The 141,751-nt window shown below is 40.0% G+C and overlaps 10 protein-coding genes and 1 non-coding gene across 18 annotated transcripts; 7 read left to right on the forward strand and 4 right to left on the reverse strand.

The window, feature by feature from the left end:
- Positions 1 to 637: 637 nt before the first annotated feature.
- On the reverse strand, positions 638 to 10,491 carry tmco3 (transmembrane and coiled-coil domains 3). 3 transcript variants are annotated; one of them, XM_041059554.1, is made up of 16 exons: positions 9,878 to 10,491; positions 9,027 to 9,112; positions 8,705 to 8,838; positions 7,602 to 7,913; positions 6,933 to 7,100; positions 6,050 to 6,229; positions 5,642 to 5,842; positions 5,353 to 5,481; positions 5,154 to 5,246; positions 4,427 to 4,613; positions 3,719 to 3,836; positions 3,425 to 3,620; positions 3,144 to 3,294; positions 2,964 to 3,043; positions 2,714 to 2,863; positions 639 to 2,252 (listed from the first exon to the last, which is right to left on the reverse strand). In XM_041059554.1, exons 4-16 carry the CDS (start codon positions 7,857 to 7,859, stop codon positions 2,139 to 2,141), a joined length of 2,025 nt encoding a protein of 674 aa, XP_040915488.1. In that variant the 5' UTR covers positions 7,860 to 7,913; positions 8,705 to 8,838; positions 9,027 to 9,112; positions 9,878 to 10,491; the 3' UTR covers positions 639 to 2,138. The 3 variants fall into 3 exon arrangements, with proteins under 3 accessions (XP_040915648.1, XP_040915568.1, XP_040915488.1); XM_041059714.1 differs by lacking the exon at positions 9,027 to 9,112 and having other exon boundaries at positions 638 to 2,252; positions 7,602 to 8,835; XM_041059634.1 differs by lacking the exon at positions 9,027 to 9,112 and having other exon boundaries at positions 638 to 2,252; positions 7,602 to 8,838.
- Positions 10,492 to 10,960: 469 nt separating this feature from the next.
- On the forward strand, positions 10,961 to 16,799 carry dcun1d2b (DCN1, defective in cullin neddylation 1, domain containing 2b). The gene is given in 8 exon segments (XM_041059828.1): positions 10,961 to 10,991; positions 10,994 to 11,016; positions 12,141 to 12,357; positions 12,450 to 12,618; positions 12,870 to 13,000; positions 13,156 to 13,238; positions 13,566 to 13,662; positions 14,334 to 16,799. Coding segments are annotated over 8 exon segments (831 nt in total). The 3' UTR covers positions 14,414 to 16,799.
- Positions 16,800 to 17,877: 1,078 nt separating this feature from the next.
- adprhl1 (ADP-ribosylhydrolase like 1) lies at positions 17,878 to 22,109 on the forward strand. Its single transcript, XM_041038398.1, has 7 exons — positions 17,878 to 18,349; positions 19,669 to 19,833; positions 19,942 to 20,067; positions 20,265 to 20,405; positions 20,630 to 20,757; positions 20,865 to 20,997; positions 21,100 to 22,109. The coding sequence occupies exons 1-7, from the start codon at positions 18,136 to 18,138 to the stop codon at positions 21,267 to 21,269; spliced, it is 1,077 nt and encodes a 358-aa protein (XP_040894332.1). The 5' UTR covers positions 17,878 to 18,135; the 3' UTR covers positions 21,270 to 22,109.
- A 4,889-nt stretch (positions 22,110 to 26,998) lies between these two features.
- grtp1a (growth hormone regulated TBC protein 1a) lies at positions 26,999 to 33,885 on the forward strand. The gene is made up of 8 exons (XM_041034453.1): positions 26,999 to 27,622; positions 29,335 to 29,486; positions 29,578 to 29,736; positions 30,420 to 30,544; positions 31,165 to 31,261; positions 31,680 to 31,852; positions 32,597 to 32,782; positions 32,871 to 33,885. Exons 1-8 carry the CDS (start codon positions 27,552 to 27,554, stop codon positions 32,961 to 32,963), a joined length of 1,056 nt encoding a protein of 351 aa, XP_040890387.1. The 5' UTR covers positions 26,999 to 27,551; the 3' UTR covers positions 32,964 to 33,885.
- On the reverse strand, positions 33,859 to 42,450 carry lamp1a (lysosomal associated membrane protein 1a). Its single transcript, XM_041034441.1, has 9 exons — positions 42,029 to 42,450; positions 37,221 to 37,327; positions 36,891 to 37,110; positions 36,580 to 36,741; positions 36,273 to 36,478; positions 36,044 to 36,169; positions 35,876 to 35,942; positions 35,629 to 35,796; positions 33,859 to 35,024 (listed from the first exon to the last, which is right to left on the reverse strand). Exons 1-9 carry the CDS (start codon positions 42,081 to 42,083, stop codon positions 34,885 to 34,887), a joined length of 1,251 nt encoding a protein of 416 aa, XP_040890375.1. The 5' UTR covers positions 42,084 to 42,450; the 3' UTR covers positions 33,859 to 34,884.
- A 1,613-nt stretch (positions 42,451 to 44,063) lies between these two features.
- Positions 44,064 to 53,126, reverse strand: cul4a (cullin 4A). Its single transcript, XM_041038524.1, has 20 exons — positions 52,523 to 53,126; positions 51,067 to 51,182; positions 50,380 to 50,483; positions 49,983 to 50,052; positions 49,811 to 49,884; positions 49,572 to 49,734; positions 49,396 to 49,485; positions 49,193 to 49,275; positions 48,377 to 48,444; positions 47,761 to 47,879; positions 47,427 to 47,619; positions 47,136 to 47,240; positions 46,885 to 46,995; positions 46,383 to 46,468; positions 46,156 to 46,263; positions 45,811 to 45,924; positions 45,611 to 45,716; positions 45,346 to 45,518; positions 45,098 to 45,250; positions 44,064 to 44,985 (listed from the first exon to the last, which is right to left on the reverse strand). The coding sequence occupies exons 1-20, from the start codon at positions 52,662 to 52,664 to the stop codon at positions 44,890 to 44,892; spliced, it is 2,274 nt and encodes a 757-aa protein (XP_040894458.1). The 5' UTR covers positions 52,665 to 53,126; the 3' UTR covers positions 44,064 to 44,889.
- Positions 53,127 to 53,921: 795 nt separating this feature from the next.
- tgfbrap1 (transforming growth factor, beta receptor associated protein 1) lies at positions 53,922 to 64,166 on the forward strand. Of its 3 annotated transcripts, none has more exons than XM_041040205.1 (13): positions 53,922 to 54,109; positions 55,372 to 56,087; positions 56,253 to 56,447; positions 56,689 to 56,843; positions 57,067 to 57,149; positions 57,839 to 58,019; positions 58,137 to 58,297; positions 58,859 to 58,916; positions 59,020 to 59,163; positions 59,401 to 59,544; positions 60,529 to 60,688; positions 61,001 to 61,467; positions 61,562 to 64,166. In XM_041040205.1, exons 2-13 carry the CDS (start codon positions 55,391 to 55,393, stop codon positions 61,748 to 61,750), a joined length of 2,634 nt encoding a protein of 877 aa, XP_040896139.1. In that variant the 5' UTR covers positions 53,922 to 54,109; positions 55,372 to 55,390; the 3' UTR covers positions 61,751 to 64,166. The 3 variants fall into 3 exon arrangements, with proteins under 3 accessions (XP_040896139.1, XP_040896122.1, XP_040896131.1); XM_041040188.1 differs by having other exon boundaries at positions 53,922 to 54,105; XM_041040197.1 differs by having other exon boundaries at positions 53,922 to 54,105; positions 55,377 to 56,087.
- Positions 64,167 to 69,421: 5,255 nt separating this feature from the next.
- Positions 69,422 to 78,019, forward strand: LOC121190385 (F-box/LRR-repeat protein 3-like). 3 transcript variants are annotated; one of them, XR_005894994.1, is made up of 7 exons: positions 69,422 to 69,688; positions 72,276 to 72,489; positions 72,744 to 72,908; positions 73,052 to 73,174; positions 73,668 to 73,839; positions 74,263 to 74,954; positions 74,996 to 78,019. XR_005894994.1 is itself a non-coding variant. In XM_041051202.1 (7 exons), exons 2-6 carry the CDS (start codon positions 72,277 to 72,279, stop codon positions 74,901 to 74,903), a joined length of 1,314 nt encoding a protein of 437 aa, XP_040907136.1. In that variant the 5' UTR covers positions 69,422 to 69,688; position 72,276; the 3' UTR covers positions 74,904 to 74,941; positions 74,976 to 78,019. The 3 variants fall into 3 exon arrangements, 2 of the variants coding, with proteins under 2 accessions (XP_040907136.1, XP_040907049.1); XM_041051202.1 differs by having other exon boundaries at positions 74,263 to 74,941; positions 74,976 to 78,019; XM_041051115.1 differs by having other exon boundaries at positions 74,263 to 78,019.
- A 2,506-nt stretch (positions 78,020 to 80,525) lies between these two features.
- Positions 80,526 to 88,274, forward strand: LOC121190525 (LIM and senescent cell antigen-like-containing domain protein 1). Of its 2 annotated transcripts, none has more exons than XM_041051456.1 (10): positions 80,526 to 80,697; positions 82,193 to 82,349; positions 82,524 to 82,590; positions 83,536 to 83,656; positions 83,835 to 83,984; positions 84,137 to 84,287; positions 85,296 to 85,388; positions 85,565 to 85,613; positions 85,741 to 85,816; positions 86,068 to 86,703. In XM_041051456.1, exons 1-10 carry the CDS (start codon positions 80,669 to 80,671, stop codon positions 86,204 to 86,206), a joined length of 1,032 nt encoding a protein of 343 aa, XP_040907390.1. In that variant the 5' UTR covers positions 80,526 to 80,668; the 3' UTR covers positions 86,207 to 86,703. The 2 variants fall into 2 exon arrangements, with proteins under 2 accessions (XP_040907390.1, XP_040907304.1); XM_041051370.1 differs by lacking the exon at positions 86,068 to 86,703 and adding an exon at positions 86,783 to 88,274 and having other exon boundaries at positions 80,528 to 80,697.
- Positions 88,275 to 91,099: 2,825 nt separating this feature from the next.
- On the reverse strand, positions 91,100 to 100,204 carry nkpd1 (NTPase, KAP family P-loop domain containing 1). Its single transcript, XM_041050990.1, has 6 exons — positions 100,152 to 100,204; positions 97,311 to 97,380; positions 95,723 to 95,839; positions 94,111 to 94,433; positions 91,938 to 93,395; positions 91,100 to 91,406 (listed from the first exon to the last, which is right to left on the reverse strand). Exons 2-6 carry the CDS (start codon positions 97,327 to 97,329, stop codon positions 91,116 to 91,118), a joined length of 2,208 nt encoding a protein of 735 aa, XP_040906924.1. The 5' UTR covers positions 97,330 to 97,380; positions 100,152 to 100,204; the 3' UTR covers positions 91,100 to 91,115.
- A 13,594-nt stretch (positions 100,205 to 113,798) lies between these two features.
- Positions 113,799 to 113,871, forward strand: trnal-cag. The gene has a single exon. It is a non-coding gene; the product is annotated as a tRNA-Leu (tRNA).
- Positions 113,872 to 141,751: the final 27,880 nt, after the last annotated feature.

The raw sequence follows: 141,751 nt of genomic DNA on the forward strand, positions 1-141,751 counted from the left end.
AAACTGGATGGAGATGACTATAAATATGGAAAGTAAAGGAGTGAGTTCATGTGATTATTGAACACATTCGACAGAAAAACCTGAAACTTGTCAGAAAGATTGACTGTGAATGAGCTAAGAGGAAGATGCTGATCAGAAACAGGAAACTGGACGATGACACATTTCACCAGAAATCAATGAAAACATACACACACATACACACATACACACACGTAGGTCTGTCTTGTCCATGGCTGATCATTATAGCATCATTAGAAGGGTTTCCTCGACTTGGAAGTCCTGGAAACCAGACGCTGTTTCCTTGAAAAAGATTACTGGTGTGGATGATGCAAAAACTAATATTTGATCACATGGATTCACCCACATGAACCTGTTCATTCATTGGCTTCTCATTTGGTTTCAGTGCAGAGGGTATGAAGAGGGAAGATAAATGCAAATTCCTGCAAAAGCCCCAAAATACCTTGGCTTCAGAAACTAGATGTGTTTTTGTGCTGTGACAAAGCATGCAGATGATGTCTGTTGATTTTTATAATGCAGCTAATCTCCTTAGCTAGACAATTAATTCTCATTTCCCCAGAGAAAGTACTGCATTCCAAGAACAGAGCAAATGTAACAACACGTAAATACTTATTTGTTGTCTTATTTTTAATAAATAAATGAATGACTTCAACAGTTTAAAAAAATACATGAACATTCTGATGAAAACAGCATTTCTTTGTGCCTGCGAGCGTCAGTCATGGTCAACAAGACACACGTAAACTCAAATAACCTACTTCAGGAAAATATTTGAAAAGAATATTAAACTTTAGACATACAGCAACATGTGGATGTGTTGCACACACCTACAATGCACATTATGAATCAAAAAATATTTACAGCATGAGATGCCACACTGTCTCTCATAGTTAGATTACACTCCTAAAAAGTCTTTCTCTTGGTGCAGAGAAGTGTCGCACAGGCACATAAGTTTGACATTCAGTGGTAACTAGTGCAGGATTTCTCTTTAAATGTAAGTGAGTAAATTCTAATGATTACATTAAATTGTTTTTGTCAGCTGCTTCCTAATATTGTACTTCATTACCTACATTCCTTAGTTTTCTACTGATGTGTAATTTACCATTGTTTTCCACAAGAAACGGGAGATTTGCAAGGAGAATTTTTGTAGTTTTTAGGTAACACTAGAATGTGTTATCACACCTAGATACACAGTAGTATAGTGATCAGAATAAACTACATGTAACATCTATTAAATACAGTAGATAAAGTTTGCACTTCAGTCAGAGGCAAAATTTGCAGTTTATAATAAAAGTCAGACGCAGTGATGTAATGGAAAGATGGAGGCCTTTTTAAATTATATAAAAGTGCTTTCCTATTAAAAAAAATATAAGAAAAATATGAACTCACACATTAAAAGTAAAACAGCATATGGACTTGAGCTGAAGCCTCAGATTTGGTCCATGTGATTGCTACAAGGAAAAAGGCTAACTAAAGGCTTAAGTTCAAAGTGCAGACATGAATGAGCATCAATGGAAAACAACAACAGAGTTCGTGAGGAGGGATTTTTTTTTCTGTTTCTCTTTTTGGTGCATGCACACTTTAAAGAGAATATATCAGAGTTGGAAGGAGATCCAGTCTTTTGTGCTTCTCCACAGAACTGTAAAGTAGGTGTGCATCCTGTCAAGGAGTTTTTTTTTTAAATTCAAGTCACAGATGTTGTCCAGCCTATGAGATTGTTTACTGCAGAGAGAAGGGGTTCAGTAACATTAACTAAAACTATTTTAGTATGTGTTATCAACTAAGACCTTATACAGTAAAGGTTATCTACTGTATATGTAACACTGCTCCAGGTCCATGCCAGGAGAAAATGTCCTTTATAACAATCTGATGGAGGCATTTGTCAAGAATCTCAAATCAGAGTGTAGCTGATGATGACTTCCTCCGAAACTGATTCTGTTAAATCAAGAAGAAGAAGAGGCGGGACATTTGCTCCCACAGGCCATGTCATATTGCAATGTGCGTTAACATGAGAGAGTTTCTGAAAGGACAAATAAGATTTAACTTCTGCTCCTTGTGATGCTGCTGCCGGCCGTGTAAGAGTTACTGTACGTGGGAACCTTTTGGCCCTGAAGCTGGTCTGGTCATGGGACTGTTTTGTGCTCGACCCGGGGAACCCATCTGTGTGTGGTAACTCTCCACAGCACTGGAGCCAGCAGCAAACTGAGAGTGGTGACACTGAGAACCAGCAGGTACACCTGAGCAGAGAGAGAAACATAAAAAATGAAGACGAAGAGGATGTAGTTATTGTTTTTTTTCTAATTTCTCATTTTCCTCTTCGGGAGATCACCATGTGGAATTTTTTACCTACAGAACTCAAAATTGATCATTTTAGGGATTGACATTGCAAATCAGCTGAGCGTATACATGTAGTGCTACGTGGCATCGATTTATGCTACTGGATTTACTTGTCCATGTGCACACATGTCCACACATCTAAACATTAAAATAATCCTTACAGTTGTTTAATCAAGCCAAAATGGCAAAGACTCTCTGGTGTGTGCCTCTCAAATGTGTAGATTTGTCGTTTTTGTGTCCTTTATATATAGATTGTTAGTAGGACAATACATACATATCTATATCTATATCTATACATATATACATAAAAGTGGACTGGGCAAAATAACTGTCAACACTTGTATTACAAGTCATCACTGACCTCTCTGGAGATGATGCCAGCTCGACGCGCACGGCTGCCCAGGACGAAGGAGAATTCGCTGACCTGCGCCAGGCCAGCTGAGACGATCCACCGTATGTGCCGAGAGCCTGGTGGCAAGATCACTGACAGCACCAATACGGCCATGACAAACTAGAAGGAAATGAGGAGTAAAGTGGAGAGAGGAGGGATTGAGAGTGTGTCAAAATTTAACTAGTGAAGGGAAAGAGCAAAAGTGAGAAAAGTGCGGCACCTTCATAATGACGAGTGTGAGCGTTAGCACCAGCAGGATGGTGAGTTCATACAGCACAAACGTTGGGAACACGTGGAGACCTGCAGCATCACAAAAACACACACGATGAGCTGTAAATGGTACAAAAGTGTAACGTGACAACAAAGCTGAGATCTGAAAATGGTCACATTTGGATCTGACCAATGGAGGCAAAGAAGATGATGGCGAGGAAATCTCTGATTGGCTCGATGCATCCCATGACTTCTGCGGTGACCATGTGACCCTGTGTGGACAGCAAAGCTCCAGCCAGGAAACAGCCCAGCTCCATAGAGACATCCAGAAACTCTGTTACCTAAAAACGCCGTCAGGAAGAGAAAAATCAACATGAACAGCTTCTTCACTGGAGGTTAAACGTTTGCTAAGCTTGGTGGAGAAATATCAAACATTTGTAAAAGGAATTCAATCTAATTAAAAGAGCATACTGTCAGCATGAAAAAGACAAAAGCTGCCATCCCCAGCACCAGGATCTCCTTGTTGCCTTTGCTCTCAGCATGCAGCTTCTTGTAATATGGGCCAATCAGGAATGATTTGAGTAACAAACACAGCAGCAGCACAGCAGCCAGAGACGCCAGGACCTGGGCCAGGAGATACAGCACACGGAGACTTCCAAACAGGAAGCTGTGGTGCACAGAGGGAACAACAGATTCACAAAGCTGTATGTGTGTGAGGGGCATGCGGGAGAGGACACATCCAGGAAAAAAAAAGGGTTAACTGGCCTGTCCAAGTCTCCACTCTGTGCCTGGATCAGAGTCGGCATGACAGCAACGAAGAGGCCAAGCTGAACATCTTGCATAACTAACATCCCAAGAAGAACGCTGCTGTAGTCCAGGTCACCTGTCTCACACACACACACACACACACACACAGTCATGTTACTTACCGACCACTGAGTTACCAAAAACAACTGGTAATTAGTCTGAACAGAGGCACAGCAGTCATTGGATTTTCTTCAAATTCTCCCTCATTAAAAAAAAAAACACCTTGGATTAGCTGGAAGTCACAGTGTGGTATTGCTACTTTTGCTTACATAAACCCTGCAAATACTTTTAATCAAGTCAGTGAAGAGTATTTTGTTTCGTTTATTTGCCTTGCAACATATAAACAATCCTATCTCCATAGTCATACACTACAAGAGGTAAGTAAGGAAAAATGTTGTTGTATTTTGGGTGTGCTGAATCTTTACACGGCTGAGAGCTATTTTCGCAGAACCTGAAATAATAAGAGATACAACTAGTACGAGAGAAAGTAAAGAACAACACAGGCTGACGAGGCTCCAATACTGTATATACCCTCATGTCAGAATTTCAACCTGGGTTTCTCAGTGTTTGTTGTTTACATTTATACCATTCAAGAATGACTGTGTTCCAGCACTTTTGATTGGTAGTGTAAGTTCTTAGCGTACGCAGACAGACACACCAGCATACCTTCCTTATCCCCCCTGCTTCCTCCTGCTAGGAAGCGGGACACCAGTGGAGTGCTGGACAGGGAGAGGCAAGTAGAAATGAAGACAGTCTGGGTGGGTCGAATGCGCAAGACTTGTCCCCACAACAAACCGGCCCCCACCATCAGCAGACTCAGGTAGCACGAACCCTGAACTGATGTCTTCCATACCTACACACACATACATACATACAGTTATTAACACACTTTATGGAAGCAAGCAGCTATATATTTACTAATATCTAGGGAAAGTAACTTCACAAAATGTTAGCAGTGGCAGAAGAAGAAAGAGGTGATAGAAAGCGGGAAAGAGGTGACAGAAAGCAGGAATAGAAATTAAGTCCTGTCATGTCAACTGAAGTCGGCAAGTTTCAAATACAAATGCAAGTTAAATGTCAAACAATCAACCTTCTTAAACCACAAAAAGTTGAAATTTAAATCAAAATTCAGTTTACCTTTCTTTTTAAATTGAACTTTATTTTAAATTGTTTTTCTTATGGGTATACTCATAGAAATAACCATAATGTGAGAATTAGGATTATTCAGCACAGGTTTTAAAAACACTGATTCAGAGTGAATGTTAAGTCTGTAGTTGAGCACAACTGTAAAAGAAAAACAAAATAGACATTTCATACAGTCCCAGTGTTACAGTGATTTGGAATGGATATTATTGTACAGTTTTAATCCTAAATTCAAATATGTCTTGCTTACCTTTCGAAGGCGCTCTGGTGAGAACTCCAACCCCACCACAAAGAGAGTGAAGAACACACCCAACTCACCGAGAGTCTCCACCTGGACCATAGACTGGAACACACAGAGACAGGCACTATCAAAAAAGTAAATTAAAACTGGTGCTGTCTTTTCAGTCAGATCTGACTTGGTGACGATGCCCTTTCTTGCTCGCACACACCTTGATGCTGTTGAGGCCAGAAGGACCAAGCAGGACCCCACAGATGATGTATCCAAACATTGGAGGCAGGCCGACCAGAGTGCAAATCCAGCCGCAAGGTAGGGACAACATCACCACCGACACCAAGTCCTGCACATTCACATAGCAATTAAAAACCGGGGAAGGTTCAGTGGTATTGAACAACTGGAATCTGCCCTACATTAATCATTATTATCACTGAAAGCATCAAATCAAATGAATACAGAGTTTCGCCTTCCTGTCTAGCCTGGATAAAACAGGTTTAACTGACCTTGATGAAGTGATGGTCCGCTCTCGGCATTGTGGAGTCTCGTGGTTTAGTCAGAACATACTGGTTGTTCTGCGAGTCAATGAGCATGCTCAGTCCCAGGTCATCCTCCACTTCCTTCTGCCTGGATTTGTTCTTCCTCTTCCCTCCGTTCTCCTCATCTTCCTCCACTCTCAACACTGCCTCTACATTCACTCCTTTCATCTACACAACAAACCAGAGCATGGAAAGAGGCTATTTGATGCTTTGTTGATCAAGTGTGTGTACCTGCAATCATATTGCTTTTGATATGTGATGCATAAAGGCTGAGCTTCTAAAAATGCACGCAGAGAATCAGCTACTCAGCCTCCTGTTGATTCAATTTCCAAATGTTATCTTATTCAAAGTCTGCGAATGCTGTTGTTTACTGACCTGTTTGTTGTTGTCAAAGGCGTGCTCCTCGATCTCCTCCTCTAATCGGTCTGCTGCCTTTCTCACGTCCTCCAGGATTTCATCCAGCATGGACAGAGTCTTGTTCTGGGCTAAGGCGCTCTTAACAGCTTCCTGCTGGTGCTTCTCGGCAGCCACCAGCTCCACGTACTCCTGCTCCTCCTGAAGGGTGAGAACAACGCCCAACAGACAAGCGTGTTAATGTTAAACAGAGATGAATACACTTAGTTGACAAACCCAGGAAAAACACAAAAAGTACACTCTTAAGACATAAAGACATAAATTATATATGATATTACTCTGCCTTAGATGACAGTTGGGCTGGGCTATCAATATCATAATATTTGCCTCATATATATGACAATTTGACAAATGGCTTCAAAAATCACACTCACTCACATTGATTTTGATAGTTTTAATTAGTTTGCTCAAAATCATTAGTTTGAACAACAAAATTTTGCAGAATGATACCATGATACAGTCACATCTATAACTGAAACAATTATTCAGTTATTTGATTTGATTGTCAGATCATGTGTCACCGTGGATATTTTCCACATTTTTTTTTTACATTTTATAGACTATAAAATGATCAATTAACCTAAAAAATAATTAAATTGATTTATGAATAATGAAAGTAATTGTTAGTCGAAGCCCTAATCATGCTGTCACAAAAAAATGACACTCAAAAATAATACTGAATTATCACCTCGTGGAATCACCATGGATAACATACTTATAGGAAAGTTACTCTTCATATCAGAAACACCAGTCTTACTTCTCTTAGACTGACTGCATACAGTACGTGTCAGTCCTGCTCTCTGATGAAGTATACATGAAACACTGCTGACCACCCTGCCCTCACCTTTATGGCTGCCTCCCTGAGAGCCTCCAGCCTCTGTCTGCTGCTCTCCTTCATGTTGACCACATCTCTGTAATCTCCCTGCAGCGCCCTCTGCAGGCCGTGCACTGCCTGGAACACCAGGTGTTCGCTCTCATTCAGCTCCTTCTGGAAGACCTCCAGAGTGTGAACCTGAACACAGATGGAGAGACACCAGTCAGTCATTTAGCTGTAAAGTATCTGTATATGGTCTTTATTCTGAAACACATGATGAGAGCACTTTACATGTCTTCATCAGTAATGTAACATGATCATTTGGACAAAATAGATCCAGATGACACAGGTTAAAAAAAGGAAAAATAGTAATTTTAGTTTATTTTTTAAGCAACTGATTAATGCATGATGAAGATAATTGTCAGCAAAGCTCTAATCTAACCAGGTCATCTGCTTTGTGTATGTGAAAACTGAACTGTAAATATGAAATATGAACCTGTGTTGCAGTTGAGTTTTTGTGCTGACAGGAATGTGTCAACATTCAGACAAAGACTCCACCCTGAAGAGTTTCAGACCTTATGTGTCACACACCGTGTACTGTATGAGGCTTTAAAATACATATGGTCACTGACACATGACAAACTTCTGCTCCAAACAAATGGCCTTTGCTCCATCTGCTATTTATTCTCAGTCTGGTACCTGGAAGTGCCTCTCAGGTTCTGAAAGGGCCCGGTCTCTTCCAACAGCATCTGCAGCGACCGCCAGCTTCTTCACAACCACATTCTTCTGACGCAGGAGACCCACCAGCCGCTTGCAGTTGCTGGACACCCAGCTATGGCCCTGTGTGGCCCCCTTGCTCCTATAAAGCTTGATGGCATGCTGGGCCACCTGGTCCTTCTGCAGCACAGCAAGTGCCGACACCAGGCCAAGGCACAGCAGCCAACACACAGCCTGCATCCAAACCTCTACTTCTGTCTTCACCAGTGTGAAGACTGTTTAAGAGAAAGAGACCTTAGCGTGGAAAAAGAAAGAGCAACAATGAATCAGAAACATATCAGTGAGCCGCACTGTTGCACTGGGTGAGTTGATATGTTCTAATGCCTTAAAAATCCACTAGCTCACCAAATCCGCAGCTGAAAATAGTCCCCAACAAATACACCACTTACTCATGTTTGAGCAATATTTGCAAAAATTATGGGATTATGTGAAAGAATGTATATATCTGTGACATGTTTTTTTAGGATTTACATCTTGAGAATGAACAGGCATGGGACTGAGAGCCACAGACTGGCTGAGGAAGTGTTAGTGAATAAAGATGAACTAACCTCTGTTGGTTTTGGTCTTTTCATGGGATTTGTTCACAGTAACAGCATGGGCAGTGACAGTATTTGTCCTAAAATTTTCATCTCCATATGATAATGTCTTTTTATGTGGGCCACAATTTGCCTTTGCTTCCTTGTGCTATCTTCAGGCAGGGTGTGGTTACAGTAAAACAGCTTAAACAACAGCTGTGTATACGCACCTGAAGCCTGTCCCACACACTGCTGTAATTGGCTAATAGCACCTTGTAGATCTGTGTTAAGTGCGCTTGACTTGACTGAGCATGTCACATGTACAAATTCTTGTAGTACCTGCTATTCTGCTTGCAACTAATGTGATGCAGCATTTGTATCTATGCTTGGAATTCAAATGTCAGTACCCCCTCCTCTATCCTGATATCATGTGCTTGCTTATGCGTTGATCTTTGACTCCACCAGCATAATGACCGAATGCATTCAACTGACACCCAAGCTGGACCACACCTTTGTGAGCATGAGTCAAGCTGAGCGATGTTAACTTTCCAAAATCCTCCTCAGTCCTTCTTCCAACGACTGGACTGCAGCCACTCTGCTACTGTTGCTAGAAATCAATAGCACTACTGTTCAGTGCTTGGCTGCTGAAAAGCACAAGCACACACAGAAACACACACAGAAATGAGCACAGTTCCTTCAATTTAAAGGGTAATTAAATGAGATAAAAACATATTTAAACCTTTTAGATTAGAGGGCAGACATAAACTAAATAACAAAAACTCTACATGCAGTTTAAACATTTCTCATTATATTTCCTTTCTTTTCTTGTCACCTTTAACAGACTGCTCTATGGTCACAGGACTGCTGTACAAGCACAAACAGCTGCACCAGTGGCAGAGGAAGTATTCAAGCCATTTCCTAGAGAGTAAAAGTAAGAACACCACACTTTAAAACTATTCTAATAAAAGCAAAGGTTAGTTGATCAAAAGAAAATTACTCAGCAACTATTCTGATCATTTATTAGCTGTTTAAGTCTTTTTTTGGCAAACATGTCCAACACCTACTGTTTCTACCTTCTCAAATGTGAGGATTTAATGATTTTCTTTATAACGCATCATAGTAAAATGATTATAGCTGGTTTCTGGACCGTTGTTCAGTCAAAAGAACAATTTTTTTTTACTATTTTCTGGCATTTTATAGACTTGATGATTAATTGAAAAAATAATAGGCCCATCAATCAATTAATTGCTGGTGGTGGGCCTAGTAAAAAAGTATAATATTTCTCTCAGAAATGTAGTGGAGTAGAAGCATAAAGTGGCATTAAATGATAATTAATAGTACAGTACAGTGAAGTACAGTCCTTGGGCAAATTTACTGTTCTGCACTAAGGCTTTGACTGGTTGTCACTTTTGGTTACCTAAAACCTGAAGGTTGTATGGACTTATTTAAGTTCTAAATACAAACCCCATAGACAACAAACATGTAAATGCAATATAAACCAGAAACAAACTACAATGAAAATCAAAGAAATCAATGACAGCCAAGAGTCACACCACACAACGCTGGACACACACCCCAGACACACCAGGAAATGACTCGCTGGTCAGAATCCCAAACACCGAATACTCAAGTCTTTTCACTAGTCATACCAATGCAAACAGAAAAATAAAAGGCTGCAACTACCTGAGAAATATGTGCACTGAACTGGCTCTTCACTCCACTCCACGACTGAAGGAGAGGCAGAAGAAGACGGGAACAATCATGTTGTTGTGCCGCAGCAGCAGCAACACCACCAACACCCCTCCTCCCCTGCCACATAGCTGAAGTCGATGCAGGCGTTCACCGGTTCACTTGGCGACTAACTTCGTGTTTACCCTGATCTCCGGCCGTCGTTAACATTATCCGTGCTAGCAAAGGGGAGGCTAACGCTACCGCGCCCAGGTAAGCACGACTGCTGTTGATGAAAGCTCCAACTGAAGTTCAGTGTGTGTGTGTGTGTGTGTGTGTGTGTACAAAGTTCAGTCTCTTTTCTCTCATGGAGCAGAAAGCGAAGCGAAGTTAGTCCTCAAATTCCTAGCTGTCACACATACAAACAACACACTCTCCCACACACACACACACTGCCAAGATAACACAACGATACAGCTAACACAACTTTGCTAACGTTAGCAAAGAAAGATTCAGCTGCTGAGTGCGTTCACAGTTCCTCATCGAGACGTGTCCTAAGGAAAGGTTAGCATAAACCGCCTGTTGTTTTGTTTTTCTGCATATAATCGCTTCGATGCAATTTAGGTCCATCTTCAGATGACTTCCTAAACATGTTTATCAGATTTGATATGGGAGTTGTAGTTTTCAGATGTTGTGTTTTTCTGCACGACTGTGTCAAGTGCATTTAAACTGTGACCGCTGAACTCAGGTAAATTTTACTTTAACACATCCAACAGCAGTTTAACATTATATGGCTTCTTTTAAATGACAACAGTGTAATTTAAAGTAGTTCAACACCGAGTTTTCTTTCTCCAAACCTATACTTAGCGTGTGTTTCTGCAAAATAAGTTATACTGGACTCTTTTAACGTAAACAGGTATCAGTAAGAGAAATGTTAATTGATAAGAATGGAAGAATTTTTTAAGAAAAAGATGTCTACTAATGCTGAAAGCTGTTAAGCGAAGTACAACTTCGATTTGGGGCCTGTGAGAGTGCAGTGTCACAGAACTACAATTCCCATGAATACAGCGCCCTTACGGTAGCGCATTCTTTTCGCGCATGCGCACCGGGGGTAATTGGATCTCAACTTGGGCAAAACAGCGGGTGATAAAATGGTAGGTAAGATTAAAAATGAGAAACCGGGACAGTCCTTTAGCCCCACTAAACAAGTCTGAAAACCGATAACGGCTGTCATTTAACGTTGTGGGGACACACCGATATAGGGATCAGAGTGTCCTCAGCCAAGTGTCGCATTGTCAGGGTGATGTTTGTCGGGACTGTGAGGGAGATGGAAGGTCAGTTGTTGGTATTTTGAGAGACCCGGACACTTGCAGCACGTACCTTTCCCTTTTTGGTAGCTCGCCTATGCTGCTGCCCCGGGTCAGGAGAGAGCCTGCAGGATCAAACGCCCCCCCTTCCCAGGAAAACTGGGTCGCCAAACACTGGCCCGTCACCGTTATTGCTCTTTGAACATCGGGTGGGTCAGGTTTGCAGCTCTGCAAAGACGTTCAATCCTCCCGATGACCGTCTAGATTACATTAACACGACGAGGTATTTTTGTGAACTAACGGAACCTTGTGGAAGTGACAGTGTTTTCGTTTCCCTTAATGCACTTCTACTAATACATTTGCTGTTACAGGCATGGTATGAGTTTAGTACACAGATCTTATAGTCATGGCATGAATAATCCACATCCAGCTATTTAGACGCACGGATTAATTACAGGAACTACTTTGCAACCAGGAGAATTCAATGGGAGTTAAATCCTTGCACTCTCATTCAAAAGTTCAAAACGTTTAGGTTGTTTGTGTAAATGCTGACCAGCCTCAGCTGCACATGCATGTCTCTGCATCCCATTTACCCAAGGCTTGATTACCAACCAGGCAAAGCTGGCATTTGACCTGCTGCCACAGAACCTGAAGGGTTCTTGAAGACCCCATGGTTATCTGTGATGAGTTTGCATATTTGTTTGGCAACGTGCACCACTAAAATAAACCAAAAAGTTATTTAAAAAACCCCAAAACAAAACATGCACGCTCATGCAGTTTTAAATTTTTGTGAGGCTCTGTCTTTTATAGTGACCCAGTGTCAACATCTATACTAGACACTTGTTTTTTTGGTCAAAATGGGTTGGGGGAATGTGTGTGTGACAGAGGACTTAATAGGGGCCTACAGATTGTTTTTGCCCTGACATGTTACTCCAGCCCTGTATTTACCTCCGTGCCTTTTTTCTTTTCAGCACAAGTTGAAGTCATCACAGAAGGACAAGGTTCGGCAGTTCATGTCCTTCACGCAAGCCGGGGAGAGGACAGCCGTGTACTGCCTGATGCAGAATGACTGGAAACTAGAAGTCGCCACAGACAACTACTTCCAAAACCCAGACCTCTACTACAAAGAATCCATGAAAACCTCAGTGGATCGCAAGAAGCTGGAGCAGCTCTACAACAGATACAAAGGCAAGTGTTTCAAAACTAATGTTAATATCAGCACAGTCTGCTTTTTCTTGTCTGTTACACTCAGGCATCATTTTGCTCACGCTTCTTTGCAGACCCCCAGGATGAGAACAAGATAGGCATTGATGGGATCCAGCAGTTCTGTGATGACCTGACCCTGGACCCAGCAAGCATGAGCATACTTGTGGTGGCGTGGAAGTTCAGGGCGGCCACACAGTGCGAGTTCAGCAGGAAAGAGTTCCTGGATGGCATGGCTGAGCTGGGGTGAGCAACACTGATACTGAAATCTACAATAATCAGAGATGCTACTGCATTCTTAAAATCACACTAATGATCATCAATTTTTTGTTAAATGTGGATCCTACAAAAATTTCAAATGTGTCACATACAAACTTACATGATCATAAATTTCAGATTTTTTTGGGTCATTTTCTACGTGCAGTTCACTACGACTCACGATAGCAGGATTTTGGAAGACTGATTTGTTGTCTGTCTGTCCTAAATGTCTCCTCAAGCTGTGACAGTCCTGAAAAACTTAAGGCGATCCTTCCCAGACTAGAGCAGGAGTTGAAAGACACAGGAAAGTTCAAAGACTTCTACCAGTTTACCTTCAATTTTGCTAAGAACCCCGGCCAGAAAGGTTTAGGTAAGCTGTTGAACTGAACATGCAGGATAGACTTTTGTTTTTTACAGAAATTTCACCAAAAAATACCTTGCTGTTTTTAAAAGGTTCAGCTGTATTTAAACCAAAATGCAAATACAAAATATCTGATCTTAAAAATTCTTTGCCTTCTTCCCTAGACCTAGAAATGGCTGTGGCTTACTGGAATCTAGTTCTCACAGGTCGCTTCAAGTTCTTGGATCTTTGGAACCGGTTCCTGCTGGTGAGTGTGGAAATATTTCTTACATCTGCAGTGAGGTTTGTGTGTGTGTGTTAGTATGATATTTGAAATCTATAAATAGATTTCCATGACATTTTAAAAATGTTTTGTCCATGTTTATTTGTGTGTGTGTGTGTGTGAAGGATCAAAAATATTAGAAAAACCTTTTCGTGCAATCCCTGCATAAACTTTATCCCCAAAAATGACCACAGAGTTTAAGCAACAACTTGCTGATATCGTCAGCAAATTACAATTAAATGTTATAATAACTCTCCTAAAGGTTGCATGTACTATAATGTTACACTTTTCTTGTTACTGTGCTGCATTCAGGAGCATCACAAGCGGTCAATTCCCAAGGACACATGGAACCTCCTCCTGGACTTTGGCAATATGATTGCAGACGACATGTCAAACTATGACGAGGAAGGTGAGTCTTATTATAGGCTTCATGATAAAGACAGTCAGTGATGAAAGCAAATCAGCGGTCACATAAAATGCAAACTGTGGCAAATGTAATGTAAATACCTGACGATTCTCTTATTCAAAGTACAGTACTATAACTTGTATGAAGATGATCTATAATATGTTGAATTGATATCAAATTCAGTCAGACAACATACAAGCTGCCCTAACTTCTTGGTGGACGTTGTTGGTGCTGTATGCAGCTTGTGAGGAAGTCTACAAACAGCACCAACAACATCCACCAAGGAGGTAGGTCAGAATATTTGGAAGGTAGGTAGGAATAATTGCACATGATTCACCTAGAAAGATGCTAGAACTGATCATCAATCACAGACGATGTAGTAAAATACAGTGCTTCTTGTTTTAAAGAGTTTCCTCATTGACACTGGAGATGGTAGTTTGAATTTGTACATAAACATGAGAGTTTTGCCTCGTCTCTGCATAGTGGAGAAGCTGAAAGCTGCCTCACAAACTGTACAAAGGAGCAAGATTTCATTCTGTTTTGAAATTTGTTCTGTTATCGTATACTATGAGGATGAGGGGTCTTGGCATGTGGACACCACTTTGATGAATTAAGTCATTGTATTAGATTACATTTCAATGTAATTGATATCATGTTATTTCCCCTCTCCTCAGGGGCGTGGCCTGTCCTCATAGATGACTTTGTGGAGTTTGCTCGGCCAATTGTGACAGGGAGTAAACGCAGCACAACATAGTGTTTGTTCCAGGTTCATGCAGTGGATGGAGTTTATGTTTTCTTCCAATTTTTTTTTTCTTGAATGAGAATTTTTATACAAATGAGCCAAAAAGAGACTACTTCTCAATAAGCCTGTCTGCAGCTTGTCGTTAAGATTGTTCTTCCAACTGCATAAGATGCCTTCATTGGGGAGTGACCTGGAAAACCAGTTCAGAGAGGAAAGCTGGAGGGAAATCAGCAGGAGAGAGAGATGATGTTTTTCTTTTTGTTGTTGTTCGCTGGCAAGGACAGACTTTGTGATTGCAATATGGAAACAATGGGTACCCTAAAACTCGTCACTCTTGGGCAAATCACCAATGGGTGTGGCTTCGAACTGCTGCTGTGGACTTGGCTCACTAACCTGCACCCTTGGCACAGTGAGGAGGGACAGTAAAGAGTGAGCTTTCAGCACATGCAGAGGATTAAGTTATAGATGCAGTAGGATGTGGCCTCCTAACCTTGTCAGTTGAGAATGGAACCGTGTGTTAAAATCTGCATGTTTTTGTCAGCTAGTGTGAAGCAGTGCCATGGATGCCGAGGAGGAAAAAAAAAGTTATCTACATTATTTTCACTGAGATTGCGAATGTGTAGCTCTCTTACAATCACACTGAGAGTGGAGAAAAAAGCGTGCTTGCTCGTTATTGTGTGTTTGTATGAGTGTGAGTGTGTGTGTTTTGAGGGGGGGTGAAACATATTGCCTCTTTTACAATACAATGCTAAATATTTTCATTTTGTTTTATTAATATAAGAAGTTAAGAAATTATTCACCTTGACTGAGCAACAGTGGAAAAAGTTCAGATCCACATTTTGTATCCCGAAGGAGAGGTGGACAGAGCAGCATGCTTTTCGAGCTCAGCACCAGCAGCATCGCTATTGTTACAGTTGTAAAATACTGTGCTCATAGAAAGCAAAATAGAAGAACAACAATGTATATCTGAGAAAACAGGTAATTACATTTAATGTCATGCTTAGAACATAAGAAGCATTTACAGTAGGATCCTCATTTTTAAAGAGCTGTCGCGTTACATTTGTTAGTTTGAGTTTTGCAGTGTGTAAACTGCTGTACACAAAGAGAAACTGACTGGCACATTGACTGTTTTCTATTATCCAGGTGATGCTGACTTGCCAACTCTACAAACTGCACTGATTTACACTTTTTATGTTTTGGGATTTTTTTTTTTAATATTAGGCAGCACCATATACAGCTACAGAGCTACTGAGTTTATGTGACACTAGATTTCACTTACACTCTATAGACGTTTTGAAATGAACATCTACATCCCAGCCAAGAGTATTTTAACTGTTTGTTTACATTGCTTGAGGTTTTAGTCTGTTGCTTTTCATGTATTTGCAACTGTAGGGCAACAATGGCATGTTAAAGTACCATAGAACTACTACAGAGAAAAACATGTCGCACGTACTTGTGCTGCCATCTATGGGCGACTGTGCAGTATAGTATTTCTCAGTCTACTATAGTCCAGTGCTACATCATAGCTAGATGTAGCTTGTGGTCGCAAGTAAATGAGAACACCTGATCAAATCCAGCTGTGATGTGGTCAGGAGACTTGAGTTTTAGCCATGCTTTCTGTCCTAAACAGCGATGAACTACGCTGATCTTGTTCTCCCAATTGTTGTCACCATGATAAAACCTTTGCCATGTGAAATGAGGATGGATCATTTCCCTCTCAACAGCAAACTACAGGGGAAACACTTACCTTTCATTAGGAATGAATAGGTTGACAAACTTATTCTTAATTCTTAATTTCTCATATTTATGTAAACATAAACTATGGTGGTGTTCATGAATGTAGACTTTGAGAAGTTGAGGCAAATCAGAATGGAAGTTCATTATGATTTCTGTCCCAGAGTGAATGCAGATGAATGGCTTCATCAGAAATCAGCTTCATGATGACTGTAAAACAATCAGTGCAGGAGCTGGTAAATGTGTCACGTTGTTCATCTTTGTAGCTAGAAAAGGTAGATGTGTGTTGGTTCAATGAAATATACGAACTGTCAGTACTGTTAATTGTTTTGTGCAAACCTGTCATGGTCAGGACAGTGAGATGGTGTGAAAGCTTTTCCACGTCAGTTGTTGTTGACTTTACGATTTGACGGCATCTGTGGTTCAGAGGCAAGAATGCGTGGCATCTTTCAGTATTCAGTATGCTAATATGGTACATTTGAGGCGTTTTTATTTGTCAAATGTGTGTTCAACTGTTTCTAGTCATGCCGATCATTCATCAAAACAGTATTATTTTTGCCGGCAGGAAAACAGGTATTTTACAGAATATTATGTTTCATCACAGAAGCGTACCATACATTGTTTTCTTTAAGGAGGTTGTCAATAAAGCATGTTGTTTTTAAAATTCTTGTAAAAGGTGTATGTCTGTTTACCAAGTACAGCAGTTAGTTCTGACAACAAATGTTTTTTTTTTTTTTGTTTTTTTTTGTCGGAAACAAATTTACCTGCCAGTTGGTTTAAGAAATTGAAGCAGCTGTGTTTTTCTGAAATCAGAATCCTAACATTTTTCTGAAATCAGTATGAATCACAACATGGCAAATGTGTGTGGGTAAAATATACAACTTGATCTTCAGTGCAATGACCTGTGTTGTGTGTTTCATCAAACAAAAGTGTGGAACAAAAAACGAAAAAAAAAAGCAATCTCTATATTCCTGCAGAGAACCACTGCCGTTCAGTGTGTGTGTTTGAGAGTGTATGCAAAATGTCAGCTTGGTAACAGTTGTCTCTTATCAGGTTGCATTCCTGCTGCATATCATCATCATTATTGGCTCTTCTTGTTACTGTTCCTGAGTATGTTTAGGGCTAGATTCACCAACCGATAAATAGGCAAGTGAAAGGTGAATACAGGAATAACTGAGTTTTGTAATTAGCATGACTTGATAGGGATGGGGTAAGACTGTGGCAGTGGGTGAAGATGGGGCGGGGGGGTACTCTGGGATACAGCGCACATAACTGGAGAGTAGATTGGCTGATGTCAGTGCAGGAGATGATTCATAAAAAAGTTTAAAATAGTGAGGTAAGGATTAGAAAGGCTCATGGGGCTTGGGGTATCAGTTGGGATGATGCTCCATTCTTACCCTTCTCCCATGGGGTGGGTGGGATGTCAACAAGGTCCAGCACCAGCTGTCAAGCTTGCACTTCAGCCCAGCAGCACATTAGCATCTCTTCCAGTGTGTCCAGCCCCCATTACCCCTCCACGTCCACGCATTCAGCTTTTAGCCGTCGAGGGCCATGGGGATTGCCTTTTTAGGAGACACCTGATCACAGCTGAACTCACCGCCGCCCAACACAAAGAAGCTGTGACTGATAACGTGATGCTTTTGTGTGTGCATGCGTGTCCGCCCTTGGTACTGAGAGAGGATGTTTGTGTGTGAGGTGGGAAACTAGAAGAGAGCTCTGAGGGTGGGAAGGTAGCAGAGCTATTATGTAGAAGAAACAGGGGTCTGTGGTAGTTCCACATCAAGTAGAAATCTTACCAAAGTTCTGAGAGCTGGAGAGTCTTATTGTTGACTGAGGCTGAAGTTCTTCAGGATGTTTTGGGGCAAGGGAGTTTGTACTGTTTTCTGTGAGTCTGTTGAGGTCGTGACGAAGACCCACAACTAAAAAGGAGTTCAGATTGGCACTTGGTTTGTCTGTGAGATATCTAAATCCCAGGACAGAGAAGAAAATATTGCTATATCATGGAGAAATTCAAGGCAGCCATGGTTCTGGGTGCTGTTGGTGATGCTTTGGGCTACAGAAAGGGACGCTGGGAAGGCTGCACCTCAGGCAAGAAGATCCAGGAGGAACTGGCCTCTCTCGGGGGACTGGGAGCCCTGAAACTGGACCCCGATAACTGGCCCCTGAGTGATGCAACGCTGATGCACATAACCACAGCAGAAGCACTTATAACAGGTACGTTTACGATTGATGTCACGAAGAATGTCAAAGAGGATTTATTATTCTCTAAGAGGCAGATTAGAGAGTGGAAATCACAGGGAAACTACAAACTAAATTGCTTCTTTCTCCTATTTTAAAATGTTTAATTTCAAATAAAAACTTCTTAATCTCCACTTTAATTCTATTCAATATCTGATAAACACAACCCAATATGTCCCTAAAATATAGACACAGACTTTTAATCTTTCCACATTTAGAAGGACCAGAATAGCTTCTACTGTACAGTCAGTGGAAGCTGCTAATCACTTACTGGCAGACTAAACCTGAATGACAAAACCCGCTGACATACAATAATCCATCTTTGCAACAGGACATCAAAGACAAAATCTTAGTAGAAACCTTACTATGAATGCCCTCAACCAAATGCCATCTCATGCCATCAAGAGTTGCCAGGAGTTTCCAGGACAGAAGGGTCTAAAATAGACCACTTTGGACAAGCTGATCCTGAGCTCCCCTTTACTAAACAATGGCAGGTCAGACTCCTCCATAATCTGCTGGTATCATGTTTGGCTGCAGATGTGGCTCAAAGCCAATGACAGTGGTCAAGAGAAATGGTGATGACATCTTTTGAGATTAGGAGGCCCTATTTAGCCACAATGCAGCATGCCTGCGCACACACACACCGGCCAGACAAAAAACATATGGAGTGGAATGAATGTTGTTAATGTAAATGTCAGTGTGATGGCTCTGTCAATCTTCTTACCAGCACACAGAATCACAGTACAGAATTACAGTCTGTTCAAAGGCATTTCTAGTTCAATTATTAGTCAATGAAAGGGCTCATTTGATGTACAATACATCCTCACCTGAAGCAAGACAAATAAAAACTTAAATTAGAAACACAATAATTATTTTTCTCAACTTCCTTTTTACGTCCATTCATTGATGACGGCAGGCCTACCCTCCCTCGCCCTCTGCACAACAGAATCTGAACCACAGTCCAGTTAAGAGGATGAAAGTCCCTGTCTTTCATCAAAGTCCTAGACCACTAAATTAGGTGATGCTTCTTTGTCATCACGGCCTCTCTCTCTCTCTCACACACATACAGCACACACATAAACAAATTCTAGCAGGATGGTTGCAGGCTCTGCTTGTGGATCCCAGTTGACCTCATGGTGTGTAGAAGTGACTCCACTCGCTCCACAGGCATGCTGGTCCTAATCTGTGGTGTGGCAGGCTGAGGCTAAACTTAGCCCACCACAGCACCACTCATCTCGACTTGCATGCCAATCATGAATGGTGCTCAGTCACTGTATGTGTGTATGTGTGTGCAGATTATTGGTGTCTGGAGGACTTATACCGGGAACTGGTGCGTCTCTATGTTGAAGCCATGGTGTCTCTTCAGGGAAGAGCTCCTGATCCTGCCACAGTGGAAGGCTGTGTTCACCTCAAACCTCACAACTTCCTGCTCGCCTGGCATACACCCTTCAATGAAAAAGGTCATTTAAGATTTTAGAATTTTATTTTTTTTATAATTTTACGAGTCCAGCTTAACTGGAGTATGTAAAAATCTGAGTCTGGATTTGTGCACATATGTTTATGTCCAGGGTCTGGGTTCGGGGCAGCTGCCAAGGCCATGTGTGTGGGTATGAGATACTGGCAGCCTGAGAGACTAGACAACCTGGTGGAGGTCAGCATTGAGATTGGCAGAATGACACACAACCACCCCACAGGTGACAATGTTGATGGTTTCTAACCTATCCTACACAAATCTAACATCTGCAGGCTGATTATTGTGCTGCTGATAAACTGTTCAGTGTCTCTACTTGCATTTTACCTGCAAGAACATTGATTTAAAACTGAGTAAATTGGTGAGTTTGTGATGTCAGTGGACAGAACCGGCATTGTGACTTGTGGTGTCACTCCTCAGGCTTCCTCGGCTCCCTGACAACGGCACTGTTCGCATCCTATGCGATCCAAGGGAAACCTCTTGTGACTTGGGGCCGCGAGCTCATGAAGATCATCCCTCGGGCTGAGGATTACTGCAGGAAGACCATACGACACATGGCAGGTTAGACTGTTTCTGTTTGTGTTAGTGGACAAGAGCAAGTGAAGCTCTTATTTAAAAAATGTATTATTTATTTATTTAAAAATATAACTCAAAGAGTAATGTCAATAAGCGTTTATTTGTACATACAGTGTAGTAATTTTCAGTTCGGTATGTGTGTACATGTCTTAGTGAGGATGACTATCAGCTGATGCCAGTAATGTGTGTGATTGTTCATTCTTATGCAGAATACCAGGAAAACTGGTTCTATTTTGAGGCCAAATGGCAGTTTTACCTAGAAGAGAGAGAGATAGAGAAGGAAGGAGAGAACAAACCTGTGTTTGCTGATCGCTATGATGCTGAGGAGACAGACAAGGTAAGTCCTGCCTCTCTGACTCAAAACAAACAACATACAAAGGTAAGCTTCCCTCCAGATTTTCATTTCAACAATGCACTTCTGTTATTCTGTTACTGTCCATTCAGATGTATAAACGTTGGAGCTCAGAAGGCCGTGCAGGCCGCAGAGGTCACGATGCCCCCATGATAGCCTACGATGCCCTTTTGGCTGCAGGGAGTGACTGGACTGAACTGTGTAAACGCGCCATGTTCCATGGAGGTGAGAACTACAGCATTCTGCATCTGCAGGATGTTTTTAAAACACAAATTTAACACATGCTATGCTCATTGCTCTCTTCTGTGAAAACACTCTGTTGTGTAGGTGAGAGTGAAGCCACAGGCCTGATTGCAGGTTGTCTCTATGGCCTCATGCATGGTCTGAGCCAGGTTCCCCAAGGCCTATACCAGGATTTGGACAAAAGAGAACACCTGGAGGAGCTGGGAGAGGCACTGTACAAGGCAGCATCTGCAGAGAAATGCATTGACAAGTAATCCTGATCTTCACTGGCCTGAACTCTACTGGCTATCAGCGGAACTGCACATGACTCTAAAACTGCTTCTCTCTGCCCCACACTACCCTCTAGCCCTCCTTGGTAGTATATCAGTAGTCTTAAGTGGCATCCTGTCCGCTCCTCACCTATCTTGCCCTCTCCTTGATTTTGCTGTCCACTGCTGTCCACAGATCTGACACAAATGCTTTCAGCTATATCATCTGCCTGGTACTACATCTTGAATCAGTTTATGGTAGGGGATACGACACAGTATGACTTTAAGGCCAATTGAATGTTACAATGACTTGTCTCTCTTGAATTTAAATGACAGAACTGTGGGGAAAAGAAAACTTTTTATAACATTTAGTTGACTAAGAGTTGTATGTTAGTTAACAGCCACAAGATAATTTCCTTCTCTGAGCTTTTGCTTCTCTAAAGCTAACCTGTATTAACATTAAGCACAAGGTTATGTTGTATCATGGAGTATTTAGTCAAAATCTGCACAAAAGTTTGTGCAAACATTGTCTACTGTGGGTTTTGACAAAGCCTTATTGATGGCTCAGCATACCTGAAATCCAGCTTTTATCTAAAAACATTAACTGAATCTAAGGCACCTGATGAATGAACAGTTTTCAGTCTAGAGTCAGCCTATCTATCTATCTTTAGCCTCATTAGTGCATGTGAGATGTGGCTGAAATTATGAAATAATTTTAACTTTTATGCATAACAGTATTGAGTTGTAGAACAGTAATTATGTTTTCTTATACTATTTATTACTATTTACACTGTGATGCTACAGGTACAGTGTACTATTTTGTGAAAGCACCATTACTTGGTGAATATTAATATGACATGACAATTAAATGGACTCAGATATATATCATGCATGACGTGCCTGTCTCTTTATCTTAACTGCATCATTTATTTTGATGAATAGCTTCTTAATTTTCTACCAGATTTCTTCTTCTTGTTGCACAACTGTCCTCTACAGTCCCCTGAACTAATCACCTATAACAAGTTCACACTGCTAGAACACCTCTTCAAGTCTGAACATCTTATCTTCTCTACTGTGCTTTGCCACAGGGCTGAGATGAGTACTGCTATATCCAGTTCAAGTAGAAGTACTGTGTATTATGTATAAAAAAAATCATTTTTTTAGAGTAAGTGAAGTTTTATATGGTCACTGTGAAAGACCAAATTTACTATGCTCCAAAAACCGATCCCCATCCAGTTCAGTGATGCTCATTTCTCAGAGACTGACTTACATGGGCTAAAAAAGATTTAAAGCCAATATCAAAAGAATATTCCCCCATTAATGCTGTAACAGTTATCCCCAAATTCTTCATTCTGTTCATGATGGTGCTACCGGTTTCAGAAAAAAAAACTTGGCTATACACAGCTACAGGGATTAAGTTTTGCATGTGCTCTATTCTCTGTAGACCAGATTCATGGAACACCTGCATCAGCCCTGATGCCAGCATGTTGAGGAAGCTGGTTAGAGATCGCAACTGCCGTCCAGTGCTCCGAGGGATTCTTGAGAGCCTCCTGCATTACCTAACACACAATCTTCACAAGTCATCCACCGGAAACAGAAACCTGGAGAAGCCAGGGTCTAGCACTGGTGCAGAAAGAAACACAAGAAACAAAGTTTGTCCTGATCAGATAACTGAGACTTCAATGAAGAAGACTCAACCTCAGACAAGCTGCTCTCAACTCCCTGAAGGGCATCAACTGACACAGGGAAAAACTACTGAGACCAGTTCCAAGATCCTTGAAAAATGCTGGTCAGATCCACAAAAAGACAGATTGCCAAGCAGGTGTGAAGGAGATCAAAGAGCAGGAGACTTACTACCCCGCCGACTAAGCACATTCCAGCTCCTTCAGTCTAAATTCATGAGGTCCACACCCAAACCTCCCATCACCCACCAGAGGGAGGTAGGAACTCTGTCCTCCAGCAGAGGAGCGGCAGGTAAGGTGAACCACAGCCAAGACAGCGAGCATGACATGCATAAGAGAGACCGAGCTAAAAGAGAACCAGGACTGAAGAGAGGAGGCAGTGTGAAGGATATGGTGGCCAAGTTTGCCATGGCTGAGCAGAAAGAAAGGGGTCTGAATATGCTGAAGAAACAGCCAATCAAACCAAAACTCATTGGAAAAGGGATCGTCTTATCTTCCTTGATGGAGAGGTTTGAAACCATGGCCACTGTATACAAGGGGAGTGACTTGAAAGGTTCTCGTGAAAGGTCCTCTGAAGGAGTCAAGGTGACAAGTAGTATAAAAGAAAAAGTAGCTCGTCATGAAAGAGGGCAACAACAGGTGGCAGACAAAACCGTCCACAAACAAAACCAACACAAGCTAATGAAAAGTAAATCTGTTGGACAGCAGATGAAAAGATATCAAATTATAAATGTTCAAGAACAAAGACCAGAGCAGGCAGTAGATGTTTTAACAAAACTAAACTCAAACCTTGAAGAAAATAATAATTTGAAAGCAGAGCGAACTGGGCAAAGTGTGGACCAGCCTTCAGATCAAAAGGCTGAAAGTCTGTGTTCGTTAAAACGTATGAATAGTCAAGCTAATGATAACAATGTTAATGGTTGTAGGTCAGGGGAATATGGTGAAATTTATCCCACAGTTGATGAACCTCAGAGTATCACCAACAAGTTAAAGTATGGCTGTCTAGAGCTGCTCTGTCTAACTTCTGTCAGAGAATGGTCACCACCAGAACCGTACAGGCTTTTTCCACAGGTGAAGGCCCCATTGCACTGCCATGTGGCAACCATCATGACCTGCCCTGCTGTGTGGTCCACATGTGTAAGTTCCTCTCCTAAACAACATCTGCAAAAAAATAAACCCAAGACTTCAGAAAAGATGCCAAATTTTAAGAAAGACGGTTCTCATGGAGCTCCACAATATTCTCACATCGAGTCAACCGCAGGTAAACACTCCACTATAGTAAGTGCAGACACTGTAAAACCCAAAATGGAGGAACCTTCTGCAGATGTGGGCCATTATCCCATGGAGAACAAACCAGTGGAAAACCCAAATCCTCCCAGAACAGTGACTGAGACTTCAGAAAAGATACCAAATGTGAAGAAAGATAGTCTTCACGGAGCGCCACAATACTCTCACAGCAAGTCAACCACAAGTGAACCTTCCACTACAGTAAGAGCAGACACTGTAAAACCCAAAATGGAGGAACTTTCTACAGACACAGGCCATGACCCCATGGAGGACAGATCAGCTGAAAACCCAAATCCTCCCAGAACAGTGACCATTCAAAGAAGGTTGCCCAAGTATGTCATCCCACGTGTTTACAGACTTGATTATCAACAAGATTCTGATCAGACTAATTCCTGGTCCCAATCAGCATCAGACCAACAAACTATAACTCCTTTAGTTGCAGTTCCACCATCACAATCTGATACGTCCATGGCTGCCCTGAACACTGTGTTAATGACAATGGAAAATTTTCTCGACACTAAGACATGCCCTCCTAATGACACCACCCTTCATACAACAACAGAAAAGAAACCAGCAGAGGCTAAACCACAAGAAAAAGACAAAGAGGCTGGGGAAGAAAACAAAGTGGACATAACACCAGTGGACACAAAAGATACTAATATGCAGCAATGTTTTAGAATTTCTGAAGACACTGCAAATAAGGCTGCGTTTGAAGACAGCAACCCCTTTGCTGTGAAATTACCTGAGATTAAACCTGAGAGAGACAGGCCAAAACAAAAGCCAAAGTATACAACAATCAACTATGGGGATCCTTCAGTCAAACAAGCATATAAACCCAAAATCATACGTTTTACTGACACCTTCACTTTTTAGGTTGGTATCAATGTAAGGACAGCAATGCACAATCTCCGAACTAGAATCAGTGTTTGCTGGTCAAGCACTGTTTCCGAAGGTTGAATTGTTGCAGTGGTTCCAACATGATTACTTTTTTTCCTGTACAGAAACCTGCATGCACAAATGAATCATCTTTTGTACTTGCAAGACCTGAAAGGGTTCAACACTGTAATCTCAGTAGACTGCCAAAAACAGGGGACAAACAAGTAGTGCACAAGCATTCACACTGCACATGATAAGATGACTGGGCAACAGAAGACTAGTTTGACTTTAAACAGCATTTCATTTTGAGGCCATATTATAATTTTGCTCAGTGTAAATCTGTGCTAATTCAGTTGTTATTTGTTGAGTGCACACTGGTGATGTGTAACTTTATGCCATACATCTCCAGATATTTTATATGCAAAACAGCTTTGTGCAAGACTTTCTTTTCTTTCCCTGTGGCTATTAAGATATAATATGGTATTAAATTTCAATTAATGTAGCTTGTTCAATTTTTTAAAAAATAAACTTATCAAAGCTAAAATAGCACACTCATTCTTTCATTATTGGCAAAGTGGAATATGGTCATTTTAGTAGATTTGCTATTCATGTATTGAGCTCAATTGTAGCATATGAGAACAATGTTTAATATGATTTTGATACAAACTGACTGCTGTGTATGTATATAACAACTGACGAATGGCCCTGATAGTTACATGGTTATTTAACAGGAAGCAAAAAGGTTTTAATCATGATCTTCAATCCACCACTGGAATGAAGACATTCTCACACACTGGATGGATTAGTAGGATTTAGACTTACACCTAGTCTCCCTGTGAAACAACGCTCAAGCACACGCTTACACAGAATTGTAGTTTCTAGAAAGCATGTAGTGACAATTGCTGAGAACAGATGTATGGCTACATAGCAGTGGTTGGGCGTTCATCCAAATCACTGTATAAACCCCACCCACCAGCAGGATTACACATTGCAGAAATATGAGTCTGCATTTGGACCAACTCTGGTATTTTCACAAGAGGATAAGAGATAGAGGGCTATGTGATCCATCATCTGTCCAGCCCAAGGCTTATCCTGATGAGGAGTTTGGCGTTATTGAGTGTTTATGTGTTTCTCTAGGCCAGAAATGCTTTTTTATTTTTAACTTTAATTTTAACTTATTTTATCTAGGTTGGGCTAAGCATGACTATACAAATGTGGTGAACTTTTTATCTATTTTTTTTCCTTAAATATGTCATTATTTCTGACAGTGTGCTACTTATTTAAAATAAAATATATATTTTTTTAAATGCAGCCACAAAAAGTGGCACATCAAACAGTATAGTTTTTCAGCCTGAGTAATTTTTCAAGTAAGTTTTACCTAACCACTTTTGAGTACAGCTTTGACAAACCACATTTACATGACTTTTTCCCTTTCCCAGCTTTTGTCGCCCAGTGAGTAATTCAATGTAGAACCACCGCCAGTGCATGCAGCAGGTATATATGAATCCAGATCCAGCGCTGTCAAGCAGCCTCAGGTTAACAGGTGGCTGCATTTACCTGTGCTGCGTGGCTGTGCTGAAGAGGGCGCGGTAACCTACCATTTTTGCTGCCTTCACGTGTTATCGGACATACCAAAACCGCTAAGTGCAATTACGAATCTTTTGATCAGGGTGTTGCTGTCCATTTAGTGAATGTAGGCCCATGGTACTGTCTATGCGTTTGCCTTAAAACCGCTGCATCTCCACTTTTTTTTGTCCAAAGCTTCGTGAATGCACCGTAAGTCACATTTCGTCGTGACATCATGGCTCTGAAGTGGGATGTTACAGGAGTCTGCTGAAAGCAGCATTAGGTCTAATTGACGTGTGTGTCCCGGGGCAAACGTCACGAGTCCGAAATCCTCCATGGAGTAATCCGGACAGGACGAGTGGACTTGACTTGAAGTATTTGGATTACACCGGGTAGCATTCATCTGGCTAGTCGTTGCTTGTTTGTATGTTGTTATTAGAGTTACAGGCCAGTTAGTTGCACTCCAAAGAGAGGGGGACCAGCAGCAGGTGCATGCGGATGGCGATAAAACTCGAGGCAAACTCAGCTTTCCCCACACGGCTTGAACATCAGCGGACCAATAATATACTTGAAGAATCAAACTAAAACGAGTTCTTGGTTTGGCGAAAAAGCCCTAAGCGTGCTTTTCACGGCTTTGCCTCTTCGAGAATAGCATGTTAATCCCAGGAGGAAAAAAGCAGCTGCGTCTCGTCCCGTTTCTCCGCACGCAAACATGGAGAAAGTGAACGCTAACTTAACCTCAACTTAAACTGTGACTTCAGGGTTCACGTTTGCTGTAAACTTTTGCCTTTGTGTTTTGGAAAAAAAAATCAACACGGCGGATATGCGATGAGACTCTAGCACAAATTTTCAGGATATCACCGGGGCAGAAGAGGCGATGGATAAGAAGAACAAGGCAAATAACCGGACCCGCTCCGCCGACGGCAGAGCTAAAGACAGGGTGGACAGGTAATGTTAGCTAACGTAACGTTTGGCTTCGACGTAGCTTTAACTTGGCACAAAACGTTTTAAACCATAAAACATATCTATTTTGGAAGGTCAACGGTATTTGAGTTACTTGCCTGAAAAGTAAATCCTAAAATAGATGATTATTTTATTTCGTGGAAAAGGTAAACAGTAACGTTAGCTAACTAACTACTTTAGCACGTTACTCGAGCCGTTACAACTAATATCTACTTCTGCGAACTCGGGTTAAGCATAGTCATATTTTAAAAAAATGGCGATAACTGCGGGAGGTTATTTGTTGTTTTTAATCCCATAAAATATCATCTGCAGTGTGAGTAGTTTGAAATTTGTAAGGAGCATGGCTGGATTAACCTCCCTGGGGGGTCCTGGGGCAGAACTTTGTTGTTGGGCCCCTACTGACCCCAACTAAATATGGCAGTTTTATTATTTCCTCATGCACTGAAACCAACCAGTGCTCTAGAGCTGAAATGATTAGTTCATCAGTAGATTATTTGACTAATGGGAAGTTAATGGCAAATATTTTTATATTTGCTTATAGTTCTAAGTCTTTTAAGAAGAAATGCCAAAAATTCGCTTGTCCTGGCTTCTCTACCAATTTTTTTGTGATAGTAAACTCAACATCTTTGGGTTTTTAACAGATGGACTGACAGAATGAAGCAATTTGAATATGTTTACTTGGGCTTCCGGGAGTAATGACAGACATTTTATTCACTGAACAATTAATAATTATTAAAGAAAATAACTGTTAGTTGTGTTGATAAGGAAAATAACTGTTGATTGCATCCTACACTTCTCCTATTATGGAATAATATCATCTTGCCTGAGGTTTTCTGTGTGTTAACTGCTTGACACAGAGAGAATTAAAGCAATATGCTAACACACTTTGCAGCAAATGACCACATTAAGAACTAAAAGGTCAAAAAGATTTTGCCTTAAAGTTCAAGATGGAGGAAAGAGGATTGGTCATAGTTGATATTGTATTTCAAGTGGTACAAAGTTCTAACAAATTTGCAGTCTTTAAAATTATGTATTTAAAATTATGTTTAAAATTATGTAGACATTTAGAGGGGAGTAAACTTGGAGCTTTTGGGGCCCCTGAGGGTCTGGGTTCTGCGCACCACAAAACTTCGCACCACAGTGTGTTACAGTCATTGTTAAGGAAAGAGTTGTTACTTTATCTTACTAAACTGGCAATTGAGGAACACATGAGTGTATACTGGACTTAAGTGGAAGTACAGTTGAAAATGATGCAGTTTATCCAAACTGTTTACATATAGACTTAGACTAAAGCATGTTGAGTTTTTCTGTAGATGTGTGAAATCTCCTCACTATATGTTAAATGATTTTTTTCAATGAAAAGAAAGGCTGTTGCGCTGTTCAAACAAACTGCGATAACCCAAACCAACACCTGAAATCAGGTGACACACTCACAAACTCTGTACAGAAACATCCAGTGCGTACCCTTGCTTTTGTTTTGCCAGCAAGGACATTCCCCTATGAGGAACATAATCTTTGCATAACGATACCTTTATTTTCACCCAGTATGTGCACAGAAACACCAGTTAAGGCCTGGACTGTTTTTGGTACATAGTAAGGGGGTTACAAGCTTTATGGTCTGTTGTGCAGACCTAATTTTTTTTAAAGGCTCATTCATTAGTTGTTAACAGTTTCTGACCTTGTGCTTTTTGGCCCAGGGTGGATACATATGGCTTTGAGCGCTCAGAGGATTTTGACTTTGAGTCATATGAGGAGCTCATGTCCGAGTATTTAGTCGTGCTCACCCGGCGGTCCATCAAGTGGTCCAAACTGCTGAAGGGCAAAACCAAGGTGCAGAAGAATGTAAAATGTAAGTGTGAAAATGCAACACACACATCCTTGAGTGAGTCTTGCTTGAAATAAAAGTGGGGATTAAACTTAAATGTCCCCCTCTTTTTCAGTAAAGCGTTATGTGCGCAAGGGGATTCCCAATGAGCACCGGGCTCTGATCTGGATGGCAGCCAGTGGGGCTCAAGATCAGTTAGAGAAGAACCCAGGATACTACCAGTCCCTGCTTGGAGCTCAGCATGACCGCAAACTGGTGGAGACCATCTGCACAGGTCAGGCTTGCCTCATGTCTTCTGGTATAAATTGCACTTGAAGCTCTACCTAACCCCTAATCAGTGGAAATAGCAGTTTCTAATGCAAAGATCGTCATAAACGTACAAAACAAATTAGCCAAATTTCACACCAATGTGAATCTCATTAAAACTGTCATTATACTGTATGTTTGGAACAGTAAATGTTGCAGTTGGTGCTGTAAAGTTTTGTTTTGCACTGACATTGTCGTTATGTGTTCTTTTACCTCTGAAACATTAAAAACCAGAGATGAAAAAATAAGGAAACTGAATCAGTATGCTGATTGTGCTCAATGGTTGGTGATTAATGCTGACTATAGCCAACGGTAAAAATTGGTTAAAAGATCCTTCTCCCTGAACTGATGGGTGGACAGAAGAAAGAATTTCAGTTTCTTGCATTGTGGCTCCTGTGAGTTCTGTAGTGCTTTCCACTGTTGGCTTGAGTGGGATGGAGTCCTTACAGCATCACCTACAGTGTACATTTGTTCTGTTTATTGCCAAAAGCAACTATAAAAGTTCAGGTTTTCAAGCTAGTGTTTAGACATAATCTGAACACAGCACATTTTCTCTTCCCTTTTTCTTCTCTTTGACTCACTCACTGATGTTTGTACACAAACACGCAGCACAGAGTAATGATGAGTGGCTGTGTGCTGTCTTTCTTTCAGACTTGAACAGAACATTTCCAGACAACGTCCAGTTTCGCAAGACATCCAGCCCATGTCTGCAGAAAGCTCTGTACAATGTGCTGCTGGCTTATGGTCAGCACAGTCCAGCTGTGGGCTACTGCCAGGTAATGCTGAACTACTAAGCATCTGCATTGAAATGGATTTGTGCACAATACAATGCCCAAACCCACGGATACTTGAGTTGAAAATTGCTACTGTGACTATATTTGGTATTGTCAAGGACCTTGTGTTACAATTCTGTGTTGGTAATGTGGGTTAGAACGAGACAGCATTTCTCATTGTTTCATTTTGTGTAGCGCTGTATGACTGAAATGCTGTGAAGAGTGTATTATTTTTCTTTTTTCTTTTACGTTATCAGTACTTACCAGTAACTTCATTTGGGACTCCCTGGCTTATGCTTATGAATCTAAAGATTGTATGTTTTGTGTCCGTGTCAACTCAGTATAGCACTATGCTAATTATTAGCATTTGAAAGGCAAATTCATTCACCAAAGCGCCTGTTTTGTAATTCAAACACACACAGTACGGTTGTGTTGATGGTTACATCTCTTATGTAGTATAACTAGAACCCATTCATCTCTAATCATACTCAGGTATCCTATTTTAATGGATATTTGTCTCCTTATTTCATGTCCAGTGTGCACTTACTGGTTTCTCCCCTAGATTACAGAGCTCTTCAGCTCTCTTCATGTGCAACCTGAGTGTGTCTATCTTTTGTCTTCAGGGCATGAACTTCATAGCAGGGTATCTACTTATCATCACAAAAGATGAAGAGAAATCCTTCTGGCTGATGGATGCACTACTCAGCAGAATTTTACCAGGTGTGTATTTGTTGCCGTATACACTAATTTGCCACTGTTTGAGTCTCTTGACAGGTGCGTGTGTGTTCTTGTTGTCCCTTTGCTCTGGGCTAAGAATAATCTCGTAAGAGGTCACATGGTCTTTATCTGTCCATGGCTTAAGACCTACAGTGTGCTTTCATTTGTAACTTACACTCACTCAAACAAGGGAATGTCAATATAAACTGGGGGGAAAAAAACCTTGGTAACAGTAGTTTGACAGGAGTGATATTCAACTGTTTAGTGTTAGACAGAATGTAGGCAAGTTCATTTTATTTGGTTTTCCATTTAAGCTGTTAGTCCAGCTTTTGTATTACAGAAATGAATTTGTTATATCCGTTTGCAGTTAATTAAGAGCAATGTATAACTCACAATGATGTGTGTGTGTATGTGGTTACAGACTACTACAGTCCAGCCATGCTGGGGCTGAAGACGGACCAGGAGGTGTTAGGGGAGCTAGTGAAAGTTAAAATCCCTACAGTCTGGCAAACCATGGTGGATCATAACGTCATGTGGACCCTGGTGGTCTCCCGATGGTTCATCTGCCTTTACATAGACATCTTGCCAGTAGAGGTGAGTGTCAAGACATCACTGCAACTGAACAAAATTTCCTTTGTTGTTTAAGGAAGCTTGTTAATCTATCTTCTGTCAAAAAACACCATTCACTGTACTACACAATTTGTGATTTTTGTGGATTCAGATAATGGATTTATAATATAATATATATATCTATTTTTTTCCTTCCATTTTTTGGATTGGCCAACAGTTCCTGTTGTTGCTAACTCCCTCTGTTTGCCTGGGGAGGGTGTGGTCTGCTATCCAAGTTATCCAAACACAGCTGAACTGGAAAGCTGTTAACACTTTGAGATGTTTTTGCTATTCTTGAGAGTTCACCCCCACTCTCAGGCACCATCGCCAACTAGTAGCAGTTACTAGGACATTTTGTGCCAAGACTGATGCAGGGTCACTGCTGCAGTGTCTGAATTTTTCCTCTGAGTTCTTTTTCTTCTGGAATGCCCAGGTTAATTTTAAGGTAGATGGTAAGGAAGTGCAACATAATGAAAGGATGGATATATGGAAATAACAAATTAACTGTTTAACTGATTTAATTTTAAGTAGCATGATAATTATTTAACATTGTTTTCCTTATCCTCCACCATTGCAGTGTAAAAAAGCACTGCTTTTTCTGAGTAGAAATACAGTAAGTCATTAAAATATCATAACTCAAATGAAGACTAAGAGCATTAAGCTTAAACTTTATACTGTGCATCACAACTCGTGTTTGGTGTTTACACGTTTGTTGCCGTTTTTCTGCAGACAGTTCTGCGGATTTGGGACTGCCTGTTCTACGAAGGCTCAAAAATCCTGTTCCGTGTAGCTCTGACGCTGATCCACCACAACCAGACTCTGATTCAGCAGGCCCAGTCACTGCCAGACATCTGCCAAGCCTTCAAGCAGATCACACATGGACCGTTTGTTGATGAATGCCACACTTTTATGCAGGTAAAAGAAGAACTGATGAACGAAATAAACATCCCTTGTAATTTGCTTTTGTTAATCCCATAATCCTGCTGGTTCTTACCTGTTCTAGAAAATCTTCAGTGAACCGGGAAGTCTCTCCATGGCAACTTTGACTAAGCTGCGGGTGACAAGTCGATCTCGCATCATTGCAGAAGAGTCATAACCCAAAGCGACTCACCTGTTGCTCTCACTTGATACACATTCCACAGGGAGGAGCACCTAATAGCTCATTTGCAGCTTTTTTTTTTTTTTTTTTTGACTTAATGTCAAAATAACTACATGTAGTTTTTGTCTTAGTCATATGTTGATACAGCCATACATCTAAATGTAAATATATGATCATATGAGATGATTCTTAGTAATGTGCTTTATGAGCTGATGATTCCATTTGAAATTAACTTGTAGTTTACCTTAAGTGACTATTTTCTTTTTTCTTTTTTTAAATGTGTATTTATGCACTTTACTCTGAAAAGTCAGAGACACTGAAAAGAACAGGCTTGGAAGCAAATGGCCTGGTCAGATAAATAATGTGTTGTACACCAACAAACACAGCCCCAAGGAACCTGCCTACTGTATTTGAGACTCATCTCAGTGATGAATATTATAAAGAATAATATTTTTTGTGGGGTGGGGGTAAGTGGATAATTGACTGATCGTACTGTGACATAACATGCTGGCAGAATATGCTCTGGTAATGTGAATTATACTGTTTTATCTTTAAACAATTCAATATTTGATGCAGTTAATTCAAGTACACTGTAGCAGTACAAGCACAACTGAAAGAGCTATTCTCTTTTTCTAACAATGGTGTTTACAGTTTTTTTTGTGTTTGGGGCCCTTTAAACTTCTGTAGTACTGATATCAGATTTTGTTGCACTGGACAGGAATAACCTTGGCGTCGATCCCAGCTCTTAGTATTCTGTGTAATGTACACCTGGCGGAACAGCTCTCAGTAAACAGCCATGCTCACTTCACACAAGAACAGATGAAACAAATCATCAAAGATACTGTTTCATGAAATACCAGTACTCCAAAAAAAAAAATAAAAATCTGTCCTGGACTTTTAAGAGTTTTATTAACTTTCAGTAAGATGCATAATAGAAAATGAGATCACATCATTTTCTATAAAAATAAATGGTCAAATCACTACAATTCATATTAACATTTCTGTTGGGAGAGGGAGGGGAAGAGCAACAATTGAAATTTAACCCATGCACCTGTTCACTTGTGCTGTTAAATAAATTTTAGTAATGCAGAGTTGTAGTCTGTGCAAGGCTGGACCACTACACACTGTTTACACAAAACAGGGACCCACATTTTTATCATCACAATTACCATTTATCTTCTTGAGCTGCAGTGCAGCCATTGGGCAGTTCAGGTATTTATCAGTCTCCATTGTGGAGGAATATGATTGGAAAAGACACACATTCAGAGCTTTCCCTTCTCTTAGAGTCACTGGGTTTATGTTATGCTTGTGAAGTTAAAAAAACAATACCGGCATATGTGAGAATAAAATTCCACCTAACTTGAAATGTTTTTACTTGTGGAGAAATCCTAAATTGTCAGACACCAGTGCAGTGGACACGCCACTGGAACTTTAAAATTAGCTTTATCCTACAGTTAATTTGTGTCTCGCTCTTTAACTGCATGGGGTATTAAATGGTTCTTTAAAAATAATTACATTGTTTTAAACAACAAACCGCAGTTAAAGCAAATTCAACCACTTCCTAGAACATAATGAAACAAGAGTAGAGCCAAACAGCTGATGGTCAGCTTGCTAAAGCAAATTCAAATGGCCTCCATCCTAAATATATGGAGACTCAGTCCTTTCAAGCAGCATCAAGATGCACACCATCTAAACCTAGCAGATATTTGGCTTCTGATCATCATTCCACAGAGAAAGTGAAAGGGAAGTAAAATATCCAGAGGTCACATAGGATATACAAAAAACGTGCACTCACCACAGAAAACAACTGCTTTCATTCACTCATGCTTGTGTCCACTTGCTCAATTGCACGCTTAGATTCATAGATTCATCTCTCCACTATTCAGTCTGTCAGGTTTAAGTTAAATTAAGGGTCCATTCAGATGGTCTGGTATCCAGCATGGCTCCTCTTTCTGCCTATTAGGTACGCAATGAGCACGATCAGCACCAGGCCGGCAAGAGCTGCTCCCACAATGATGGGGATGAGCATCTGGTCTTGGTCCATCTGACACTCCTCCGCTGGAGATGGAAAAGATGAGAATCAATTCACCATGTTCCTATTACAGGCTCGGTAATTGTCCTATCCTGCTACAGCTTGAATAAATGGATTACTGAGGGGTGATTCTGAACCATTGACCTTGCTGATGACTGCTTGAGTCCTGTTCCAGACCACTCAATCACTGATTCACATCAGTGATTTCTGGCTGGAGAAACTCCCGAGGCAATCGGATGTTTGTTGGTGGCAGCCATTAAAATAGCAACAGAAAAACTGCTACAAAATTGGAAATGAGTGTGGATGAGCTTGATCCAGCTAAACAAGGTGTCTCTAAGTCGGTTTACAGAACTTTAAAAGGAAGAATCCAACACATTGGAAATTACACTTTCTTGTGAAGAGTTATGCATAGATGTCTGTGCTAAATATGAAGGTGCAGACAGCACCAGCCTGTATTCAGCTTGGAGTAAAGATTGGAAGCAGGAGCAAACAACTAGCCTAATAAAATAAGTAATAAAATATACCTTACAGCGCCTCTAAAGATCACTGATCAACATGCTGTATTGCTTTTGTTTAACTGGTATACAAACAAATGTCAGAGAAAAAAAAAGAAAAGAAGGGCAGTTATACCTGTAGCAAACTGGTTGGTGGTGACTCCAAAGGGCTGGACATGCAGTCTGAATGTGTTGAGAGAGAAGTTTGGTTCCACAACCAAAGTTTGCTCTGCGTTGCACATGTAAGAACGGCCCAGAGTACTCCGCAGGTAGTTCAGATTCATATTACTGGCTGAGAAAGGAGCTGTGAAGAGAATGGGATTAGTATTTATTTATATTAAACAAGTCAGAGCCAGGAAAAAAGAATTTTGCAAATTACATACCAGTCATATCGGACCAATTAGCGAGCAGAGCTATCCCACTCAGGTGGTACTTGTTGGTCGTGGAGTTCTGTAGATCAGAGGAAGAGCTGAATGGACACTTATATCCAAACACAAGCAAAAACAAAGTGTCCAAGTGGCCTAATTCACAGAAAGTACAGATGAAATTACCAGAGTGAAGGTGAAGTTGAGAGCAGTGGTTTGCTCTTGTGTCAAAACCAAGGTAGCTCTGCTGGCTTCACATAATCCTGATGAACTTGTCAGATTGGGAGTCAGGTTTACGAAATCTTGGACAGTCTGGAAAAGTAGAGAAAAAGTTCTTTAATTTCAAGTTGTATTAAAAATTTGTTAAACAATTACTTCACTGTGAGCCGTCGCTGCTCGTGAAGCTCCACATTACCTTATTCTGAGATTTAGAGACATAGGAGACGTTGAACTGCAGTCCCATCTGGGCCAGGAGGCAAACCGTGCCGTTGCTATTGTTTACAATGTACGTGCCCTGTTCAGGTGTTCCTGGAGGGGTTGGTGCTGGAGCTGCTGTTGTAGTAGTAGCAGCAGTGGTGGATGGAGCTGTGGTACTTGCCTTATCTGCCATACATACACTTTCTATAACAAGAAAAAAGATAATTACACACTGGTCCTTTAAGATGAAGGTCCAACATCCTAGAAACCCACCCACTCAGGAGCAAAAACAATCAGAGTAATACCTGTTGGACTCAGGTCATTTCCAGGCATGTACGCCTCTAGCCTCACATCAGAGAAAGTGACAGTTGCTCCACCAACTGTAAAAGTGGTGGCGCTCACACAGCGGTAGGTGGTGTTGATTGTCGCCCAGATCCCAACTGAAGCTGACTCTACAGTGACCACAACTAGGACACAATCAAACATACAACAGATTAGTTACATCTATAAGTTACTTGTCATATACGAGCCCACCTGTTCTTTACTGTATGTTTACTAGCAAGTAAAACAATGATCTTCTGTGATAGAATAAGTCTGTTGTAGTGTTTGTTCTCACTGGAGCTGTTGGCCTCAGGGAAGACAGATGTGTCACTGAGGTTGTACTGCAGCGTCAGGTTAGTGACACTGTACAGACTACCATTGCTTGAAAAGCTCAGCCCCAGTGCGTGGCCGGATCCAAACACCGCCACCAGCCACGGTGAGCTGCCGTCTGTGCCGCATGAGCTGCTGCCTGTATCGACTGTGGCGGAGTTAGGCAGAGAGACCTGCGCTGTTCTCTGAGGAAAGACAAGTGCATAAACTTGAAGGGTGATAAACTGAAGGGAATATGACACTGTTGTAATGCTTTCAGAGACGGAGACCAGACAACTGTTGTCGCTGTACATACTGTGCTACTAGAGGTGTTGTACGTGATGGAGAACGATGCAGAAAGCTCAGCCTTAATGCAGGTGGAGTTCCCCTCCTTCACCTCAAGAGTAACAGCCTGAATGCAACCTGTAGGGGAGTCACACTATTGAAATAATATGGAAAAACATGCCAATAAAAGTAAACAACTTAAAAACAAACTTGTGCAAGCTGAAAATATACTGGAAAAATAGCTATTTTTGGCTTTGTTTCTCCCATATTCAGGAAAAACAAATAACATGGTAGTTACATGAGTGTTAATTTGTGTGCAATAATTCACAATACTAAAAACATCCCACAATCAAATTTTATAATAAATAAAATTATAAAAAATATTAATGCCCAGTGTGACATGATGGTGAGATGGACAGCTAATAGAGGTCATTTTATTGGTAAATACATTTGGATAATTTGGTGCTTCACTGATTTAACACACACACACACACATATACAGTGGGTACGGAAAGTATTCAGACCCCCTTAAATTTTTCACTCTTTGTTATATTGCAGCCATTTGCTAAAACCATTTAAGTTCATTTTTTTCCTCATTAATGTACATACTGACAGAGTTTTCTTTTTATTAAAAAAGAAAACTTTGCTGTGACCCTCATATATTTAACTCAGGTGCTGTCCATTTCTTCTGATCATCCTTGAGATAGTTCTACACCTTCATTGGAGTCCAGCTGTGTTTGATTATACTGATTGGACTTGATTAGGAAGGCCACACACCTGTCTATATAAGACCTTACAGCTCACAGTGCGTGTCAGAGCAAATGAGAATCATGAGGTCAGAGGAACTGCCTGAAGAGCTCAGGGACAGAATTGTGGCAAGGCACAGATCTGGTCAAGGTTACAAAAAAATTTCTGCTGCACTTAAGGTTCCTAAGAGCACAGTAGCCTCCATAATCCTTAAATGGAACACGTTTGGGACAACCAGAACCCTTCCTAGAGCTGGCCGTCCAGCCAAACTGAGCAATTGGGGGAGAAGAGCCTTGGTGAAAGAGGTAAAGAAGAACTCAAAGATCACTGTGGCTGAGCTCTAGAGATGCAGAAAACCAGGCACTGCTCATCACCTGTCCAATACAGTCCCAACAGTGAATCAACAGTGATATCCTGGACGAAAACCTTCTCCAGAGTGCTCAGGACCTCAGTCTGGGCCAAAGGTTCACCTTCCAACAAGACAATGACTCTAAGCACACAGCTAAAATAATGAAGAAGTGGCTTCAGGACAACTCTGTGACTGTTCTTGAATGGCCCAGCCCTGACTTAAACCCAATTGAGCATCTCTGGACAGACCTGAAAATGGCTGTCCACCAATGTTCACCATGCAACCTGACAGAACTAGAGAGGATCTGCTAGGAGGAATGGCAGAGGATCCCCAAATCCAGGTGTGAAAAACATGTTGCATCATTCCCAAAAAGACTCATGGCTGTATTAGCTCAAAAGGGTGCTTCTACTAAATACTGAGCCAAGGGTCTGAATACTTGTGGCTGTGTGATATTTCAGTTTTTCTTTTTTAATAAATCTGCAAAACTTTCAACAATTTCGTGTTTCTCTGTCAATGTGGGGTGCTGTGTGTACATTAATGAGGAAAAAAATGAACTTAAATGGTTTTAGCAAATGGCTGTAATATAACAAAGAGTGAAAAATTTGAGGGGGTGTGAATACTTTCCATACCCACTGTATTCATTTTCTGATTATTATGTGATTTGCCTAGTTGGATAAAGATTACAAAATGAGTACAAATGATAACAGGTTTATTGGGGCAAATGCAGAGTTACATAATGCCATGTCATACATATACACTAAAGCAGTTTACACAAGCCACCACCAGAGGGCTACAGACAGCTAAAAGTGAGAGATCAAAACTGCACACTCTCTGACTCCTTCCCACCCAGAGCTCTATACTTTTTTGGGGGCGGCAGACATTTTGACATGTGAAAGCAGGAAAACCACAGCAACAACCAATAATATTGACAATGGGTGTATTGCATTTAGGCGGGCCAGTTCCAGGTTTTGGTATTGTACACACTGGCTCACTGGAAAGACTTCCTGGGACACTTAATGGAACAAGGCCAATAAAGTCAGGAGCCATACTTGTTAGGTATACTAAATGTGGCTCCTATGAGCAGAATTACCAAGCAGCATTTACCAACTAATCCAACCTGGCAACTTTTACACTTGCATTGTAAGCTATTAATACCTTTATGCCCTGAAAACTGCCAACTCACTGTTGTGTGTCTATGGATGTGTGATAGTGGCTGTACTGGAAGCTGCAGCGCCTATTCAGGACTCATGTACTTATCAACCCTACAACTTGTGTCCTTAAAAAAACTTTCTCAAGCATTTTATAATACAGTAACGCAACACAGGAGTTTCACCACTTGCTTCACACTTCCCAGAATTTCTACAAAGAAGCTGAGGCGGTTTGGCTCAAATGTGGCTGTTGTATGACTGAGACTATTCCTCTTTGGCTGAATTTCCATCAAACAGATTCTTATTGTACTTCTGCATTTTCTTCACTAAGACTTTAATGATAAAGTACTTAACAACTGTTTGGGACCATTAAAATAAAAACTTCTTGTCAGGGGAAAAAAATGATTTGTCTGTCCACAGGCTACCATTGCTGGCAGGTTTCCAAATTCACTCATCACTAACAATATTTTACAGCTAAGAAAAATGTTTGGAATTGAAAAGATGCCCAAAACAGTAGCTGTTTACCTGCTTACATTGCTGAGAGACAGATTCATTCAGCATTTGGCTTGTGGGCAATGTTAGTTGTCCACCCTGTTACTGGTATTAATTTCATTACTCGCTTATTACACAGCTAACTGAGTGAACTCTTCTCTCTTTCACAGTCTTCTCACTTCCCTCCCCTCTCTTCCGTTCATCTTCAACTTTCTACATTAATGCAATCCACTGATACTAATGGAAATAGCACTGTGCTTCAGTGTCTGTCAGTCACGCACCATCCCCCCTGCTGCCTTGCTGAAACTTGACCCCAATGTCACCCCTCTGTTCACCCTGCAAACACACAGCAGACGGTTTACACAACACTGCAATCTGATCATGAGGTAAAAGCGGCTGTGTGTACAAAGTATGAAGCTGCAGATAGCAGTGCTAGACAGTGGTGGAGAGAATAACCAAAAAAAAAAAAGAATCCCACAGTAACCCCTGTGTTGAGAGGAAATGCTGGTGCTGATGTGCTTACACTCTAAGGTCAACAGGGTCTTGAGCAGGAGTTCTCAACACGTTGATGAGGGGAAGACAAAACCTAACACCTATGGTAGTTAGAGCTTACTTACAAAGAACTACAGCAATCCAGTTATACACTTCATGAAAAGCTTTAAGTGGTTTAAAAAAAAAAAAGAAAAGATACTGCAAATACTCAAACTACAACTGTACTGGCCTGTTTTCCTGTGTCAGCAACCAGGTGCCAGTGTGTGTTCAGGATGATTAAACGGGTCATAAAAACTAACACTGTCAGTAGGCCCCTGCTGGGCTGTGTGCAAAACAAAGCCATCATAGCGGTCACGTGAAGCTCTCAAATGACACAACAATGAGGCCAATCTGCTGGTCCACAGCATTAACAAAACCTGGGCATTACATTAGCATAGAATAGAATAGAATAGAATAGAACAGAATAGAATAGAATTAAGTCCAGGGACTTCTCGGGTCTGTTTTGACACAACTACCTGAGGACAACTGACCTTTGGATTTTGGACTTTAGAGAGACAGATCTACATAAACCCTTGAAATGCCGCAGATCTTATCCACTCGATCAATCTTGGAGGGATATATCTTAGTTTCCACTGGTTTTTGACCCACACCAGGACCTTGTTATTTTCATATATTAAGTCAAGGCATGTATGTCTGAAACTTATTTCTACATCCTACGCAAGTGGTTCAAGAAGGAAAGACTTCTAAATAATAGCCTAATTTATTCATAACACCCAAGTACACACATATGACTATACAACTACATTTAGACAATACTCAACTGCAACTAACAATTACTTCTATTATTGATTAATCTGTTGATCATTTTTCTTGGTTAACTGATTAATCATTTGAGCGATCAAATTTTAGAAAATTGTGAAAAATATCAATACCAAGAAAATCTTGGTCTGAACCATTATCAAAATAGTTGCCAACTGATTTTCTGTCATCTACTTACGTACAATACTTTAATTGATAACATAGCATCATATTTTATAATCTTTTTTTAAAATCTTTTGTTCATTTTAATATAATCTAACTGGTTAATTTATTGAGGTAAAAAGTACAATATTTCCCTCTAAATTGTAGTGGAGAGGAAGTATGGAGTTGTATGAGAAGGAAAATAGTAAATACTCCTGTGACAATTAGTTGATTAATTAATTAGTTGTCAGAATGATGAAGTAACAATTCACCTTCTCAAGCGGTAAACAGATGCCTTTGAATGCGTTATTCACTGTAAACTGCATGTATCTTTAGACTTTGGATTATTGTTCAAACAGAACAAGAATTATGAAGATGTCACCTTGGGAGTTTTGATTTTGTCAATGACACTTCACAGACTATAGGATTAAGTGGAAAAATAATCGTCTAATGAATAAATGATGAAAATAATCCTTAGTTGATAATTGCCAAAGAATCTTTAATTCTCTAATCTGTACGATTAATCGACTACTTGTTTAGCTAGTCAACCGTTAGTCCACTGGTTAACATTCGACTAACCAACCAAACGTCGTTTGGTCCAACGGTCGCAGCAGGACGGCGACCAGTAGCTTTAACCCGCAAAACACTCACCTAAAGCCGCACACCCGCCGATGATGAGCGCGGCCAAAGCGTGAGAGAGTTTCATTATTCAGGTCAGACCACACCACAGGGCAGACTTCACTTCTTTTCGTCCCGGCTGGGATGGATGATGGAAACAAAAACAAAGCCCGGAGAAGTGGTGCTGTGTCGCCGCCGCTGCAGGCGCAGGTGGGTCTGTGGCGCGACGCAGCACAAACTGCACTTGACTTGACGGACTGTTAGCTAAAACCGAGGCGTCACTCTTGTTGTTTACGTTTCTCTGCTATCTGAAGATTAAAAAAAAAAAGACTTTTAGTTTTAAATGTGGTATTCGTAAAGAAAACGTCCTGCTGGGGAAACAACGCTCAGTAGACGCAGTTAGATGTCGGACATAACCACACTGACTGAGTAAGCCATGTCTCGTCATGTGAACTGGTAGCATTTAGAGCTATCCAGTCACGTGAGGACCCCCTCCCGCTCCCCCCGCCCTTTCCCCTCTGTCTTCATCTGTGAGCTCTATTCAGGGCAGCCAACCCTTCCCTGTAATAAAAACAACATGCTGCAAATATACAGCGGCGAAACATCATTATTCTATCCTGCTTAAGTACATAAGATAAAAACAAAGTTTGCTGTTAAACATGACTTTTTAAAAAAATTGACTTACATAACTGTGCGTAACGTAGGTGAGGTGACACCAACAAGGTGTAAAGAGACACCTAATAAGAAAAATAGTGCACTTCCAGGAATGATACTACAAAGAAAACCACTTTTTCGGGGAACTCGCACGAGTCAACGTGTCAGGGTTGATTAATTAAAGGTAATTAAAATGTAATGAACTGGGAGGGAAAACACCAAACCGAATGCTGAGTTACATCCACTGGTTTCGGTTGGTTGGTTTGCCTTATCTTCTGGACTCTTTTAACTCAAATTCGTGTTTAATATTAAGTATATAATTCTAAACACACTCGTTTCACAGTAAAATAGTGAATCCATGAAGGGGTGAATTTAGGAGTGCACCCTTGACACATTACTGAAATGATTTAAATGTAATGTAAAATATCTGTTATATGGTAAATGAAATGTTTTATCTTTTCTGTATGAAAAGGAAGCATGTGAGAGTCCACACACACACACACACACACACACACACACACACACACACACACACACACACACACACACACACACACACACTCGCCCTAGCTGTGCAGGCTGCAAGTGCATGTGTTACGGGTAGTCAGCTGACACCCTCATCAATTCACGAGGGTGTGCAAAACCCTAGAAGGAACGCAGAGGCTGCTTTAATGCTGCTGTCTAAGACTTATTAGGACCCTGCTACATTCTCCCCTGCATACTTCAGCCATGCTTTTTAACAAAAGACATGCCATTTTCCTGTCTTAAATTGAGACCATAATGTCAGACAACTAGCTCTTGTTTAAGTGTTTAAGATCTATCGATATCTATCTCTATTATGCATAAGCTGTGCATTCCCTGCTGTGATAATGAAAGTATCAAAAAAAAAAAAAAAACCCTTGAGAAAAACCCTTTGAGAAATTCAAATCCTGAATAGGTCATTTCTATTAAAATGATGGCTATTTATTGAAAATAGCAGAGTGCCTTAAAATCCCAAACTGATCAAAATCAAGTATATGGAAAAAAAACAATCCACTTTCTTATTGTCTCATTTGAGGCTGAGTAATACAAAGTTGAGAAGGACAACTTAGCACTGTGATGAGACTTTCTGGTATAAAGTATTGTTATATTAGGTTTTGATGCCTAAACTGCACACAGCTTCAAACATGACAGAAATCCTCCTTGTTACTCCCCTGCCCAGACCAGACTTCCCTTATTTGACTATTAACTTGTTCTGCTTTTTTCTCTGATAATTAATTTGATGAAATAAAATTATACTCCTAAATAACTATTTGCTACATAGTTTTTCAGCATGAAAAACTCAAGCTCAAGCTGAGAATCAAATCCTTTACAATGTGAACTAAAAAAAAGAAACAAAAAACAAAACTACCACTAACTGGTTATATACAAATCATTAATTGAATCATTAAATATCCATTTATTCAGGTTCACTTTTCTCACTCGTACATAGAATACAATCTGATCTACAAAAACATCAGCACATGACATTGGACATTTGGACATTTTGGTCAAAACATACAAGATACCCAAAGACATACCCAAGTGGCTTGCCTGCATATAGCACTCTCTGTTACAAGCAACGTCCTCTCCATCTGACCTAAACACATCTGACTCAGCCCCTCTTGACCACTTCATCCAGCCTCAAGTCTCTTCTTTTTGTCCTCATCAGCTGTTTCTCTGCCAAATCAAGCAAGTGAGCAATCAGGCTTACACTCAGCAGTTTATGCAGCCATTCATAAAGGGAACACCTCGAACAAAAAAAAATAAAATAAAAACAAACAAAACAAAAAATCTTAAAACTCAAAACAAACCAACTATAGTAGAAAATAAGTGATTTTAGAACGACGTGATGGAGAAAAAAAAAATCCCAATCCCGAGGAGGATAAACAAAACAAAACAAAAACAAAAACAAAGGAAAGTGCTAGTTATTTTCAGTTGAGTTTTGCATTAGCAGGTTTGTAAGTCACATTAATCAACCATCAACGACCCGGGCGACTCCTCCGGCCCAATTTCAGAGTCCCACTATAGATATTGCAGAGTGGGAACAAAACAGCCAAGTCCCTTGTCTCTGGAGCTCTGTGTGATCTGGATGCTGGGTCCAGGATTGTGGATGGAGAGAAACCAGAGGAGAGTCGGGTGGCTGAAGGGCTGTAATGCTGTTTGAGGGGCCAGCTGTACGCTTGCTGCAAGGAAAGCATGGCAGTGACAGTGGTACCCCCTCAGGCAACATAGTGGTACTGGTTAGGAGTCTCCTTGTCACGTTCCATGTAGTCTCTGTCTATGAGCGACTCAATCCGCTTCTTCAGATCGCCCGGCTGTGGAGAGGAAGGCAAGGCAGATGTTGATCAGCTTTCCGCGTGTGTATGTGTTGAAAAGAAATGATCGAAACATCAAAATTACGAGAATGAAAAGCTTAAGATACGTCACCTTGACAGGGAACTTCAGCTGGTTGTAGAGCTCTGACACTAGTAGGTTGTGACTGAGGGTCTTCCTCATCTTCATGATGCGTACCACAGCTGCATCAATCTGATACTGCCTGTCTTGAAACACACGCTCTGTGGTGCTTACCTGCTCCTCAACCTGTGAGGAAAATGTGTTTTAAAAAATGAATAAAAGTAAGCCTTTGTTGAGGAGGTGTGTGCTAAGAAAGAAGGAAATGTGCTGGTATATTTTACCGTTTCTTTCATTTGGATCTGGTTGATCTTGATGCGGAACAGTTTGTGTTTAAAGTCATTGTTGAAATTGAAACGGTCTCCATCCTCCACGTCTTTCCCTCGAGGGTTCTTGTTAAGGACACGGGCTTTTCCACAGGCCAGGGACTGCAGTGTACGCCTGAGCTCTCCCTCCTCTGTGAAGGACAACACAGATGGATAATGTGTCACAGCAGGTACATCTCCAACAACTGAATAGTTGTACCACTTATTTAAAGACATGTGTAACCTATGCCAGTGGCAGTGCGAATCTCCTCCACGCTGAAATCCTCTCCCTCATTAAACATCAGCAGCACCAGCGTCTGGAACAGGGAGACCTGCAGCTCCTTCTTACCCTGCAGGATAAATTATTTCATCTAAGTGCAGTTCAGACATTTTCTCAAACCATCTCTCTTCTCTATGTCTCGTTAGAATGAACCAAGCCTTTACCTCTTTAAACTCCGCCTTTAGTACAGCGTGACCCAGTGTTGGCTGCCACTGCAGCTTCCTCCCACTGTGCTTCCCCAAGTAGAATAGCTTGAACACCTCCTGGAGTTTTACCATCTACCAAAACACAAAAAAGACATGGCAATGGCATTTTGTTATGACAGTGTTTTCCTCACTAACTTCCTCATGCTGCTGTTGACTTACTATAAATCAGCACACTAATGTTTAAGCAAAGAGTCACTTAAATGTTGAAATTTACCATTATACAGAGTTCAATCGCATAAGCTACTTCCAAGTATCAAAGCATAGCGTGAACAGAGAACAGAACCCAAACATAGAAATGCTTACCTCTGGGGGCAAGTGGACCTCCATGGGTGTGTATGAAGGCCAGTAGCCCATAGTGAGGATGTTCACAGTAAGTTCTATGTTGCTGGGCTCACTCTGGTTCTGCATATACTGAGTGGAAATATTGATGCATGAAAAATACATTTAGTGACAGCATACACTGTAAACTTGGTATCAACATTTTCAAGCTACACGTTACGTTATGTTTATAAGTCTGAGACTTCAAGTACCTGTTTGAACTGGATCATGATATCTTTAGACAGTTCCATGTCCTTGAACATCCCCTCAAGCTTACTGGTAAATGCTGCTCCGCATTCTGCAGGAAGTCAAAACCACTAATGTAACAGCTCAGTTATTCTTGCACCTCACACCAACACACATACAGATGTGACAGATACTATATCAGATTTCACCTCATTGCTTCAGCTGCTATAATAATGGACAGATGCAGACATCCTCTCTGAATGTATCGTAGTATAATGTGCATCATGAAAAAAATCAAGTCTGCAACTGAAGGATTTTAAAGTGTATTCAAAGCACCACTCAAATTTATTTATACAGTACAGACGAGGTAACTTAAATGAAGGTAATAAATCCCCTAAAGTCCAATATATAGTATGTAAGCTTTTTTTCCTCTCCGAAACTTTAAGCACATATCCATAACCTGGACAAGGTTTTTGATTAATGACAACTTGCTACTTCAAGACATAAGACACTGAACGAGAGATTCACCATGTTTGAGCTTGGAGAGCATGGACTTTTCAGCATCAACAGAAGCACTCTTGCCGACCAGCAGACGCTTGGCCAAATCCTTCTTATAAAAAGCTTCAAACACATCTTTTCCTGGAGGGAGTAAACAGAGATCAAGAGGTCTCATCAGTGTGTAACAAATGTCATAGTGGTTAGTAACTCTAATTGACTGATTAAGCAAACACTCACATATTAATTCACTACACACACACACACACACAAGTGTAACTGACCATGTATGAAACGGAAGATTATCATTATTTTGTCGAGGATTCTCTCCAGCTCCTCCTCTGTAGCCTCCTTGTTCCCTGCTCTTAACTTAGAATCCACATATTTAGCTGGATGGGAAACAATAAATCTGTTATCACAAGCTGGAATTAATTAAAAAACAACAAAACACACACACACAATTAAAGCATGCTATGCCAAATTATTTACCATTTTGTACTTTTAAAAAGTCGTTATAAGTGTTTAGGTCTGAAAAAAACGATTGCCATGGTGTATCATTTCTGCATTTGACCCACCAATGAGTTCAGCAGGTTTGTTGGGCCTCTTGTTGATAAAGGTCTCAAAGGCCTCCTTCATGGCGTTGATGAATCCCTCGTTCCGTGCAAAGCAGCTCTGCGCCACGTTGTCCATCTTGTCCTTGAAGTCCAGTAGGTCTTGAACCATGTCCTTGTCTTTCTCTGGAGTACATACAATCTCTCCACCAAAGGACTAAGACCAGAGAAAGTTCACAATAATGGGTACATGCATTTCTCAAACATAAAATGACCTGGACACGTTTTCTTGATGAAAATGCTTTGCGTTTTATTTCTACACACAGTATATGTTGGTTGAACTACAGTATGTGTTTACCTTGATGTAATCCCTCCAGAACTGCAGCAGAGTGGGAAGTCCTCCCTTCACCTTGCTGAAGAGCTGGTAGAGGAGGGCCAGCTCTGTCACACGATTCTCATCCAGCAGGGTGCTCAGACCTGGCACAAAGACGTTACACATTACTATATTTGTAAATGTGCATATATATTTTATATATTGAAAAATAAAAATCACTTACATCTTACAGTTTAACTTTTACCCTCTATGAGGGTACATTTAGAGCTGTTGTGGATTTAAATGTACCCTCTGGGTACATTTAAATCCAGATAAATGTTATCTACTCTCATAGAGGGTAGATAACATTTTTTGGTTTGGTCATGGACTGTGCTCTAGCACATTTTAATCAGAACTATTTCACAATAAAGCACAAAACAGACATGAGTATATTAGTTTGATTTAAAAACTAAACAAAATAATGTATAATTTCTTAAAAGACAGGTTATCCAAACTAGTGCAGACAAAAATACCACTGTGTGAAATAAACAATTCAAACAAAGAATTCACTATAAGATTCACAAATGTGGCATATATTGCTGCACACAAACACACATGCTAATGTAAAAGAACTCCACACAGGTCTTCTACACAGACGTACCCTTTTGTAGTATTGCAGTCATATGTTCTCCTAAAAGTTGTTTCTCAACACAGCTAATAAGTGGTTTCCTGTGAAATAATAAGGAAATAGGAGGCAAAAAATGAGAGTGTATCCAAATGCTGGAATAGATTCACAGATATTCAAAGTCAGTACTTTGAACTTGTATTCCCCTTTCAAGAAAATGTCTTCAATCACACCTCCTGACCTTTCCGCACAGCAAAATTTTTCATTTAATGTCTTTCTATTTATCAGTAAATCAGCAAATGCAAACTGGAGTTTCAAGTTCAAGTGTTTAATTAAGTCTGGCGTTACGGCCTTGCATGGTGACCCTCGAACTGTGTTTACTTTTACAGTATTAGACATTTTTAAATTATTTAAAAAAAAACAATTGTGAGAAGAACTCTCAAGTCAAGTCAAAAAAAAAAAAAAAAGAAGCACAGTATACTGGACATTTAGAGAGAATAACCATTTGCACTGGGAATGTAAGATACCATTAGTCTGCTGGTCCAAAAGTAAAGACTATCTGGCAGTTTACATATCAGTCTATAAAATAAATACATGCAAATATAACATTCTGTCCATGTGCACTGTATTTATTTTGAGGGACTAGGGATAGAGGGATAGTATTTCAAAATAGATGCATCCTACCTCAGTGGTTGGAAAGAAATGGTCATTTATGTTTGCATTTATTCTATAAAGGTTGATATGCAAATGATATGGTATTATTAGATGTTAATTAATGTAATATCTACGTGTGGCATGATTTCTGTCTCAGTGATATGATGGCACAATTGAAAATGAAAAAAGAAAACATACTGGGTGCTCTGATCGAGGTAGCTGAGGATACGATCATTCTCCTCCTCTAACCGACGAGCCACGTGATGCAGATACTCAGGTACCTGGACACATACAAAACACACGTTTGCCAATTAGAAGCATGTGCTCAGTTTTATGTGTATAACAGGTTCGTGTTGAATGACTGTGACCACATGACCAGATCCAATAAGAGCCTTGCTCACATCTCTCTCCTGCATCAGTCGCTGTCCCTCTGCTGCATACAGCCGATTGGTCTCAATCAAAAATCTCTCCTCAAAGGAATCTTTGTAAACCTTAACAAACGACAGACAATCTGGACGTAAAAACAATGACACACATTTAGTCCTCCTACTGATCAGGTGAACAGGTGATCAGGTACCTGCAGGTCTGACAGCATGCCCAGCAGGCTCCTGAGCAGACTACGATCCACTGTCTCCCCGTTGCGCTCCAGTTCGATCTGCTCCAAAATGCCATCTACTGTGCGCTTCTGAACTGCACTGTCGCTCACAATGTGGGTACGAAACAGTTCCAACCCAGTGTCCCTGCAACAAATACACCACCTCAGCCTCCTAAGCGCACCTTAACAAACAGAATTATTTGAATAAATTGTAATTTTACCAGATAGAGGGAAGCAGGGAGTTCTGAAGCACATAGGTACGATCCAGGAATAGAAAGATACTTCGGATCATTATCTATAAAGAGAGAAACAAAAACAGTCTAAAACAAGGGATTTACCAAACCAAATGAAGTGCCATTTTGATGTGTATATCTGACAGACATCAAACCTTACAGTTTGTCTGCAGTGGTCCTGCCAGCAGCGATTCATTCGCTTCAGGAAGGAAAGGTTGTCCAAAGACTCTGTGAATTCCATGTTAGGGAAAAAATATTTTACTCAATCATTTTATTAAACCAAATATTGAATGACCATACTTCACAGGGAGCATATTTTAACATCTTGGTCTCACTCCTTAGATCAAAAGTATTTGGTGTTCCAGCTGGGTGACACTGATGGTAAAGAAAGAGGTCTTATGATGTTAGATACCTACTGTCAGGGGAGTCTCTCTCTCTCTTTCTTTCATAATCTGTAATAATTCAAAAGGTAAAACACCTAAATATGTATCCTGTTTATCCTAAGCTCAACTCATACTGTATCTTTACCTGACATAGTTTTTCACATAAAAGGATATTCTCTGAACTGGTGGATCTGGGCCTGCACGTGATCTTCACAGACCTGCCGTAGCTGCTTGTACAGTGTGGGGGAGACTTTATACGAGCACAGGTTCTCCACCGCCTTCAAGAGTTTCAGAAACAACACAGACAGGAGACACAATAACACAAGAGACACAGACTGTTGGCAATTCTTCACAAACACATAATTACAGAGTGAACACCTGCAAGATGATCTCTTGACTTTAAAGGAACAGACAGGCGCATACTGCATACTATTTTCAACATCTAGCTACTGGTTTCCATTCATATCAGCAAAGTACGTAAATCCCCTTTGTTATGTGGAAATGTGGTGGAAACGTTTCAGATCAATATAAGCATCAGTACACAACATTATAACATTAACCAACATAAAAGTAGAGATTGTGTTCATGATGTGATAGATTACCTATCTCAAGCAAATTCAGCTCTCTACATGTTTATCTTAACCCTGAGCTGAAATTAACTACTAGCAACTTAAAGTCTGAATTGTATGATTTGCTGATAGATCATGTGTTAAACACATGACAAAAATATAAAGCATTTGTGCTAGTTGTGTTCAGTTGTTTTGCCCTGACACACTCCTACAATCCAGCACTGCTATACACATATCAGGGCCTGGGAAAAAAAATTCAAACCGCAGGTGTTTAAAGAGCCAGACAGCAAACCTGATAGAGCTCCTCCAGGTTGTACTTGATAGAGGTGCTGTTCTGAATGGCACCCACTGCATCTCGTAGCTTCAACCATGTATCCTCAGTGTAGTTCTCTGCTAGTTTTGGCCTGTCTGTGACACAAAGAAAGCAATAATGTTTATTTACAGGTCCAACACAAACTGCCAAACAATCCAAAAGGAAAACACAGTAATGCAAATGTAAATAATATGGATAAAACGTATTTTAACATGCTTCACACAAACATGGTAACCATTTGGTGTCATTTTTGAGAAGACACCAAATGCTTTTCATGCTTGTTAAAGTAAAATGTATTTTCCCACTGTTAATTTCTTTGAAAGCCTTATGAATAACACAGTATTTAACGAATGAACTACGCCAGGAAAACCTCCAACACCACACACTTTGGACCCACAGGTAAGTTGGTAAATAAATATTTGTCATGACGAAAGGTGCATAAAGCAGGTTTTCTGGTTACAACACTTTATTTTGAGACTTTTTACTGTTTGAGATGATTGTAGTGTGAATATGCACATTAGGTCATACCTACTGCTGCTCCCCGTATGAAAAGTTACTGTATGTTATATGTTAAGATTATAGCTCTGACATCAATTATTTTCAATAATCATTTTTCATTTTTGAATGGACATTTATTCTATAAAAAGTCAAAAGTTATGAAGACCTCTCAGTTTGACAAGTGACTACCTGTTATCTGACCAACAGCCAAAAAACAGTTATCAATTTTTCATTTAAAATAAGTATAGTGAACAACTGTTTGCATTTGATGCTGTCACCAGTATATGTTTGTTTTATCAATTTGAATAAATGCAAACAGAAAAGTAATCTCTTCCATAAGATACGTTTTCTGAAAATTCACAAACACTGTCTTACCCCATTATTAAGACTAGAAGTAACCTACACCTAATATGTGGGTTCTCTAGAGTCCACAAATGAGGAACTGATTTTCAGACCTTTTTTTATAAAGCCCTCCTTTATTTTTGGACAATGCATGACAGCTTTTGATTTGGTTTAATTTATATATGCGTATCTTTGTTATGTATAATTATGTACATTTGTGACTTATTTATAATTTAATTTGTTGTCGTTTCAGGGTTTTTTTGGATTATGTCTCTCACCTGACCAGTGACTGCAGTGCAGTTTCTTTGAACACTGTTTACTGTTAATACGTGCAAAAACCAGATGTTGAAAGAGGTTTTTAAAATCACCATTGCCCACAAAAATCAATGCATCAAGCAAAACAACAGAAGGATGCACTCATGTCCTAACACAACAACAAGCCATATGTGAAGCAATATCAAACACTTACACTTACTTACTTACTTACCTACACTACTCACAACCAGACAACTTTTTACTGTATGATCTAAAAGTTAAGTTGCATGCGCTGCTGTTAGATTAACGTAGGAGAGATCGACCAATGACAAATCAATACCTTTGAAATTTTTGATCACTAACTTCTTTGAAGCGCCAGTTTTGCCTGAGGCCACAGCTGAGGTCCTGGCCATCCCGTTGGTGTTATGCTCCGTTATAGCAGAGAAGCTGGCTCTCTTGTCCTGTCGGGTGTCCTCTGCCATTATCAGATTAGCGCTTTGGCTTAACGCTGTATGGTGCAAGTGCTTGCTAAATTACTGCTGGATTGTCCAGTCGCCTTCTTGTTTACTGTCACCAACACAGCTTTTTCGCTGAACCAGTTGTCTTTGATTGACAGCACAGACAGTCGCAGCCTATTTCAAACACTTTCACAAACAAACACTGGCTAACGTAAGGCTAATTAATCAGAAAACATAACTACGGTCAGCTAAATAAACAAGCTAACAGTATGTTGTCTAAAACTGCAGCACACTTCAGCTACCAGTTTCCGTCCTCTTCACAAAACTTTAGCTTCATATGTTAGTCCATGCCAGTCTTGACTACTTACAGATTTTAACGAGCTCAATTATTGTGTTTTGTGACAATAAACAAAAACATAAAAGCGACATATTTAGCGTTGGTATAGCAGACCCATGTTTTGCTGGCTTTCTTTAGCATATAGCTAGCTAGCACAACAAAATGGCTTTTCTCAGTCAGTTCATTTGGACAGGTGCATCTTGGGTGAAAACCGTCCGAGTTGCGTTCAAGGACAGTTTGGATTTCTTGATCTATAACAGTTTTTCATATTTTTGGATTAGCCTTTAAGACCCCTACTGACCCCCACAATACGTGGTAATGATAATTTGTTTTAAATTCAGAAAAGACTCAGTACATGGTATTCTCCACCTCCACCAGTAACTCAATCCTGTTGACTGAAAAATTAAAAATCAACATTAGCTTCATGTATAGAATTTGTTGTACAGTTTTTTTTTTCAAAACATAAAACTATTGTGCAGTCAACTTTAATGTCCGTGCTTGATTCTAGAGATATTCTATTCTGTCATGTTGCAGTACTTCAGCAGCAAAATCCTGGTCATCATAGTGCATTATGCTGTGTCACTAATGACACATTTTATACTCATCATTGCTCTCTGTATCACAAGGCTCGATGGACTTTCCTGCAGGCAAGAGAAACAATCATCTCATGATATTTATTTACAAAGCTCTGCTGTTAAAAGCTTCCAAGCTACTTCACATCTCTTTAAACATTTAAATCCTATACACAATTAAGCAACTACCTCCTTATGCATCCATTAATCTTGGGAGAAAAATCAAACAAAACATATTTAGAAGTAATTTTGAAACGTGTTAAGAAATCGTCAACAAGGCTTCCTCGATAGCATTGAACGCAGCTAGGCATCACCTGCAGCCAGGGGGAGTTCAGTGCAAATGGGCGGTGTTTGATACGGGACCCAAACGAAAGGAAGGACCCAACGCTGCCATTCAAGCCATATTTTCTGCTTGTCGGTGTGGTGCCGGTCCTGGCATCATGGGTATATTAGTGTTAAGGTGTAAATATATGTCGTGGCCGCTGTTTGTTTTGGAGTAGTAAGGCTCGCCTGTTTGTGGTGATCTGGCCTGCCGTCCTGAGCGCTGTCTGCAGCGGTAGGTATGCTAACAGCTCACGGAGAAACTCGTCAGGGAGCTGGTGCGCAGAGCATCATCTGAAGGAAGGGGAGGCCGGTTGAAAATTAGGCACTTTTCTTTCTTCGGACAGAGACCCCTCGAGTGTTATAATATAACAGTACCACTTGTCTGTACATGTTATTTATAAGCCTTCATTTAGCCACAGTGAAAATGTAGCATAGCGTTAATTAGCTTGCTAGCATTGGCATCATTGCAGAACAGCCTCTTTAAGCTAACGTTAGCTATCTCAGCTAGCTGGCCTAGAAGCTACCTAATCAATTAAAAACCTACCAAGACTTCCTCACATGTATAACTTAGGTTACAAAGAATTTATACCACCTCCAGACAGCCATGGTTAACTGGTGAATCTTGTTTTGTTGCTATCGTTAGCATTTGACAAGCTAGCCAGCGTTAACGTCATTAGCTGTTGCCACTTGAGCAGCGTCTCATGTTAGACAGCATTTTCTGAAATTGTTCAACATTAACCCGGGCCCACTTTGATTTATGTTCCCCTTTGTAGCATTCATTGGCAGCTATTAAGCTATTAAGTGGCAGACGCAGTCATAGCTTATGTGTTTATCAATGCACAGTATTTGCCAACAATTATAACTTATCCTGTGAAGACATGTTTTATAGCATTACGACTTCACTGTCAGTTGTTATCTGTTATATAAAGCATTCTCTGCTCCTAGGTGCTCACAGGATGGGTTACAGTTGTTTACAAATACATTAAAAACACTTTGCTTACAAATAAATTATAGTGTGCTATAAATCATTTATCCAATGTTATAAACAGTAAATGCTAGTTAGGGGGACTTAAAGTGTTGTCATTAACCTTTGTTAGACTCAGCATAAATGCTCATTAGGAAAAAGGACCAACTTAGCTTTGAGACATTGAGATTTAGATAAGGAAGTAAATTACACATTGGTAGGGAAAGAAATAAAGTTACTTGGACAGACTATGAAGGACCTTAAGACATTGGAAATGTTGGTATTTTATTGGCTCACACTCGTGTGAGCTGGTATTCAGAGGTAAACCAGTCAGAAACTTGCAAAAGTCTCCACTTCCCAAAAGAAGATATAATTCAGAGTTTGTTGTGACTTACAGACACGCCCATGCCTCAGTATATCCTATTGCCAATGAATTAATAATGTATCACAAGAAAATGTTTTGCAGTATACTCTCATTGATTATTTTAGTTTGTCTGCAGTTTTGTTGATGCCTGTCTGTTTTCTATTATCTAGTGTAGATGCCTTGGCTGAGATGAGTGTGAAGGCTTTTGAGCTAGTCCCCGCTGTGGAGCGAGATCTCCTCATGGGCGACAAAGCTCGCATCAATATCGAGTGCATTGAATGCTGTGGAAAGCACTTGTATGTGGGCACCAATGACTGCTTCATCCACCACTTTCTGCTGGATGAGGTCACTTCTTCCAAAGGGAAACTGAGTTACTCGGCTCAGAAGCTGCTGCACAAATACCTGGGCCTCAAGAAACCAGTTGCTGAGCTGCGGGCTGCTTCTGCTTTGGAGCGTCTTATAGTTCTTTGTGATGGAATAGTGTTCCTCGTCGACATGGTGACATTGGAGACTGTGCCCTCGGCGGCAGGAGGTGGAGCCAAGATCAGAGGTGTGACTGCGTTCTGCATTAATGAGAACCCGGTGAATGGTGATCCATTCTGTGTGGAAATGGGTGTACTGTCCTCTAAGCGGCGGACAGTGCAGATTTACATGGTGTATGAGGACAGAGTCCAGCTGGTCAAAGAGGTGGCCACTCCCGAGCAGCCCTGTGCCGTCAGTCTTGATGGTTACTTTTTGTGCCTGGCCCTTGCTACACAATACATGATCCTGAACTACAACACCGGAGCCTCCCAAGACCTCTTCCCTTACAACAGTGAAGAGAGGAGACCCATTGTGAAGAGGATTGGCAGGGAGGAGTTCCTCTTAGCAGCACCTGGTGGTCTGGGTGAGTCAGTACAAAAACAGGGTATCTGCAGGTCTTTTAAAGGCCTTAGAAGGTATTAAAAATGTTAAGTTTTGTTTACATAGGTCAGTAACAAATATAACTAATGTTATCTAAATTAATTAATTATTTTGTAATTGGTTAATATGTCCATCAATTACCCCCCAGGAATGTTTGCCAATGCAGAAGGGGTTTCTCAGCGGGCTCCTGTCAACTGGTCAGAGAGCGTGATTGGTGCTGCTGTGTGTTTTCCATACGTGGTGGCCTTGGATGAGAGCTTCATCACCATCCACAGCATGTTGGACCAACATCTAAAACAGACCCTTTCATTCAGGGATGGACACATTCTGCAAGACTTTGAAGGTATCATCACATAAGATTGTCTTAAGGATTATTTGTTACCTCTGGTTTTCTCTCTGGTTTTCCTGCAATCATTCAAAATAATGTGTACCCATGAAGCTGTCAAAAGACTTGTGTACGGCACAGGATTAAAATTAAGCAGACTCATGTTTGTTTATTGACACTCCACCTGTGATATCACTTTGCATATATCTGGCTATTTGAGAGTGCTGAAGTTCTGACCTACAAACATTGTGTATTTTAGGGAAGGTCATTCTGGCTTCCACTAAGGCAGTATATGTTTTGGTACCCCTGCCGCTGGAGAGACAGATCCAAGACTTACTGGTCAGTCACAGAGTAGAGGAGGCGCTCACCCTCATGGAGGGAGCACAGAGAAATATTCCCAAAGACAAGTTCCAGGTAACAAACAGTGTGTTGTTTTGATTTTTATGGCTGAAGTATGTTATATAGATGGCTTTGTGTGTGAGTCATGGGCCATACAATGACATTGGTGTCATAGTAATTGATGGTAATATGATAACCTTGCGTAGACCAAGATCTTTAATATTAGTCTGAGCTGAATCACGTAATTACCAGTATTTTTTCTGAACTAAAAATATATTGTCACTGTCTGCATGTACAGATTTTGCACAAAAGAATTCTCCAGCAGGCAGGCTTCATACAATTCGGCCAACTTCAGTTTCTAGAAGCAAAAGAACACTTCAGGTAAGAGTTTGAGTCAGTGTTTGTTTTCCAGCTTTTGTTAAACAGCTTTGTTTGGTGATGAGATTAAACTCTGTGGCCACACCATTCAGACCCAAGGTTTTTTTTACAGAAGTCTTAATGTTATCTCATCAATAAATATCTGCTTTTGATCCTAACAGACTAGTACCTATTGAGCTGTGGTCGTTCAAGAATCAGAATCAAATCACTATTGGAATAAATTGTTACACCATAAACAGCAATCATGAAACTCATCAGGTCATTCCTAAGTTCTTGTTTTTGTGTCTTTTCACACCCTGTCGGTTCATTATGACTTAAGTTCCTCTTCCATGGCAAAATCCTTTTGCAGAACATAAACTTTCTAAACACTAAATAAGTTTTGCCTCCTATTTACAAACAACTGATTTTTGGCTACGTGCCCGAATCTGATACCTTATTAGTAGCCTTAACTGCTTCTGTGCTAACTGCACTGTAGTGCAACCTTTAGTTCCCAATTTGATAGATGTATCTGACAAGGAGGTTATGGTTATGGCTATGTTTTTTTTTTTTCCAGAAATTTAAAAAATGTAACCGTTTTCTGTAATTAAAATTATAACAGATGTTGAGGATTGTGCATCTACAAGGTGTGGTGTGCACTTCTTGGTTGCCTCACTCTTCAGCAGCTTTTTGTGACCTTATCATTATATTTTCAGGAAGGGTCAGCTGGATGTGCGGGAGCTGATATCTCTCTACCCACTGCTGCTGCCAGCTTCCTCTTCATTCACACGCTGCCACCCTCCTCTCCACGAGTTTGCAGATCTCAACCACTTAGCACAGGGAGACCAGGAAAAAGTGCTGCGATGCAAGAAATTTCTTATCACTTATTTGGGAGAGGTAAATGGAGGAAAAGCTGATTTATTTACATAGAATTTTGCTGTGAGTTCACATGTCTGAAGTTCTTGTAACACTGTTTATGTATTACAGAAAGTTTTTCTTTACTTCCACACGCAGGTACGAAGCACAGAGGTTGCAAATGGCTGTAGAGAGGACGTGGACACAGCACTGTTAAAGCTTTATGCTGAGCAGGATCATGAGAGCCTTCTAGACCTGCTAGCCTCAGACAATGCCTGCCTACTATCAGACAGCGTCCCATGGCTAGAAAAATATCACAAGTGTGTAAACCATCGCTTTGGTTTTTTGATTATGTTATTGATCACATAGCAAATCACTGCATTTCAACACACGCGGACATTTTATAGTCTTAAGAGCCTTCACATGCATTCAAATGCAGTCAAAGTGAAACAGCACTCACTCATTTTGAAACTGCGGCTGCACTGAACTGGTTAAATGTCATCTTTTAATGTGTGTGAGTGTTTGGCTCGCTTTATAGAGTGATTAGAGTAAATTAGTAGTCTCAGTTTGGTCATGTCATATCATGCTTAAAACTGTGGTAATTACAGGAAACATTAACACTCTGGTGGACACTGTGGGGATCAGTATAATTTTCTCTAATTATTGCAGTCACAAAATTTGCAAAGTCCTACAGGGAGGATGAGGCTTTGTTGTATAAATACTTTTTCTTGTCCCTCGCTGTTAATTGCCACCCGAGATCATCATCTCACATCTTTAAAAGTTTGTACAGTTTAGTCAATCCAGTTTAATTACTTTGTATAAAAATAGAATCTTGAGGCGATAAACTTTGCTTCACTCAGTCTTCTTCCCCCGTCTCTTAGATATTTTGCACTTGGGCTGCTCTATCATTATAATGGTCAGGATTCAGCAGCACTTCAGGTATGTTCGCCTAATACTTGCCTATTTATTGGTTCTCACAGAAGAATCGGCAGCAACATAATGTTTAGGAATTAATCCCGTTTCCTCTTTTTGTTTCTGACAGTTGTGGATTCGTGTGGTAGACGGGGATCTGCAGGACTCCACAAGATCTGACCTTTTTGAGTACATTGTCGACTTTCTCTGTTCCTGCTCCAATCTGGATCTTGTATGGAAGTATGCAGACTGGGCCTTGCGAAAGAGTCCTTCTGTAAGTTACTAGTAACTTAAATGGCTATTTCATTTAAATTTCAATAATGAGTTAAAGGACAGTGCCCACCGAGTAACAAAAAACCCTGCAATAGGACTGTGGGCTGTTGAGTGTCTTATATTCTTCATGCTTTCTTCTTCATTGCACCATTTTCTTCAGTTTATAACATTATTTTCTGATCTTGTGTGTGAGGTAGTAGAGCTATAGTAGTAATCTTGCCTTTCTTTTTAATTGTAGATAGGTGTCCACATCTTTACTAAGAGGTCTGTCAGTAAGGATCACACACAGTTGAAGCCTGACGATGTCATCACTTACCTGGGAAAGCATGGCCAGGCGCTGCTTCTCTACTTGGAACACCTGGTGCTGGAGAGAAAGATACAGGTACAACATCAGCTGTTAATGAGAAATGTGACCGAGTGGCTTTGTGGTGAGAGAGAACTGGAAGACCCTGGTTCAGGTGTTAGGTGTCAACAAGTGTCGGATTTGTTCAAGTGTCATTGAGCGAATCACAAAATCTGTGCTAAGCCCAGAGATGTGTTTTATCTTATCCAAACACTAACCTACCTGCAGAGTAGCAAGCATCATTAGGAATTTCCCAGCGGTATCAGTTCTTCAAAGTAGTGATTTGCGTTATTGTCAAGGCTATGTCTACATTGGCTGCAGCAGTCTCACTTTTGACCCCATTCTAATTATGAAAGTATTTTGATGAAGCCAATCACGAGTCATGGTGACTCAGTGGTTAGCACCGTCCCTTTACTTCCTCCTAAAACCCAGTCAGCAAGGTGAGTTAGAATGACTTCACTCAGGTTCTGTCTGACTCCTCCTACGAGTCCTGCAGCATAAGAGTAAATACTTGAGAAAATGGATGGATGAATTCAGTTCAATTCAAAACTTAATTCAACCAAGATATTTTCACTTAGAGCTGCGCTCTTTAATACCAGAGGGTACCTGTTTATTTACAAGGTTACAGAGATACTCCACTCCAGTAGTTGTGGAGTAAGGGCCTTTCTCCGGGGCATGTCAGTAGTTGTTATGAAGGTGGGACCAAAGATGTTCTCTCTACATTAGCTTACAATGACATTTTTCTTTTGGGATCCAGGCTCAAAGCTAAAGCTGAAGCTGTCTTTAATAATCCTTCAGATTAAGGTATTAGTAAAAATGTTGCTTGAATTTCTTATTCAGAGTACTGAGTCAAGTTAATATCTGAAAACTGCAATTTGCAGTCAAAAGTGTAAAAACTGATGTTGTTTTTTTAGGATAACTATTTAGGAGGATTTAGACTGATTTCTTTTTTCCCATCAAAACACTTTCTTAAAGAAAAGTTTATTGAATTCATATTGTGTTTTCTTCTGTTTGTGGACGCAGAAAGAGAAGTTCCACACACACCTGGCTGTGTTGTACCTGGAGAGGGTCTTGTCACTGCTGTCACAGTCGCCAACAGATGAAGATCAGCTAACCAGAGCTAGAGAGAGGCTCCAAGCCCTGCTCAGGGAGTCCAATCTATACCGTGTACAGTTTCTCTTAGGTGAGACACACGTCTGAAGACGACTACACTTGAATATTTTATTTTTAAGATGGATCTTTCTGTTTTTGTGTAAACATATGTTGTAATAGTGTTTAGCTTGTAATGGTATAATCAAAAACTGTGTCAACACATATTATGTGTCAGACTGTAGCATAATAAATGCAATGCAGACTTAAGTGCAGTTCTTGGTGTAGAGGTCACTGGAAGATCCTCTATAGCAAGGTGCTATTCTCAAGATTTTGTGTCTTTGCTCCAAAATGACTGGGGAGATTGTTGTGCAGGTTTTGACTGTTGATGTTTTGTGCTGTTTAGGTAAGATGGAGAACTGTGAGCAACTGCTGCTAGAGCGTGCAACACTACATGGAAAACTGGAGGAGCATGATAAAGCGCTTCACATATTGGTGCACAAGCTCAGAGACTTCCCATCTGCTGAGGCCTTCTGTATATGGGCCTCGTCTTGTCGGGATTCTGCCTACCAACAGCAGTTGTTTCACCTGCTATTGGGAGTTTATCTTGATGGGAGCCTTCCTGGAAAGTCCCAGACAGCATCAGGAGGTAGTGGTGGAGACCTGGAGATGGCAGCAGTGGACCTCCTAAATCGGCATGGCGAGGTGTTTGACGCAGTCCGTGTCCTTCGCATGCTCCCTGAGAACTGGTCACTCCAGCTGCTGCGGCCCTTTCTGGGTCGAGCTGTCAGGGCCAGCATGCATGCCTGCCGCACTTCCCAGATTGCTCTTGGGCTAGCCCACTCTGAAAACCTTCAACTGTTACATGACAGGGTGAGAAACGCATAACATAAAATGAAAATGTGCAAATTAAATAAATAACTTTAACTCAATGTAACTCATCTGTCATGTTTTTTTTTTCCTCCAGTTAAAAGAGCGCAAGAAACCCATCCTTGTGTCTGAAAAGAAGGGATGCCACCTTTGCCACAACACTTTCAGCGAGCCAGATGTGGTGTGTCTGCCAGGTGGAGTGCCTGTCCACACTCACTGCGTCGCCCAGAGAGTAAGAGACTCTCCCACAAAGAGACTGTTAGCTAATAGCACTAACCATACGTGAGAGTTGACCCTTCAAACTGTCATGTGATCTGTGATCAGCGGCACCAAACTAAAGCAGGACGTACTGAGATTTTGGATGGCTGAGAACTGAGGGGATGGAAAAAAAAAAACAAAAGCACAGAACACACTTTGCTATAGTAGAATCTGCTATGGCGTTAATGAAAAAACACAAAGCTGTGTGAGTGTGTATGAGTATGAGGGAGAAACAGATGATTTCATCTATTTATTCCTGTGCCGCAATTATGCCACACTTTCACACTGCAAGTTTTTATAGAAATGAAAAACAACAGCTAAGACACCCTGCCCTTTAATCCATTTAAACTGAGAATTTAAGACAGGCTCCTGTCCTTATCCATGGGTTCAGTACTGTGCCTGTCCTTGTCTTCGCTCGTACAGTTTTAAACCTGAATTTGAGAAAATGCTTGAACTACAATTCTGTTGCAAATATTTCCGAAGCATGAATAGTATTACCACTCTTTCTGGTCTAATCAACTCATGTGCGTAATGTATTAATATTGTCCTAACTTGCTCATTGCAATGTTAGGTTTTTAATTTGAAAGACTCATCAGTACTGATGGAAAAAGTCTTTTATGTATGTCTCTTACTCTCTGAGATCTGGTCTCTCTGCTGCTTTATTTTCACCTCAGCCACGAGGGCAGTGGATGTTACAGTCATAGTATTTCAGGTATGGCTTACCAGCAGAAGTTTGATCCACAAATAGAATTTGAATGTCCTGTTATTGAGGTTATGGTGATGTGGAGCAACAACAGTGCAAAACACTACATGAAATCTTAAATAGCTCCATTATTCATCCACTCTGCTCAATACCCAAACTGCAACAAAGATCAGTCAGATCGACCTTCTAAAACTTGCTCAAATCAAATAATCTTGTATGTCAGTATACACATATGAACATGACAGCAAAATGCTGTGACTCAGTTATAGGTGACAGATATGTAAAGTGAAATCACATAATGTGAGGTTGTGTCTCATTTTGAGTAAGTAATTAAATGAATCGAGAGGGATCTTCACTGCCCGCCTGCCATCATGGATCCATCCCGTTTGGTTGGTTGGAATACACACAGTGATTTAGATAAAGTTAAATTAATCGTGCTTCTGTCAACACAAAACAAATGTCAGTCCCAGTCAAAATGTGCTGGTGGAAAAAACTTAAATCTTATTTTGGCGAGACTTGTGAGGATTTTTCATTCTGAAATTAAATTTTGCTCAAGACTTCAGATGGGGAAAGGAGACAATTAAAGAGGTGAATAACAAATGTCACTTTTCACAAGAATAATATGAGATAATTATAATTTATCTCTGTTATTACTGTCCGTGAGTAATTCAGTTATCTTTTCAGAGCTTACATGTTATGAATTTTTGTTGAAAACATCAAAAAACTATATTTGACCACCAGATGGCAGCATTATGGAAATTATACTATGGCATTCTTTACTATAATTCCACTCAATGCCCTGAATATGCCTTTTTAATAATGGGAAAAATGATATTATGCTGTTTGGAACAATTCCTCAAAACCTGTTCCATTTTATTCGTTCTCTTCCACAATCCATCAACACATACCCTGGTGTTGATTTAAAGGAAATACTTTGACAGTCTTTAGAACTGTACTATTAAAACTAACAAAAGAAATGAATGAATGTCAAAGAAAATTGTTGTCTCATAATGCATGATTTTGCACCGCACATAACCCCTGAACCTTTTATTAATGTTTGGAAATTGTGAGAAGACAAAACCTTTATCGTCTATGACTTTGATGGCCCAAGAACAAGCAGCTTGATACATCTCAGCTTTCATAACTGTCTCCCCCACAGTGCTGGAGTTATGGCTTTAACCTTTTAATCCTGACACTTCTTGCAGAAACGGAAGTCAGCCCTCTTCTATCATAATGAATTCTTTACAGACTTGTCATCACAGAGCACTGCTTTGTCCTTTTAGTGCTTTCCAAATGTTGTGTATGTGTCAGATAACAATAAAATGCAGCTTGGGCCTCATAAATGTTTCTCCCAAACAGACATAATTAATGGTGGGTGCATAATGTGTTTGTGTAGCTAAGTTGTGTGAACAGTCAAAATCAGGGGCATATTCCTAAATGTCCGCTGGAGGTGATGCTTTGCTAAAAAAACAAACAAAAAAAAAATGTCTGTCAAACTATTTTGCTTTGAAAACTGTTATCCAAGGTGGCAAAAGAGGCATGAATTTCATGACGGAGGAATGAGAGAAAACCCTGAACATGGTTATATAAAGCTGCTGTACATGGAATACACTCTTAAATCAGTGTAGCTCCATGTTTTCCTTGTAATATGTAACACGTCTTTCATCCTAGAAATGTGCCACAGTCTGTCTCACTGAAGATGTCCATCCAGATTTACAGTTAAAAAAAAAAAAAAAAGAACTAAAAAAGATCAAGAGACTTAAAATATCTCTACAAGATATTCATCCAAATTAGTTCTGGGAGAGAAAAAGCGGTCAGGATTCCCAATTCGAGCCTCAAAGTACTGTTTTTGTTTGTTTGTTTGTTTTTTAATTTACATTCGATTGTCCAACCAACCAAAACACATCACTGTTGTGGGTTTTGCTCGTTTCTCTGGTGCCTGTGCTGTTGATGCTAGCCTTCTGTAACTGCAGCCCATTTCTGTAGGGGACTTTGTGCAAACATGGGACTATTTTTCTAACATGGAGATCTGAATATTGTAGATACTGTAGGCTGACTTGCTTTCCATGACAGAAATTCACAGCTTATGCACAACATCTTTCTGTCTGAACAATTTAAGTGTAGCTTGCTTAAAAGTCCTCCTAACAGTGACTTCAAGTAATAACAATAAAAAAAATACAGTAAAGTTGTGTGAAAAAAAATGGTATTGTATTTTATAAATATATGTATACTGGTATGTATATACTGCATTTGTACTTGTTTGTTGCTTTCTTAATCAATGCCAATGTGGATGGAGTGTACAAACTGTAAATCCGTCCCATTTTATTAAACATGAAACTGTATTTCAACTTGTGGAGTCTTAATTGCACATTTCACACTTAAAAGTAATTCCCATGTATGTTTTGGTGTGTCCAAATCTAGTTTTAAGATTTTAAAGGTTTTGGTTTATACTGTGTTCCATTGTTTCTAAAGTTGTGCACTCAGAAAACCTTGGGATGCTTTAATCCATCACAGGAGAACTGTAAGGCAGCACCCAATGACTATTTTTCATCAGTACTTCTGAGAAATCTCAATTTGATAATAACTGATTGATCTTTCTGTGTGTGGAGCTGGTACCAGTGAATATTTGGCATTTATGCTTAAAAATGACTTTAAGGATTCATAATTTATCTAAATTGTTCCCAGTTAATTTAATCTCAAATTACTAATTGATTCATCAACTAATCATTTCAACTTTCTGTTAGGTTTCTGGGTGCCTGGGGAAATCATGAAATCTATAATGGGAGTTCTTTAGAACGGTAGTCTAGCCGTGCTCAGTAAGATGCAGCACATTGACGCATGAGTGATAATGTAATGACATAAACTATAATTATTTATCTGTCACAGGGGACATTTCTCTGCATTGATCACTTTTATTGCTTAATATACATTTTCCTGACCGGCCATAATTACTGCTGCTCATGCCAACTCCCAACGAAGCTCCTAAGCTGGCTGTGGAATTTGTGCAGAAAAATCACAGTTTACTTAAGAAAGAAAAAAAAACATGGAAGAGTAACAATTTACTTAAGTAGATAAAAACCCGAGTGACCCGAGTTTACTACAGTTAAAACAAACAAACAAACAAAAAAAAAAAGGCAAAATCTCGTGAAACGTCAGCAGCGCGACACTCGCGATTCCAGTCCTTAGAGGGTTGCTATGGGAACCGAGAATCAGACATGAGTTTTTATGTCAAACGTTTGATTTTCTATTTATTTTTATTTATTTTTTTAAGCTCCTGGGCTCTTGGTGGTGTTTCAGCCCCATCTAGCGCCAACCGCGGGTCCGAAGTTCACACGCAAGTACAACGAGATGAGAAACCAAGCGAGAAGACATGGTTGACACACAAGAGATCCAAGTGAGGTAGGAAAATCAAGAGTAAAATCAAGGGAGGTTTAGAGATGTTTCTGACTGTTGGTAGTTTTCAAACTGTTTAAAAAAATATTTATTTTTGGATTTGATAATGGTACAGAACTACGTAGTAAGGGTGGGGATATTGGGTGATAATTTTTTACCAACTTAGTGAGTAATGAAAATGGTGAAACAAATTGTATTAAATTTATAATTACACATGTACACCCCCCATCTAAACCTGCCTCCGGTCCATTCTAAGTGAAATGTGCAAACATTTTAGGAGATGATAGTGTACTTTTATAGGGATTAAAAGATTATTTTATGTTGTATATGTTAATATAACAAAACGGCATGCTATGTATGGTGAACCAATATAATGATCAAATGTACCATTTATTAAAGCTCCATCAGTTCTACAGGTAAAGGATGGTTTCACAGGTGGCTTGTCCGTTGGCTGCAGGGAATCAGATAATAAGAAGCTAACAATGATGAAGAAATGTTTATTTACAGTACATTGTCCTGATCTCTTTTCTTAAATCTCTTTTGTGTTCTTAGTTTTCCATATGAAACTTCTATTGAGGACCAGGCAAAAACTGCCTCAGAAGTTCAAGATGAGGCAGGCGGAGGAGATGCTCAAAACAGCTGCAGGAAGAGACTGAGGTCCAGTTGGCAAGCCATTTCCATTGTGGTTTTAATGGTGCTTTTATGTGGTGTGACCGGCATCCTCTTTACTCAGATAAACAAAAGCCAAAGTGTGACAGCAGAATTGCAGCGTATGGCTGAGGAGGCATTCACTTCGTTGAACATCACCAATAAGTTGCAAATAGAAAACAATCAGCTGCAGCAACTTCTGAACTCCACGTATCGAAACTTCACCCTTCTGAGAAGCGAAAATGACCAGCTGAAACTGCTCATGAATGCCACCCAGTACAACTTCACTTTGTTGTCAGCTGAAAAAACACAGCTGAGCGTACTCTTGAAGAGCACATTGCAAGAAAAAACACAGATGCAAATAGAAAACAGTCAGCTGAAGCAACTTCTGAACTCCACATATCGAAACTTCACCCTTCTGAGAAGCAAATATGACCAACTGAAACTGCTCATGGATGCCACCCTGTACAACTTCACTTTGTTGTCAGCTGAAAAAACACACCTGAGCGTACTCTTGAAGAGCACATTGCAAGAAAAAACACAGTTGCAAATAGAAAACAATCAGCTGAAGCAACTTCTGAACTCCACGTATCAAAACTTCACCCTTCTGAGAAGCGAATATGACCAACTGAAACTGCTCTTGGATGCCACCCTGTACAACTTCACTTTGTTGTCAGCTGAAAAAACACAGCTGAGCGTACTCTTGAAGAGCACATTGCAAGAAAAAACACAGTTGCAAATAGAAAACAATCAGCTGAAGCAACTTCTGAACTCCACGTATCAAAACGTCACCCTTCTGAGAAGCGAATATGACCAACTGAAACTGCTCATGGATGCCACCCTGTACAACTTAACTTTGTTGTCAGCTGAAAAAACTCAGCTGAGCGTACTCTTGAAGAGCACATTACTAGAAAAAACACAGTTGCAAATAGAAAACAATCAGCTGAAGCAACTTCTGAACTCCACGTATCAAAACTTCACCCTTCTGAGAAGCGAATATGACCAACTGAAACTGCTCATGGATGCCACCCTGTATAACTTCACTTTGTTGTCAGCTGAAAAAACTCAGCTGAGCGTACTCTTGAAGAGCACATTACGAGAAAAAACACAGTTGCAAATAGAAAACAATCAGCTGAACAAGGTTCTAAATTCAACCCTGGAACGCTGCAACATTGTGGAAGAGGAGAACAGACAACTGAACCTGCTTCTCAACAAATCATTACGCATTATCAATTTGGCATCTGCAGAAAACAAACGCTTGCACCAGCAGTTAATCAATGAACGGCAAACCTCCATGAAGCTGGAAGCAGAAAATCAGCAGCAGCGTTCAATCCTGTTCTCTGACAAACTATCTGTCATCTGGAGATTCTGCAACAAGAGCTCACTGCAGTGTTCTCGCTGTCTGCCAGGCTGGGTCGAGCATGCCTCACGCTGCTTCTTCCTGTCGCAAGTAACAGAGAAGTGGGAAGTTGCACGCCGGGTGTGCCTTGACATGGGTGGGGACCTGGCTGTTGTTTTAAATGCTGAAGACCAGGAATTTTTGACCAACTTGACTTTTAAGTTTGCACAGGAGCACCCTCAAGAAAACTTCCATTCAGCGTGGATCGGGTTGCAGGACATGGTGAAAGAGGGCACCCATTTTTGGGTCAACGGCGAAAGAATTAAGTCAGGTGTCATTTACTGGAAGCATCTTGAACCAAACAATGCCATTGCCTCCTGGGACATAGACGAGGCAGGACAGGACTGTGTTGCCATTGTGCCACCAAGAAAAATTGGAGATAAGGATTGGTTAAACTCCTGGGATGACATTGTTTGTGGTGGCAAACGGCACTACCTGTGTGAGACCATGGCTCTCAATTTGTCCTGACTGACAGAGCTGTAGGGATGTAGCAGTCTATTTTCAATCCAGATCTCCTGATGTATACTGCATTCTGCCTTCTCCCAAAACCAGCTAGTTTTTTTCTTTTCTTTTTTTTTTCCTTCATTTGAACAATGGTACTAAAATGCAAGGATGTCTTTGGTATTAGACCATAAAGCATCTGACTTCAAGTATCCAGTTTTATTTTCATATTCCTGACCATTCATAGTTTGGCAGCAGTGGCTGAGTGGTTGTAATGCACCCTTTTCACCACACAAACCACATGCCACATTTTGCTGTCCAAAGGGACACTATTTCATTAATCTGAAGAATCTTTATGAAATCTTTATTGCCTTCAGAACTCAGTGAAAATATAGTAACTTTAAAGGGGATTCTTGGCTTGATGTGGCTTCTGGGAGAAAACTCAAGATTTATAGGGGCATCATAAGGAGTTCTGGGCATGTTATCACTCTGGATCCCCTTGGATCCACCTCAGGACTACAACAATGACAGTGTACAACACCCCTCTCTGCATTTACACAGGACAAACAGTTATCTGTTTCAAACTTGTTTATCTATAGAGGAAAAGCAAATACGCTGGTCATCTGCATATAGGAGAAAATTAGCTAAAGCATATTTTAGGTAACTCTGCTGTAATTTACAACAACACTTTGTGTTTAGATAAGTCTTTATCAGTGTTTCTATGCTGCCATGAATTGCATGTGGTCTGGTTATTTTTGTTTAATTCATTATTGGAGTAAGATATTTGGATTTGTGGAGTGTTGAGACTCTTTTTAGCATGTAGTCTTTGTTGCATACAAAGTCTTACAGCAGCTCTAGTTTTGAGTTTAATGTTTTTGCAAAATTTGCTTTTTAATGCAGCCATTAAACTGACCACCCCCTAACTATATGTGTATATTCCTTTGTTTGTTTGTTTGTTGAATAGGTTTCTGTCTTTATTGATGGTTATGGTTGAAACCTGAACCAAATCCAATGTTATGGGGAATACCTGCTGCAGAGTGAAACGACGCCCCCTGTCGACAGTTCACTGTAACTGCAGACCAGCCCACTCACTCTGCTCGACACAACAACACAAACGCCATCTTTAGCTGACAGGCAAACTACCGAAGCAGCAGAGTTGTGAAGCGAAACTAGGTCAGGCGCTCGCAACACGAAAAGACTTTTGCAAACCTCGCTTCATAAGCTTTTAGACAGAGTCTGCTAACTTCCCTACACACCGTGCTGTTCTATGGTCCAATGTGTTTGATCGGTCGGCCAGCTCGAACGCAGTTTTCTTGTGTCGGTCCCGGTTGACGCTGAGTGATCGCCTTTTCTGACAAACATCCGACTAAGGCGAAAGCCAGGTAAGGAGAGGGATGGGCAGATAACTCCTGAGATCCCACATCATGTGCCTAAATAGACGGTTTTTTACTTGTAACTTCTTTGTCTGCGAAGTAGTTAGCAAGAATCGACGCTCGTCTCGGCTAAGCTAACTCTTGTCATGGTTGGTTTGATGGATTTGTGTTGTAAACTAACTATTAAACGTCGCAAACATTGCGCCATTTATGTGCAGAAACCTCCTACAATTACAGACAGTTTTTGTGAGCAGAAGCTAACTTTATTTTGTTCAGGCGGTGGTGCTGGATGAGGCAGAGGGAGGCGTGTCCTCCTTATGCAGTGATTTCAAACACTGATACACACCTGGGTGAGCTCACTTTGGACAGGACAGATTTGCCTTTTGTGCAGCTTTGCAGGTCATGCACAAGTCTGTCAGGTAGCACTGGGTAATACATGTGCAAGAAACACCACAGTAAAAAGTCAAAACATATCACACTATAATTTTCTCCATGCATGATAATGGGAAATCAAATATTTTAAGCAGATACTCTCTAATAAATGTGCACTGATTTATCAGCTTTCCATCAGTATCGAGGAATACTGATCAAATGTAAGATCAGAACATTGTCAAATTAATAGCAGGACAGTTTATTCAATCTACTGCTAAGAACTGATGTTGCTTTTTGAAAGTTGGTAGAATGAATACAGGCTTTGTATATGTAATGTTATATTGTGATATGGCACATTTCTGGAAAATCAATTGAGAAACAATTAATGGATTTTTAAAATTTTATTTATGGTTTATTTAACCAGGTAAATCCCATTGAGGTTAGGTGAGACCAGGACAGCAGCATTACAAAACAGAGGCAAAAAAAGAATAATCTGTATCTATACATAAAAATACAATCGGAGCCATGAGCATTTGGACAGTCACACAGTTTTTGTCTCTATGCACTACCATAGTCGTTTTGAAACAAAGCCATCAAGATGTGACCGAAGTGTAGACTTTCAGCTTTGATTCAAGGGGTTTAACAAATATTACATTAACTATGTAGGAATTACAGCCATTTTTAGACATATTCCCAACATTTTCAGATGATCAGAAGTAATTGGACAGTTGGACTAACATTTTCATGGCCAGATGTGGCCTGTTCCCGTTACTACATGACTTACATGAATTAAACAGATAAAAGACCTGGAGTTGATTCCAAGTGTTGAATTTGCATTTGGTATCTGTTCATGGAAACTCTCAGTATCTGGTCCAAAGAGGTGTTGATTCAAGTGAAGGAAGCTGGATCATTAGGCGGAAAAATGAAAGAAATCTATTAGACAGAGAGCAGAAACTTTAGGAGTGGCCAGATCAACAATTTGGTATATTCTTAAAGAGAAGGGATGCACTGTTGACAGCACCAAAAGGCCTGGAAAACCATGGAAAACAGCTCAAGTGGGTGTTTGCAGAGTCCTTTTCTTGGTGAAGAAAAACTCTTTCACTGCAATGTGCAAACCTCTGGTAACACTCAAGAACAGAAAATCCAGGTTAGACTTTGCCAGAAAACATCTAAAAAAAAGCCTGCCCAGTTCTGGAACAAGAGTCTTTGGACAGATGAAAATTAACTTGCACCAGAATGATGGGAAGAGAAGCATATGGAAAAGGAAAGGAACAGCCCATGATCCAAAGCACCACATCATCTGTCAAACATGGTGTAGGGAGTGTAATGGCATTGGGCATGTATGGCTGCCAATGGAAATGGGTCACTTGTGTTTATTGACGATGTGACTAGTGATAGAAGTAGCAGGATGGATTCTGAAGTGTATACAGTTATACTATCAACGCAGATTCAGCCAAATGCTGCAAAAATGATAGGACAGTACTTCACAGATGGATAATGACCCAAAACATACTGCGAAAGGAACCCAAGAGCTTCTCAAGGCAAGGCAAGGAAACTCAGCATTTGGCGATGTCCATGGGTTCCAGACTTCAGGTTGTCATTGACTATAAAGTATTTTCACTCAAGTATTAAAAATAATCCTTAGAATTATGTTAGTTTGTCATTTGAGCTGCAAATGGATGGCAAAATCTCAGATGCTTGACAAATTTATATCATCTCATGGTATATATTGTCATATTGTCCAAGTATTGTCTTGTACTGAATTAATGTTATATCTACTGCTGATATTATGAAATATATTTCATATTTTTGATATTTGAAGTGCTTAATATGAATGCATTATACCTTCCGATGATGTAGAGCGTAGGTAATTGTCAATCTTAATGATTAATTTATTAGTCTTAAGAAAACGAATGGGTGACAGTTTAAAAAAACAGTTAATTCATAATTTTCAAAAGTCATTCATCAAATAAAAAAAAAAGTAGTTGCAGCTCTACAACCTTGTGTCATTCCAAAGATGCACATTCAGTGTGTGTCAGCATGAATCAGCCTACCAGACATGGACTACAGCCTTAATGGGATAACGTTTACTCTCCCAAGCATGTCAGGTCTTGTGATGAAGAAGCCCTGGGTGAACAGTTCTGCTAATCAAGGGCTTCTTTCCCCGTGAAGTTCACTTGTCCCAACCATCTGGATTTTGTGAACTCCTCCCCTGTTTACTCAGGATGAAACGAGTTCTCCAAGGGGATGAGCAGGAGGACGGAGGTGGCACCAGCGGTGGTTCTCAGGAGACTCTTAAACGGCCCTGCAAGCAGAGGAGGGAGAATGATGAGGAGGAGGAGGAGGAGGAGGGCGCCCACTGGGAGTGTCTGCCTCAGGAGATCCTGCTCCACATCTTGCAGTACCTGCCTCTTCTAGACAGGGCTTACGCGTCTCAGGTGCCCATTAGTCACTACACAGTGGATAATATTTTACAGAAAGCAGTATTTGTTGTATCAACTTGCATGTCCTTCTGATGGTCAGATGTTTGCTTCTAAAGAACTCGCTGATCATTACTGTTAGGGTATGTGTTGTGCAGATTTAATTTAATGTTAATGTTTCATTCAGCACTCCCTTAGCCTAACCAAAGAGGGAATATTTTCTGAGGACAGATGACTTGAATCAGATTTTGATCTTATCAATGTTACCACAGGTGTGTCGAACATGGAACCAGGCTTTTCACATGCCCGAGCTGTGGCGCTGCTTTGAGTTCGAGTTAAACCAGCCAGCCAGCTCCTACCTGAAGGCCACACACCCAGACCTCATCAAACAGATAATCAAAAGGCACTCCAACCATCTGCAGTATGTCAGCTTCAAGGTATGAACTGATAGTGAGAAGGACAGCAGGAGTGTGTGGTTAGGGTGGGAAAAGTGATAAAGGTGTGTAGTGAAGGGAATTCTTATATTCTGTTCAAATTAAAGTGTCATTGGGTTTTCATTTCTTTTGTTCATACTGTTTAGGTGGACAGCAGCAGAGAGTCTGCCGAGGCAGCGTGCGACATCCTCTCTCAGCTCGTGAATTGTTCTTTGAAAACATTGGGGCTCATCTCTACGGCCAGGCCCAGTTTCATGGAGCTGCCCAAAGTAAGCCGCATCAAGATAATCAATTATCTGAATCTTTATCTACAGGCAAAGCTTAGAATTGGAACATACTGACATCTTGAAACAATTCACCAGTTTAAAGTCATGATCTCTGATGCAGCTGGTTTGATTAATGCCAGGTTGCCTGTGAGCAGGCATATAATTTAATTAGCAAAGTGGTATGGCTGCATATTTACATGTTTGTTTATTAATTCATGCATATGATATGAAGGTAGGAGTGGGTGTCTCAAGCTCAAGGTATATATGCATTTAGGCAAGGGTGATATGATAGACATTTCTGCCAGCTGCAGAGGGGGGTAATGGAAATGTGTAGTGGAATTTAATGGCGGTTGCTAGCTACGTCTGCAAGTGAGACGGCTTGATGTCTTTGCAAAATAAAACTAGCATTTAGGGCCTCTTGAGAGACTGTCTGTGCTTGCTGAAGACAAAGGGATGACTAAATGTTCCTGTCCGTTTCTTTCACCCTGTTTACCAGTCTCACTTCATCTCAGCTCTGACAGTGGTTTTTGTCAACTCCAAATCCCTGTCCTCCCTGAAGATTGACGACACACCCGTGGATGACCCCTCCCTCAAAGTCCTAGTGGCCAATAACAGTGACACACTCAAACTGCTAAAAATGAGCAGTTGCCCTCATGTCTCACCTGCAGGTACTGGACAACAGACGGAATGATATGTATTAGGAATATTAATGAGTAATAATGACTGATTGTTTACAATTTAATTGATCAAGAACAATTAGAATTGACATCGCACAGAGTTGATGCAATTCTTTTGTACATCTGTGCAACATCTGTTCCTCCAGTGATGTTTTTAGCAGCTGGACTTGGAGCTGGAAAAGTGGAAGTGAAAGGAAAATAAAAGCATGTCTGTTAGCAGTCAAGGAGTTAATTGGGCAGAAGTGACTTGGAAGATATGAATGTAGTTGTAATGATGCATCAAGAAAATCACTTTTCCTAAGTCTAAAACCTACAGGGAGGTGTTGGCTAACATTGCTTCATCTTTTCCTGCTCAGCCTTAAACAGATTGTGTAGATCTATAGCCTTCTAATTGACTTTTCTCTGTATCACCAGGCATCCTGTGTGTGGCTGATCAATGTCATGGCCTGAGAGAATTGGCTCTCAACTACCATTTGTTGAGTGATGAACTTCTCATTGCCCTGTCCTCGGAGAAGCACGTTCACCTCGAGCACCTACGCATCGACGTGGTTAGTGAGAATCCTGGCCAACAGTTCCACACCATCAAGAAGAGCAGCTGGGACGCCATGGTGCGCCACTCTCCTAAATTCAATCTGGTCATGTACTTCTTTCTCTATGAGGACGAGTTTGGCCCTTTCTTCCGCGATGAAATCCCTGTCACGCATTTGTACTTCGGCCGCTCCGTCAGTAAAGACGTGCTGGGCCGTGTTGGGCTCACCTGCCCGCGTCTTGTCGAGCTGGTGGTGTGCGCCAACGGGCTGCGGCCGCTGGATGAAGAACTGATCCGCATCGCCCAGCGCTGCACGCAGCTGTCGGCCATTGGCTTGGGAGAGTGTGAAGTGTCCTGCAGCGCCTTCGTGGAGTTTGTCAAGATGTGTGGAGACAGACTGACACAGCTATCCATCATGGAGGAAGTACTTGTCCCAGATCACCGCTATGGGCTGGATGATATCCACTGGGAGGTGTCAAAGCATTTGGGTCGTGTTTGGTTCCCAGACATGATGCCTACCTGGTAGAGCTCTGGAAGAAGATGTCAGTTTGTATGAGTTTATGAGTGTGTGTGTGTGTGTGTGTGTGTGTGTGTGTGTGTGTGTGTGTGTGTGTGTGTGTGTGTGTGATGTGCGAGTGTGTCCTCATCTTTCTCCTTTCCTCGCCGTGAGTACCGTTTTTCCTCCCCGAATACATGAAGAAATGACATTTCTTTGGGTTTTGATCTGATATGTTCATATGTTAATTGATTTCAACTCTACCGCACTGTTCCATGTGTACAATTTTTATATTTATATGTATATTTATGTCTAAATTTGTTTGTCACTCATAACATTTAGCACCTTGTTCTCTGAGCCATTTTTCATGGGCTGTGAAACCTGGTAGATTGATTATGTGTAGTGTTGTGGGAGTATTCAAGGGTGACACATGTCTGTGGGAAATAACAGGAACATCTGGGAATCACTGGGAATGAATGAGAAATTTTGGTTGTATATTGGAAGTTGTAATTTCTGCATTATGTGCAGACAGATTCCTTAAAGGTTTTTCCATATGATTAGTGGGCCTAAGTACAAATCCTTCTAATAGAAATTAGAAACTTTACAGTAATGAGTTTAATTTCAGTTAAATAACTAGATATATTCAACAGATTGTCATCATTACACTGCACTACAAAATGTATTTTAGGTCGTGTGGTAGTTTGAAAAACAGTCTTCATGGGGGATGGAAAAATGCACAGAACTTTTAGATGGGGATGATCACCATTATAAGCTAATACTTTTTGTCGATATTCAGTTGAAATTACCAAAATTCCCAACATTAACTGTCATGGAAGATTTTTTAATTTTCATTTTTGTTTCTGACACATTACAACCCAAGTAAGAACACTTTGTGGCTGTACAAGACTACAGAAACGTTTCATTTTAAAGGGACAGCCACCACATGTGTGAAGCTTGTTAATAGAGGTGGTCAGTTACGCAACTACAGTCAGGTAGGCAATCGCACATAACAATTCCATGTTGAATCCATATGGCTTTGTTTGGTTTTGGTTTCCATGTGTCTGTCATCGTCTGTGTGTCTATATAATGTATTTGAATGTGTTTCTGAGTCACTGCATCTCATTTAGAAACAGAACAGAACTGTCTCTTTCTCTGTCCTTTAATTTGACATGGACAGGGCTAAAGTCAGTTCCATCTCAAGGTGGTGCTCTTAAGTGACTTTGGCCATAATCATGTAAGTCTGTGTGTGTGTGTGTGTGTATATATATATATATAAACACACACACACACACACACACACACACATACATACATACATACATACATTTACATGTATATGTATATGTAAAAGTGATGTTTGAACATATTTTTGTGTGTAATGTACAGTAGCTATATTTCTGCATTGCCTGACATCCCTATTGCAGTTATAATTGTAAATATCAGAGCGTTTTTTTTTTGCAAAACAAATGGGAGAGAGAGTTTTGAATTGTCGACGTCATATATCTGTACATTTACTGAATCCTACTGATGCACTTTTACTCTAATGAAGGACGCAAAATAAGCTACAATGTCATTAGGGCATGAGATTAACAGATTTTGCAGCCAAATGGTGGTATGTTTTGGTAGTATTTAGTGAATCTGCCAGCGAATCACCCTTGGTAGCTAACCTGCTTTTTGTGGAGTTGTTTTCTTACAAACAGTGTAGGTTCCAAGAAATTGAACTGGCAGGTGGAATTGTTTAATTATTGACATTTGACTCACAAAATTAATTCTGGAAAGCTTCTGGGACAGGGACAAACCAAACCTGCTCGACAGCACAATCAAGCACCATGCTGATAGCAGTCTACCTAAGAAAGATATATTCTGGCTTAACATTTGTAAAACAAGCAAACAAAAGGGTGACCCCTGGGGGAACTCTCAAATGGTCTTTTAAGTGGTCTTTTAATGCATGAACAAAATCTGATTTATTTAATGCTTACTGATGCTGTTTAACATTAGAAATGTTTGTAAAGCACAGCAGAGAAAAGGTCTGTATTTTAAATTATGCTGATAGACACAGAAAATACAAAAACTGTTTTTCTGTATGTGAATTTAGCTCAGATGTACATGGTGACATAATTAAGGAGAGAGGATTTAAGTTCTAACACAGGGCTGCACAATTATGACCAATGCTCAAACAATCGTACAGAAACAATTGCCAGGTCTACAATAACAATGTTTTTTTTTCTATTTAAATTGATGGTGGTACTTTATATTTGTCCTATATCATATTTAGCTTTTGCAAAAAAAAAAACAAACAAAAAAAAAAACAGGAAGTGCCACATCATCCGGAAACTCCAGTGTTTATTTTGGATGTGGCAGCTGTTTTAATGTAATTGATAAAAATAGAACATGATGATGTTAATGAGGTAATTGTGCAGCCCTGCAGACAGGACAGCGCGGCAGCTGAATGTTGATGAAAGTGAATGTTTTGCGGAATGTGCAAGAAGGAAATATTTATGTCTCACTATTGTTTTGTTGCAGTGGAATGAAAGAATACTAGTTGGAACATGTCTTAAGGTGGACTAATTAAGGATGTTGCCTGTGGACTTACTGAAAGATGTCAACCCTTGGACTGTGCAATGAAAGTACCTGTAAATCATTATGTTCAGTTAAAGTGGATAATTATTTTACAGGGTTGATATAGTGTTTTGTGTATTTTATTTGAAAATGTTAATTGAAAAAAGAAATCACAACTTCACATTAATATTTCTTCATTTGTTGCCCTCCAGTAGGGACCCATGATCATGTCTTAATTTTATGTTTTCTGTTTCTGAAGGTCAACAAGGCCTGGGAATGGACTTTATCCTTTACTGACTCAGTACATTTTATTGTATATCTATAAAAACATGCCATCTGCTGGTTAATATTAACTGCATTTGTATTCAGTGCTTATAGATTATTATTGTAATATTCAAGTACAGGCCAAGTAAGGGCTGCAGTTTTTTTAATAGAGTGTACAGTGATTGTGTGTTTTTTTTTTGTTTTTTTTTTTTAGCTAAACAAGGCTGTACTTAGATTTATTGGAAGGTAACCTCTTGTACTTTCCCCAAAGATATGTAATATTTAAGTAAAGTTCATAGCCACATTAAAAATGCCTGTTTGAATACATAGTCCCTGTCTTAACTACAAAGACAACTCTAATGCTTTATTTAGCTTGTTGTAATGTTCTTTTTTTAAAGCTTGTGTGGCATAGTTATCTTGTTTGAAGACAATACGGTTCTGAAAAGAGCTGAGCTGAGTCTCACCTGTCTGGTCGAAGATGTTTCCCAAGTTTAGTAACAAAGCATTTAGTAAAACTCTCACACAAACTGTTTCGGGGAGTGGAAAACATTAAATTAGTCATCAGAAATTAATTATGTTTAGACACTCTCAGTAATGGTTTACAGCAAACTTTAATTAATTTAGATCAGTGTGTTTGTACAGGAGAAAAATACCCAGTGCTAGAACAAGAGACTTTCAATCAACAAGACAATTAGTTTATAGCTGTAAGAGTGACTGTGTGAGGTTGTACTTACACACAGCAGTGTTTTGAGCTAAATACCAACACTAGCATGCTAACGTGCTCATAGTGATGATTTTGAAAGTCTGATCTTTAACAGGTATAATGTTCATCTTGTTTATATAAAACCATAAACAAAAGCACAAGGCAAACTGAAAATTTACCTAGTGCTTTTGTATTTGTATATTTTGTATACCTCTTGATGGCGCCAGATGAAAAGTCATGAGATCACCAAAGTGATTGTGATTCATCCTGAAGGAGAACAGAAATGTCTGTACCAACTTTAATGGCAAGCCGTCCAACAGAAGTTAAAAATGAATGAATAAATAAATGAACAACAGAACTCCCTTTAATTGGACCTGGTGAGAAAAATGTTAGTATCTGAAACAGTATATTTGCATTAGAATCCTGATTTGAGTCCTATCTTGGTTTTTGATCATACTCCCTATGTAGAGAAACCTGGTTATTTATATCCCTGTTTTCATTATCATAAATGGTTTCAGATCATCAGCCTGCAGGTATGTTGTGATTCCTCAATATCTCAGACACTACTGTATGTAGCTGAGGATGAACATAGTTTAGTCTTCTTTCTGTCTGGACTCTGATGTATTTACCAATCTGCTGGATTTAGCTTCTCCATGTGATCACCAGTAATGGAAAACAGGATGGAGGATGTAAAGCCTACTCACAATCTATGACTTTTTTCAAAATATCTTGTATAATATACAGATCCAATTTGTTTACAGTAAACAATAGGCTAAATATAACTCATGTTACTTCGTAGAAAAATACACTCAATACACTGGCTCAACTCATTCTAATTTTACCATGCAAGCTGGTTGAAATTGCTAGATTAAGCCTCAAACCTGCCTGTGAGGAAACGAGAGAGTGCAATGCAAGACAAGTAAATGTTATTTATTCACCACTTACCTCCAAGCAGAGTGCTTTCCAAGAAAGTATATAAACAACTGTAAACATAAAAACAGGCACTAGCAAGAGAGGACACATTCAAATAACAGCTCCATTATGTGAAATCAGATAAAAGACACAACTTGAGTTCTGTTTCCTGTTCCACCCACAGCTCATTAAAATTTTAAGTGTTAGGATTTAAAAGGACAAGAAGTGGTATTTCTTAAACAGAAAGAAATACTGGTATGGACTAAAAACTGATGAAATTCGATTGCTGGTGTTATTCAAGTTCACATTATCCCTCAGTTGTTCCAAACACGGTTTTGTAAGTTTTAAGGAGACTGTCAGCTATCCAGATCTTACAGCTTTGAATGCAAATACACTCACAAGAACGTTTTTGTCTTTATTTTTTGTCATAATGGTCATTTGCTTGTTTTAAAAACTTGGCTTTACAGTACATTTGTGTAGTACTTTGGAGTCAGCTGTCAAACAGCACTGAAATTATGAGCCGTGTTACTGCAATATCACACTCGAAAAGGAAGTAATACATCAATGACATTTAGAGGGAGATAGCGTGAATATGGTAGCATTGTCAGTGAAGGCTGGTGGTTGAGATGCTACATGTCTCTCTCTTGTACTATATATTTAGCTGTAACAAAGTTTCTGTTACATCCCCTACACACCCCCACACAGGTGATTTCACTTGTGATTAATTAGACATCATCTTAGGACTGTGATGACATGCAGTATGTTGTACAGTCCACGCTCGACTGACATGTCCCTGTATTGCATATTGTATTTACAGGATTGTTGCATCAACATGATGCAATATGCCAGGTAATAACTTACCTAGATTATGCTTCTCAGGACAGTGGATGTGCGGAAATTGTACTTGTTTGACATCTCCCTGACTCCCCTTGTGTGCACTTGTTAGTATGATAAGTTACACTATTCAATCCCTTTAAATATGTGAGATTTGGTGAATGAATTACAGGTAAAACATAACGTTTTAAAGTGTGTGTGTGTGTGTGTGTTTTCCATATATGCCCATATATTAAAGATGCATACGGTACACTGACACTAATGTGTCTAATCCAGTGATGAGACTCTTTAAAACCCAGTACAAAGAACACTGGTGGGGCAGATGTGTGAGGATGATACACCTCCACGGACACTCCCCGTGTGGGTGGACGGAAGCCGCCCCCTGCCAGCTCAGGCACGGCTCTGCAGGGAGGGGACGAGTCTGTCTTCCCCTGAAAACTTTGTTAGCTCAGCGAGGGGATTTAGCGCAACAGTTTGTGTCAGTTTATTCACTTCGGATCTGAACCTGCCGCGCTAAGTGGTGATGTTGGGGGTGGCAGGGATGACGGGCAGGTAAGATTGTTAACTGGTAAACCCGGATAGAAGCAAACATACACAACTTCAGCTAAATGGCTAGCGTTGGCGGCCAGCAAGCTAAAGCTAACGGTACATTAGCTTGCCAACGTAACCACTGGGGCAAAGTTAGCTAACCGCTAGTAGAGAATAGATGTCCCATTTTTAAGGTACTTGCAAAAATGTCACTAATGATACATATTTAGGTTCAGGGGAACAGTTTAAATAGTTGTTTCACAGTCGATATGTTATAGCTACTTAAACAACGTTAGTAGATATAACGTTAGTGTTCTTTTTCACATTGGATCTGAGCATTAGGTTAGCGTTAGGTTAGCATACTAGATTGCAAGAACTTCCATTTGAATTAATAATTTAAAACGTTATGCGAATGATTGTCTTTAACCGCCCTTGATTTTTAATGCCATTTATGAGCCTTCAGGTATAACCATGATTTATTTGAAGCAAGTCACTCATAGACTGTAACCAGTACAAACCAATGTAAAACTAACTCTACGTTTGGTTGGGTTCTCCAAGTCCAATCTGCAACTTAAACATCAGGAAGCCTGAAGTCAGAATTGACATTGAACTGAATTGAGTTGTAGGTCGTGGCATAGTATTTCACTGTATATTGATAAATATATGTCTGAGTCTGAGCAGATTATTTTAGTGGCTTAATTAGTTTGTCTATAATATGTCAGAAAATAGTGAACAGTCTACACTATCATTTCCCAAAGCCTAATATTCAATATTGTGTAATATTAATAATATAGAATATAATATAGCTTTTGTTCCTAAGACAGTTTCACCAGACGGTTCAAAAAGGCAATGATATAATGTTGGCACTGATATATTACAAACAAAGGCAGCAAATCACATGATACATGATAGAATAATGAATTAAAATTGTATAATAGCTGATTCATTTTCTGTTGTTTTACTATATTCCTGGGGTCAGAAAACTGGGAGTCCATTATACCTAGTCCAACAGCTGTGAGGGGACCAAAATGCTGGATGCCACAAGTTTAAATGGCTGTTTGAGGGTTAAGACTTGATTTTAGAGGTAGTGCTAGAAATGGGGCTAGAAAATTGTGGTTAGTCTTTCAGTTGTGATTGTTAAGGTTAATTTAAAGTAAGGAGGGCCAAGGGAATGTATTATATCAGCAACAGGTTCCCAACAAATATAGTAAAACCAGGATGTGTGTGTGGAAGAAAGGCTGGCCATAGTCTCTCAGCTTGGTTTCAGTACCTCTATTTCTCCCAAATAAGGTGGTGGCTGTCCAGTGAGTAAGTGTTACTGAGTTCCCCAGCTGATTCACATGTTATTTCCATTCTCTGTGCTGACAGCTGCTGAAACAAGCTCAGCAGTTAATATAGGAGTTATGTGAGAAATGATAAACACTGGTCCAGCCTTGCATCCCAGTTATATCTCAGCCTTACATGTCACAGGGAGTTGTCTTGAAGAAGTAAAATGTATTTTTCTTGTCTCATGCAACAGCATTGCTAATGCCCTGGCCAGTGCGGCCTGTGAGCGATGTAAGAGTGGCTTTGCTCCAACTGAGAAGATTGTCAATAGTAATGGAGAGCTGTACCATGAGCAGTGCTTCGTGTGTGCCCAGTGCTTCCAGCAGTTTCCAGACGGGCTCTTCTATGAGGTAATGCACTCAAATATACTAGTTACCATAATTAATTTCATAGATCTTTGATGAACCATAGTTAGTGCGCTGCATGTGTAGTGATGATTTCTCTGGTACTCTTCTATGTACAGTAGAGAATTTATTTGAATGATTCTCTTCAGTTAAGGTATCTCAACCTTCTACTCCTCTCAGTTTGAAGGAAGAAAATATTGTGAACACGACTTCCAGATGCTCTTTGCCCCTTGCTGTCACCAGTGTGGTGAGTGTTCAAGATCTCATGTTTGTGGGTTTGTGTGGAGAAAGACTGGCGATCACTTTGTGGAAGCTAATGGGGATACACATAATAAAGATTAAAGTCGCTTGTACTCAGATTTAATCGTGCTATGTGTAGATCTAATTGAGATAGACCGCTTTGGTACTGGAATTCATCTCAGGTGTGCGTCAAGTGATTATTTGTGATTAGACTTTGCTTCCCTGCCAACATTTGATTTTGTTAGCAGGGAGTGAAGCTAGGCAGATAAAAAAAAAAGAAAAGAAAATTGGATCTTGTGGGGATGAATTTGAAACCATTATCCCGGTGTTTGGCATTGGCAAATCACTTGTCTGTGAGAGATTTGTCATGATATAAGAACATTAACATTGTGGTTCACGAACCTTTTCTGTTGTCAGTGATCTGTTTCATTGTCTGCTCAATGTTTGTTTGATAGACCTTTGACAAAATTCTCCAGGCTTTTCAAGCGGTGTTTACCACAGCATTTAGCTTTCACAGTGACTCCCAGTTTGGGAACCACTGCTCTATGATGCATATATGGATATAAGCATCCCTGACCTCCCTATGCTGTTTGAGAGATCAGATTCAAATGTGTTCGCTCAAAGTCTATTAACACTTTAATTTAGAACTTCCCACTTGTGTTTAGATCACCCGAGGTGCATTTAGTGCCAGGTAAGATTAATTTAAATACTGCTGGAGTGTGTCTGGGGAGAGACAGACGTGCTCTGATTAAATTAAACGGGCAATTAACATGCATTCACCATTCAAGTGTCACTTTGAGAACACTATAGAAAGCGCTGTAGTGCATTGTAGTAACACTAGGACTCTGTAATGGAGTGCTCATTATGAACTACTGTACCAGTCCCAACAAGTATTGGAAAAGTCAAACTTAGACTTGCCTCAAGCTGACCTTTCACTTATGGTTTCCCTCAGGGGAGTTCATCATTGGTCGTGTCATTAAGGCCATGAACAATAGTTGGCACCCTGACTGCTTCTGCTGTGACATTTGCCAGGCTGTGCTTGCAGACGTGGGGTTTGTCAAAAATGCTGGCAGGCAAGTATCCCATCTTATTACAGTCTTAATATAACACTGTGACAGCCTGTAAAACAGGTGGTTACACACACATCAAGCTGGTGACTCACTCACTTCTGCTTTCTAACAAATATTGTAGTTTTGAGCAGCTGTGGCTTGACACCCCAACATTTTTTTTTCTTTCCTCTGTTTACCTCAGGCACCTTTGTCGTCCATGCCATAACCGTGAGAAAGCTCGTGGCCTGGGCAAGTATATCTGCCAGAAGTGCCATGCCATCATTGAAGAGCAGCCACTGATCTTTAAGAATGACCCCTATCACCCAGACCACTTCAACTGCAACAACTGTGGGTCAGTCTTAACACTCCACCCTTCTGTTAAGTACAGAAAACAGCACATCCTTAGCTTCGGAATGTATTTCAGATGAGATGAAAAATGATATATAACAGGAGGCTCAAAGCCTGTGTTCCTCTTTTTCTTATGCTTTGTTTCTTGGTCCACAGGAAGGAGCTGACGGCAGATGCCAGGGAACTGAAGGGAGAGCTCTTCTGTTTGCCCTGTCACGACAAGATGGGTGTACCAATCTGTGGTGCCTGCAGGAGGCCCATTGAAGGGCGTGTTGTCAATGCCATGGGCAAGCAGTGGCATGTGGAGGTTTGTGAACAAGAAATGAGACTGTTTATCAGCACAATAGATACAGTATTCCTACATTTTCAAAGTTGTGTATAACGTGTGTTAAATAGCAAAGACAGCTGAAGTGTAACTTATCTGGATGTCATCTTTGCATTTAGCCGCCAACTTGATGTTTCCAGATTCCCACAGAGAATTACACAAAATAGGCCTTAAAAACCAAAAACTGAAATGAAATAATTAAGAACAAGTAAAAAAATCATATGGCATTAATTCATGGAAAACTCAAATGAGTACAAGTGTTTCTGTAAAAATTCTTCTGCACATTTGAAGCTGGACTGCATGGAGTAGGCTTCAGACAGACTCCTGACATATTAATAATAGTGGACAAATGTCAGGCTGATCAGCTTTTTATAGTTGATCTTATATGTAATGCCTCCTTCACACAAAAGCTGAATAAAAATCTATAATGAATTTCACATTTAGTTATCATTACTTATGCACAAGAAAATTAAATTCATTAAATAAACAACTTTAGAACCGAAACACTGTAAATGAGCTAATTTAAGGCAGCAGGAGAAATGTGAGCCCTTTTGAAAAAGATGATTTCTCTCGAGGCAGAACGCAGCAGATCAAGTTGTGTGTTCATCTGTCTGGAGGCTGAATTTTATACTGTTCAAAAAGCTCAAGACTACCAACAGTGTATAGAAGTCTATTTAATGCTAACCACAGTCATTAACTGGAATTAATTTTGTAACCAACTACTTCATGAACTTTATCTGGCAGGCACTAGAAACGTAGCAGTGGTTTCTCCATAGCCCCGGTGGGCTAAATGTGGTTAAAAACAAAACAAAACAGAACAAAAACAACACAGGAAGGCCACTATAATAATGATATTTCTCCGTAGGTCATTTGAAATATTCTTTCTCACTCTCCTCGTGTGTTGGCACCTGCTCCTTTAGTTAGAGTCATATGCCTTCCTTTAGTAGTTTTCCCCTCCTTTCGCTCAGGAACATTTGTTTTTGTTTACAGCATTTTGTGTGTGCCAAGTGTGAGAAACCTTTCCTTGGTCATCGCCATTATGAGAGAAAGGGGTTGGCTTACTGTGAGACTCATTATAACCAGGTAAGAAAAATAGAAGCCAAGTAAAATGATGGCTTTTGTGGACATGACAGACATCATATTGTTAGTAATGTCTCAGAAAAATGGCACAGCGCTACTATCCCCTTATCGCTTCACCAAATAAATGAATTTGTGTTTGCTGGATGAACACCTAATCTCTTTCTTCCTCTGTTATTAAGCTCTTTGGTGATGTGTGCTATCACTGCAACCGCGTGATTGAAGGCGATGGTCAGTATCATTATTATAAAGCTCATATTCAGTACAGTGTTCTTAGTAATTTACACAGAATGTTGCACAAAGATACAACAGTTCAGTGTTTATAATTTTCTTGTTTTTTTTTCTGTTCCTCCCTCAGTTGTGTCTGCTCTCAACAAGGCCTGGTGTGTCAGTTGTTTCTCATGCTCCACCTGCAACACAAAACTTACCCTGAAGTAAGTGATGGTGCTCATCATCAGATTCTTTTACTATCTAATCACATATAATACTAACAACTGGTTGTTGTTATCCTCTCAGTATTCTGTAACACTCCTACTTTACACGTCAAGTCTTAACACTTGTCAATGTGTATTCCACTCTCTTCCTACAACTCTTCCCTCTTTGGCTCTCTTCCTCTTCCCTCCCCCCTTTTTTACTCCAATTTCTCCTTTTACATGCTTCACTTGCTGCGTCTGTGGTAACTCAGAGATAAGTTTGTTGAAATTGACCTGAGGCCAGTGTGCAAGCACTGCTATGAGCGCATGCCGGAGGAGCTGAAACGCCGCCTGGCTCGACGTGAGCGCGATGCCAAAGACCGCAAGAAAAAACCTGCTGTGTGTCTGTAGAGTTATTATTCTTTACAACTCACCACTCCATCTGTTGGTTGGTGCTATCTCTGCCTTCTTTTTTTTTCTGTGGTGTTTCTTGTTTACTCCTTTGACAGCACTGCATCATATCGTTATTCCTTTTTTATTCCCTAAAGTAAAACCAACACTCTGCAGTTGTTTTGTTGTAATGGTATTTGAGCTAAACCTCTGAAACGTATGTGTATATTAAACATGGGTTTGACTCAGTTGATGCATATGAGAATCTTAAGCTTCCATGAAGACATTTTTTTGTTTGAATGAGATAAGTACTTGCCACTTTGCAGTCAAGGGCAAAGCTGCAGGATAATTTCAGTGGTTTCCATTATAGGTTTAGATGAGAAGATGGTGTTTTACCTCCAAAGTGTGGCCCTAAATCTAATATAATTTAAAGTGAGAAGATGATGACTTCAACTAAATTTTAACCTGCAGTGAAAATAATATTTAGATAAAAATTATACAAGTGGGAGGGAAATCTGAAAAGGTTAATGTAGGCAAGAGACAAGTCATTAGATTAGATTATTAGTATTTACGTTGTCTGTCTTTCCTTCTTTGCAGAAACAAGTTTGTTGAGTTTGACATGAAGCCTGTCTGTAAAAAGTGTTACGAGAAGTTTCCTTTGGAGCTCAAGAAAAGGCTGAAGAAGCTGGCTGAGTCTTTGGGACGCAAGTGAGCTGGTTCCGGCCAAACAGCCTGCAAGTACTGTATCCCTGCTATGTCTGTGATGGTCAAATATCCAGGAAAACTGCTGCTTTACTAAGATCCTGGTGTTACATGAGTACATCAATATTAAAAATGTAAATCAGGGATCCATTTACAAAAAAAAATATATACCACTGTGGTCTTGTCATAAAGGTGCCTGATAGCAGATGTTTTTTTCTTGAACACAATTTTTTTTGATACATTCCTAAATTGTCCAAATTCGTTATTCCCTCCTAACCAAGAAATGTGGTGTCTGAATTTATTATGACTTTACTATGAACATAATTGCTAACTGCTATGTCTAAAACTTTCTTGAATTTGAAAAGATTGTATTGAATTACACTTGTACCTTCAATATACAAACTGTGTCTTAAAATGTAAGTAATGGTTAAAGTGTAACTTCCATATGGTTACACCTGAGTCTAACTATATTAATCAGACAAAGTATCTACTGAAAGCAGAAAAATGTCATTGTAATTGTAATAAGTAATTACAGGGCAACCACTGTGTTCTTAAGGACTGTAATGTCTCTTCTTGCTAATTAAAAAAAATAAATGTTTTAAGAAAAATTAAAATCAGCGTATACTGGGAGCAAGGCTTATGTACAAACCATTAAGTGGTAATGAATCCACACTTGGATGTATTTAATACATATCAAACTGTGATGTTAAATGTATGTTAAAAAAGGTTTCTATGTAGTGTTCAGAAGTGTTCTCCTCTGGTGCTTCTTGTCACTTTTCTATCAGTCTGGTGTGATTCCACAGGTAGATGTTTTATTCAAAGAATCACTCATGACTTTTTACATGACTGTTAATTTGTCCAATTGGCCCTTTAATCCTAATGGTTTGAAACAGTAAGCTGGGAGAAAATATTATAGACAACAGAATCGGCCTTACTTTTTAAGGTAATCTCTTGGTATTTAGCCTTTCAGTGTGTTTGGCAGTGTAATATTATTGCTTGTACTGTAAATGCCTGGGGGTTGTCAGTCTGATATTTTTAGCCAAATGAACATTTGCAACTTTCTGAGGGAAACAGTTCAAAGGAATCCTGATGAAATGAACCTTCTGCTGATTATTTAACACAACAACACTTTGATGTTAAAATATAATTAATGAGTCAGCACATTTGCTTGGGATGTTTGTAGACAGGCAAACGTATTTAGAAAAAATGAGAAGTGACATACAACGAAAAAATTCTATTTGCCTGGAAGAGCATTTTGTGTACACATTTCATTTGTCAGAGCTTACATTTTCTTGAGTTGCATGAAATGGAGTATTACAGTTTATTGCAGCAGCAATAGAGTATTAGGTTTTCTGCTCAGTGATCAATAAAGTTTTCTTAAACATCACAATTTCAGTTGATGAAATACCAAATATACCTCGTTAGCTCAGGCTCTCAAATAGATACAATACTAATGTGGCTCTGCATTGATGTTCACTTACTCAACATTCAGTTAATATTCTTTGACTTTATTAACGTTTACTGTCATGCCTGTACGTCAGCATGCAAACATGAGCATCAGCACACACAGGTTTCACAATAAAGTTACGTACAAAACAAAAAACAAAACAAGAATAAAAAATATATGTTAAACCTAAAATCATGTTGCAGTTTTGTGCACGCGGGTGCCTCCTGTTGTTTCTCACAGTACATTTTTCATGGAGCACTGATCAGTTTGGATAAATATCTTGTACATGTCACAGTTAGGTGTGATAGGGTGGTAAAGGTAGAGAGAATGTCTGAAAACAGAGACCTATTTTCCAAGAAAAAGGTCATGCAGCATACACTCACCAGCCACTTTATTAGGTACACCTGTTCAACTGCTCATTAAGGCAAATATCTAATCAGTCAGTCACATGGCAGTAACTAAATGCATTTAGGCATGTAGACGTGGTCAAGATGACCTGCTGAAGTTCAAACTAAGCATCAGAATGGGGAAGAAAGGTGATTTAAGTGACTAAGTGAATGTGGCATGGTTGTTAGTGCCACACAGGCACTAATGGTGTGGGGGATATTTTCTTGGCACACTTTGGCCCCCTTAGTGCCAATTGAGCATCGTTTGAACACCACTGCTACCTGAGTACTGTTGTTCACCATGTCCATCCTGTACCCATCTTCTGATGGCTGCTTCCAGCAGAACAACCTGCCATGCCACAAAGCTCAAATAATCTCAAACTGGTTTCTCGAACATGACAATGAGTTCACTGTACTCAAACGGCCTCCACATTCACCAGATCTCAGTCCAACAGTGCACTTTTGGGGTGTGGTGGGTTAGGGTCCAACCTGGTACTAGCAAGGTGCAACTAATAAAGTGACCAGTGAGTGTATATATCTTAATTAAAGTGGTTATAAAAGCAATGGTAAGACAATAGTTGTTTGTTTTCTTGAGGTGATGTGTTTCACAGCTTTTTATCCTCCTCATCCTTTTGTTTGACACATTTTCTTTCTACAACACTGACCAAATAAAATAAAATAAAATAAGATAAGATAAAATAAAATAAAACAACAAAACATGTTATCTCACTAAAAACCTTTTTCACAGCAGACATTTTGACTTGTCAAAATAGGAAAGGCACAAGTTTTGATAATGACATAAACAATAGCTCTGCTCTATTCAAGTGTCCCTATGAGCCACGACAGTGTGACAGTACACAAAGTTACACTACAGCTATCATGATGTACATGATAGTTATTTGACACAGTTACAGGAGATTAAATATTTTAATTTTTAATCAGTGTTTTGATAATATTTTACAAGAACATGCCCATGTTTAATAAACTGTGGTGCTCATGCCCACTTATTACTTAATGGATGCATTCCTGATTACATTATAAAGCATGAATTAATGCATGACTTATCGCAAGCTCCTGTTGCCAAACTGTGTGTGATTACCTCACATTTACATGAACTCTTCAGTTCATGGATATTATCTCTTACATTGCTTAAAATGTATTGAAATGAGCTGTAAACCATTTTGACTGACAAATGCTGAGACCAGTGCATTCGGAAAGCTTTAAGCCAAACAGTACCTGAGTTTTTTCTTCACACAGCTATGAAGCTTGTCGGTCATTTTCCATCAGCTACACAGTGCTATTTCATCATGTCCTAAATTTGAAATGAAAGGTTTTTCTTATGTATTCTCAAATATAGATGAATGAAGAAGAATTTCTTAAAAAGAATAACTTAATGTTTTTGGGAAACACAGAGAGTTGGGGGGAGTGTGACAAACCAAAAAACCAAACCAATCCAGTTCAGTTCAGGAAACTCATTACAAATAAAATGAATGCAGTTCATTGTGTTGTCAAGGCTCAGTGGCTCATCGTGGCCTTGTACAGTAGACTGATCAGCAGATGAGAAAGCAGGGAGTGATGAGTTTAAATCCCTCAAAGGGATTTAAGAGAGGTACATGAATGCATGGAGCAGCAGTATAGCAGTGACACTGACACTGGCATTAGCAGACTGAGAAGTTAAGCACAGTGGCACTATATGTACAGCATGAACCAGAATTTTAGGGGTGCCCTAAAAGTGTTCAGCAATCACATAAGCTAAGAGGGCCATAAAGGAGGTGTTTGTCATTTTGAGAAACACTTATTTCCTTTCTTGCTGGGAGTGAGATTAGAAGATACCGCTCTCATGCCTCTGTGTTAGAAATATGGATCTAGGAAGCGATTAGCTTAGCTTTGCCGAAAGACTGGAAGCATGGAAAAACAGACTGCTTTTGTCCAAAGTTAGGAAACATTAAACCTGTAAAGTATTAGTGTATTCTGCTTGATTAAGTCATACAAAAATGTCAAGTTGTAGCTTTAATTTCTTGGTGAATAGCGGCCATGTGCAGTGATATGCATTAATTAGAGTGCATTAAAGGTGTTAACAGGTGCATTTTTTAAACTTTGGACAGAACCAGAGATGCTGTTTTCCCCTGCTCCCAGTCATTATGTTGAGCCAAGGTAGTTACCTGCTGGCCAATCTTCATATTTAGCGTAGAGGGATGAGGGTGATAATGATCTTCTCATCTAACTCTTGGCTAGAAACAAGCATAGTTCCCAAAATGTTAAACTATTCCTTTAATCGTTTATTATTAACAGTGATACATTTTGCATTTGCATTTTTCGGCGTGATATTTTTATGCTCGGATTGTACATTTACTGTAAATACTGCTTTTAAATGTTTCACATGCAGAATATGACTTTAGCTATCAAGCAGATTGGGATTAGACGAGTAATGATGGGGAAAATGTGCGTTATTTCTCAAAAGGTGGTTGTGAGAGAGATGAGAAGGTGTCAGCGGCATGTTCCTGTATTGTGATCGGAGATGTGATGGTAAGCCCAGGAAGTGAAGTTTGAAAGTTGCCCATTCGCCAAAGGTCATACCTAGGAGCTCTTTAAGGTCATCTGCATTGCCAAAGAGCAGTGCTGAACCATTGAGGTCATTGCTTTTCACGATATCAATATACTTGCTGGGGTACTTCATCCTCTCCAACTAGGAAAAAGAAAATGAAGTGATTATAAACACAGAGGCATAATATAATTTACTTCTACACATATTTGACATCATGACAGGTAACTGAACACATTACTATGAATTTAAAAAATTCTGCTGTGTAATAAAGGTACATTAAAGTTTTATGACACATGATGCAATTAACCCTTCTTTTTGATACAGTTTATTTGTTGGCAAAGGCCATTCAGTGTATTAATATTTAGTATTCACCTGTCTATAGAGTAATGTTGATTGTTAGCGATATAGTCTGCTGTTCCTGTGCTGCTTTCAAATAAACTGCACAGGAAACAATGCATGCATGTGATTATGTGTTACTGTTTTTAAGTTTAACTCTCTGACATCATCCTAGCTGCTTACTGTTCACTCTCTTCATGTCAGAGCTTTTTCAAGTTACTGCTAATGTTTGCTGTAGTGTTACACTGCACTTGCTGTCACCACCAGTAACCATGCATATTCTCAAATCAACCAGGACTGAAATCTTGAATATTAGAACTTAGGAAAGTTTCTTACCTCTCTGCATACATCCTCTGTATCCATTTTGATGATAGTTGTGATGGGCAGAGGAGCTAGGTCCCTCATCCAACCAGAATCTTTCAGCCTGGATGTCCCTCTGATCTTAGCCAGCTCCTTTTTAATTGTATGATCCAGGTTTACTGTCGCCACTTCAAACGTCTTCAAGTCATTTATGGTGAATCGGAAATCTACTGCCAGAAATCTTTCAAACAGCTCAGGATCTCCGTCCTGCTCCAGGAGGTCCTCGATCTGTGCACTCATCACATACAGCTCAGCCCTGGACTCACTGAAGACGTTCCATAAGGTCTTTGAACCATCAGTGTTGGCTGCATTCTTACGATCAATATCTGCTCTTTGCTGAGCATCTTCCACACACTGGATGATCCAGCTGAGTCGGCAGGGCCACTGATTGGCTAAGACCACCCACGCTGCAATGTTTTCTGGTTGAGGAAGCTCTTGTTTCAAGGCCTTCATGATGATCACAGTCACTCGAATGGAGTTGATCACCCTCCTCATAGACATGGCATCATCTAACATGTACTTGTTAATTTTTCTTTTATTGCAGGTGAGGGCGCTCTCAACCAGCATCTCTACTTCGTTTTCATTTACATCCAGTGATGTTGTAGTTTTACCGAGCAGTGGATTTAAATCTTCCAGTGGAATATGCACTTCTCCTCCATCTGAGGAAGATGTCTCTTCATGGTCCATAGTTCTATCTTCATCTTTTCCCATGCCCTTATCCACAGAGAATTTTGAATTGCTTGTAAGGCTGTAAAATAAACTGCACTTTGAATCACTACACAGTGGTGGGACAGTGTAGCCAAGAGTCACTATGCGGTTCAACAGCGCATAAGCTCTGTCCTCTTTGCTAAAGCAGCTGTCTGCAAAATTCACTTTTTGTACAAGAACATCTGGGTTTACTGCCAGAATTGAAATAAATGGACTCTCCTCATCTGAAAGCAGAATGTTGATGGCTTCCAGAACTGCAACAATTTTCTTGGGGGAGCACCGGTCCAGACTGGTGATCTTCAGCACAACTCGAATCCTTCTCCTCTCAAAAATCTCCATAAACTGGATGAAGCGAGACAGTAACCACATTTCCTTCCTCACCTCATTCATGAAGCCCAGTTGGCTGCTGATCTGTTGATTGTCCATCCCCTTCTTAATGTTCAGGTCCTGGCTGAAGATAAGGTTCTTAACCATTAGATAGATAAACCTAAGTGCGCTTGCTGCTGGGACTCCTAAAGCAGCAATGGCCAGGCCCTCCAGCATACCCACCTGGCCATCTGTTCCATCCACCCCCTCGTCTGGTTTCACTTCAGGTTTGGGAAGGCCAAATGTCAACAGGAATACCATGATGATAATTGGTACCACAAGAATGGACAGGACCAGAAACCACAGAGGGCAGCAACAAATTTTCTTAGACCTCCAACTGCTAGGACCATTTTCTACAATCTGAAAATGTTTATAAAAACAAAACAAAGAACAAATACGAAACAGGTTAGACATCACTGCCATGTTTTTAGCCATGAAGATGGCAATGTTGGTTGGTTCATTGGTTGGTCACCACATTGGTCCACTGAGATTGAGATATCTTGACACTTATTAGCTTGCCATGAATTTTTTTTTTTTTACGTTTGACATTCATGGTGCCCAGACAATTCAAACAATTCATGATCCTCATAGGATAGATTAAAACTATTGTGATTCCCTGACTTCTCATCTAGCTCCACCATCACGTTAAAATTTCCCTCTCTCTAACGCGTCTTCTATATATCTGAGGTTGAGATATCTGCAACTGAGACTTAAGCTGCCAATCCAGATTGGCATTTTGTTTGTGTTTGTGTTCAGAGCAACAAAAAGCCACATTTGCAGAGACACAACAGACCTTGCTGTCATCAGTTTTCAATGGGAACAATTTTCTATCAAAGATAAAAATAGACACTAGATAGAGTGGTTTGCACTATGACCAAATACTTCTAATGACATTCCGATCACCCCTAGTTGCACTTATTTGGTGCCAATTAGCAAATATTAGCATATTTGTTAACATGCTGAATAAAGAGGGGTGAGCATGGTGAACACAATCTGCTGCACCTCAGTATGTGCAGTAGATGTCATTGTCAATGATGTTAGCATTTAGCTGGAGAAGTTAAGACAATTCACAAACCTTCTTCTTGATTTCGTCCTCTTCGTCATGTTGAACCACGCGGTAAAGCACAAGCTGTAATTTCCCAAAGTTCAACTGCATGGCCTGAAACAATCGTATGGCTAGCCCAGCCCAAAGCAGGTCACTGCCTGCAAAATGCCAGGCACTAAAATGCACATAAATGAACCTGATGTCCTGGTGCCTCTGGTTCTCCTCAGTCCAAATGGGCCTGTAGAAGAGCAGTCGGCCAATGAGTGCTAGAAAGCCCGTAAATGAAGGCTTAACTGAGCGAGGCCTTCCCTTGTACTCCTTCTCAATCCTCACAGCCTCCTTGTTCATGTACACTGAGGAGACACAAAGTATGTGCATGTAAGAATAAAAAATATAAATCAAGGCAGAGAGATTTCAAGAAATGTTGAACAGTTTGTTGGTGAGTTGACGAGGGACACAAATAGGCTTTTAGGCTGCTATGTGGAATATTATAGTAGAAAATTGGTGAACTTCACATATTTAGCCCTCACCAACTGGCTCTAAACCGAAAACCTGTTCCAGGCAAAACAATCATCAGAACTGCATAAATACTTGGTCATGCACAATAAAAAATCATTATGATGTGACCATCAAGCTCGTTCCAACATGTGAAATACTGTCTGCCAAGGTTTACAGAAAATCACCACTGACAACCCTGGACTGATAGACCTTCAAGGTAACACAAAGAAACAACCTTAAACTTGTCCTTTTTTATTGGAAAGGAGCCCTTTTCCTCCTTTCCATTCAAGCTTTTCAATGTCACGTATGGGTATATAGAAGAAACTTATTTTCATGTTTGAGTCTTCCCATATTTCACATACAAGGTGACTACTGTATGTACTCTGATGCCTTTGAATATGTGATTTGTTTTTACTGCGTGTTGCTCACTCTTGCGTTTTTCAAAAATGTACATCTAAATTTCCACAATTCCACCTGTTTGTTTTCGTGAGGTAAAACTATGCATATGTAATTTGATGCTGTAAGTTTTGCTTACATTTGCTTTGTTAAAATGAATACTGAGGGAATTATTTGGTCGCAGACTCTGAATCTCTGAAGGGAAAAACTGTCTTTTTAACAAAACCACTTGTAATTACCCCTATTCACTATGCATCCCATATGAGATAAATGCTTGGGGAAATTTATGTGGTGTGTGATGGGAGCTGGGATATATATGCAACTTTTATGCAGTGCACAGTGTGCACAGGAGAGTTATGGTAAGTGAATTTAAGGACACGGAGATCCAATTGAGGCCTGCAGAGCAGTAACATGACATCCACTTTCCAACCAGTAAATTATGAAGAAGTCATCAAAGCAGCAGATTCACATTCGACAATGTAGCTCAGCTGTTTTCTGACTGCAGTGGCTAAATGTGTGTGGTTTCAACAGTCAACACACCATATATTCACACACTGCAAGCATGTTTACCAGGAAGATTGTGGAGTGATTACTGAAAACGTAATTTCAAGGCCCAGCATTCTGCAGTTCCCACCCACTGACTGGACATTGTCACAGGGCTTTAAGTTTTTGATTAAAGTGAGAGTCATCCAGCAGATATAGCTACAACATGCTGGGTTGCAGATGGTCCGAAAAACTGTGTACATACCTTCCATTTTTCCAAGGATCATGTTAATTCGATTCTGACATGAGGAGTAGAGACCTACAGTCGCAGGTGATGAAACTTTTGCCAGGGTCTTGGACAGGGCATATGCATAAATATCATCTAAAAGCAGATCAGAAAGAAAAGAAAAAAATAGAAGAGTTTACTCTCATTTTATATTTCCATTTTGCTTTCACACAAAAGTGTGTCACAACTGGTGCACATTAAAACTGAGAAAACAGGATCTACAGCAGAGATGCTCACAGGATTAATTAATCAGCATTGTTCCTGATTAACTGCAAACCTGTTTTTTTTTAGTTTGGCTCAATAATACTGAAGGAAAGTGTAACCAAAGCACAGGTACATGACAAGTGTTCATTCAGGTGAACATTTGCATTTATGAGCTAATAAAATGTATTCTGTATTCTCAATAGACAGTCTCAATTCAGTACTCTGTACAATATTTACTCTATAGGCTCTAACTGTCGCAGTTCATCTAGTCTGTCTGTCACTTTCTGCTTCCTTTGCCTCTCCAATAAGTCTCGTGCCATTTTAGATCCTGCCACTCCCTCCTGCCCTGCAGTGACCCCAGCCCTTCCCACCTTTCCCCATCACCTGATTCCCCAGCCACACCTGTGCACCTGTTTCCCATTCCCTCATTAGCCTCAGAGTATGTATACCAGCTTACTTCTGCCTGTCCTCTGCCAGATTGCCTTCTCAGCTGTATGTCCAGCCTTTTTCTTGTTAGCATACTGCCTGTTTTTCCCTGCTTGTCAGTTTTTGACTTTGCCTTTTGCCTGCCCTTTCTGTCCTGTTTTCCTTGTGTTGTTGTCCGCCTGTAGCTGGTCACTGCTTGCTTGCTGCTTGCTCTCTTCCCTGACTTCTTCTGCATCTCTGTGAATGAAGGTGAACTGATTGAACTTTTGTGCGGCGAGTTCTGCACTTGAGTTCAGAAGTGTTTTTCTGAGCCTCAACAGTATCAGAGGTTATATTAAACTGATTTCGAATATGATATAAACTTGGTTCTTGTAGGCAGATCAGTTTAGAACTCATTGAAATTATCAGCCCCCCTTCACAACAGTGTAACATCTGTATTGACACTGGGTGGCATTGTCCAAGATTTGGTTTTATAATTTAATTTTGTCTAAAAGCAGTAATACAAACCAGCCCTCCAGTGTCTGCTGCCTAAATCACAGTGTTCACTGGAATAAAAAAAAACAAGGCTGTAAAAGAATAAAGTGAGTTTTGCAGTTACTGAACGACATGAATAGAGAGATGATGATGATTATAACTCTATGTCTACCTCTAATAGTAGTGGAAAACATTAAGTATTTCATGGTTAATATACATATATAGTCCAGGGGGGCGTTATTTCAGCTGAACAGTGCAAAGTAACAGAGACTATTATATAGTTGCTATGTGAACATTCATGATTGAGACATTAATACGCATTTAGATTCAGTTCATGAAAATGTTCGCAATGGCTGTCTGTGAGCATGTCATTAACAGTGTGAAACTGAAAGTGAAAATAGAGCCCTACTGAGGAGGAGGGGAGAAAGCTGTGCTGTATATGTGTCATTACCTGCAGACTTACCTTTTGTTGCACCATACATGATGACTGTGTGGTGGGGTGTTCAGCTTTCACGGAAAATACCCTCTGACTTCTGAAGAATAAGAAACAGCAGCGATCTCAGCACAGGCAGCGCAGCGGAGGGGTGTGTGTGGTTGTCTGTCTGTGTGTGTGTGTGTGTGCATGTGTGTGAATGCTTTCTGTTTAGCTAAAGATCCCTTTCGTTTTCTTCCATCACACAATGGAGGAATCAAAATTTCCAAATGGCGTCATGTCTATCTCTGTTAATTAAACCCTGGATACCTGATGCACAAAATTATGTATCCTGCTCTGGGTTTCGGAGAGACGTTGTCAGTGAGATGTGTGTGCAGACAGGGGGTAGAAAAACGACCCAAAATGACTGAAAGCTTATGAGGAGATGAACACGAAAAGTTGTTTCTGAGCAACAGTAACAGTGTGAGCTAACATTAAAACTACTCTGTATTCCTTCAGTTTGAGTGTACAACCATCCACAAAAAAAATTTAAATAAATAAAAATCCAAAGCTATGACCAGATCCTCAGAGCTTACAGATAATCCTGCTCTCTGAGCTAACAGCCAGTTTCCCTTCTTGAGATAATGAACATTTTCCACTCAATACTTTTGCGATTTGTGCAGTTGAAGCCGTTTAATGAATTTTGCTAAGGCTCTGTGTTTGACATGCATTTAGAGTTTCAGTTTGGGAATCGGTGACAGAAGATAGAGGAGCAGACTGATGGCTTTGGATGGAAAATGCATCACGATGTTATGCTTGTAATTTTCCAGAGAAAACAAAAAGAACAATCTTTTTTCATGATCATGTGTGGCTGATCAATAATACTGATTAAATTCTGTATTGACACGGTTTGCCAGGAGTGAAGCTCTGCTTGTTTACACTGCAGACATTTCTAATGAGTTTTTGCACTGATGTAGCACATCTGGCATAAACTCACTGTTTGGTATATATTGATGAAAGAGCAGGTTTTTCAGAATTTCATGCATGCTAGCATAAGACCACAATGAGCGTGCCAGTGCTTTTAACTTGTGCAGCAGCATATGGCATGTTAACATTAGTGTTTTTTATGCTAACGTTATGTCAGGGAGCCTGTGTGCCTTTAACCTATGCTGTCAGGTGATTTTTTTTCTCTCTCTACCTGTGTACCTGACTTCTACGGTTACAAACTGCTGTTTCTCACTGGACTCATAATAATCTATAATATGTATCAGAGCAATGGACGGATGTGTGTCACATACAAATTCAGCTCTGAACAGTAATTTCTTGAGTTTTCAGCAAGCTGCTTTATTACCTCTTGCCAAGGGGGTTTTAACCTGTGTCTGTCTGTCTGTCTGTTTGTTTGTTTGTCAGCCTGATTAAACAAAAAGTACTGAACAAATTTGTACCAAACTTGGTGGAGGGATGGTGTGTGGGCCAGGGAAGAACCCATTAAATTTTGATGCAGATCTGGGTTACAGGGGTGGATCCTTTCCCAGTGCCATTCTAGTTTCTAAATAGTGAAAATGTGGAAACATGTTTTCTACCCCAATTCTGCACATGCATCCATCACTGCTTATAAAAACAACTGCAACCCCTCTATGTGAATCATGGACCGTTACTGGATAGAAATTATGCATCATTTCTCTCATAACAGAAACACGGCACATGGAATTAGAACATTTCTAAACACTGTTAACAACTGTTTTGGCTTTGAAAGACAGATACAGTGTCCTTTTAGTACTATTGCAGTAGCTGCAACTCGGCCACATTTGGATGCCATCTCTACCCTGAATGAACCAAAGCAGAATGTAATAGTATAAGAAAATACAAATCACTTCACTAAGTCAAATCATTTTGTTCAGTGCACTTCAAAGAAAGATTCTTAGTCTGTCCTTTTTTTAAGGTGAACCACTGCTGCTGTTCAGAGGCACATCAGGAGTTAATCTCATTACTGTTCATAATGCCATGATGTGAAGACTGTCTTCAGTTCAGTCTTGGATTTTCAGTTCAGTCTTTTTCTTTTCAGTCTGACTGCTTTCTTCAGTTCAGCATAGCAGACATATAATAAGTCTGGTCAGAGTTTGTGCCTGGTTACATGAGAATGACATGCAGCTTCTTCTGTATTGAGTTCTGTGCAAACCCAGTGATTTGGGTGATTCGGTCGCAATAAATGAAAATAATCACATCATGCTTTGTTATTCTTTTAGTAAATGTTTAACCAGGGATTAATTTACAGTACATTACATCGGAGCAGGCAAAGGGTGCTTTTAGTCACTGGTGAAAGGAGCTCCAGTACAAAAATCTACTGCTTTGGACACTGACTGTTGATTCAGTGCACTCAGTTTAACTTGAGGATTTTTAAGATTTGTTTGTTCACGTACTAAACAACTATACAGCTCAACGGAAAGCACTGTGTGTGGTTTGAAAGTCCTTGAGAGTGCTGACATTGCAAAAACAGGACTTCACAACACATAGTGACTGACAGGCATTTAAGTGAATTGTTTTTAGATGACATGTTGACATTCATGTGCACAGAAATGCCAACAGTTTTGCTGTGTCATTGACTACCTTGCATTACCTAGTCCCTTTCCCTGTGCCTTTCCCCCAAATTCCTGCTCTGTGTTCTTGTCCACACATGCCTCACAGATTTATAGACAGTCTGACAGACCAAAAAAAGAGTTACAGATTAGACTTTTATCTTTGGTAAAGTTTATGTTTAACTTTGATGGTACAACTGCTGCTTAGTATGCATAAAAAGAATTTTAAACTCATGTAATTATGCTCTAAGCTCCCATAAAATAATGAATGCTATGCTATTTATGGGTAGATGTGTTACTGATGAAACAAACTTACCTGGTTGTGTTCCAAATGTCACTCCTGATCTTTATTTTGACTCATCTTGAATCATTACTTTTTAGAAATCCAGAAAACAGAGAGGACCATGCAGCAGCAGCTAAGGCGTGGTGAACCTCATGCCACCAGGACTTCAGTGCCGTAAAACTTTACAACACTGATAAGAGAGAAAAAGGGCACCTGATAACCACAAGGTATGTCTGTAGGCTGGATACTTGATACAGGAAGTGAGGTCACATACAAGATGAAATTATTTCTGAGAGATGGAGCTGTACATTTCTTCTATTCTCCTTCTCCAATCCGTTACACCATACTCCAGCTCCCAATCTCCTCTCTATTCACAGAGTCTGAGTGAAGTGGATAGTTCCTGAAAGCATTACGAGGTAGAAAAATCCCCATTCTTACGATAGCTTCTGGCATTAACTGTCCGACGTTTTCAGTCCATGGAAAGATGGAACAAATGAGTGATTTCATGTAGGAGCCTTGGGTCTGCATGATTCATGAACTGAATTCCTAGTTTGGAGTCCCTCAGGTTGAGAATGGCTGGATTGCACTGCTTGGCCTGAACTGACATGCAGAGCAGTTAAGATGCCAAAGCAGCAGCACCAAAGCCTTTTTTTGCCCAGAGCAGGATTTGTTATGACATAACTGGTTAGTCAAGCTTTGAAAAACAAGCTAGAAGCCTAATTTCCTTTGGCATATTTACTGCTTTTTTTTTTTTTTGCATTAACCTACTTTTACCATCTGGTGTCGCAGTACGTATACCTCACAACACAAGCCCTTCACAAACTACTACAAATAAACTTTGTGAAGTAAGTCATGTCTAGATGGAAGATTTTAAAAATACGCACAGTTCCGATATTGCATTTAAAGCAGGTACACACAGCTAATTTTTCATGTGCATCGTGGCTGAAGATTTTGCATGAAGCTTGTCTTTTGTATGTGATGATGTGTCTGTTCATGACACAACAAATGACAGAACTAACTACACTGTGTGCACACACGTGTGCAACACAAACACATGTGGTGATCGTGAGAACTTCTTACTTCTGTGTCATCACGTCCAAACATCCGATGTCAGTACTGTATATCAATGCAAGCATCTGAGAGCAAAATTCTCAATTTTTGGGTGAGCTGATGAGATGAAGTTTAATTAGTGTACCTCTGATTAAAATTTAAAGTGCGTGGCCTGAGGGTGACTACTTCTGTCTTTACTCCGAGTACCTGATTGTTCAACTACTTTAATTAACTTGATTGTCATAGAGAGAGTGAGGGTATATATGTGTGTGTGTGTGTGTGTCTGAAGCAGAGAGGTTCTCAGTTATTGCTTGGCCAGAGGTCTTTTGCAAATCAATACTGAATGAATTGGATTGTATCTCCCCATCTATGAACCCTCACCACACCTCGCCCTATCACCACATAAACCTTGCAATTAAGGTTAATGAATTCGCCTTCATGATTAATCCAAGATAGGTATCAGACACAGATAAATTATGTTTCAGGATTTGACAGACTTGAGTGATTTTTTTGCTAAAGGCAAGGGGAAATTAAACTATACTGTAATATGTTAGGTTCAGGGGATGACAATTGTTTTCTGTCAGGAGCTGGTTGAAAATGTGCACACTTAAAATCATTTGAGTGAACTGTGATGCATGAACAAGTCAGATTATGTGAGATATTTTTTTTAATCATCTAACACACCAATAGAGGGTGCTGAAGTATTGTGCATGAAAGCAGGACAATGACATTTGATCAGCAGCCCTTCATCACACCTCTCTGCTCTATTTGGTATGTAGGAGCAGACCCGACAGTGAAGGAGGCATTTACTGAAAATGGGGTGCAGTCCAGGGCTTAGGATGTGCTAGAACTTCTCTAGGATGGGCTGATAATCATTTAATGTAAATCAGTAACTGTAGTGCACAGGGTCCACACACAGTCACAGACACACACACTCAGAGGGACACACACACACAGTAATATCTGTCTGCCTTTATTCCTTATCCATTATTCCTAAGGGCAGACAAGCTTCAGTATTGACATGTAGGCCGGACACCAGCCTGGCCCTGGCCCAGCTTGCCTGGCCTAATTGGCCTCAAGACCTCTTGTTTGTGTGATCTATTGATCAGTCTCACTGCAGATACTGCTAAGTCACAGGGAGAGGACAGAGAAAAAGCCAGATATACTGAAAGTAAGCACTGCCAAATCTGGGCATGATGTCTTAAGCTTTGCTGCTCCCTCGGCAGAGCTGTGCAGCAAGCAAAGATGATGATAGGGTCTTCACCCTGAGGTGCAGGGGTCCAGATCCTTTCTACAAGCTGATTCACACACACAGATTGTCCTTTATTGTTACTGAGGGGATGATGGCACCAACAAATGGAGGTTTCTGAATGCTGTGACCCAAGATCTATAGTCACTGTCTGCTTTAACAATCCCACCAGAGACAGTGAGATGAAAACTCCTCCACACCCTCAAGATCCACTTTTTGTTTGATACCTCTGCGGCAAATATTAGGAGAAAAAAAAAGGCAGCTATGAGATTGCCACCAAAGAGCCCTTCTGGGGCAGGGGTGAGCGAAATGGTATGCATGCTGATCTTGCATCCATCGGCACAAACATCCTATACATGATTATTTTTGCCTGCACCTTCAACCTCCTCTCCATTCACATTCAGATCCCAGATCATATCGTCTCATTCTCATCTATTTCCATTTTGACTTCTTCTCCTCATCCTCTCCCCTCTCAAGCAGTACAACCATTTCAGTGTAAATAGTGTCTTTGCTCATCTGCCTCTTAATCCTCCTCCCTGTACAGCCTTCCTTCAAATCCCAGAAAAACTCATAAGAGAAACATGCGTATGTTTATAGGGCCTACCACACAATATGTCCTTTGCTACCTCGTAAAAGGCAATACATTCTTCTTTATGGGATGCACAAATTTCCTATTCTCTACTGTGTGTGAGAGCTACATTCCATATGGTAATACATTTATGATGCATGACAAGGCTTACAATTCTCCATCTCCTCTGCAGCGCACTATGAGTAACCAGAGCTGTCCAAAAGTCATGGCTGTGACAACGGGGATCATTATACATTTTTCTTTCTGTGTGGCTGCCTCTCTGTATTCTTTTCCATGCCTCCTGTCTTTATCCCGCTGTGTGAGAGTATAGCTACCATGTGCACAGCGAGCTCTTCTCTGGGTGCTGGTGTTGGTATGAATGTCCACTCTTGGAGCTTTTCACCAGCACGCAAACTTACACGCATGTGTGCACACATCCACACCAACCCGCTGATCCTGCCTCCTGTTTTATTGTCAATATCAGTCGGCTCAGGGGTTGTAGGGGTTGACGGCTGTTGACAGGGGCTGGATTGTGGAGGTAAAGATGATGGCAGCTCTTGCAGAGATAGAATAGCTGTATCTTGAGACCTCTCGGAGAGTGTTATTAGGCTGTTATGAAATCTGCTCCCTATCAGACCCTCACTGAAGCAAGGGGCGGAGGATATAGCAGATGCAGTGCAAACTACAAATGTTGACTCTCTCCCTTCCTCCTACAGCTTCCTCTTATCTACCCCTCTACTTCCTTCTCTCACATACAAACACACACATTTCTTTTTTGTATCGTACTGCCTGTACCTGTATTTTTCAGTCAACACAGCCTTCAGTCTCCCTGCGTACCTCCACAAAGGAATTGCTTTACGATATAAGAAGGGGCACTAATCTCGTTTGTTTTATATTTCATGAACATATACACCTCAAGGCGAGCAGCATGCACTGTATTATGACACCAGAACCTGCTGTCAGGTTGCTCCGAAGCCCCTGACAAGATACCTGAACACATACCGATCATTCCAGCACATTAGTGAGAGAACTGCTGTAAAAAACACTGTATCAGCCATTAGCACAAACAGATACACAAAAGGAAATGTGCACGTGTGTACTGTGTATAAAGTGGAAGGGGAGGTTGAACATGTGCCAGACAACTGAATTTGAACGTTACACATTTTTGTGAATCCATCAAGTCAGCAAGATCAAACAACAACAACAAAATAATCTGTTATATAGGCAGAACTGATCTTGTGAGTGTCTCCACAGCACAGAGGAACAAAAGTCAACATTCAGGATATTGCACTTTTGCGTAGCCTATATACTTTTGTTTGATGGTGTTTAACTTAACAACACATGAGTCTTTTGTGTATTTCAGCCCTTTTCCTCTGGTTGTTACCACACGTCTGGAATTTATTTCTTGCCATGCTGACGGCAGAGCCAAAGGGATGGGAAGGTTGGTCTGTTGGTTGGTCCTTAGCTTTTCTTCAGACTGAAATATCTCAGTAACTGTTTGATGTTTTGCCATGAAATTTTGTACAGATGTTAATGGTACCCAGAGAATGAATCCTAATGACTTTGGTGATCCCATGACTTTTCATCTGGTGCCACCATGGGTTGACATTTATGATTTTTGAGTGAAATATCTTGACCATTGGATGGGTTGCCATGAAATTTGGTGGACATTCATGTTCCCCTTAGGATGAATTGCACTAACTTTGATGATCCCTTAACTTTTCCTCTACTTCTGCCAAACTAGTGACATCCCACGCCTCAGCTATCATGTTAGCATGCTGACGTCAGAATGCATCTTAAAGCAACACTATGCCCTGTGAGGTACACCCTCACAGAGCTGCTAGCATGGTGGTTGACACTTGATCTTGGTTTAATCCATGAAGAATCCTCTAAGGTGCCGAGAGGATGTGTTAAGATCTAGCTTCTCAAACCACCTTGAGAAGCGGTGACAAATGCAGTGGACGGGATAAAGTGTAAATACAAAATCAATGTACACACAGCAACAACACAACCTGAAATAAATGTATTCTGCTGCAGTGTTGTTGATGACTTTGATGTATTGTATTGATGTAATGCTTCTTTTCTATATTTTCCAACATTGCAATAAAACATACAGAACAAATGTCCATGTGCGGTTAGTAACACAATTGAAATTGACCAGCTGGGCCCTGCGGTATGTTCCTGACAAAGACATATTTGGAAATAAAAGAATAAGTGCCATTGTTACTGTGCCTACAGAGCTTGAAATGTTTATAACGAAGAGTGATAATTTTGCATTTGCTATGAGAGAGCTGTCAGGTTTCAATTATACCCATTTGAATTTTATCAAGGAAAGAGTAAAAATGCAGCTTTAATATGTTGTTAGAGAAATATGGATCATTCAGAGATTGCGGTCCAGGTGCCATGCACATAATAAGGTGTAAATGAGATTTGAAATACTAGTGACAAATGGTAGTGACATGGGTATGTGTGTTATTCTTTTGACAGGAGAAAAACAGGTTGTATCCACTCATCAAAATGTAATTTGCCACACCTACACTCACAAATATAAACCTGTGCATGGAAATTTGTCTATTGCAGAGGCGTCAAGATGTAATAATAATGTCTTCTTATTGAGTGCAAAGGTTGTGTCTGCTTTCTTTTAACTGTTCTGCATCTTTTATAAAGTGTTCAGATGTCAGGTCTGTTTACATGGTTCAAAGATACAGCAGCTATTCAAACATCCAGACTGGAGAAAGGCAATAGGTGGACACAGAAGTCTTACCATGAATGTGAATCTGATTTGTGAGACAAGAATCATTTAAAGTGACTCTCAGAGCTCATTTTAAACCCTTTCTGTCAGCTGTAAGAGAGCCCGCTCTAATCCATTGTCACTGGGTGGATTAATTTGCATAATTCCACTATTGTGCAGTCCCAGATCTTTTTTTCTGTCTCGTCCTTCACACGCAAAAAGACAGGGGGAAAAAAAAAGACGCCCAAACCTCTGCTACTTGTTGCTTTGGAAACGGGTGGAAGTGAAGAGTAGTACAGTAGGCCAAGCAAGCGAGATCTAACAGAAGAGAAAGGACTCAGCAGAGCGAGGATGTAGAGATGAAGAGGGTGTGAGGATGGAGACATGATGAGCAGAGAGCAGTGAAAAGGAGGACAAATGAGTGGAGGACAGGGGGAAGAAGGAAGACAGAGAGAAGAGAGGAAACTACTGTTCAGTGAATGGAATTCAGAGCAATTTTCTGTTACTTAAAAAGTCATTTATCCATGTCGACAGTCTATTAGTCATGTATTCGAGTGTGACACCCCTCCACCCCCAAGTACACACCCACACACACACACTTCTTCCTATCTCACGCCCACAGTGTGTGTATGTGTACACGTGTGTCACTGTTTGTGTATTGTTGTGCTTCTGTGTGTATGATGAGGCTGTATTGCTCATCCTCCAGGGATGCGAGTTGCAGGGAAGAGAGGCAGTGCTAAATTGCACAGATAAGATCAATATGTAGTTAAGGGGTGGAGCTGTGCTTTTCAGAATGAACACTGTGTAATATTGCATTAGCCCTACACGGTGTTAAATGCATTATTCTTAAAAATGTGATGTGGAGAGCTTTCCTGTCCGTGAACAAGGACAATCACTTACTCCTCAGTGATTTTTTTTTTACTTTGTTTTGGATACATGAAAGGTAAGTTACAATCTGACTGTCTTCTGGAGAGAAATGACCAATGCCCAAAACAATATACTCAATATTCAATACAATATATTTATGTGCAAGTTACAGAGCCAATGTATCTAGCAGCAGAGGAACACATGATTACCAGCTGATGCCAGTCAACCAAAGTAATTATGACTCTTGCCCATTTGGAGTAAAGGAAGAAGCCAGGTGATGGTGGGAAGTTGTGAATTGGTGGGTCAAAACAATGTTGGACTTCTGAGATTACATTAAAAAAAAAAAACCACTCGAGCAACATGTGTTTCAGAATTGAAGTCCTGTTTTTCTGGATAATCTATAGATGCCACTAACTATTAACTGTTTTCATTGTAGCTACCTTTTTTTTTAACCAAAGACATTTTCCTATGAACAGTTGAGAGTTGAGTAACAGGGGCACTGGTTCTGGAAACACACTGCTGGTAATCTTTTAAACATATTTTTAATTGCTGTGAGAATCACGAAGGAAATCCCATTTACTTCAATTGATGGAGGTATATATAGAGCTAGAGACAAATATCTCAAAACTTGGACTTATTTTAATCTGGGTGAAGCAACTCTTTAAAATTGATTCAGATTCAGTCAGACTAAACAGGAGTAAGTAACTCTTGCCGTCAGCTGAGAGACCACACACTGTTAACCCTGCTGGCATGGGATGAAAACCCCGCAGAGCAGTGCCCTCAGTCTCCCCTGCTGCCTGTCTCTCTCTCTCAGCTCTCCCAGTGTCTTAATAAGCAAAACAGCATGTCCTGCTATAATCACCATGATATATTAAACATAATCAGGTGTGCTAATGAGGTCATAATTAAGATAATTCATGCATTAATTAGCAAATATTTCTCTGTCAACACGTAGCTCTGAATGGTCCTACAGACCAATAGGATCTACAACTGGGGCCACAACATTATGAATACCTTTGCAATCTAAAACAATCCAATGAATAGAGCCCATGTTCAGTTTGCAGCTTTGGTGCAGCTATGTCAGAGAGGCATTTTGAAGGTTTACTTTGTGTTGTTTTTGCAGTAGTCTGTATTACTTCTAAAGCTGTTCCAGCTATCACCATCTCCTTGTGATCAACAAAAGTTGAACATGATAAGCTTCACATTTGTAGTGTTTATTGTTTGATGACATGTTGAATATCATCAGAAGGCAAATGTGTTTAAAGTATTGTGTCCTTTCCTGTTCATGTCTTATCTTTTTATGGTAGTCCCATGGTAATACCTTATAAATACATTAACAGAACTAGAATAAACAAGACCAAGAGTGCAGTTGTACAGTATGTAGCAAGGTTCAACCAAACATGTCATCAGATGATTTCAATCAGATGGAGAAATCACTGCTTATTGCAAATGTTTATATGATTAGATTTCGTAGAAAAGCCTTTGAGGGAACATTAAAATAATCTTAGCAGCAATGAGGATACTGCTGGGAGAACTAAATCCCCATTAAAAGGCACGTAAATGGCTGCTAAATCAACAGCACCAGGGTTAGGGTGGTGGATGGAGATGTGACAGGTGAGACGTGTGCATTGGCATGAAAGCAGCAGCACAGTATTAGCGAGAAGTGTCAGGATATAATGGTTGTGGTGCAGCTGGAAGGAAATGACTGGATGTTACTTGTCAGCTTGTAGCCACACAGCTGTTGAATGAAGCAGCTGATGCCAATCAGCTAATGCAAGCCCCACTGCTCTGCCTGCACTAACACTATGCTCCATCGGCTCGAAAGGGGGAAGCTTGAGAAACGTGCAGGATATTACAGATGATGTCTTCTTCTTGCGGTTCTGTCTCACAATAAAACAGAGAGAAATGTCATTTACCAGGACAGTCAGCTGTTAGACCGACCACAGTGAATATTTTTTATATAAAAAAGGGATCACATGACTACTTGTACATGAAAGGGGTCACTCGTAGTGGAGAACCCACTGAGAATAATCACGCAACTCTGCAGTTCCCTTCAACTCTACAGAGCATTTCGGCAGTTTTGGTGTTAGGGCCCACATCTTAACTGTCACAGCTCTCATCAATGATTGTTTCCAGATGCAGCAGGCAGATATTTTTCAAAGCTCTAAAATCCTGCTAAATGCTGCCTGTCCAGCAACAGTTGGCTGACAGAAAAAATCAGCAACTAGCTGACGCATTTGGTTGCTGTGTGCCAGAGATTTCCCTGGAGTTGGTGAAGACCAAAGCAGAGCTAAAATTAGAGTAAATATTGGACATACATTCATCAGCATGGTTCTACTGCCCCTAAATCTCCCAAAAATAATTCACTGCAGGTTTAAAATTGAACAAATTTATCACTCTAATGAGTTAAATTGGGGCGGCACGATGGTGCAGTGGTTAGCACTGTCGCCTCACAGCAAGAGGGTTCCAGGTTCCAGGTTGGGCTCTTCTGTGTGGAGTTAGCATGTTCTCCCCGTGGGTTTTCTCCAGGTACTCTGGCTTCCTCCCACAATCCCACCAAAAAACATGCACATTAGGTTAATTGGCTACTCTAAATTTCCCGTAGGTGTGAGTGTGTTCGTGTGTGGTTGTCTGTCTTTGTGTGTCAGCCCTGCGATTGACTGGCAACCAGTCCAGGGTGTGCCCTGCCTCTCACCCATAGTCAGGCTAGATAGATAGGCTTCATCTCCCTGCGACCCTGACGGATTAAGCAGTATGGATGGATGAGATAAATTCGGAAAAATAAAGTTTGCAACAGTAGTGCACTTGTTTTAGGAAACAGAACAACTCGGAAAGTCATGTGTGATTTGTTGTCTCAGAAGATTTTACTAATGTTTATTCATCCAAAAATATGACCATGCATATTTGCTCATTTTTCAACAATGGTTCACTTTCAGATACTAATCCTCACAAGCTGTCCGGTACGACAGCCTTGAACTGTCGGCCAATACTGGAACAAGACTGGGTTTCAGTGAGGCCCTTGCCTGGGGGAGAAGGAGAGAAGCTAAACCGGAAAATCTATTTCTCATAATTATGAATGACAATTCAAGTCCATAATTCACAGAGCAGAGCTGTAAGACAGTGGAAAAAGGTTGGAGGAGGTTCTGCATGACATTGATTGAAACTATTGATTTGGTGATTACATACAGTACATTTCATACCAACTCTGTCTTGTATAAGGTGCAAAACGATAAAACCTAGGCTTTCAGAGAGGGAAAGCAGTGTGGTCACTTATGGTTTTCAATTTCTTTGCAGCTGGGGAAGAAAAAGCTGTGGTTCAAAACTGTACCCTTCAAAACATCACATTAACAATTCAGCTATAACTGAATCCCCTTCGAGCAGTAGCCATAATCAGATTACATTTTTTTCAGTTTCACTTTTTTTATAATCTCATCTTATTACATAATCAAAGGTTTACATTTGAGTGTGTGCAGCAAACACCAGCCCTATATGTTTATTCATGTGAGCTCTGAGCCAAACCGAGCCCACCATCCATCAACACACTCTGGATAGAAGTGACTTTCTCTTTCCTCTTTCTTCTCACTCTGTTCCACACCTCCTCCCTCCGCCAGAGAGCGGAGAATGTTTGTTGATGCGTGAACTGTGGTAGCCGCGACGGAGCCTCGCAGAAAACAAATGTTGTCCCCTGTCTGGCCGTCTCTGTCATGGATCATCAAGAGGAGTTCATTGTTATTACTTCCACTGTTACACTCAATGATGGAACAGCATACAGGGGGCTAGTTGTGACGGGTAGTTAAGAAACATCATGCTAAGAACACCTGCTGGTTGGTAATTGTCACAACATGGCAAAGGGATACAATCAAGCGACGTGATGCGCTGTGTGCACATGCTGAGTCACATGCATTTGGTCGCTATTATGCAAGCACAAACACACAGACATCAACACACATGCACACATATAAGGACACTATAATGGGCCAGTGTGTGGTTTAAATTCTCTTTGATGCCGTGGACACCCCCCGCTGTTCACCATATTACTCTGAATGCATCAAACAGGTTGTTCTGGGAAGAAAAAAGGAACATGATGACAAAACTGTGGCTCACTATTCAACTCCCCCTGATGCTGTGGTTTTTATTCAAATAAAAAATATGCTCTCTACCTTTTTCTACTCTCTCTTAGTCCCTCCTTTTGTCTCTCTGTTGTTCTGCTGTGGTTTCTCTTTTCTGTTTTTTCCTCACAATATAAAAACCTTCCTCCTCCTTCTTCTTGCCTTTCTTCTCTTTGTAACTCTTGCATCTGTTTTCCTCACCCTTCTTTGCCAAAACGTCCTTCTATAAATTTTCACACCATCCTGTTTTTGCTGTGTCCCTGTCTGTCTTTATTTTTTCTCGCAAACTGCTGTCTCCTACCATTCTCTTTTTGAGTCACCTGGAGCTTGTCGCAGCATGCCACCCCATCATAGCTGACCATCCAGACAATGTCAGCGTGAGTCACAGTTCACAGGTGATAAATGACCCTTCCCAGCTGCTCTGTAACCAGGGGGACACACTGAGCTCCTCTAATCTGGGATCTGGCCTGTGTGTGCCCATGCATGCCTGTTTTGATGTATGTGTAAATGTGTTCATACAAATTCCTTATGTGCAGAAAAGGAAGCAGGGTAAAAAGCAACACATTCCCCCCGTTGTGCTGATTTGTGTTATGTGTGCAAATGCATCTGTATGTGCAGTGAATTCACTGAACTGGAGATTTGTAATGTCTCAGGCAATGTCTGTGCATGAGTCTATTGGTATGGATAGCATAGTGTGATCTCAAACGTGATCTATGCTCGCCACCTCCCATCCCATAACTCCAGTGGTACCTCCAAAGCCCCTCTAACCTTTCTCCTGCACATCCATCTGTCAGTCATGTTCATTGCAGCATAGCAACATAGGGACACTTGGTTCAGTGTTAATTGAACCCTCACAGTTTACACTGGAATAAACCAACATCCCTTATCTGTTATTCCTGAGGTTACCCTTCGCAGAGCCATTATTAATCACAGCACACAGCTCAAGGAATATCTGTTGGTCGATAAAACATTTGGAAAAATGAGGTTGGAGCCAGTTGTAGTTACAGATGTATTGGCTAAAAATTTACATACATTTATTAGTTTTAAATATTGAAAAGTATCTTGTCTCCTTGTTCTGATGATTCAGTGGAATGAGCTGTGAAACACTTTGCATTAAAACACATTTTTCCAATCCTGAAAAGTCATGCTTATTTAAGGCATAGTTGTAGGTGGTACATATTGCATCATAACACAGATTACACAACAAATACATTGCTACATAGTGTTATACAGATGGTCACAGAGCAGCTCTTGTACGCACTTCTAAGTGCAGAGGAAAAACGTGTTGCAGTCTAGAAATCCCTTTATATTTATGGAATCTGTCTCATGGTGCTTTGATTAAAAGCTTGTTCCTCTAGTCTTCATGTTGAACATGTTCTCCATCACTCGAAAGGTGTCAGTATGCTTCAAAAGAAGTGCTTGTCAGACCACGTAAAGACAAGTGGAATGCCTTTCCCAACACCTTTTTAACATTTGAGGTACAGGGGAACCAGTGTTTGACAGTTTTTGGACCTTTTCCAAAAAAAAAAAAGAAAAAAAAGAAAAAGTGCATCTGACATTCAGCTCTGCCTGCGAGCATGGCCATTGAGAACAGATATGACACTTTGTCTTTAGACATGTTCGGATACACTTTATGACCTAGTTCAGCTGAAGCAAACTGAACCCTTAAATGTAACAGGGTTTCTTTTAGAAGCAGGGACAGAGTCTGTTTGGAAGCTCCTAATCCCCGGTGGTAATTTCTGCATGAGTTCATAGATGTGCAAAATGTCATTAAAATCAATTCTGCACAAATCAGTTTTTGACTGAATGCCTATTGGATCCATGCAGCCTCATGTTCTCGGTGCAGTTTATGCTTATCAGATTATTCCTGACATCTTTATTCCTGCCCTTATTAAATATTTAATTACTTAAATTTGTATTTTTGAACAGGGCTCTTGCAAATTGAGTCTTTGCTTGATAAATGATGTTCCCTCTGTCAAACTGGATCACTTAAGGGTGAACCCTGCTGGAGAAATTCTCTTGAGTGATCCACATCACCAAAGAAATTTGTTGTCAGAATGGTGCATGGTTTGGCTTTAAAGATGGATGCTTTAAAGCAGAGCATTGCACAATCTTGCATCATGTTTGTTGCCACATAGAGTTGAAAATGAATGTAAAACAGAAATTATAAATGATCTGTCTGATTGTTCTGTGACAGGAGCGTATTTCTTGGAATATCTCTCTGCCTCACTCCTTGTTCTCTAAACGAAATGACAGTACAGAACAATGCAGGCGACAAAATGTCATGTCAGTAATTGTCCCCAGCTGCTTATCCGCTCCAGAGCCGGGATGAACCTACAGTATTTCCTGCTCTGTCCCTCTCTCAATCAATTCACCGAGAGAAGGTTAAGTTCTCTTCTCACAAGCCACCATTTTCCACCTTGCGGGACCGCTTTGGATAGAGATCGGACTGCAATCAATTAACTGTCTGTGTCATTACAGGATTAGCTCTACCTACCGCATGGTCACATACATCTGGAAGCTTGCCCAATAATGGGCAGGTAATAGAACAACTGACTGCGTGTCCCCTGGGGAAGATTAGTACTCCATGTACAAGGCTGGGGAGGAACAAATGACATGTAACAGAAACAGAGTTCAGTGAAAAGCAAATACAACTCTAACTCAACCATTTGTCAAATAGCTTTCAATAAAAATAAGTCATGGATTGTTGGATTACTTACATACATGAATAGACTGGGAAAAGAATTCAGTTTAGAACATAAAGAATAAAACTTTTAGTCATCTTATGCATGTTATTAAGTAATATGTGATAATGTATATCTGAGAATTATGAACATCCTGGCTAATTAATTGTGGATGCAGTGTATGAATAATATAGTGGTTTACAATTTGTATTACTGTTGGAAAACTGGTCTGTTGGTCAGTCCATCACTTTGGTTCAGACCGAAATATTTTAACAACTATTTGATGGATTACCATGAAATTTTGTACAGACATTCGTAGTCTGCAGAAGATGAATTGTACTGACTTTGGTGACCTCCCAACTTTTCATCTTGACATGAGGTTGAAATTTGTGGTTTTGAGTGAAATATTGCAACAACTAACCGCCTGGTTAGCTCAGTTGGTAGAGCATGAGACTCAGTCTCTCAGGGTCGTGGGTTTGAACCCCACTCTGGGCGGCACCATCTCCCACGGGTGGTGAGGGTGTGGCAGGTGGGGCCGTAGGACTACGGTGCATTGTGGACTGGGCGGCAGTTGCCCCCACAACCTGGACCTGGACCCAGATAAGCGGCAGATGATGACGTGACATATTGCAACAACTATCGAGTAAAAAATCTGGCCTACACATTTATGTTCCCCTCTGGACAAATAGTAATTGTTCATCCACAGTTCATTCAGTTGTTGATTCATTCTTTGCCTGGCTATGCCCAATTTCACTAACTCTCATCAAATCAGACCCTGCCCCTTCCATCTGCCCTGCAGTAACCCCAGATCTTCCCACCTTCCAACCACCTGACTCCTCCCTGCCCACCTACTCACCTGTTCCTCATTACCCAATTACCTCCTATATATCAGCCCAATTCCACCTACACTCTGCTAGATAGTCTGTTGTGCTTCTATGTCATAGTGTTTCAGCCTTACTTAGCTGGGGGTTTTTTTGTTATTTGTCTGGTTGTTTTTGGACTTTTCAAGCCTCTTGCCTGCTCATCTGCCTTTAGTGCCTGCCCACCCCCTGATTTCGCCTTGTGTTTATCCTTGGCTGCTTTTGTCTGCCGAATTTTTGAGTCCTTATTCTGTTGAGTGAAGCTGAACAGAGGCACCTGTCGCCTGTCTCATTCTTTGTCCTGTTTTTACAGGAACCTTTTCTGTTTATGTGTTCTCAGTCTGAGACCTGTTACACATGCTAACAGGCTAAGCTAATCCGGTCAGCATGGTAAACAATACACCTGCTCAATCTCTGCAATTTAGCATGCTAATGGTAGCATTTAGCTCCAAGCCTCACAGAGTTACTTAGTTTCAGTCTCGTTACTGTTCAGTGGTCTGTGATGGATTGAATTGTGTCACATGCCTTCTCCACCTAAGGGATAAATAAAGCTGTCTTGGGTGTAATAGCAGAAAAATGTCAGAGTAAACTGCATGTTTTTTAAGAAATGAACTCATGCATAACGAGTACATCACATTCAGGGTAGTTCGTGGAGAAAGGTGTTTGTCCTACTCCGTCTCTGAGCTTGAACAGGCCTCATTCCTCTCAATAGTTCCCCATTATCCAGCCTGCTGGTCTTTGAGTTTGATTGATTGTTCATAAAACATGCATGACCCTCGTGAATTATTGTGCGAGAACATCCAATAAATTGTTTTAGATGGCTTATTACAACAACGTTACAGGCCTGGCATATTAAATTATTTGCAATCCTGTAAATCACAGAGGTGATTTGAAAATAACCTATTAAAGGCATCGTGGTGACATTTCTCCACTCTTCCTACAACATAACCATCTCTGTCACAGCTCTTTTTAATCACAAGGAATTTTGTCACCAATCACTTTGTAATTGGGCCTTTAATAAGATACAGACAGAATCTGAGGAGATGAATCTGGAGGAATCTGGAGGGTTGGGAGGGAAGTTTTATGAATATTATCAGGTTAACAGTGATTAATGTTATTCTCTTATAAAGACACAGCTGTAAACTTCTTAACTTTAAACTGTCTTTTTTTTCCCAAAACAGAATAATACAATTTAGTGTAACAGATAAGTACAATGAAAGTAAGCAGTCGATAACAGTTACGTAAAAATACAATACAATCATATTTTTACTTTATTGTATTTTCAAAGCTGCAAGTACCCATCTGTAGAGAGAACAAGCAGTGCGTTATTAAATTTACTCTTTCATTCTAAACTGACCAAAATATCAAAAGGAAAAAAAAAAAAAATCTCACGTGAAAAGCTTAATTTTATCCAATTTCAACAGAATTGTTGCTTTCATTCATCATGCAGTTTCTAGATACCTGTCTGCACTGAAAAGTTAAGTGTAGACTGAGTACAGACCGCTGGTCTTTGCAAATGGACATGGAGTTGGCCATGCGTTTTGAGTTGTGTGACCCTCTTTCACCCTCTCTGTGTCCCAAGGGTGAAGTGAGGAGACAGGAGGGGGAGGAGAAGAGGAGGTGAAGGGGACAGAGGAGAAGGAAAGCAGAGGGGACGTTTACCCTGCTGCCTCCGACCTTCGGGTCCCAAAGGAACACAAGTCAAAGTTAGAATAAGGAATAAAGTTGAAGGACTGTGTGACTTGGGCAGCAGAGCAGCCACAGGGATTTCTAGCAACGGGTTTAAGAGGGAGTTTATAAGTGGCCACTTCATGCAGGTTCTCAGGGAGCACTTTACCATGTTGCCTCAGATCTGGCTTCATCTAATATTAAACTGGTGGCTGAGAGCCAGATGTGGATAAATTCCTGCTAAACATGGGTTGTGGGTGGCATTAGCTTTGGTTAACTTACAACTTGTGATAAGAACAGTGAATAAACACTGTTGTGGTTGTACAGGAGACTATTTTCAAAGGTTGTCAGCTATAAAGGTCCACAGATCCACATAGCTTTTCCACACTTTCCACCACTCAGTCCTTGAAATCAAATGAATTTTTATGACTGAAGGCACAGGGTCAAGTATCGCTTTACACTCAGGTTCCAACATCTGATTTATTTGAACCACAAATTCATTTGATTTGAGCTCATTTATTCACATTAAGATTCAAGTGTTGTAGTGAATGTGGCTCCTGCAAGCATAGACATGAAAAGAGCCATAGATGAAGGGAGCGGAGCCACAGAGAAAGTTGTGTACATTCACCACCTACCTGCACCCACTGTGTTTGATCCAAACCCCATACCTTTGAAGTGTGTATGCCTTTGTGCCAGGCCAAATAGGGGTGTGTGTGAAAAACCGTGCATACAAGTGATGTCGTCATTTACACACAAGCACTCACTCACACATACAAATGTACATAGACACACGTTCATGTGCACGTGCATCCACACACAATCACACCCACACAGTTTGAAAACTAAATGGGAAAATGTTTCCATCACCTGCAGATATATGCGTTCAAAACTGTACCCCAGGCCTTTTTCTTTTCTGACTTGGACTATCTTTAATGACAATGCAGATATTCATTTTATCAGATTGCACTTTTCACGCCGGGAAAGGTAGAAAAAAGTCTTGAAATATACTGCTCAGGTACAATTTCAATTGAAAATCTATCAAATTGAAGAAAGCCAGTTAAATTATACTCTGTTAACAAGCACAGATCAAAAGGAATATAACAAACGACAGAACTTTCATTCACATACCACATTCAAAAGTTTATGCTCAGATTAAAGCTTTGGAGTACAAGTATCATATACAACTAATGCCCCCCCTCTTCCTTGTGAAATAAAAAACAAAGCCTACATTCCATAACGTCAATATAAATAATGTATCTGATTATTTATTGAACAGCTCAACTTAAAAGCAAAGCAAGGATGAAACTATTTTACAAGCAATGCGTAGATCCTCTGCACAGACTACAATCATTCAGAAATCACGCACACAATGAATAGGCACACGAGACACATTACTTTTGCAGTAAGCACTACTGTATAGGCACATCAACAGTATGTTCATATACACAACCATATCAACCATTTGCTTTGGAGGAAGGGCGAGAGAAAGAGAGCCACCTGACTTATCCTATTTGAAGTGGAAGACATTTTGCCCTTTGTAGTAGAAAAAAAAAATCAATAACCAAGTCATGTAGTTCCCTAATCAGGACCAATAAATTAGCTAAGTGGCCGTGTCTCTCGATCCTGCACGCACATTTTCAGATTTGATTCTTTTCTTCTACTTTGATGCAGGTCTAGTTTCAGAGTAGTTTCTCCTCCTGTCCGTTCTGTTTTTATTCAGCTGTAGTTGTGATTCAGCTGTGATTTTTTGTTGCTGGTCTTACTAAAGCAGGATAAGCTGATATCATCCCTTTCCACACTGTGATCACATGACTGTGCACTGAATTTGCAGTGTTTTCACCACATGAACTGACTCACATTTATTAGCTATCGTAATCCCAAGGCATTGTTTCACTGGTTTAAGAGATGACCATGACAATGCAACACAAATACAGCAACTGTTTTGTGGCAAAGAAGCTGCTAAATACAATAGCTTTAACAATACATGAAGCCTGTAGAAAAGAAACACAGCTGGCAGGTGGATCGGTAATGATGTTTTTCAGAAGTTTTAAGTTCCCGTAACAGAAAGAGTGTATAAAGTGTTTGTTTCATAACTGACACTTTGATACTGACTGATCTTTGGTATAAATTAAGAAAATACAAATACACTTGCTGGGTTATAAAGAATTTAAAAAGATTTAAGGGGTTTTATTCTCCATTACATTCCTGTCTCTGTGCCCAGCTGTTACTGAATAAATCAATATGAAGCCAGCTGAATTCCAATTAGCAGATCTAAATTTCCAAAATAAGATGCTATTTGTTCTGCAGGCTCCAGAAAGTTTCACTCAGAAAGAGTAACTGACAAAAAAAAGACACCAGTATAATTAGATTTTAACTTCTCATAAAACGTTGGCATAAAAAAACGAAAAAAAGAAAAACAAAACAAAACAAAACTGGCAGATAACTTCAGACGCTCCCTGGTTTTCATCTCTTTTGATCTAAAGCCCTGATCAGTCTGATTTGTTAGAAATGTGTTTTGCATGCTTGATTGCTGGAGTAAACATATAGGTGTGTTTTATGTATTTGTATTCAAGAGTGAAAAAAATTATTAAAAAAATAAATAAAAAAGCCATTTAATCATGAGCCCCTCGGTGGGAAGCTTCCTGCTGTGCAGTTAACTGTCAGATGACAGAGTGCGAAAGGAAAAACAACAAGGGAGAAGCTGAACTATGAAGAACAGGAAACAAGAGGAGTGGAGGAGCTGTCAGTCACACTCTGGGTTCTTAGGGTTTAATATCTCTTTCTCATGCACAAATCTAAACCTCCTCCTCATCTGCTGTCAGTGAATGCCAACTAGATGTCATTTTAACTCTGGATTCCCAGCTCATGACAGAAGAACTGAAGGTCAAATCACTAACAGTGGGTTCAGTTTAATGGGACTGAACATAAACCCTCGATAGTCTTAAAATACACTGAGCTGAGTCGTTTCAGGGGATTGATCACGTTTATCAGTATCTGCTGCACATCCGGCAGACCCTCTTTTATTCATTATCTTTAATATAGTGGAAGATAAGCTTTATGAAAATTTTCTGCTGGTTGATGCTGTAGTATGAATAGGTAGTGCAGGTGAGATATGACAAAAGCAGTGCACTACACTTTATCAAGTAATGAGTAATACAGTGAAGCAGAAACCAAACCTCAAACCTAAAACATGCAAAACTGTTTTTCCACTGTTGCTACAACTGTTACTGTGTTGTTCTTGGCCTCTGAGTCATCTCGCTGTGGTTAAAGATAGATAACTAAAGGCACCAAATCCTTAAAGGGCATCCTCATAAATTATACTTTACTGCAACTAATTTTCTAACCCTGTCTCCTAGAAATCATTTTTAAATTGTTTTGACAAAAACAGTTTGAAGGAAACATAATTTTCTAGCTGGATGATGTTTTTTCAAATGAAGGACGTGGGAGGCAGTCAGGGTGAATGGTTGCCATACAAAGTGCATCACTTTGACAGTAGAGACCAGAGAGAGAGTCCAGTGTGTGGTTAGATTTATGCAACAGAAGGACTGGTTAAGGTTTGGCAAAATTTGTGGTTTTATTTACATGTAAATTAATTAAACTTGTGCTTCAAGTCACTTTTGACTTCCTCTTAACCAAATGCAGCAAGTACCCAAACATACCACAAACGTTAACCATGCTTGAGGCGCTATAAGCCGATATTGTATTGCAAGAGAGGATAATGGAGGGAAAACACATCAAAAATGTGCTGTTAATGAATGTTTTGCAGATATGTTTTGTATAAATATTTTGAAACTTTGCAGATGCGTTCATTAACAGCATTTCTACATTATGTTGATAAAAGACGCAATCTGCCAAACGTATTTGGTGTTGCAAATTAGTATTGCATAAACATAATTTCTTGGAAACACTGTTGTTGAGACTTGTAAAGGCAAAAAAATAAAGTCAGACAAAGCAAGATACATGAGCGCTTAGACAATCATACAGGATTTACACAAACTCCCTGGACAGCCAGATGTATTTAGAAGAGAAAATGAAGGCGAACAGTTATCAGAATTATCACCCAAACTATCCTTTGTACACATCCATCCCAGTTCCACAGAGACTTTCTGATTCAACTCTTGCCTACCCTACTTATCACAGCAGTGTTTTTTTCTGCAAATTGAAGGATTATTACTGCTATTTTGGGCTTTCGGTTTTACCTCTGGTTGAGATAATCTGGCTAAACTGTTGGTTTGTTTACAGCCCTTATTGTTTCTTTTGTCCTTCTGACTTTCTCAGATCTCAGTAATGGCTTTGGTGAGTACTTATGCAATCGTACGTGACGGAGGAAAACAAGAGCGAAGCTGCACTGACAAAAATATTTAGCATAATCTCATGTTCTTTGAGTATTTTAATTGCATATAGGATTTCTACCTGTTTGGATTACACAGTGTTGACATAAACAATCTAATAAACTTAATATGATTGTCAGTAAAACATAAAAGTTAGAATGAGGCTTGTGTGATAGAACCAATAAACCCAAAATGTTTTGAAATGCTTAATAACCAAGTTTAAATTGCACAAACCTGGTTATTAATCATTTTAAACACATTGGATTAGAATATTACATAATGGTAATCATGCCCATCAGCCAATTTGTCTTGCTGCAGTCATTTATTAACTCACCATGATGCACTGATCTCTGATTTGGGCCTATTATGACCGATGACAAAAGGAAACTAGTAATGGATTTTTGATTTAGACTAGAAGCTCACTGAGGATGAGCAGTATATTCGACATGACAGGGAGATATCTGTTTTCATCTGAGAGAGAGAGAGAGAGAGAGAGAGAGAGAGAGAGAGAGAGAGAGAGAGAGAGAGAGTGTGTGTATGTGTGTGTGTGTGTGTCCTGTTTTTGATTTGGAGTGGGGGGACTGCGAGTGTTTGCGCGAAAGGTCACACTTTGTGAGATATCAGAAAAGCAATATTCCTTCAACTTGAGCGCTGTGTGTTGGAGAGAAGAGGACCACAGCAGGAAGAAAGGGATTGTGGGATGTGGCACTGATAGTCATCTGTTGTTCACTTGGACTACGTGTATTGCTGGTGGCCTGTGTGTGTATGTGTTGTATTTTTGCAGTACAGTGTGTCCATAACTGTAGAAGTGGCATCTGGGCCAGTTGTGATGTGAATGTATCTTAAGCATTTAACTGACAGTCTTTTGACATATTGATGTACATTATATGAACATGAAACATAAACTGCTCTAGTTATAATCATCAGTTAGATTTAATTTGATATTATCGTTTGATTTTTCTGATGTTCAGTTACTGCAGCACCTGGACTATCAAAAATCTTTACTTGAAAAGAACAATGATGTTGGAGTGTGTGTGTGTGTGTCCGGGGCGTTTACCGGGCTCAACACAATGTGTTGTCTCCCACCTTGATACTATGTTGGTTAAACCAGTTTCTGGTGGTTTACTTTGGAAGGTAAATGCTGTATTTCTACTGTTTACTGTGCAGTTGTCACAGCAAAAGATAAAATGGTCCATTCTGTGACTTTCCAGAGCTGCAAAATCCTGACTGTGTGTATTAAACCATTGTGCTGAGTTTTGGAGATAAAACTCCAAAACGCTTAAATGCATTAATTACTTAAACTGGACTTCCTGGATCATATTTCATTGTCTCACTGGTAACTTAAAAGAAAACACCCCCACCAACGCAGGCCCCTGTGTTGCTTTAATGCAGGGTTATTTTCGGTCTGAATTCCCACTAACTCTAGGACACAAACACCAGTCTCCCACACAAAATTCAGATCTGCTTTGCCACAAAAAGGGCACACTACTTTCACTGACACTGAAAGTTGGATGTAAATTGTATGTTGTAGAGTTGTCTAGTATTAACATAATTTCAAGGGATACTCTCACAATGTTAGTTAAAAAAAAACAAAACGTCAAAACACAGCCTGCAATGCAAATTAAAGCTGAATTCATGGAACATATTTCTGAAGGAAAAGATGACATGGGAATTGTATGCAGTGAATATATGTATGTGTGTGTGTTTGGGGGTGGGGGGGTTAGGGTTAGGGGGGTATTTGACTAAGTTGCCCAAATGCTCAACATCAGAAAATAATTACATGCTATTTCTGGAGATGACAGTTAAAAAAAACCCTGAGATGTAGTGATTAAACATAATTGCAGTCAGATTTCATCACTATATATGTGACACTATAACTTGCAGGGATCACTGTGACTTGTTTGAAAAAGATAACATGCTAATCTGTTGTAAGGATGAACTAACACAACTTGTATAGGCTTCACTTTATCTTGGAAACAAGACCCCAGAGCAACTTCTCCAGCTTGCTCAGAGATGTCAGTCAAACTGCTATGCCCGAGGGTGCAGGCTGAGAATCCAGTAATTCACTGGAAGACTGTGTTGAGTGCAAATGTCTGTTTTCTTGTCTTAGAATGAATTTGTTTTATTAGGACATCACATCATATTAACACAGCATTTGAATGCACAAATGTGTCCAGTTTTTTTTTCTTTTTTGTTTGAACAAAGACACAGACATCCATACAGATGAACAAAGAAATCCAGAAATAAAAACAAGAATAAAATCAAATAAAAACCTCCCACCCACCCACTCATCTGTTGGTTCACATTTTTCACATTTCATCAGATAAACAAATGTTTTACAGCATATAGAGTACATAGTTGGTATACATAGGTAAACATGTTCCGCACCTTAAAGAATTCAAACACACAATGCCACTACAGAGGAACAGTTGGATACAAAGTGATTGGAAAGTGCATTTCTGAGCTATGGGGACTAAAGATACTTTATCAAAATATGAGGGGGTAGGTTGTCATGTAATGTAAAATTTCTTAGTCGACACTCTAAGAGAAAATTAGATTTTTTTTCAAGTTTAAGGAATGACATTAGATCAGTCTACCAAGAGCTTTCTGCTAGAGGCTTAGGCGATTTCCAGTGTAGGAGGATGCATCTACTGAGGATGAGAGAGGCAAAGGACAGGACATTTAATTTCTTTTTAGTAAACTCAGGGAAGTTAAGGGGCACTCCAAAAATGGCAATGAGTGGACAGGGTGCAATATCTGTGCCTAGGACTTATAACATGTTTTTGAAAAAGTTTTTCCAAAATCCTGTTAATTTTGAACATGACCAGAAGGTATGGGCTAGATGAGAGGGAGTAGAAGCACATCTATTACAGGCCTCACCAGTGCCAGGAAAGTATTTTGCTAGTTTAGCTTTGGTTGAGTGCATTCCATGGAGCTCTTTAAATTGTGTGAGAGTGAGATGGGCACAAGAGGACGAATAATTAACCTATTATTTGGCTTTTTTCTGCAAGGGGTCCTGAAAGTGGACTCCCAACTCAGCCTCCCACTCGCATTTGATTTTGGCAAGTGGAGGGAGGTCAGATCTAAGAATGCAGTTGTATAGCTTAGATGTCAACTAGGGATTCAATTTTACACCGGTCCAACTCATCCTCATATAGCCAACAGAGTATTTTTTGTGCATTTGCTGCCCAGAAGTAAAACATGAAACTAGATGGGCCTAGTTCACTGTCCACCACTGCTGCTTGTAGAGTGTTCTTTCTTGTTCTTACCACCTTGCCTACAAATAGGAGGATAATTTTATGGATCTGCTTGAAGAACAATTTTGTCAGAGAGAGAGAGGAAGGCAGTTGAAAAGAAACAGAAACCTTTCTCATTTTTATAGTTTGCACTCTACTGGCTAATGATTTGAGTTAGACCATTTTTGTAAGTCTGCTTCAACTTTATTGAGTAGTTTATCACAATTATTTTTATGTAGAACCTTAATGGGCAATGTTAATCCTTAGATGACTAAAACATTTGGGTTAAACATGAAAGGGCATCTGCAAATGCATGAGCTGTTTGGATGAAGAATTTATTAGGAAAAAATAATAATGTTCCAAAATTGCCCAGAATTAGTGTTATCTTACCGGCACAGTGGACAGGTCATCTGCACAAAAAGAAACCAAATGAAAGGATGGTGATAAGGCTTTCTCTAAGGGAAAAAAATCTACCCTTGAGTAGGTTTGATGTACATGAGAGAAGAATGAATAAACTCTGGTGCCTGGGTGTTAAAATCTCCAGGGATCATTATCTCCACAGTCCTGATATTAGTGCCATCTTTGAGAGTGTGGTAACCTTGGAGTTCGAGCGATCTAGCTGGTTGTTAATGACGCAAGTTAGGTCTCCACCAAGAATTAACTAACGCAGATTTTTATTTGACATAGAAGACAGAATAATATTCATACATTTGGCATCGTGAAAATTAGGGACATATGCACATACTAATATAGCTAGTATAGGAAAGAGTGCTTTGCAACAAGTATCATAATGGCAGGGCCAAATGAAGCGCAGCCAGCAGTTATCTCATGTTCTTTTTGATTGAGAAACTCTTAATAAATAATACATAAAGATGTTTTTTCTAACTTGTAGTTTAATTGCTCATTAGTAGTGTATATGTTAAAGAAAAATATCTGATGACATCAAAACTAAATCTAGTATGACTTTGGTGCGAACTAAGTGGGGTTAAGAGTTGTAGATTTGTTTTTGTTTTTCATTTACAAATTACTATCATTGGACAGATAATTTCTGAAAAGTGACCATCATTTTAGTTAAATTTTATGTTAAGATGAATTTTTCTGGGCGGCATGGTGGTGCAGTGGTGAGCACTGTCACCTCACAGCAAGAGGGTTCCATGTTCGAACCTCTTCTGTGCTTCCTTCCACAATCCCAAAAAACATGCACATTACGTTAACTGGCTACCTGCGCCTAGGTGTGAGTGTATGCGTGTGTGGTTGTCTGTCTTTGTGTGTCAGCCCTGCAATTGACTGGTGACCAGTCCAGGGTGTACCCCGCCTCTCGCCCATAGTTAGCTGGGATGGGCTCCAGCTAGCCCACGACCCTGACAGCTCAAGCAGTATAGAAAATAGATGGATGAGTTTTTCTGTTAGATCTGTGGAAAGAGTTACGAGTTTTAAAATATTTTCCTGGGACATACTGCAGTTCTCATCAAAAAGGGTCAAATCTTAACATTTTAATGTTGCAGCTTGTTACCTCTTTAATACAACCTGACAATTATTGGCCCAGTCGCTCTACCACCTGAGCTGCTGTCGACTTCTTGTAACTGATTTGCATTGGTTGGCTGCTTATGCATCTATGTCCTCCCCTTTAAAATGTTACACAAAAGTGCTCATTCTTTTAGTATTATTTTAATGATACTTGGGCCTTGTTTTCAGCTGTGCCTTTGAATTTCCCTGGTGCTGCTTAGCAACAGGCACACACCTGCTGCTTCTTTCAGCTTTCCAACTGATGAGCTGATGCTTTTTACAGTCCAAATACTGCAGGCCTTCCCACACATGCTAAATGCCACACTTGCAATCATAGCAGCTTGGGTAGCTCTTTCATGCTGATATGTCTATATCTATATCTATATATAGATATATAGTGAATTTTGCATGAAAAGCTTGAAATTTCCAATCTGTCAGCTAAAATCAGCTGAATTTCATATTAAGATGAATTTTCCTTTTTGATTTTCAGAAGGTGTTACTATTTAGTTTTTTAAATATTTTGGGAGAGAGTTAGTCTTTAAAAAGGTCAGACTTTGATATGTATGTTTCACTAACATCAACTCCAACAACTGCAACTGTTTCCTCTTCAGTACATAGCAGTCACTTTTGCAGAACTATAACAGCACTGATGGTCCTTCTGGTTCACCAGTTGCACTGGGATGAACCTTTCTCTTTGAGTCTAACTGCACTGTCCCTACAGCCAAATCACCATTATGGACAAAACATTGGCACAATGAGATGCCTTCAAAGACTGGGACATCTCTACAAAGCAACAGTTCAAGCCTCAGAAGCAGCTACAAACGGACACTAATGGCCACCAGCCACAGTGTGCCTTTTGACTGGATGTGAATGTGTCTTATGATGGGGTCAGTCACTCTGATCAAAATGAGGGTTGTATCTCTTGAGGTGCCTGCCTGCAGTAGTGCTGATATTTTACTGTACTCTATGGCTGAAAGTTTACCTCTCACCATCCCCCATCAGCAGAAACATATTCTCATGTTGGACAAGTCCACAACTCTTTACTGTAGCTTTGGAGCAGAGATATTTTACGGTCACACCAGAGGTTTGAGAGAGTCTGGAGCTCACTGTATCGGGAGCCTATAATGGAATCAAAACTAATAAATTAAATTACATTATTTAAAAGCAGAATGTCACTAATCTGGCATGTTACCATAGGCAGTTTGTGACATGCTGTGAGTCTGATTGCCATTGCACGCTGATCTTTTACAAAGCAATGGAAAAAAGAACAAAATCAAATAAACAAGTGCATGAACTCGGTCTTATATCAAAGTCTTGGAAGAGGGTTCATATTTATTTATTCAAATCTTTGTTTGGTCTTTCAAAGGGATTCTGGATGTAGATGCAAGTATAGTCTACTGTAAAAAAAGAGAAAAAATGATTTTATTTCTTTATATCATCATCTCACTGTCAGACACTGTAGAGTTTGTTGTTCTTTGTTGTTCTTTCTTCTTTCTCTACAGTACATTGCTGCATTTGCTTCAGGAAATGTAGCCCCATCTTGAGGGATCAGTAATTCTCATTTTTGTTTTGGGTGACTGAAGCCAGTGACAACCGCTGAGCCAGAATTTTACACCATAACTGGCCATCTAGGTTCGACCAGTCAGCAGTTTTTTTTTGGGGAGGGTGACATTATTCACCTGCAACTCAACATGCCAGGGAACCAAATGTGAATAATGGATATGTTTTTCTAGTTAACTGTTCTTTTCTGTCATGTTAATGTAGATCACAGGCAAACACACACATGATGTCTGTTCAAAGATATCTGGTGATGATTTTTACTAATTTTTTGGACCACTTAGAATTTGCTGTTGATGATGCTGGTCCACTTCTCAGCATCATTAACAAGTCACTATACTCTGTTATTGTCCTCACAGCTTGCAAATGTGGCCACACCTGTACTTTAAAGTGCAAACCTTGATCCACCTACAATAGCAATTACAGACCAATTTCTAATTGTCTTTTCATGTCTCAACTGTTGGAAAAAGTGGTTGGTAGCCAGCTCACAGCCCATCTGTCCACTCCTTTTGATGTTTGAGTTCAGATGTAAACACTCTGCTGAAACTGCTCTCACCAGGGTAGTGAATGATTTGTTAATTGCTGTAGATTCTCATCTAACATCTGTCCTACATTTGACACTGAGAACCACAAGGTACCCTTAGATCTACCCCGAGAACTCAGTTGTTCTCAAGGGGCTGACAATACACAATACAGACAATATGGTGTATAGAATAGTTTGGTCTCTGAGTACTGTAGGGTTAAATATGGTGTGTCACGGGGATCTGTACTCGAGACTTCTTGCAGCTTTTGGTTTTGGAAAAATGTTTAACTGAAAATTAGCCCTTGATGTTTACACGCTTCCTGCATTTTAATGCAAATATGACTGTAAAGCAATTGATGTTTGGGTTCCCTTACTATTTCATGATGGCAGCACAGTAAGACAATAAGGAATTTATGTATAATGTATGATATGGAGAACACCACTACATGTTGTTTTTTTTAATTTATCTAACATTGCAAGCAACGTTCCCAAATTTTCTGTTCTACAGGTTCTGATATTGCAGTCTATGATGTTATAATCTCTTAACTGAACTTCTGCAGCTATCTACTTTTGTCCAACTAGTGACATATACAAAGGTACTAAAAATACATATATCACATATACTGAAGTCTTTGTCTTGCCTACCCATACAAAAGAGAGCAAACTTTTAAGTTCTCCTTTTGACAGATATTTAAATTGATTGGCAGTTGTCTGTTTACCTTATCTAATAAAAATGTATAGTCTTTACAGTCTCTTGATGATGGCTGCCTAACTGTCTCTCAACAAGCGAAACCTTTAGCCAAACTAGCAGCACCACTCTGTGCATGGTGTAGTCGAAGGACCTTCTCCCTCCCTGCCACTTCATGGCACTGTGCCAGCTTTTGGTGCACGGAGTTGTGGGAGGCGCGTTGCGCCCCTATATATATATACAGGTGTGCCCATACCACGGTTTCTCCTCCCGTTCCACTTATTTCCCAGTGGTGGCTGTGGCCTGGCATGGCCGTAATTTCCTTTGACCAGACGCAATAGTTGTTTGTGGCAGCCGTCGAGGCACCTGTCTCCACATATACAGGTAGGGTGCACCGCTATCCCTCCTCTGATTCACGTGCGTAATGAGCGCATGTTTAATATGGTTTTTATGTGCATAGCGCGCCTGGCTGCTGGCGCTGTGGGAGACGGATTGAGCCGCTGGATTTCTTCCGGGTGCATTTGCGTGTCCGTTTGGTAAATCGCCGTTGTTTGCCTGCCCTTTGTGTGTCTGTGGCTTGGCTTCAAGTTGGCTAGTAACCTATATTTTGTGCTGCAGCGTGGTCGAGCCGCGGCCTTCTAGGCTCAAACCCTCCGAGCAGCTGCGCCGTATGGCCAGGCGAGAGTGGTGTACGGTTTCGGTTATTCTTTAAAGGATTAAGCCCACTATTATTATTAAATCTGTTTATGTGCCCTCTGTGGAGTCCTGGAGATTGCTTGGCCTGCCACTGGCTACCTCTCCCTGTATACACTGCTGTTTTGTTTTGTTGTTCTGTTTTGTTGTTCTGGTTCTTTTCTGCTGTTCTTTTGTTCTGCCGGTCTGTGGAGCCTGCTGTTTTATGTAGACTGATGCTCTTTTGCACACTGTCCTTCTTTTGCACTGTCCTGGTTATTGAAGAGTCCTGAGCTGGTCTGGTCTACTCTACAGAGACCTCCGCAATATTTTAAATCGTTATTTCTTTTTCTTTTTTTCATTATTTTCCTTGAGTTATTTAGGTTGTAGTTATTTGTTTTGTTTGTATTCATTAATGTTAATTGTTAGTAACATTTGTTTTTTTTTTTTTTTTTTTTTTTTGTTATTTGGATTTATTTTGAATTGGTTTCTTTGGATCATTTTGTCAGCACTAGGGATGTGTAGCACTACTTGGCCTGTTTTTAATTTTCTTTCATTCTCAAACAGGTGCTGAGGGCCTGAGGTGGCAGTTGATCCCTGGTGGTGGTGTTTTCTTCACTATTAATTTTTTTTTTTTTTTTTTTTTTTTTTTTTTTTTGGTGGTGTGCGGTGTCTTGGGTGGTTAGTTTTATGGACCCTTTCCTTTTTGGTTTTTCTGTGGCTGTGGTAAGCCCTCGCCCTGTCTGTATTCTAGTTTATTCTAGTTTTCTTTTTGATGTTTCAATTTTATTTATTATTTCTGTCAATTAAAGTTCTTGTTTCTTTTGAAAACTTGAAAACTGTCTCTTGCCCAGTGGTATTAAAGAACCTGTGCTATATATTCATCCTTACACTTAGCTTAGTAATTTCCTGGGGTGAGATTCCACAGATAGCGTTGTCGCAACACCTCCTTCTTTAAGCCTCCGTTCCGCTACAATGGTAATGTTGTTATGTTGGTCCAGACTCAAATGTCTCAACAACAACTGGATGGATTGCCATGAAATTTAGTCCAGGCATTCATAGTTCCAGATGAGAAATCCTGACTTTTAAACTGTTACCAGCATCAGTTCAAAATTAAGTTTTGTCTGATAATTTAGCTCAAGACCAAATACTAATAAAACTGACATCCCTGTCAGCCTCAGTTGTACTTTGTATTTATTGTCAATTATCATAGCATACCAAATTAAGATAGAGAGCATGGTGAGTATAATATTTCCTGAACATCAGCATGTTAGCATTATCATTATGAACATGTTGGCATGCTGACATTAGTATTTAGCTCAAAGTACAGCTCATTGTACTGCTTCCATGGTTGTAATGTCTTGGTAAATTTTAAGTACAAGGCAAGTGGTATTTTTCTGACACGAGGACGAAGTCGAAGACACGTGTACCTGCAGTTAGAAAGTTTTGTTTTAAAAATATTACTGACAGTAAGGGATTCAGAGAGAAACATGACAAGGAGGCAGTGTATTTTTTTGGCATTATTTTCAATCAAAGTTATATTGACCCTTAGAGAAATTCAAAAAAAGAACTGCTGGTTATGAGCAAAGCTGAACCATACCTCAGAGAGTCTAAAGAGTTGCACATAAAGTAGATTTATCACAGCATCTTTCTGGTTCCCACAGGTTTTCACTTACCTTTGAGAAACGTTTTCCTAAAAATAGAAACTTAATTAAGGCTATCATTAAAGCTTTAATTAAACCATACAAAATACTTAAATGATTTACACTGCATCCATTTGGCAGATGCTGTGGTCCAAAGCAACTTGAAATAAACATTCAACCTACAGGCAAGAGTATTTTCTACAACAAATCAAATATAAGAAATCCATCTTCTTAAGAACAAATTTGCAAGGTGATTTTAAAAAATGCACAAGTTCTGCTGTATGAGCCTCATTCTCTGGTGCAGAACTGCAGCTGAATCATTATCGCTGGATTATAATTGGAGGAAATGCTGAAAATTGTAGCAAGTGATTTCATAAGTGCATAATCACCATAGTTACCACACCACCTCACCTGTAGGTGTCAACTACAAAACAGCATGTCACATGGAGGGGGGTACAGGCTTTTTATCAGTCACTACCCCAGGGATGTCTGCTGACCTAAGGTGATAGCAAATTAAAATCTATTCGTAAGTTAAAGGGCAACAAATATAGCATATATCACACATAATTTATATTAAGCGGTAAAGTTGTTTTTCATTTGCAGAGGAAGGCTGAGAGAGAGAGAGAAAGTGTGTGTGTGCGTGTGCTAATAACCATTCTGAGTGCAGTATTTCTAGAGGCTGAGGTGCTTTTGAATTTTATTGTATCAGTGATAGTCTCAATAGTTTTTTTCACAATGCCGCTGTGTGCTACACACCAGCACCAAACCTACCAAACTGTCCACACTCTTTCTGAATGTCCACACCGTGTATCATGGTCATGGATCATACTTCCTGCAACTTGGATATTTCACTCACTGAGCGGCTCATAAAATTTGTTACAGGAAGAATGTTGGAAATTTGAACTTAGAAGATGGTAGTAAATCATCTTAGCAAATTATTAATTGGGACAAAGATGATGTCCGTTAAGTGCAGAATAAGATAAACATGATCTATTTTGACCAAGAATAGTATCTTCATTTATGGTCAACAGAAACTATGTGCTGCCACAGAGATACAAGGAAACAACCCTTGTATTAGGTGTTGTAGCTGCTGTATAGCTCTCTTCTGGTAAAAAAGTAATTTTTTGATAACTCATCCTACACTTGGAGTGTGTGTGTGTATATCTCCAATTATATAAAACCATTAATATAAAACCATATTCGACCTTGCTAACTCTTGGTTTGGCTTAGCTAGGGTTACCATGGGTCAAACGCATGTGTTTGGATATCAGATGCCGAAACTTTGTTTACATTCCCAGTAACATGAGGGCTGTCTAATTTATTCATTTTTCTTCTTTCCGCTGTCTCTTTACAGCTTCACCTCTGCAACGACCTGCCTGAAAATCTCAGATTTGCAAAATCTGAATTTTAAATCATTTGTGAAAATGTATTTTTTTAAATAAAAGGCTTTTGTATAACCTTATTTAATTTTGGGTAATATTCATTTGTATGTGTATTTATGTGTGTATGCAGGTAGATATGTTTCTATGAAATACACATTGCATGTCACGTGTGTTTGTGTGTATGAACTGATCAACATTTTTTTAAATTTTCAAAACATAAATACATACAGGGGTCTGCACAATAACAATATAACAGAATTCAAAACAGCAGAGGTTAATCAATGCATCTATTATATAATTTCTCAAAAAAGAAGATTACAGAGCCGCTGTACTGAATTCCATTGCAGGTACTGTTTCCACCCCATCCTAGATTGTCCCTTTGTCTTAATTCCCTTATACCATAAAGACTGACATTCATATTTCAAAACCCCAAATAAATCAATTGAAAGGTAAATCCTTCTTTAGTTTTTTTTTTGGTTTGTTACTGAGTAGACAAGCAGTGCATCAGTGAGGAGAACAGCAGACCATTCTGTTTACAGAAGGCATTCCCGTTCACTTCATTTTAATGCACAAGGTGTTCGTGAAATATGACAGGGATGGGCGTGTGTGAGTGTGTTTGTGTATGTGCATGTTTCTGTGTGTGTTATAACTGAGGGGAAGCAAGAGGAGAGGCAGAAGATGAACATGCTTTATGGCAGTAGTAAAATTCTCCATGGTCCGTCTGCTAGGGAAGAGCCAAGGGCACAATGTTTATGGCTCCCAAACATTATAAACTACCTCTGTGCATTTACCTCAAGCTGCTGTGTTTGGCCAGCCATGTCCCTCCGCAGCAGAACGGGCGCCGGAGTGGTGTGTCTCTTCATGAATACTAACTATACCTCTGTTTCACTATCATTAAATGTATCTTTACTATTTCCAGCCTCACCTCGTCTGCTGGTAAAGTCAGGAGCATTGAGGTGTGATTTCATGCCGTGAATATCAACTGGTACGCTGTCTACACAGCCATATTGGTTGAGAGCATACATGTCCTCCTCTGTTATTACAGGTTATGCAATGCAGACAGAAAAACACAACCAATCTCTCAGTGAGCTGGATCCCTCTGGAGTGGAACTGCAGAAATACACAGGTATCCATTAAAAACACCACAAGGTGTCTGGGCTTCTCCAGTGCAAGTGGACAAATTAGCAAGGCTGCTGAAAACTAGCCTATTGATGCCTTCAGCTGTCTCCATCAGTCATGTTAAGGCTGCCCTGCAGGGCCTTTGAGAGCCCCGTGGACAATTTATTCGGTTAAACTATTTTGCAACATTAGCATATGATTTGATAAATTAGATAAGAGACTACACCCTCAGAGCTAAAACCTGTTGTGCCAGGTGAAAACAGACAACAAATTTTAATCTCTACATGTACACCCAGCAGACACAACATTAAAAATTTGGAAACATACAAAGAACTACCAGAAGCCATAAATTATATTGAGCTCCCATATGTTTCCCATATTCAAACTATGTTATGTTTTTATTGGTCTGCAGCTTGGAGAGTTAGCAGCACAAGCTCCTGGTAACAAGAAAAAGGACCTTTCTTCATGTTGTGTGGAGTACATCATGCACTCCTAAGTCCTGGTGCACAGAGGCACTCCATCTGATTCTTAACACCATTTTACACTCTGACTCTGAAAGCTGCTGTCAGGGGATACAAGATTTATTTGCCTGTAATTGCCTAATTTTGCCTTTCCTGCAGGCTCAGAGGGAACAGCAGCCCACCGATAGACAGCCTAACCTTGCCTACTGAGGAACAGTCCAAGGATGTAATATTGTCAGCTTCACATAGTCCTCGCCGGTGATTTATCATCGCTGCCTTCCTCCCTCTTTCCCGCTCACGCTTCTCCCCACCTTCTGCTTGAACAAACACTGAGTGAGTTGTTATGGCTCCGCTCATTGAAGGTAAACTCCACTCAATGTTTGCATTGCAACGCAAAGGAGGGATCTGTTGATAGAGGTAACTTAGAACTGAGACAAGGGGAGAGATGTGTTGAATGACTGCAACACACCCCGGATGAGTTGTTTGTCAGGATCAATAGCCCGGTCTGAACAAGCAAGCAAAGGAAGTGTCTTTGTTATGCTGGGGTGGATTCAGGTCAGTGACGAAGGTTCACTGATTATGAGTGTTTACTCTTGAGAATGGCAGCTCAGGTGGGAAGAGCAGGAGAACACTTTGGAAACTATGACAGTCTAATTTTTTGGTAACATTTCCATTGTGTGACTACTTGCTTTTGCATGTGCAGAATTTGAAAAAGTTTGGATATGTACCAGTAGTTCAGTCACACGTTCAACAATACACAAATACCTTGGTTCAAACAAGGTGAGACAATGCTGCTGTCCAAGTTTAAGTAATTTGATGAAGAATTCAACCGTTCTTTAAGCCTCTTTTAATGAAATTTGTACCTGAGACGTTAAAATAACATATCGACCAGACAGTGGACTGCAACTTGATCTCATAGAGATGATGTATAGGCTAAGGTAAATGATGCATGAAGCCTATAGCCTATTTTCAACAGTGCATGTGGCAGAGTATGCTCAATTTTACTGCTTATCTACAGTCACTCTCTGGCTTTGGCCGGGATAAGACTGGGCTTACTCTGTACACTGCTTATGCAGTTTTACAACATTCTGAGGCTTATAACTGAAGTGCAAAATTATTTCAAACAATTTGGTTTTACATCCAGTCTATAAATAACATTCTCTTTAAAGTTGGTGAGAAACAAATTTGCCTAAAATTCCTTTTGTTTTCAGAACAATTTCTGTCTTAAAACATGTAATTTTTCTTTTTTTTTTTTGGCACTGACGAGTCTTATTATAAAAAGACAGTGAAGACAGAAATGTATTCACAGTCTAAAGTGTAAAGTGTATTTGTAAGAACAACATTCAGATTCTGGTTTAAACCAGCTCATATAATCATGTGTGGTGTGGTCTTGCGTAGTCTCACGTACCAAGATCATGCCTCAAGTGGCACGACTGGAATCCCACAGTTTGTGTATTTCAGCATGATCATACATGCGGGTGTGGAAATTCATTCTACATAACAAATAATCTACACTACAGACTGTGATAGGAAGCCATGGCGGGAGCATAGTCATTAGTCACAAGATAATGTACAGCAAGCTGGTTATTATCACTAAATAAATTCTGACAGGCTGAATCGGAATCTGATTGCATAACGAGGAGCACCTGGTCCTCCTGTCATATTAACTTCCTTAAAGCATATTTACAAAATAAATTAATCTTTTCAACCAAGATATCCCTTTTAAATGAATGTGCTACACGCTAAAGTAACTTCAAAGCATCCCTCAAAAACAGGACTGAAGTTCTTGATGGCAGGGTGATACAGCAGACCTTGCTGACAATGCACACCTTAATTTGTCATGGCAGGAAAAGCACAGGTGTAACTAGTGACATTAACGATGGCTTTGTTCTATTTATGTGTCCGAATAAATCACACCAATGAAGAAATGTGCACAATACCTGGTAACTGGAACTGGCACACCAAAACGGGCTGAAGCAATTGTTAATGTTATTAATTATACCTGTGTTTGACAAGTCATGCTGTCAGCTGTGAGAATTTTAGAGACTTGATGATTTTAATATTACACGTTGTAGTCAGTGATTTTACGGCCTCCACACACTCATGGCACCTACACAGCTCTTTTAACTTATCTTGCTTGATTAGCTGTCTTCTCAGGACTGTGTAGGAGTGTATAGACTGACATCCCCCTCATTCTCCTGTTACTTTTTTTTGAGCCTGTACAACCTCGTCTCCTAGAATTTATGTTCCTATTCAACTTAACTATAACAGCAAATATTTTTTTTAGGCAAAGCAATTGCTACCAGATTATGTTTTCTATTGATACACTGAGGAAATGTTTGTTGTTTAATAACTTGCAAATACATTGATACTGATTGTATCAGGAAAATGTTCACAGAAAACACATTTGTTTTCCATCAAAATATACAGTATCCATTTGTAGTGACTACAGCATTATATTACATTATATTACTTTTTTAAAAATGATTTTGTTTAGACCAGAGGTGTCCAAACTGTTCCACAAAGGGCTGTGTGGCTGCAGGTTTTTGTTCTAACCAATCAAGAGCACACAGTTTGACCAAGCAACTGTCTGAAGAGTGAGATCAGTTGATTAAATGAGTGAAGTCTGGTGTGCTGCTGCTTGGTTGTAACAAAAACCTGCAGCCACACGGCCCTTTGTGGAACATTTTGGACACCTCTGGTTTAGGTGCTCACAGATTGTTGCCTGGTTTAATACAGGAAAAAGTGACTTCAAACACAATATGTTCATTTACATTCAACCAAAATCATAATCCTTCACCCATCTTAACTAAGGAGCATTTGTTACCTATAACACTAACCATGATGGGACTGTGGATGCAAACCCCAGCCTTTAGAACTTCATTAATTCAAAGAAAAAACCAAAACAAAATGTTGTCTTTGTATATAATGCAGCCATCAATTACATTTCCTACAAAGCATATTTGCTGTTGCAGTTTTGTTGTATATAACTGTAATTTCAAAAAGACAGGGTTAACCTGTCAGGGCAGGGCGACTTACAGCTTTATCACTTTTATCATTTTTGATAAAGCTGTAAGTCGCGATGAACGCCACCGTTCATCGCCACAGTCCGATGACTGACTTGTGGATGTGAGGTAATATTGAACAGTACGTTCACTTTAAAATTTGACATCCTTGTGTCAAACAAAAGCATCATGACAGAGCTGGCATTTGATGGACTGGAGAGAACATGGCAATCTAAATTTAAGCTTTGCCATGCAATTCCATGTAACACTGCCATCTCCAATGAAAATCAGCCTATAACAAATTAATCACTTAGTGTCAACTGAACAAAACTTGTTACACAGGTTGTTATGTGCAACATGTACAGTATGTGCATTTGACCTTGCTATGTATTTTCATTTTCATTTCTTTTCTCCTTGTAAATCACTTTGTAATCTCTGGTTTTGATAAGTGCTATAAAAAAAAAAGCACCACCTGTTTCATAAGGACATGAATAAAATTCACTGTGCCACTTTCTTCTGTAACTGGGGCACTTTCATTAGCTCTGGTGACCTTGTGTAAATATGTGGCATACAGCAGGTCAGCCAACTTTGACCAGAACAGAGGATCTAATTAACTGGAATATCTGAAAAAAGATGTGTGGGTCTACAGGGTCTTTAATTTAGTCTGTATTTACAGTATGTGTGCGATTTTTTTTCACCAGATGCAAATACCTCAGTTGTTTTTCTCTTTCATTTTTTTCTTTAAATGCAGTCTATGGTCCCTTGTATTTTACAGCGTATATTAGTGTTGAGAATCCTTATCTGCTGCAAACCAACATCTGTAATGCAGCAGAGGCTGAAATGCCCTCAGACTGCTTTTGAGAAGCACAGCATATATTTTCTATACTTTATATGACCCCTCTCCCCTCCTTGAATATTAATCCCATCCAATGGGGGCTTTGGATATGAAACACTTTGTTCTTCGAAACAATGCTCTACTTGACCTTTATTAATAAAATTTGGTATTATAAATAACTGCTGATGGAGGTGAGAAAGCATGCTCTGAGTGTTGACACTTTTTCTTTATGGGAGGGTCCTGGTTCCCCAAGCTGCCACCTCAGTTTGACCTCTCAATTTACCATTACGTTGGTAATGGGTTCATTCATCAGTTTGAATTGGCCGGGTTAATTTTTTTCCCTCACAGAACTAAATGGGAAGATTATCTGAGCAAATTACAACTGATGAATGACCCATTATAAAAATCAGCCACCTAGGGCAATGATCATGTGCTACTTTGCTTGCTCATGTTCTTGTTATGTGGTCAGTCACAGAGCTGACCTAATCTGATGCCAGCATTAGCCTTAAAACAGACACAATACTGGTCAAGTAATATTATAATTGCTTTTACTATATGCATTTTACTACACTTCACTGGATGTTTGTATTTGTAAAGAAATGTTTTGTCATTTTAACATTTTGTCTTGTGAATTAAGTAAAGCTTTAGGATAACAAAAAATGAACTTAATGAATATTTTTTATTGATTGAATTATTTTCAGTTGGATGGCTGGAGTGTTGGTGGGTGGGCTGCACTGGGGAGCATGTAGCTGGTCTTCCCCCTTGACTGTTGAGGTGCTGTAGAGCCTGTCATATCCAAAAATTTCCTGTTATGTTGTGTTTTTGTCTTGTGTCTGTTGTCTTGTGGCTTTTGGTTTTATTTTGAATTTTTAAGGTAACTTGCCTCTTCCCCTTGCGTTTTCCTCATGATCTGATTGTCTTCACCCGCTCTGATTGTTTCCACCTGTTTCCCATTACCTTGTTGTACATTACCCTGTATATATTGTCTGCATTGCCCTTTCTCCTGTGTCAGTTTGTTTTGTTGCCAGTGAACCAGCGTCTATTTCAAGTTTATTCCCTTGCCAAGTCAGGTTTTGTGTTGCGTTGATACCATTTTGTTTTTTGTAGTTGTTTATTTAGTTGTTGAAGCCTTTTCCTCATAAGCGTGATTTTTAGTTTCTAAGTGTAAGAGTGTTTTATTTTGTTTCTAAGTGATTATAGCGAGCATTTTATCCTCTATAAGTTTCTTTTGTATTTTGAAAATAAAAACTATTAATTTGTATTTTTCCTTTTTGAGTCATGCATTTGGGTTTGAATCCTTGCTCGGTTGTAACAGAGTCAGCTTGGCAGCTACACTCTCTCTGCTTGGTTTGCCTTGGCGTCCCAGTCTGGCTGAATCCAGCGAACTTGGTCAGCAGCACTCTTCTCAGATCTGCAGTGGGCTCCCTCCTCGTCCATCACATAGGCCACCAGTGCCTTCCTAGACATCGCTGGGATGAGTCGGCATGTCCACTTATTCTTTGGCTATTTCCATGTCCTCACCCATTTGATATGGGGGAAATTGTTTGGCTCTGAGTAGTGCCTCTGTCCTGGTCTTGGCTGGCCAGACCTTGTGTCTGAGTTGGTGGAATGTGGTGATGGCGACCCTAACACATTTATATAATAGTGGTGAGGTGCTGGTGTTGGCACGTTCAGTGTAGGACTGCTTGTAGTCATTGTACTGGGAATTGTAGCCTCAAGTCCTGGAGTTGGAGCTGACAGTGGTGGCTGAGGAGCAGGCCATTGAGCTCCCCCTGCAGGCCCTCCTCTCTCCTCGGCTGTTCCCCTGATTCACCACTGGAGCCATGCGCAGGCTGGGGTCAGCCCTCTTCCTTGATGATGATGTTGAAAAAATGGTTTCCTGTTCCAGGACTGATACAGTTTCTACCTGTTTCTGCTGTGCCCACTGTTTTGGCGTTCAGCCCAGTCTGCTGTCTTGGAAGGCAAGTTGCCTTCTTGTTACTTGCCATCCCACGTCTGTCACCATATGTCACAGGGTTCTGCTCCAAAATCCACAATGTTTGATATGTTTTCATAAATATCTCCCTTCGGCTAAAGCAAGTTACTTGTAACTCTGCTTGTGTGTGTTTTACTAAACTGTCATTCATTACCTACCTGTCATTCATATACCAACCTCCACTTATGGGAGTTAACAAATACATGAATACACACTTATATCTGCCAACAACTACATATTGTGTGTTGTAAATGGTTAATTCAATATTTATATACAGTAATGCTTATAAATTCAGAGGGACTTAAAGTAAAATGTTGCCACATCCTGTGCAGACCAAATGGAAATATATGGAGTAAACTTTTTTTTTTGGTATTTTAAAGGTGAAACAATGATCAAGTGATCTTTACTAAAATTTTACATGCACATAATTTACTCAGAATTTTGTTGTACAAATTACAAAGAGCACAGATATGTTGCTACTTTCAGGCATCTTTTAAACACTTGTAAATATTTAATTCTTCATTTGTTGTTGCAAACTTTATAGTGGCTCATTATTCTTTCTCTCTTTATCGCATGTTAAGCAGACCTTCTGTGCACCGACTTAACGACTGTCTTTCACAAGCATTTAATTAGGATGCATTATCTGGAAGCGTAACAGTAAAACACTATCACTGGTGAGTGCACCTACACTTGTAATCAGTACATTACATATTTCTTTCTGGAAAATGTCCTACAATTCAAAAAAAGCATTACAAGATTCAGCAAATAGTTCTAATCCTTGACTTCATCTGAGGTGATTTGTGAAATTTGTTGAAAATGTCTGTTTTGTTTTTGAGCTTTTGGACAGTGAACAGAGCAGATGAAACGCCTACAGGACTCTTGTATTGTAACTATGGTGATGACACACTCATCAAAGCATTTCCTAAATGCATTTCTCCATCTCTGCTCATCACAGCCCTGTAATAATGATTTAGGAGCAACTCTTCACCAAAGAATAAAGCCTGGAGGAAAAGGCAGCACATTTTCTTTCACACTAAAGTCCATTATGCTGCCTGGCTCTTATACCTGCACAAACTGTAGGACCTGCACTGTCTTTATCTATCACTGTCTTTGTACCGGTCGGTTTTTCTCTCTCTCCCCCTGAAGATAAAAAGCCTTGGTGCCAAAGAAGACAGAGTGTATCGATGAGGGATAGTAGAAATTAGAAATGATTAAACAGAAACAGTAGGGATCTGTGTAATAACAATGATAAAATAAACATTCAATGATAATTTAATTCACTTAAAATTAAATGATAATAAAATGGTTAATTAATCAAACTGATTCATTGATAGACACAATTAAAATCACATCAGGACACATCTGTTGCATTTTTATCCCTTATTGAGCAACACAGCTTTACCAAGGCCCTGAAAATTGAATTCATAGAAGATTTAAAGGATTTTTACTCATTTCTTGTCTTTAATCTGAATATTTACAACTCTTCTTCAAATTAGGAATCAGTGTTTTTATAATGTGCGGAGCCCCACTATGACACTTGGCAAATAATGGTACAATCCTATAATAATCTTTGCATGTAGACAGGTAATTTCTGCACATTAACTTTTTTCTTCATTTATTCTGTCTAATTACTATCAGTGTCCAGTGTCTCTGGGTGCTCCTGCAAAATGGACAGGACAGGGCTTCATACTTCTAAAGTGTTACAATAAATAAGGCTTGGGCTGGATGTAAGTTAGATGAAGACATCTTCATGAGTTTGAAAAGTGTTTTTTTTATCCTACTTCCAATCTCTGTCTCTGAATTTGGTTAACATGTTTGCTGTCACACATAATTTGTAATCTGTCAAAACACCTTTATGTCTGAAAAAGGGCATCGGTTATCTGTCATAAGCTTAACCAAATCTGTGTAGTTAACATTCAAATGGTGTTCACGTTTGTCATGCACACTTATATTGTCTGTGGTCTCTAAATGCCTCTTCTCTTTCTCCCCGTTTGAGCATTTTAACTAGAAACAAATCACACTGATGTAGCCTCCCATAGTTAATTATGAATGTCTGGCTGTTTGTGCCTTCTGTGCGTTCATCTGGTACATAAACATCCCTCCTCGGAGTGTCTGTTCTTTAAAACTGGGTGAGAGCTGTCACAGACGGAGGGGGCCTGGATTGATGTTGTCAGGAAGCAACCAGGCTTTTATGTTAATTCATCAGCGGGCAATCATGGTCCAGAGCAGCACCAGTCAGATGGAGGTGGTGTGGCTTAGTGAGTGTGGGCGTAAAGATCATGAACAGAGGTTTGTAAGAGATGATGTGTCACACATTACGTCAATCAATATCATTCTTAAAACGCCAAAGAATTGATTAGCATTAGCATTTATTGACATGCTGAAGAGACTTATTTAGATTTACAGCACACAAGGAAATTATACGTGATCAGATGTAAAACAATAATTACTATGGCCACCAGAGGTCGCCTGACAGTGAGATGTAACTATGGGTCGTCATAAGCTGCTTGCACAGATGACCTATGGGCCCTTTTTTTCAACGGGCTGTCTCGACTGTCCACAAAGTCATTTTATCTACTTTTGAACTGAATGCTCCTTTACTGCTGTTCAGTGTGACTGAATGTTTGGCTGGCAGCAGCCTGGCAGGACAAAAACTTTGTGGTGTGCTAGAATTTAAAAAATTAGCACAACGCACATTTTTACTTTCTCTGACTGTGAACGTCTGATGTTTTCGTGTCACAGATAATGAACAAAGACATTAAAATGTGGGAAAATCCAGATTCTGGGACAGCACCACTTATTCATAAGCAGACCAAGAACTGTAAACTGACATGTTACTCATTGATTGGACAGTTTTAGCAATGTCTTCTGCATTATCAGGACTGCCTGACAGCAGACAGCACTTTAATGTTTC

Source organism: Toxotes jaculatrix, chromosome 1 (genome assembly GCF_017976425.1).
Source record: "Toxotes jaculatrix isolate fToxJac2 chromosome 1, fToxJac2.pri, whole genome shotgun sequence".
NCBI classification, from domain to species: Eukaryota; Metazoa; Chordata; class Actinopteri; family Toxotidae; genus Toxotes; species Toxotes jaculatrix.

Excerpts from the sequence above, each read along its gene's own strand:
- tmco3 (XM_041059714.1), bottom strand. The coding sequence starts at position 7,859 with ATGCAGGCTGTGTGTTGGCTGCTGTGCCTTGGCCTGGTGTCGGCACTT. Across the intron at positions 2,864-2,963 it reads TCACACTCGTCATTATGAAG|TTTGTCATGGCCGTATTGGT; the intron begins GTGCCGCACTTT and ends ATTTCCTTCTAG. Across the intron at positions 2,253-2,713 it reads CTGGCATCATCTCCAGAGAG|GTGTACCTGCTGGTTCTCAG; the intron begins GTCAGTGATGAC and ends CTCTCTGCTCAG.
- adprhl1 (XM_041038398.1), top strand. The coding sequence starts at position 18,136 with ATGGAGAAATTCAAGGCAGCCATGGTTCTGGGTGCTGTTGGTGATGCT. Across the intron at positions 19,834-19,941 it reads TACACCCTTCAATGAAAAAG|GGTCTGGGTTCGGGGCAGCT; the intron begins GTCATTTAAGAT and ends GTTTATGTCCAG. Across the intron at positions 20,758-20,864 it reads ATGCTGAGGAGACAGACAAG|ATGTATAAACGTTGGAGCTC; the intron begins GTAAGTCCTGCC and ends CTGTCCATTCAG.
- grtp1a (XM_041034453.1), top strand. The coding sequence starts at position 27,552 with ATGGATAAGAAGAACAAGGCAAATAACCGGACCCGCTCCGCCGACGGC. Across the intron at positions 30,545-31,164 it reads CAGCTGTGGGCTACTGCCAG|GGCATGAACTTCATAGCAGG; the intron begins GTAATGCTGAAC and ends TTTTGTCTTCAG. Across the intron at positions 31,853-32,596 it reads TAGACATCTTGCCAGTAGAG|ACAGTTCTGCGGATTTGGGA; the intron begins GTGAGTGTCAAG and ends GTTTTTCTGCAG.
- lamp1a (XM_041034441.1), bottom strand. The coding sequence starts at position 42,083 with ATGAAACTCTCTCACGCTTTGGCCGCGCTCATCATCGGCGGGTGTGCG. Across the intron at positions 36,170-36,272 it reads TCTCTAAATCTCAGAATAAG|ACTGTCCAAGATTTCGTAAA; the intron begins GTAATGTGGAGC and ends CTACTTTTCCAG. Across the intron at positions 35,943-36,043 it reads TCAACTTCACCTTCACTCTG|AACTCCACGACCAACAAGTA; the intron begins GTAATTTCATCT and ends TCTGATCTACAG.
- cul4a (XM_041038524.1), bottom strand. The coding sequence starts at position 52,664 with ATGGCAGAGGACACCCGACAGGACAAGAGAGCCAGCTTCTCTGCTATA. Across the intron at positions 49,735-49,810 it reads TCCCTGCTTCCCTCTATCTG|GGACACTGGGTTGGAACTGT; the intron begins GTAAAATTACAA and ends TATTTGTTGCAG. Across the intron at positions 45,251-45,345 it reads AGATCCAAATGAAAGAAACG|GTTGAGGAGCAGGTAAGCAC; the intron begins GTAAAATATACC and ends TTTTCCTCACAG.
- tgfbrap1 (XM_041040205.1), top strand. The coding sequence starts at position 55,391 with ATGAGTGTGAAGGCTTTTGAGCTAGTCCCCGCTGTGGAGCGAGATCTC. Across the intron at positions 58,917-59,019 it reads AGGATTCAGCAGCACTTCAG|TTGTGGATTCGTGTGGTAGA; the intron begins GTATGTTCGCCT and ends TGTTTCTGACAG. Across the intron at positions 59,545-60,528 it reads TGCTGGAGAGAAAGATACAG|AAAGAGAAGTTCCACACACA; the intron begins GTACAACATCAG and ends TTGTGGACGCAG.
- LOC121190385 (XM_041051115.1), top strand. The coding sequence starts at position 72,277 with ATGAAACGAGTTCTCCAAGGGGATGAGCAGGAGGACGGAGGTGGCACC. Across the intron at positions 72,909-73,051 it reads TGCAGTATGTCAGCTTCAAG|GTGGACAGCAGCAGAGAGTC; the intron begins GTATGAACTGAT and ends CATACTGTTTAG. Across the intron at positions 73,175-73,667 it reads GTTTCATGGAGCTGCCCAAA|TCTCACTTCATCTCAGCTCT; the intron begins GTAAGCCGCATC and ends CCTGTTTACCAG.
- LOC121190525 (XM_041051456.1), top strand. The coding sequence starts at position 80,669 with ATGTTGGGGGTGGCAGGGATGACGGGCAG. Across the intron at positions 83,657-83,834 it reads TTTGTCAAAAATGCTGGCAG|GCACCTTTGTCGTCCATGCC; the intron begins GCAAGTATCCCA and ends TGTTTACCTCAG. Across the intron at positions 84,288-85,295 it reads GCAAGCAGTGGCATGTGGAG|CATTTTGTGTGTGCCAAGTG; the intron begins GTTTGTGAACAA and ends TTTTGTTTACAG.
- nkpd1 (XM_041050990.1), bottom strand. Across the intron at positions 94,434-95,722 it reads GATCCTTGGAAAAATGGAAG|TGTACATGAACAAGGAGGCT; the intron begins GTATGTACACAG and ends GTGTCTCCTCAG. Across the intron at positions 93,396-94,110 it reads AGGACGAAATCAAGAAGAAG|ATTGTAGAAAATGGTCCTAG; the intron begins GTTTGTGAATTG and ends AAACATTTTCAG.